The sequence below is a fragment of the Artibeus jamaicensis genome, unplaced genomic scaffold (assembly GCF_021234435.1).
Source record: "Artibeus jamaicensis isolate MK-2021 breed Jamaican fruit bat unplaced genomic scaffold, CSHL_Jam_final contig_733, whole genome shotgun sequence".
NCBI classification, from domain to species: Eukaryota; Metazoa; Chordata; class Mammalia; order Chiroptera; family Phyllostomidae; genus Artibeus; species Artibeus jamaicensis.
Window position 1 is genome coordinate 36,430 of NW_026521941.1, and position 131,827 is coordinate 168,256.

General features: G+C 39.3%; 1 pseudogene; it reads left to right on the plus strand.

The window, feature by feature from the left end:
* The first annotated feature begins 56,212 nt into the window (after positions 1-56,212).
* LOC119049893 (vacuolar protein sorting-associated protein 26C-like) lies at positions 56,213-119,718 on the plus strand (annotated as a pseudogene).
* Positions 119,719-131,827: the final 12,109 nt, after the last annotated feature.

Below are 131,827 nucleotides of genomic sequence, written 5' to 3' on the forward strand. Positions count from 1 at the left end.
GGAAAAGCCAGGGGTTATAAATTCTCAGGGGATTTTTGCTGGGTCTTTTTCCCTCCTGACATCATGCTGGGGATAAATGTGCTTCCTGGATGATTTCTTCATTTTAGGCAAGTGGATTTTTAGGCAAGTGGATTAATGCCAACTCTTTCACTAAAAATGTGGCCAGCTTTATAGAAGACTTCTAGTGAACCTCCAACCTTCCAGTCTGCCAGATCTCATCCTACACCTCCTGTATGACAAGCTATTAATATACAAAATTCTAGGTTATTAGGATCACCACTTGCCCTAGAATATTTGTTCATTCATGCATCCTTTTGTGAACATATATGTGCTCAGCACTTATTTTGTTCCAGGCTTTGTTCTTGGGCTTGTGTTCCATCAGGAATAAAACAATCACAAATTCTTGCCTAGTGGAACTTACATTGTACTTAGGGCAGCCTTCATTTCCACCCTTATTGACTATACTTGTTGCAATTCATTTGTGTTGGAGGAGGAGGGAATATAGCCTAGACTTACTTGCTTATGGTTTCAGCATTGTTATTTTAAAACATTTAAAAAATTATCCAGCTTCCTGATGTTTTTCATGGGGAGTTTCCCAACATACCTAGTCTGCAATGCTTCTGGAAGCAATCGCATATTTTATTTTTCAAACCCAGTAACTTCAGTTGGCTCTCATTATTCCATTATCATAGTTTGAGTGTTATTTCTTAGCTACTTGAAGATGGTGTATAGGCTTATTTAAATTTTTTGGCTTTGTTTGGTCTATTAATTATTATCTGGTATAATTTTTTCACTTATTATGTTCTTTTATGGCATTCACATTCTTTAAATATATTATTTTTCCTCTGAACTCATATTTCTTGGGTTCTATTAAAGCTAGTAATTGCTCTCCTACCATTAAAAATTTTAAATTAAAGATATTAAATAAGTATTTACAGATATTGGACAATAGGCAGCACAAGACCGTGACCCTAGAGAGAAGGGAAATAAAGTGAGCACCATAATTGTACCAGCTTATGGCCTGGAGGCAGTTTCTAGGCTAGAATGAAGGGAGCGGGAACCCAAGAAAGACCATCAGTTTCACTGAGTACAGATAAAGTTCTGAGTTTGGGAAGGCAAAGGCAGCTAGAATCGGCTGGATAGATGACTTTAGAGGAGGCAGCTACCTGGAGGAGGAGTTCTAGAGGGCAAAGGATTGCCCTAGAGCCTTTGATGAAAAAATGTGATCTGAGTGTGTATGGGAAGAAAGTCCATGACACCAGCAAGGAACCACTGAAAAGCAATAGGCTGAACAATTTCTGGAATTCTTACAGGGCTTAGAGGAGACCTCCTAATACAGAGGGCATTAGATTGAGTCCTTAGAAGCGTCACATCTCAGTAGTGAGGCTAAGTTAGGCCTAATGTAAAGGCTGCTCTGAATCGACCCCAGTAAACCTGAAGAGCAAGCCTCTGAAGTAGCAATCGGATCTGCAAGTAACTCAACTGTAAGTCAGAGCACAGGCCAATGAATAAAATAAAATTCACCAACCTAAAGTTTTGCTGTTCGACATTTAAATATGTTTATCATTTGTATCAATTAACCTTTCTTGAAATCATATAGTCTTGAGTTTAAGTGATTAAGACTAATTTCCTGTGCCAGAATCTGTTTAATACACAAGAAGTTTAGAGAGATTAGGAGCCAAAATATTCAGCACAGTACTTGTATGTTTTTAATATCGTATATCCCAGAAACTATGAACAACATTCTAAACCACTTACCAATTACTTTTTTCATCACTTTCCCCCTCAAGAAGCCCTTTTAAGACATTTTTCCATAACTGCTCCATCCCTGTGCAGAAATTTAGACATGTGAGTATAACAAACCACAGTTACAGTGATATTTTTTATATACTGGCATATGTATATGTATATCTATACTTAATTGTTTTATCCTCACCCAAGGATATTTTTTTTCATTGCCTCTAGAGAGAAAGGGAGAGAGAGCAACATCAATCCAAGAGAGAAGCATCCAATTGTTGCCTCCTATATGTGCCTAGATAAGGGATTGAACATGCTTAGACCAGGGATCAAACCCACAACCCAGGCACATGCCCAAGCCAGGAATTGAGCCTGCAATCCTTTGGCTATGGGATGATGCTCCAACCAACTGAGCCACATTGGCCAGGGCTATAGCTATGATTTAAACACTAAAAGTGTAAAAATTTTCCCCCTTTGGGACAACATCAGCATGGGAATGCATGCTTCAAGCCTTAGGTGTTTTTTTCCTTTAGTTACTTCAAACATTGCAAATAAAGCTTTGTGGTTATTTGCCTAAGTTTATATCTTTTAGCAACAATAAATTAGACATTGAGATTTTTAATCCTCATATGAGGACATGTTTGTTGATCTTAGAAAGAAAGGAAGGGAGAAAGATGTGAGAGAGAAATCAATTGGTTGCCTTCCATATGCACCTTATACTCCCATGTGCAACCTAGGTATGTGTCCTGACCAGGAATCAAACCTGCAACCTTTTATAGTATGGGATGATGCCCCAACCAACTGAGTCACCCAGCCAGGCTAGAAACTGAAGTTTTTAAAAAGTGTTTCTAGTAGCATCCACAAGCATGGAGTATTTAGGCATAATTCTGACAATGGATGTAAAAAACTTAAACACCAAAAACTATGAAACATTGTTGAAATATTTAAAATATAATTTAAATGGAGAGATACAACATGTTCACCCATAGAAGGACTTCAGTGTTGATATGATATCAGCTCTCCACAAGTCAACATATAGGTTCAATATAACTTCAATCAAAGGTCCAGCAAATTTTTTGGTAGAAATTAGCAATGTTTCTAAAATACATATGAAAAACTAAAAATCTAGGATAGACAAAATAATTTTGAAAAAAAAAGCAAAGTTAGGGAACTTACACTGCCTAGTTTTAAGAGTTACTACAAAGCTACAGTAATCAAGACTGTGTTGTAATTGTGTAAGAATAGACATATGGATCAGTGGAACAGTATAGAGTCCAAATATAGACCACCACATATAATCAAGTACTTTTTGGCAACACTGCCAAGGTGTTTAAATAAAAAGAGAATAGTTATTTCTACAAATTGTGCTGGAATAATTGGATATCCACATGGAAAAATATGAACCTTGACACCTTACACCATGTGAAAATTAACCCAAAATGGATTGTATAACTAAATGTAAAATCTAAAGCTAAAAAGGTTTGATATAAAGTCTTTGCAATGTTGAAGTAGGCAGAGAATTCATAGCTATTACCTAAAAAAGTACACCAAAGTAAAAAGAAAAAATAATAAATTAGACTTCATCAAAATAAAGAACACTAGGATCTTTGAATGACACTGTTAAATAAAAAGGCTAGGAGAACATATACAAAATAAAATACTAGAATTCAGAATATATAAAGAATTCTTGCAACTCAATAATAAGACAAACAGCACAATTTTAAAATAGGAAACATATTTGAAGAGTTGAGATTTCTGGCCAGGAGGAAGGCATAGGTAGATATACTTTGCCTCCTCACATAACCAAAAAAAGGACAACGACAAATTTAAAAACAAAAAAAATAATGAGAACTGCCAGAAAAACCAAACTCTATAGAAGTCCAACAACCAAGGAGTTAAGGAAGAAAAATTTATCCAGACTGGTAGGAGGGGCAGAGATGGGCAGTCAGGGCAGAGAGGACTAAGTGGTCCCACATTTGTATGCAGATCAACTGAGAGAAACAACAAAGGAATGAGACAGACTGAGAAACCCAGGGTTCCAATGCAGGGAAATAAAGCCCCAAAACCTCTGGCTATAAAAACCTGTGGGAGGTATGGCAGCGGGAGAAACTGCCAGCCTCAGAGGAGAGTTTGTTGCAGAGACCCACAGGGTCTTAGAACATACACAAACCCACTCACCCTGGAATCAGCACCAGAAGGGCCCCAGTTGCTTGTGGGTAGTGACTGAAGTGGGGCAAGAGCTGAGCAAGCAGCATTGCTCCCTCTCAGAGCCCTTCCCCACATATAGCACCACAACGTAGCCAATGGGTTGCCCTGCACTGGTAAATACCCAAGGATCCACCCCTTACAACATAAAAGGTATGCTGAGACAAAGAAATATGGCTGGATGAAAGAATAGATCAAAACTCCAGAAAAAGAACTAAATGATGAGGAAATAACCAACCTATCCGAAGCAGAGTTCAAACCACTGGTAACCAGGATGCTCACAGAAATGGTTGAGTATGGTTGCAAAGTAGAGGAAAAAGTGAAGGCTATGCAAAATGAAATAAAGGAAGATGTATAGGGAACTAACAGTGATGGGAAGGAACTAGGACTCAAATCAATGATTTGGAGCACAAGGAAAAAAGAAACATTCAACCAGAACAGAGTGAAGAGACAAGAATTCCAAAAAATGAGGAGAGGCTTAGGAACCACCAGGACAACTGTAAATGTTCCAATATCCAAATTATAGGGATGTCAGAAGGCAAATAGGAAGAGCAAAAAATCAAAAACTTATTTCAACAAATAATGATGAAGAACTTCCCCAATATGGCAAAGGAAATAGACTTCCAAGAAGTCCAGGAAGCTCACCTTCCCAAAGAAGCTGGACCCAAGGAAGCACACCAAGGCACATTACAATTACATTACCCAAGATTAAAAATAAATAGAGAGTTTTAAAAGCATCAAGATAAAAGTAGACAGTTATCTACAAAGGAGTTCCCATAGGACTGTCAGCTGATTTCTCAAAAGAAACCGTGCAGGCAAAAAGGGGCTGGAAAGAAGTATTCAAAGTCATAAAGAGCAAGGACCTACAACCAAGATTATTCTATCCAGCAAAGCTATTATTTAGAATGAAAGGGCAAATAAAGTGCTTCCCATATAAGGTCAAGTTAAAGGAGTTCATCACCACTAAGCCCTTATGACATGAAATATTCAAGGGACTTATCTAAGAAAAAGAAGAAAATAAAAAATATGAGCAATAAAATGACAACAAATTCACAACTATCAGCAACTGAACAAAAAAGAAAAAAGAAAGGAAAACAAAAATAAACTAAACAAACAACTAGAACAGGAACGGAATCACGGAAATGGAGATCACATGGAGGGTTTTCGGTGGGGAGGCAGAGAGGGTAGAATAGGGGAAAAGGCACAGGGAGTAAGAAGCATAAATAGTAGATACAAAATAGACAGGAGAGGTTAAGAATATTATGGCAAATGGAGAAGCCAAAGAACTTATATGTATGACCCATGGACATGAACTAAGGGGGGGCAATGCTTGTCAGATGGGGCGTGCAGGGTGGAGGGGAATAAAGAGGGGGAAAATGGGACAACTGTAATAGCATAATAAATAAAATATATTTAAAAATATTTGAAGAGTCACTTCACCAAACAAAATATATAACAAAAAGGTGAAAAGATGCTCAACATTAGATCATTAGTCATTAAAGAAATGCAAACTAAAACCACAAAAATACTAATATACACTATTTGAATGTCTAAAATTGAAATAAACAAACCTAACCATGCTGTGTTGACTAGGATATGGAGCAACTATAATTCTCAGACATTGCCCTGAAACATTGCTATTGAGTCTACATAATGGTATAGCCATTTTAGAAAGCAGTTTGGCAGGTTGTTTTTGTTTTGTTTTATAGAGCTAAACCTATATTTTCTGTATGACTCAGCACTTCAGCTCCTAGGTATTTACCCAAGGGAGAAAATATTATATGTAGTGCTTATAACAACTCTGTAATAGTCCAAACTTGTAAGCAATGCCAAGTCTGTCAGCTAGTAAATGGCAAAGCAAGTTTGGGTGTGTCCATGCAATGTATTGCCCTTTAGCAATAAAAAGGAACAAACTCCCTGATACACTCAAATGCATGAAGATATCTCAAAAGCATTTTTTTTTCAGTGAAAGAGGTCTGACCATAAAAACTACATACCATATGTTTCTATTTATATAAAGTTATAGGATTGTAGAAAGGCAAAACTAAAACAGTAGAGAGTAGATCTTTGCATTGAAAGTGGGCAAGAGTAGGGGACAAAGGGAGGGGAATTCTGTAAAGGGTCAGTAATGAACTTTTTCAGTTGATGGACTTATTCTATATCTTGATTGCGTTGGTGGTTACACAAACGTACACATTTGTCAAAACTTCAGTAAATTTAATTTATGTAAATTAGATGTCAATAATGCTGATTTAAAAAACAAACAAAAAACCTGCCAGGGCCCTAGCTTTTGAGCCTCTTCCTAAATTTAGGAATGAGGTGTAGGGATAGGAATTTAGAAGGATCTTCTGATTTTACAATATGATTTCAACAACCTTTCCCTCCTTATTGGCCACAGAAAAACCTGTTTCGATGGCACATCTGTCTTCCAGGGTCTGCTCCATGGAATGCAGTGACTAGGCCCTGTTGGCAGCCAGGAGGGGGAACAGAGGAATGCGGGGGCCTCCTGGTCTTTCCACCAGTTTTTACTCATTCACACTTTACTCCAGACAGGCCTTAAGACTTCCCCAAATCTATCCTCTCACCTTGGGTTCTAAGCTGCTATTATCTTTATTGTCTTCATCTCCCTAAAACAGTACGTTATGAGTGATATTGGAGAAAGAGGGGGGTTTAACTAGAAAGCTGTTTTCTAACCCATTCCCCAATAGCAAGTTCTTTCCCACTTTAGGGTTTCCACTACACCTGGGACTGCTCAATTTATTCCCAGAAGTTGCTCAAAATGTTTGCATTTGATTCCAGGAACCATCAAGCTATCTTCTGGCTTCTTGGACAGAGCTCTAGAGAGAGAGCCAGCAGCCAGTGCTCATTCATGATTATTGCAGTCAGTGAATTTCAGGACTAGTTCTGGGCCTTAAATATTTTTGTTTGAATAAAACCTGGATTTGGATTATAAATACATGAAATAGTGGAAGCTCTGCTGGAAATCAAGATGGGCTGGGTCTCTTAGTGCTGCCTTAAAGACAGGGGTAAGCAAAGTTGATAATGGAAAAAAAGTTTTCCCAGGCTTAGAGTAGTGGAATAACAGGTACAGGAACAGAGAGGTACCTAATGTGCTTGGGGCAACATGCACAGGCCAGTTTGGCAAGCAGGGAGTAAGTGGCAAAGTTGGAGAGCTAGTTGAAGTCAGTTCATGGGGACTTTAGATAATAATGTAGGAATGTTTGCAGCTCAGAGCAAGAGCAAATTTGCACTTTATCTTGTCCAGCCGCCTCATCTTACAGTTGAGGAAACAAAGCCAAAGACAGTGTTGTGGTGAGTTAGTGGCAGATCTGAGACTGGGATTCTATTTGTGACACTCAGAGCAGTATTCAGTGATGACAGCAAGTCCTTCTCACGGATGTGCAGACTAGAAGCAAATTTTTCTGAAAATTTCTACATATAGACGAAGTAATATGAAAAGATCAGATCATGGGAAAATGATGTCCCATTTGGGTGTTTGTGAGCCTCCTGGTTTTTCCACCAGTTGTTACTCATTTAGAGTTTACCCCAACCAGGCTCTGGGACTTCCCCAGTTTTAGAGAAGGGGAGACTTCTCGGATGCAGTCTGGTTCACCCATTGCCTTTCCAATAAGTTCTTACACAGGCTTCAAGAATGAACAATCAACTGCTCACTTCCCCAAACAGGCTGCTTCCTGCCTCAAAAGAAGGTGAACATCCAGCCAGGAAGGCACTTCAGCCCTGAAATATGCAGACACTGGCTCAGTCTCTGCTCTCTGTATCTCAGTGTCAGGTTCAGTTGGTTGTGCAAAGCACACACCTTCCACTATTTTGCCAATCATAAATCGCGCTGGTGGAAGACTTTTAAAGAGCCCTCTTGCTCTGTTTCACTCTTGGACCATTGAATTTTAAGGTCAAAAAGAGAGAAAGAGACAGAGAGACAGCTTAAGAAATTATTTTTTATTCTCAAATAGAGCTGATTAACTTATCTTATTAATTGTTCTGGATCCTTTTATTCTCCCCTTTCTCCTCCAACACAACAACCTCTTGTCACAATCATTCACTACAGCCTGCAGAAATTACACGCCCAGTTCCTAGTCTGGCCATTAATATCAAGTAATAGACCATTAATTTACTTCTATTAATTAAACATTTCTAGAATAGGCCAAGAATACCACTGAGTCTCTGCAGGTCTGCAGGAGATGGAACAGTCTTTCTGAGTCAGACATCTGATGAATGACTATAGTGGACAATCAACTTCTTATCTTCATTAGCAAATGCATCTCCATTATCTACTCATTGATTTGATATCAATGTTTAAAAAAAAGAAACAACTCTCCTAAACTTTAAATTTTAATGTTGACTTCTTCTAATTTTTGGACTAGTTGGAGAAATCAAAATAAAATTTATTTTGAAAGCAGCAAGTTTGAGTGTTGTGTGTATGCAATAGGTTTATTAGGTAAAACAAACAAAAAACAAACCCAAACACACTTTGTTAAAATATGCTAATGCATTCCCAAACCACCCGCAACACACTTTTTCCCCCCCAAACTGAAACACAAAAATATAGTGTAAATCACCCTGGAAATGTGTGGTGGAAAGAACATATACACTCTGGTGAGATAATCAGCACACCGATTACAATTTTTCTAAATGCTTGCAAGTTTTTTACATTTCTTCCACATAATTCAGTATCAGAGTTAATGACATATCTTAGTTCTTTCTGACACAGAAGCACCTCAATTCTTAAAAGTTTTTGCTCATTCAAGGCTGCTTATCTGCTGCAATAATTACCAATAAATCACTCAGCATGAGAAATAACAGGGCTGAATGATTCCGATAAATAAAGAGGGTAGTTGGCTCCTTTCCATTTATCTTGATAATCTTCATTGCTATGTAAACAGTAAGACACATTATCATGATTCATGTTCCCGTCAATTCCTATCTCAACACTGATTCCAGAGAAATGCTACCCAATAAACTGTTTTATTAGGTCTGAAAAGCAACAGCAGGAAAGTGGCAGAAGTCCATGGAAGTCTGAACTTGCTCAAGTCAATGTGTGTGTAAGTGAGGGAGAGCAATAGAGAAATGAGCAAAAAAAAAAAAATGTGCTCAGGCACATTTAGCAATGCCTAATAATCCAATATCTTTCTGAGAACAGTTAACAAACTCACTCTTAATTATTCTTATAAGCATCCATTAACCCAAGCGAAAAGACACAAAGCGTAAAAAGTAAGTTTCAGATCTGTGTTTCGAGTATTTCATATTTTAACATCCTAAAACTTACAAGTATTCCATCGACATGATCACTGTACGGCTACTGAAGGGTTGGGTTTAGGTAGATACCCTAAAAATATCTGAGAACTGATAGGATCATATTCCTATACCAGTCCAGACTTCTCTCATCTCTGCACAGTTGGGAAAAAAGCCTCAGTGTAAGAAAATAATTCTCAGGCAAACACCTGGAAGAACCTGTGAATGCCCAAATGTTTTTCCAGTAAACCACTTTCCCTCCTGGGATAGATGTAATGTTCTAATGTTAGAGAACCAACCAGAGCAGACAAAATCTGCCTGTCTGTTCCTAAGCCCAGAGGAAACCAGACACTCCCTAAGGGTTCCTTCCCCTTAGAATTGCATCAGTTCTCACTGTATGTGGTTATTTTTAAACCTTAGTTTAAAATTTCCTATAGCCCAGCTGTTAAACATCACAATGCAAACTCAATTTTATATAGTTGTTTTTCCTTGAAGAGCTAAAGTTGAGTGACCCAAAAGGCCAATTTTCCCCACTAATAAAAGTATTTGTTCTTGGAAATTTGCCATTTTGCTGAGAAACTTATGTTTCTTTGTTTTGCTCATGCAAACATTAAACTTCAGAAATATTAGTGGATTTAATTTTTGTAGTTTTGGGGCTTTTATTACAAAATATAGGCATTTCTCAATTATGTCCATTAACAATAAACTGAACCTTGGTAAGTCAAATCCATTGATAATTCCCAAATTACATAGAACCCAAATTTAGCCAACAAACTTATTTTAAATATGATTTGAAATCTTAGAAATTGGTGGAATTAATATCAGACCTGTGAAATACTTAAAAGAGGGGCCATTGCTAAATAGGATAATGAAGAAGGCCAGGACCCAGCATGGATCCAGGAGCCAAACTCCCCTGGGCTCAAATCCAAACTCTGCTACTTACTAGCTCAGCTGAGTGACTGTGCCTCAGCCTCCACTTTTTAATGGGGATGGAGCTTACTCTATAGGATTGTTGTAAGAATTAGGCGAGTACGCATATGTGAAGCTTAGGAGAGCACTACATGGTATTGGCCAGAACAAAATGACATAAGCTCTTGTCTGTTGTTCCTCACCAAATTCTTGTGAAGGAAGGCTCATTTTGTAGATGAGGAAACTCAGGCTTAGAAAGGTGAAACAACTTATTCAGGATATGATTAGAAAGAAAGAGTACTGGAATGTTTGCTTATTTCCTTTTCTGTGCAGGTGCTATCTATTGCACTTTGCTATTTTGCTTCTTTTTGAGTGGACCAAAAATTTTATTTTGAGTACTTTGAATTATCCCTTTTTCCTTTCTTTTCTCCCACAAGTATATTTTTAGCATCTCCCATGGGCAAAATGTCCTCTCAATCCTCATGAAAGAGTTACACACCATCAGAATGCAAAAGGAGACCCTGGGTGCCATATGTCCCAGATATGAAGGAGGCTCTTCTAGGTGTTCACACGCCCCGCCCCCCGCCTTGCTGCAGCCTTAATGCTGTCAACTTCTCCTTGGGGCTCCTTAGCAAGGTGACATCCCTGCATGGTCAGAAACACAGAATTCACCAGTTTGTTCACCCACCCACAAACAGCACTAAACTGAAGTCTTCCCTGAAGCCCTCATCTGTATAGAATTGAACCTCCTTGCTCCAGAAGACATCATCACCAAGTTTTGTCCACCCCTAACCAGTTTGTCACTCTGATGAGACAGAAAACCTTACAGTGTGGTCACTGGGCTCTACACCACTATATGTTCCAGACTTCCCCAGAGAGTAGAGTCTTTGTGTTATTTTATTCTTTTCAAGAAAAACAATTCATTAAGTGTAATAATCTCAAATGTAATTTTTAAGAATGTGTATAACTGCAGCCAAAAAATATGATCACTTCCTTGACCAACAAACATAGCATCTCTAGCATCCACGTTGGCCCAGAAATCTAGCCATTTTATTTATTATTTTTTCTTTTGAAATCTAATGATTTTATATTTGTAAGACTTTGACAGCAGTCTAGCCAAAGTGAATTAAGCTCACCTGGTTTTACTGTGTATGTGTGCACACATATATATGCATGCATCTGTGTGTACAAATATGAGATCATGTGAATTTTCTCCCAGACTGTTCTTATAATATTAAAAAACTAAGTTTTCATGGGCAGCAGGCCTTTCTGAATGTGTTGTGTTTACAGAAGTGACTTTGAACCCCAGATGATAGGTGTCCAAACTAATGTGATTAATATGCTTCTTATAGGTGATTTTCCTGCCAGTCCGTGTTCCCGAATGAGGGCAGATGCTGGCTGAATCAGAGGCCCATCACAGCCTGCCTTTCTGCTGCTTTGTAGATACACAGCTGGTCCTTCATAAAGAAATGCCACCTTTGGGGAATTTGGAGCTGCTGGTCATCCTCATTTTTTCATCATTCAGCCTCAGTCTGAGCCCCAACAGATGTCAGGCAGGAACTAGGGACCCTGGAGCAAGCAACCATGCCTAGAGATTAGCCAGATATAAGAGATCGGAGATGGCTCAGTGTTAGGAAAACTGGGAACTGGGTTTTAGAGGACTAGAGAGATGAAGGAACTTTGAAAATGAGCCATTCCAAACCTTCTGTTTTAATAAATAAGAACCCAGGCCTGGAAGCTACCTCTTTCTCCCTCATCCAGTTGACTAGGCATAGAGCAAGCTGAACTTGTTTCAGAATGTTCCATATAAGACTAGATTTTTATAAAAATGTAATGGGTGTCAAAGAGAAAATGGATGAAAGTGTATATGCTGAATGAGTAGAAAAAGGAAAGGATTTTAAATGCCCTGACCAGCATGGCTCAGTTGGTTGGTTGTTGTACTGCAATGCAGAAGGTTGCTGGTTCAATTCCCAATTCTGTCTCCAGTCAGGGTACAGATGAGAGGCAACTGATTGATTTTTCTCTCTCACATTGATGTTTCTTTCTTTCTCTTTCTCCCTCCATCCCCCTTTCTCTGAAAATAAATAAATAAAAATTTTTTAAAAAATCACCAAAAATTCAAGGACAAATGTGTGTGACCAGTGCTCTGCCAGTAGGGTAAAGGACTCAGTACCTTCAGACTGCACTCAGAAACTTTCCTGCAAACCCAAATCTGCTAAAACCCTGGCTCTCAAATCTGCTGTGTATTGCCATCACCTGGGGGTTAAAAAAGAATGGAGATGCCAGCTCTTCAGAGATTTTTATTTAAGAGGATTTGGTGCCATGGGGTTAGGAATTTCTCAAAGCTCCACAGGACATGCTGATGTGCCCTAAAGTTGGAGGACCATTGTTAAAACATGAGCTTCAGTCTACCCTTCTCTCATCATCTGCCAGACTTCCCAGAGCTTATCCTCTTCCAAACTCCAGTTATGCTCACCACCCGTGGGCTCCCAGGCACATTCACAGATGTGGCCACTTATCACTGTGGTTCACTTTCCTGGGCCCGAGCCCAGCTCTTGAGTGGATAGATAGATCTGTGGTAGAGAAAGTGATCCTTGGAGAGACACATAATGACTCCCTGAAAATAGTCTCTCTTTTTGAAACACAGCCTAAGCAACCTCTCATTGCTCTAGAGGGGGGAATAAAAAACATGCTCACTTATCAGTGTGTGAAATTGTACTCTTGCTCCCTGGCCCTCTCTTCCTGGCTGTGCTATTGCAGGTTGATAGGCCACCACCATATTCTCCCTAGACACAAAAAATAAAGAAAGGAACATTATAAAGAATAGGCTTTAAGTAAGAGGGGACATGATCAAGTTTGTTTTCAAGAAGATGACTTCAGTGTGTAATCATGAATGATGGGGGATGATAGGGAGGCCAGAGTCAGGGAGACCAGTTTAGAGGCTATTGGCAAAGCGAAGGTGCAAAATGATAATGCCCTAAGCTGTGATCAGGGTCTGGAGGAGGAGACCACTATGAAAGACTTGTCTGAGATGGAATCAATAGATTGGGTGACAGATTTGGTGATGGAAGAATTTAGGGAATTTTTAATGTAATAAGTGTGAAAGAAAAAAACAAATTAAAATGCTTTTGAAGAATGGGGAGAGGAACAATGAAAGGCTTTTAAGAATAATCACCAAAGCTCAAGGACAAATGTGTGTGGAAATTTGAATATCTGACTCAGATGACTAAGAATATTATGATCCAGGAAAGGTTCAGAACCACTGATCTAAGGAAATTGACAGGGAAAAGAGTCACTAACCAGGACAGAGAGAGTTGCCTTAGAAACTATGATGTTTTTGTATATGTGCTGCTGAAGCAAGCACTGTATGATATTTTGAAGCTCCTTTTTAAATGCCCCCACTGTTTACCTAAGAATTTTATGAATAACTGACAACTGTCAACAAACTAGCTCATGCAAGAAAATGATCCACAGTGGGGCTTATGCTTTTAGCTTAAATGAAGAGCTGCATGGTTGTGATGGGGACAAGATGAAATTATTGCTGCCCTCTACTTACAATTACTTAAGATCTTTACAGTAATAAAATAAGTATTAAATGGCTAGTATTAATATTATTAGATTAACTAAATAGTTATTAAATAGGTTTATAAAGGCTTTATAATTTTGGCTGTCACAATCATGAATATAATTAATTTACCACATGGCAAACACTACTGCAGTAGGCATGATTCCTCAAAGGCATAGGAGATTGGTAAGAATGCCAAAACCCTGTAATGGTTTTTACTACAACACAAGACAACAATGGGGATATTGTTGTCAGATATTTAAATGTAGCAAATAAAGTAGGTAAAAAATTTCTTTCTTTCAAAAAATAATCTTTTTTCTTATTGTAAAAAAAGGCCATCATTATAAAAATAAACTGTAATTAAAGAGTAAAAACATTTATTAAAAGCCAACCATTATCCCAAAAGTTATAGATAATTATTAGATATAATTTGATATATTTTTTAATCTTTTTCTATTAATAAATATACTTTTTTACATATGTGGGATCATATTGGATATAAAATTTTATTTTATAAACTGGTACTTGATGTAATTAAGGTCTCTTCATATCATTAAATATTCTATTTGTTTTGTTTTTTCTATAATGTTTATTTATTTTTTATTAAATACTTTTGAATTTTATTGTTGTTCAAGTACAGTTTTCTCCCTTCCTTGCCTGACCATCCCAACCCACCCTGCCTCCTTCCCCTGTTTCCACCCCACCTTGTTTTTGTCCATGTGTCCTTTATAGTTGTTCCTGTAGACCCTTCTCTCTTTCCCCCCATTATTTCCTCCTGTCTCCCCTCTGGTTACTGTCAGTTTGTTCTTAATTTTAATGTCTTTGGTTATATTTTGCTTGCTTGTTTGTTTTGTTGATTTGGTTCCAGTTAGAGGTGAGATAATATGGTATTTGTCTTTCACCACCTGGTTTATTTTACTTAGCATAATGCTCTCCAGTTCCATCCATGCTGTCCCAAAGGGTGAGAGCTCTTTTTTCTGCTGCATAGTATTCCATTGTGTAAATATATCATAGTTTCTTAATCCATTCATTTACTGATGGGCATTTAGGTTGCTTCCAACTCTTGGCTATTGTAAATTGTGCTGCTATGAACACTGGGGTGCATAGGTTCTTTTGGATTGGTGTTTCAGGGTTCTTAGGATATAATCCCAGCAGTGGAATTGCTGGGTCAAAAGGCAGGTCCATTTTTAGTTTTCAGAGGAAATTTCATACTGTTTTCCACAGTGGTTGTACCAGTCTGCAATCCCACCAATAGTGAATGAGGGTTCCCTTTTCTCCACCACCTCTCCAATACTCATTTGTTGGTTTGTTTATGATGGCCATTCTGACCAGTGTGAAGTGGTATTTCATTGTGGTTTTAATTTGCATCTCTCTGATGGCTAGCAATACTGAGCATCTTTTCATATGTCTCTGGATTCTCTGTATGTCTATCTTGGAGAAATGTCTGTTCAAGTCCTTTGCCCATTTTTTGATTGAGTTGCGTATCTTCTTAGAGTGGAGTCATGTAAGTTCTTTATATATTTTGGAGATCAAACCCTTGTCTGAGGTATCATTGGCAAATATATTTTCCCATATGGTTGGTTCTCTTTTCATTTTAATGCTGTTTTCTTTAGCCATGCAGAAGCTTTTAATTTTGATGAGATCTCATTTGTTTATTTTTTCATTTATGTCCCTTGCTCTAAGGGTCATATCAGTGAAAATATTGCTACTTGGAATATCTGAGATTTTCCTGCCAATGCTCTCCTCTAGGACTTGAATGGTATCAAGACATATTTAAATCTTTTATCCACCTTGAATTTATTTTTGTGTATGGTTTAAGTTGGTGGTCGAGTCTCATTTTTTTGCATGTAGCTGTCCAGTTCTTCCAACACCATTTGCTGAAGAGGCTATCTTTGCTCCACTTTATGTTGCAGTCCCCTTTGTCAAATATTAATTGACCATAGAGACTTGGGTTTATTTCTGGGCTTTCTATTCTGTTCCAATGGTCCATGTGTCTGCTCTTATACCAGTACCAGGCTGTTTTGATTACAGTGGCCTTGTAGTACATTTTGAGATCAGGTATTGTGATCCCTCCTAATTTGTTTTTCTTTCTCAAAATTCCAGAAGCTCTTCAGGATTATTTATGGCTCCATATAAATTTTGAAAGTGTTTGTTCTATATCTGTGAAATGTGCCATTGGTATTTTAATAGGGATTGCATTGAATCTGTAAATTGCTTTACGTAGTATGGACATTTTTTTGTTTGTTTGTTTTGCTTTCTATGATCTATTTTTTAAATTTTATTTAGTTATTTTTCAAGTACAGTTTTCTGCCTATTTCTCCTATCCCAGCCCACCTGACCCCGGGCTCCCTACCTCCCTCACATTTCCACCCCCCTTAGTTCTTGTCCCTGTGTCCTTCATACTTGTTCCTCCAAATCCCTCCCCTTTTTTCTCCTTAAATTTCTTTCCCTCTCCCCTCTGGTCACTGTCCCCTTGTTCTCTATTTTAGTGTCTTTGTTTTTTCTGCTTGCTTGTTTGTTTTGTTGTTTAGCTTCCTGTTAAAGGTGAGATCATATGATATTTGTCTTTCACCGCCTGGCTTATTTCACTCAGCATAATGCTTTCCAGTTCCATCCATGTTGTTGCAAAGGGTAGGAGCTCCTTCTTTCTTTTTCCTGCATAGAATTCCATTGTGTATATGTACCACAATTTTTGGATCCATTCATTTACTGATGGGCACCTAGGTTGCTTCCAACTCTTGGCTATTGTAAATTGTGCTGCTATGAACATTGTGGTGCATAGGTTCTTTGAAATTGATGTTTTAGGATTCTTAGGATATAATCCTAGCAGTGGAATTGCTGAGTCAAAAGGCAGGTCAATTTTTATTTTTCTGAGAAAATTCCATACTGTTTTCCATAATGGCTGTACCAGTCTGCAATCCCACCAACAGTGAACTAAGGTCCCCTTTTCCCCACAACCTCTTCAACATTTGTTGTTTGTTGCTTTGTTTATGATAGCCATCCTGACTGGTGTAAAGTGGTATCTCATTGTGGTTTTAATTTGCATCTCTCTGATAGCTAACAATATTGAGCATCTCGTCATGTGTCTCTGGATCCTCTGTATGTCCTCCTTGGAGAAGTGTCTGTTTAAGTCCTTTTCCAATTTTTTAATTGGGTTAGTTGTCTTCTTAGAATGGAGTCATGTAAGTTCTTTGTATATTTTGGAGATTAAACCTTTGTCTAAGGTATCATTGGCAAATGTTTTCCCATACAGTTGGTTGGCTTTTTAATTTAATACGGTTTTCTGAACATGTAGACCAGGTAGTTGAGGTCAATGAAAGGGTCATTGATGGTGACAATGTCCACTTTGCCAGAGTAAAAGACAGCCCTGGTGACCAGGCACCCAATACAGCCAAATTCGTTCACTCCAATCTTCACCATCGTGTCTCAGGGTTGAGGCTTCTGGCACTGCTCAGGAAGACGCGGCTGTCTGTTGAACAGAAGGAGCAGAGAGCCTAATATGGACATTTTGTTGATGTTAATTCTTCCAATCCATGAACATGTATATGTTTCCATTTGCTTGTGTCTTTCTTGATTTCTTTCTTCAGTGTTGTGTAGTTTCCTGCATACAGGTCTTTTACCTCCTTGGTTAGGTTTATTCCTAGGTATTTTATTTTTCTCATTGCTCTAGTAAATAAAATTTTTTCCCTGACTTCTGTTTTTGATATTTCAATGTTGGTATACAAAAATGCCTTTCATTTCTGAATATTGGCATTGTATTCTGCTGTTTTGCCAAATTGACTAAGGTTTTTTATGTACACTATCATGTCATGTGCAAACAATGACAGATTTGTTTCCTTTTTACCAATTTAGGTGCCTCATTTCTTTTTGTTGTCTGATTGCTGTGGCTAGGACTTCCAATACTATGTTGAATAGAAATGTTGGAAATGGACAATCTTGTTTTGTTCCAGATGTTAGCGGGAAAGTTTTTTTAAGTTTTTGCCTATTGAGTATGATGTTGCCTGTAGGTCTCTCATATAAGGCCTTTATTATGTTGAAGGATGCTCTCCCTCTGTTCCCACTTTGGTGAGCGTTTTTATGATAAATGCATTCTGTAACTTATCAAATGCTTTTTCTGCATCTAGTGATATGATCATGTGATTTTTTTCTTTTGTGTATTGCACAATAAATGTTGTGTATTACATTTATTGATTTGCAAATATTTTACCATCCTTGCATCCCTGAGGTGAATCCCACTTGGTCATGGTGTATGACCTTTTTAATGTATTGCTGGATCCAGTTTGCCAATATTTTGTTGCGGATTTTAGCCTCTATGTTCATCAACAATATTGGCCTGAAGTTTTCTTTCTTTGGTATGCCTTTATCTGGTTTTGGGATTAGGATGATGTCGGCTTCATAAAAACAGTTTGGGAGTCTTCTGGATTCTTGGATTTTTTTTAATAGTCTGTAAAGGATAGGGGTTGGCTCTTTTTTAAATGTTTGGTACAATTCGACCATGAAGCCATCTGGTCTAGGGCTTTTGTGTGTTGGGAGTTTTTTGATTACTGCTTCAATTTCATCTGCTGTTATTGGTCTGTTCAGGCTTTCTGCTTCTTCATCAGTTTTGGTATATTATATTTTTAATATAATATTATATTTCTTAGAAATTTGTCCATTTCACCTAGGTTTTAATATTTCTTGGTGTATAGTTCTTCATAGTAATATCTTAGAATCCTTTGCATTTCTGTGGTGTCAGTTGTAATCTTTTCTCTTTCATTTCTGATTGTGTTTATTTGGGTCCTCTCTCTTTTTTTCCTGATGAGTCTGCTTAAGGGCTTGTCAGTTTTGCTTATGTTTTTAAAGAACCAGCTCCTGGATTCATTGATCCTTAGAATTGTGCTTTTCATCTCTATGTCATTTAATCCTGCTCTGATATTGGTTATTTCCTTCTTTGTACTTGCTCTGGGCTATCTTTGTTGTTGTTCCTTCAGTTCTTGTAGATGTAGGGTTGGGTTGTTTATTTGAAGTTATTTCTATTTTGTTAGATGGGCCTGTATGACCTTTCCTCTTAGGACGGCCTTCACTGTGTTTCATAAATTTTGGGTTGTTGTGAGTTCATTTTTATTTGCTTCCAGAAACTTTTTAATTTTTTCCTTGATCTCATTCTTGAGCCATTTATTCTTTAATGGCATGCTATTCAATCTCCATGAGTTTGAGTGTTTTAGGGTTTTTTCCTTGAGGTTGGTTTCTAGTTTCATTCCCCTGTGGTCAGAAAAAAATGTATGATATGATTTCAATTTTCTTGAATTTGTTGAGGCTTGATTTGTGTCCTGTCATGTGGTCTATCTTTGAAATGTTTCATGTGCAATTGAAGAGAATGTGTATTTTGCTTCTTTGGGATGAAAGGTTGTATATACATTAGTTAAGTGCATTTCATCTAGGGCATTGCCCAATGCCACAATATCTTTCTTAACATTTTGGAAGATCTGTCTGTATTTGACAATGGGGTGTTAAAATTTCCTACTGTAATTGTGTTGCTGTCAATATCTTTCTTGAAATCCTCCAAGAATTTCTTTATGTATTTGGGTGCTTCTATGTTGGGTGCATGTATATTTACAATGTTTATGTGTTCTTTATGGACTCTTCTTTTAGTATTATGAAGTGACCTCTTATTATGGCCCTTTTTTTGAAGTCTATTTTTTTCTGATATGAGTATTGCTACCCCAGCTTTTTTCCTCTGTCCATTTGCTTGGAATATTTGTTTCCAGCCTTTCACTTTCAGTCTGTATAGGTCTTTTGTTCTGAGGTGGGTCTCTTCTAGGCAGCATATGTGTGGATCATGCTTTCTTCTCCATTCAGCTACTTTATGTCTTTTGATTAGAGCATTTAATCCATTTACGTTTAAGGTTATTTTTTTAAATATTTTATTTATTTATCTTTAGAGGGGAAGGGAAGGAGAGAGGGAGAGAAACATCAATGTATGGTTGCCTTTCATACGTCCCCTGCTGGGGACTGGCCTACAGGGAACTGGACTGCAACCCAGGCATGTGCCCTGACTGGGAATCGAACCGGAATCCTCTGGTTCGCAGGCCTGTGCTTAATCCACTGAGCTACACCAGCCAGGGCCTAAGGTTATTATTGATGGGTACTTATTCATTGCCATTTTTGTACTTGTATTCCTCTCCCTTTCACTCTTTTCCTTCCTTTTCTTAAAGCAGTCCCTTCAGCATTTCTTGCAGTGCTGGTTTGGTGGATATATATTCTTTCAGCTGTCTCTCTTCTGGAAAATTTCTTTTTTTTTTAAATTTATTTATTTAAATTGATTATGCTGTTACAGTTGTTCTATTCCCCCCTTCATTCCCCTCCACCCTGCCCCCCCATCCCCACCATTACCCCCCTTTAGTTTATGTCCATGTGTCTCAAGTCCTTTAGGTTCTATATTTCCCATGCTATTCTTGCCCCCCCATCTATTTTCTATCTACTGTCTATGCTACTTATTTTCTGTACCTTCTCCCCCCATCTCCTCCTCCCACTCCCCTGTTGCTAACCCTCCTTGAGATCTTCATTTCTATGTTTCCACTCCTGATCTAGCTGTTCTTTTAGTTTGCTTTCGTTTTAGGTGTGGTTGTTAATAACTGTGAGCTTGTTGTTCTTTCACTGTTCATGTTTCTTTAACTTCTTTTTCTTAGATAAGTCCCTTTAACATTTCATATAATAAGGGCTTGGTGATGATGAACTCCTTGAATTTGGTCTTATCTGAGAAGCACCTTATCTGTCCTTCCGTTCTAAATGAAAGTTTTGCTGGATAGAGCAATCTTGGTTGTAGGTCTTTAGATTTCATGACTTGGAATATTTCTTTCCAGCCCCTTCTTGCCTGTAAGGTCTCTTTTGAGAAATCTGCTGACAGTCTGATGGGGACTCCTTTGTAGGTGATTGTCCCCTTAGCTCTTGCTGCTTCTAGGATTCTCTCCTTCATTTTAATTTTGGCTAATGTAATTATGATATGCCTTGGTGTGTTTCTTCTTGAGTCCAACTTTTTTGGTACTCTCTGAGCTTCTTGGATTTCTTGGAAGTCTATTTCCTTTGCCAGATTGGGGAAATTTTCTTTTATTATTTGTTCAAATAATTTTTCCACTGGTGGTTGTGTCTTTCCCCCTTCTGGTACCCCTATAATTCGGATATTGGAGCCTTTAAAGATGTCCTGGAGGTTCCTAAGACTCTCCTCATTTCTTTGAATTCTTGCTCCTTGACTCTTTTCTGTTTGGCCATTATTTGCTTTCTTCTGGTCCACTCCATTGATTTGAGTCCCAGTTTCCTTTTCATCTCTATGGGTTTCCTGTGGAATGCCATTAATTTCTCTTAGTTTAGCCTTCATATGTTTCTCTAATTTGTGGCTATAATCAACCAGATCTGTTAGGATCCTGATGACCAGTGTTTTAAACTGTGCGTCTGAGAGTTTTGCTATTTCTTCGTCGCTTAGATTTATCTCTGGGGCTTTGAGGTCTTCCTGTGACATTTTTGGTCTGTTCTGGCCCTTTAAATGTGAGAAGCGGCGCCTTGGACTCCCAGGTCGCTGGGTTGTGACGCTGTATGTGGGAGTGTGGTCAGAGCGGGGATATGGCGGCGCCCTCTACTGCCGCAAGCCACGGGGACCGCCGGGCCCCAGTCCAACCGCTCACTCCCTCGCCTGTCCGCTTGCCCGCAGATAGGCAACCGCAGTCAACACGCAGCACCGCCTCCCCACTGTCTCCTCAGCAGTCGCTCACCCGGTGGGTTGCTCGGTCGCTCACTAGGTCCAATCCTGGGTTTGGAACCCGTGCATCTGGATTCGCGCATCTGGATTCCACGCCTGGGTCCGTCCGACCAGAGTCCTCCTGTGCAACCCCTCACGAGACGCCAGTTTCGCCCCTTACCGGTCGGGCTGCAGAATTTGTTGTTAACGGACTTCCGAAAAGTTCAATTTTCCGTGTTCTGGTTGTGTTTTCTGATGCTAATATTTAGTTGTCCCTAAACTTGGTTGTGTGAGAAGGCACGGCACATCCACCTATACCTCCATCTTGGCGGAAGTCTCTTCTGGAAAATTTCTTATTTTGCCTTCCATTTTCATTGAGAGCCTTGATGGATAGAGTAGTCTTGGTTGCAAGCCTTTGGTTTTCATTACTTGGAATATTCCTTGCCATTCTCCTCTGGCTTGGAGCATTTCCATTGAGAAGTCAGCTGCTAGTCTTATCAGGGCTCCTTCGTATGTTACTTCCTATTTCTCCCTTGCTGCTTTCAAGATTCTCTCTTTGTCATGAAATTTTGCCAATTTTATTACGATGTGTCTTAAAGCGGGCCTCTTTGGGTTCCTCTTGATCAGGACTTTGTGTTTCATTGATTTGTGTGACTTTTTCTCCCATCAGATTAGGGAAGTTTTCCATCATTACTTTTTCAAATAGGTTTTCTCTCCCTTGCTCTTCTTCTTCTCCTTCTGGTATCCCTATTATACAGATGTTATTATATTTCATGCCGTCCTACAGTTCCCTTAATACCTCTTCATTCTTTCTGAATCTCTTCTCCGTTTCTTGCTCTTTCTGGTTGTTTTTCTCTACCTTGTCCTCTAGCTCTCTGATTTGATCCTCTGCTTCATCTAGCCTGCTTGTAATTCCTTCTAGTGTGTTTTTTATTTCTGAGATTTTATTGTTCATTTCTTCCTGGTTTTTGCTTATAGTTTCTATTTCCTTTTTCATACTGTTGTAGTTCTCACTCAGTTCCTTGGAATTGTCTGTGAGTTCCTTGAGCATCTTTATAAGCACTATTTTGAATTCTATATCTGGAAGTTTCTTCACTTCCATTTTGTTTAGCTCTTTTAGTGGGGAGTCTTCCATTCCTTTTGATTACATGTTCTTCTTGTCTCCCCATCTTAGGTGACTCTTTCTGCTTATTTCTGAGCTTCCTGATATTTCACTTTGCTAGCTGTCTTTGTAGATTGAATTTCTATGGTAGGAATTCTATGGGGTTCAGTGGTGTGGTCTCTTTGATCTTCTTGTCTGGATGCTATAGGTTTGCCCTTTCTTCTGTTTGTGTGGGCTCTTTTGTTAATCTTGGGTTTTTCCTCCTGGCTGGTGTAGCTCAGTGGATTGAGCACGGGCCTGCAAACCAAAAGATCACAGTTCGATTCCCTGTCAGGGCAGATGCGTGGGTTGCAGGCCAGTTCCCAACAGGGGCCAGTTCCCAGCAGGGGATGCACCAGAAGCAACCATACATTGATATTTCTCTCCTTCTTCCCTTCCCTTCTAAAGATAAATAAATAAAATTTTTTTTGAAACTTGGGTTTTTCCTTTTGGTGGTGCCTTTGTTGGTGGTTTCTCTCCTCCCACAGGTATACTGATGTTCAAGCTCCCACCTATTCTTGTGTGTGATCCATGGCAGGTGGTAGACAAAATGGATTAAGATAGTGGGAGAGTATTTTATCAGATTTAAAGTACCAGGAAGTAGAGAAGAGATAGGAGGTTCTTTGGATAAGTATAGTGTTAACTGTGATATTTCACCTAACTAACCATTTTTTATAAAAGATGAAAGAGATAAGATTCTTGTTAGAGGGGAGGTGGATTGAGAGCTGAATCCAGAAAACAGAACGTTTATGCAAGGTTAGATGATGAGATACAGTAAGAGTAAAGGATAGTAAGTAGGTGTAGTATGAGAGAGAATAGAGTTAACTACCACAGTAATAATGCTCAGGAATAAAGTGAAGTGGGCTAAGATCAGGGAGGGTTGCTGTGTAGTATGTACAATTGCATGGAACAACATTTGCAATAGTACTGGAACAACAATAATATGACAAGAAATATATTATTTGGATAACCAGAATAGGAAGTCCCCAGTCACGAGTAATGTGTTATTGGTACATGGGTGAAGTGAAAGAAGAAAAATGAAAATATAAGAAAGAGAGAATAAGAAAAACCAGTGAAACAGTGCAATTAAACAAAGAAATAAAATGAGGAAAATGAAACATATGGAAGAAAAATAAAAGAAATCCTAATAAAATAAAAATGGCAAAAATAATGAAAAAATATGCATAAAAAATAAAATGTTAGCTCTATGGGATAGCAAAGTGATATTTGTCTCAGTTTCTCAATTTTTGGGGTTAGCCTTATGCTCCCCCTTCAGATCTGTCTCTGGACCCTTCACAATTCCACTTCTTATTGTCTCACTTGGGGCAAGAAAAAAAGAGAGAGGAACTGAAAAAAATAAAGCCTCCTGCTGACTTTAAACCTGTTTGGCAAGTTCTGCTGGTCTTCCTAGATGCCAGAGGAAGAAAGGGGTTGGTTTTCACTTTTCTCCCTTCCTATGTTTTCGAGAGGATGGGGACCAGGTATGGGTCACAATATTCACAGTTTCCCAGCCTCCAACCCAGGTCTTCTATGAGCTGCCAGGCTCAAATCAACCACTCAGTCTCTGGGCATGCAGAATGGATCAGGCCTTGGCACACAGTTTCACTTGGCCACCCAGCCTCTGGGTGTGCAGCTCAAATCATCCTCAGGTTGAGCCAGCCACTGCTCACAAGTTCCTTTCAAAGCAGCTGCCCGCTGTTCTTAATAAGTGAATGACTTTCACACAGCCCAACTTTCTAACCAGTCTGTAGAGTATCTGGGTCAGGGTCCAACAGGGCCCAATTCTCCACCCTCCTCTAGGTGTTACCTGGCACCCCAATTTCTGTGGTAATGACTTAGCTGGTGTCCACAGTCCCAAGGGTTATATAATGCCTCTGTGTGCCTCCCACTTTGTCTCTATTCCCCCCAGAGACTTCCATTATCCAGGTTCCTCCTGGTGCCAGATTGCCCTCCTTGCTCTGGTAGGAGAGGGAGCTGGGGATCTAACTCTCCTCCCAGCATCCTGTGGCAGGCACTGGGCCGGGGTCCACAGTGACCTAGGTCTCTATACAGATTGCAGGGACCTTACTGTCCCAGCGCAATCTTCTCAACATCTGTTTTTTGATGTCCTCTATACTTTTTGGCCTCCAAATTTCTGTAAGCTGGGATTCTGTTGGCTGTTCACTCTGTTCCTCAGAAGATTGGTTAGGCGCTCCAGCTGGGTACAGGGAGAACTGGGCTCTGCTCTCATCTACTTCACCACCATCTTCATCCTCATTAAATATTCTTCAAAAACATGATACTTATAGCTCTTTTCTCTTTTATTAAAATGCTCCTCCAATAGAAATATTGTGGTGAGTATACAATGTATGGCCATATTCTCAAGATATATCATTACCTATATATTTAAATGCAATCATGGAAACTTGGCCATCTTATTTCCTTCCTGTCTATTTTATGTAGATCTTTCAGTAGAAGCTCTCTCAACCTATCCTCACTTAATTAACTCTATGCATTAATTGATCTTCTATTTACTGTATTTATTTACAGACATGCTGAATCCTTGCAGCTAGCAACTGCTATAGTACATGGACACACTTTTGCCTTTACCAGTTGATGTGTATGCTTACCAAGAGCTGGCTCAGTGTGTTCCCAAACCTGTTTATCCCACTTGTGTGTTATTATAATAATTACACAATTTAATGATATACTACACACGCCAATAAAATATCAGTGTGAAAAGAGTTGTCATTTCCATGAATATAAAGTAGGATGCTTTGAAAATACTCCATAAAGGTGAGTCACTGAAAATATTTTTATTTAAAAGTAAATGTGGGCAAAAATCAATTATTTTTATATACTAACAATCTACAATTTGAGACCAAAATTTTTTAAAGGATTTTTATTTATTCATTCATTTTTTTAAATTTATTTATTTTAATTGTTATTTTCTGTCTTTTACTCCCATCCCAGCCCACCTCCCCAGTGCTCCCCACTTCTTTCCCCCAAATTTTTAAATAGCATTTATAATAGCTCAAGACAAATGAAATATTTAGGTATAAATCCATCAAAACATGTACACAATCTGTAAGCTGCAAACTACAAAACACCAAAGAAAGAAAAAAAGATATAAATAAAATAAAAAGACAGACATACTATGTTCGTAGATTGGAAGGCTCATCATACATAGTAAAGATGTCAATTTTTCCCCAATAGATTGATGGATTTAGTGCAATTCTAATAAAAATGCCAGCTGTGTTATACATTTATAAACTGATTCTAAACTTTAGATGGAAAAGTAAAGGAATTAAGATACTAAAACAATTTTGAAAAAAAATGTTGGATGAATTCTATTACTATAGTAATCAAACAATACTAATACCAGACAAAATAGATTCTAAAATAAAGACTGTAGCAAAAGACAGTGAAGGGCATTCTATTAATATAATGATAATGGGATCAATCCAACAAGAAGATATAACTCTTATAAACATACATGTACCCAACATAGGGATATCTAAATATATAAGGCAAATATTAACAGATATAACAAGAAAGATTAACAGTATATAATAATAGTAGAGGACTTTGACACCCACTTATATGAATGGATAAATAGGTTATCTAGACAGAAAATCAACAAGAAAACATTGGACTTAAGAAATATATACAAAACATCTCATCCAAAAGCAGCAAAACACACATTATTTTCCAGTGCACAGGGAACATTCTCCAGGAAATACTACATGTTAGGCACATAGAAGTCTCAGTAAATTTAAGGAAACTGAAGCCATATCAAACATTTTTTTGGACCACAACATTATGAAACTAGAAATCAATTGCAAGAAGAAAACTGGAAAATACACAAACATGTGGAGGCTATCCAATGGATCAATGAAAAAAGAATCAAAGAGGAAATCTGATTTAAAAACTGGCAGAGAATCTGAATAAATATTTCTCCAAAGAAGACATACAGATGGCCAACAGACACATGAAAAAAGCTCAACATCATTAATCATCAGGGAAATACAAATCAAAACCACAATGAGATATTACCTCACACCTGTCAGAATGGCTGTTATGAAATAGACAACCAAGAACAAATGTTAGGGAGGATGTGGAGAAAAGGTAACCCTCATACACTGTTGATAAGATTGCAAATTGGTGTAGCCACTGTGGAAAACAGTATGGAGATCCTTCAAAAAATTTAAAATAGAACTACCACGTGACTCAGTAATTCCACTTCTTTATATTTATCTGAAAAAATGAAAACACTAACTTGAAAAGATATCTGGGCCCCTATGTTCACAGCAGCATAACTATAGCCAAGGTATAATAGGCCATTAGTAGATAAATGGGTGAAGAAGAGGTGTGGTGAATGTATGTGTGTGTGTGTGTATATATGTATACATATATATACATATACATATATACATATTACCATTTTTTATGATTGCCTACAATTTTTATTAACCACCTGACTCAGGTCATGATCTTATTGAACAAAAATTTTATAAGACTTTTATTTGTTATTTATGTTTTAAAAAGTATCTAACTCAGTGTATTCATATGAAATACTTTATTTTGGAATAGATTTTCTTGGCAATATTTTCTTTACATCTCATCCTTCATCTTAAGACAAATAAATCTGGAATTTAGATGTACACCATACGCTTGCTGCAAATGGATTCTGTGGATAAGACATAATATTGTTTAACAATATATGGTCAAGGGATACAGGTGCGGGTGAAGACAACACAATGTTTGTTCCTAGTTCAGTGCTTCTGTTGCTATGCAACAAGGTTAAGACAATGGCAATAAGATTATTTATTGTTGTAAGTTCCCAGTGGTCAATCTTTGTTAGAATAGTTCTCTCCACCTTCTTCCAATTAAATTATAACCCAGTATTCAAGAATTTAAACTATTGACACAAATGTACCGTGCTTTTGATAGAATCACTAAGCCGAACTGAAAGAAAAGAACATCTTTAAACATGTCAAGATAGAGAAGTCATTTGAAGTCTGCTTTAATGTCTTGTCCACTCCACACAGCCATCCAAAGGTACTACATCATCTCTGTTGTTGCCATAACAATAGCAAAGCCCAGAGGATAAGGGTGATGTTTCCATGCAGAAATTGCTTCCCAGAAGTTTTAGGAAATTTATATATTTTAATGAATTTCAAAAAAAGTTAATCAAGAAATTGAGAAAAGTGGAAAAATTTTGTAATTCTGCAATGATTAAAGCTTAAGAATAATCCGTGTGGAGATATTGCTTATGCAAAGCAATACACTGATATCCAGCAAGAGTTGATGTAGGGAGCTGAAGGTTAAGGTTGACATTTCTGGGAACTGGGGCAGGAACAAAGAATTGTCATGATCTCATCAATCAGAGATGCTGTGGCTGTTTTCTGCTGTGTGCTCAGGGCTGCCTGCTGCAAGTGATGAGTCACTCTTGCATATGAAAATAAATATTGATAAGTTTGTGTGCATTATGTACTTCACAAACCATATGAGTGTTGTTCTAAGAAATAAGAAGCTTTGGAAGAAAAAGTAGTTATTTGGCAATATCATAAGCAATTTTGTGTAGTATTATTAATTGTGCTAGGAGATCCAAGTATCAGTATATAATTTAAATACTGTAGTTAGTATTTGCTGGCATTTTTCTGTGTCTGAATATTCCCTCTGGCTGTGCTGTCTAATACAGTAGCCGCTGGTGTCTACTACATGCTTGAACTGTGGCTTGTCCAAATTGAGAGGTACCATGAAAAGTATGAATAAGAAGAAGCAAAATATCTCATTAATAGGTTTTATGTTGATTATATATTGATACAATAATATTTTGAAAATATTGGCTTAAATAAAATATATCATTATAATTAATTTCACCTGTAACTTTTTATATTTAAAATGTGAGTACAAGAACACTTGAAACAATGTGTTTCATGCTATATTTGTATTAGACAGTGCTTATCTAGAGGTTACAGCTCTTTGTAGATACAACTAAACTTAATATTTTTATGTACAAAACAATTTTTATTTATAATAATGAATAAAGGCTATAAAGAATGTTGACATTATGTTAAGCATAACATGATTTCTAGAATTCCAAAACACAAAATTACTGTCAGGGACTTTGAAACACTAGCAAAGGGCAGCAGCTTTGAATCCCAGTGTTCAGTTCCTGCCCCACTGCCCCAACTCCTCTGTTGCAGAACTTCCTTGTATGTAATGTGGGGGTAATCATAAATGCCACACAGCACTATGACTATTTTAAATAATAATATAGGGCACCATCTCCCCCTGAGCTTGTTCAAGTTTCTTGGCAGCCCCACTGCCTCCTTGCCTCTGGGACTTGGCACTGTTGGCAATGTCCTGATATGTCCCTACCAGCCCACATGGGGCCTGCCCATTCTCACTGCACTCCTGTCAGATGAACAGTGAACAGCCACAGAGTGCCAACTTAGGCCAAGGCACTGTTCATGAGCTTTGTTTAGCCCATGAAGTAGGCACTTTTATTACTTACTCGACACACAGGTATATTGAAGCACAAAAAAGTTATTTAACTTACTCTAGATCATCCAGCTCATGAGTAGCAGGGCCTGAATTCAAACCAGGCAGCTGAGTTGTAGAGTCTGCAGACATTTTTTCTTCCCATCCTCCCTCCTTTGTTTCCTCCTTTCTACTCCCCTTCTGCCTTTCTTCCTTCTATCTTCTCCTCTTCCCTCTCAGCTTCCATTCCTCCACCCTCCCACCATCCCCGCCTCTCTTCCCCTCTTTCTGTTATGTTGGTATTCCTAGTTTAGGAATTCCTAGCTTAGGTAAGCTAAGTATTCCTAGTTTAAGGTCAATTGTCCTTTGTGGTTCATACCTAGGCCCTATCTCACTCATTCTCTGTCCTCTCCATCTCCATCCCCATCTCCATCCTATTTCTTTGTCACTCCATAAAGGCAACAACTTTAATGTTCTTAAAATGCTTCTTTTCATTTGGTTATGTTCTCGCAGAATGTATATGTGCTCCAATTTCCCTGTCTCTAAGACAGAGTAATAATAGTGCCCCTGCCACGGGTGGGTTTCAAGGAAGAAATGATTGCCTGTGTATGATACCCCTGCGCTGCCACAACACTGGGTGAGTGTTCATTGACCTCAAGTCTCCACCGTCTCATATGTACTTTTTTTTCAAATTTAATCTTATAAATTTACCTGTCATTGTAGAAGTATTTGCATTTTTCTAATTGGCAAAGGTCTTAAAAATGTTGCATACCTGCTAGCCTTGTGGGATTCCTCTTCTGTTGATTGCCTGTCTTACCTTTTGCCCATTTTTTACTCATTGCCATTGCTATACTTTACTTATTGACTGAAAGTCCCTAGCACCGTGCTAGATATAGATCCCTCACTTTAGATATTGCAAACATTTTCTCTCCTCCAGGATCTCTTTGATTGAGATGTCCTTCTTTTTTCAAATAAGATTTTATTTATTTATTTTAGATAGAGGGGAAGGGATGGAGAAAGAGGGAGAGAAACATCAATGTGTGGTTGCCTTTTGTGTGCCCCCTACTGGGGACCTGGCCCACAACCCAGGCCTGTGTCCTGACCGGGAATCTAACTAACGACCCTTTGGTTCACAAGCTGGCTCTCAGTCCACTGAGCCACACCAGCCAGGGCTTCCTTCTTTAAACAGAAGTCTTGCCTTCACATTTAGTCACTAATTGAAGTGGCCCCTTTAGGCCCCTCTGCCACAGAGACTGGAGAGGTTGTGTCCTGTGACCACAGAACATATTTCCTGTCAGTACTTTACAGTCACACCTAATTCTCATTCATATGATTATTTTTTCTTATGTTTTGAATCTTGTTCATCAATTTTTTATTCAATAAAATATTTATTTTGAGCACCCATTATGGGCTGTCAGTATTATAGTCACCGAGATAAAAGAGTGAACAAATAGGCAGGGTCACTGCCCTTACAATGCCTGAGGGATGGGGAAAGTCAGACAATAAAACTAAAGTAAATAAATTGCAAAATATATGTCCAAAACTTTGAGGCAACAAGAATGTCCTCCAGCAGGTGAATGGATAAATAAACTGTAACTTATTTAGGCAATGGAATATTATTAGTGCTAAAAAGAAGTGAACTATCAAGCCATGAAAAGACATGGAGAAAACCTAAATGCACACTATTAAGTGAAAGAAGCCAATCTGAAAAAAATACACATTGCATGATAATGAGTGTGTGTCATGGAAAAGGCAAAACTATGGAGGCAGTGAAAAAACAGTGGTTGCTGGGGATTAGGGGGGAGGAAGGGATGAATAGGTAGAACACAGAAGAGTTTTAAGGCAGTGAAACTATCCCATACAGTATTATAATGGATACATATTGTTATGCATTTGTCCAAACTCATAGAATGTTCAACACCCAGAATGCACCCTAATGTAAACTACGGACTTCAGATGATGCCGATGCGTCAACTTCAGCTCATTGATTCTCTCACATTGTACCACTCTCATGGGGAATGTTGATGGTGGGAGAAGCTCTGCACCTATGAAGGCAGGGTATATATGGAAAATTTCTGCACTTTCTACTCAATTTTCCTGTGAACCTCAAACCACTCTAAAAATAAAGTATATATACTGATGGCAATAATTTTGTAGATATCTTGGTCAGAGAAGGCCTCTTTAAGGAAGTGCATTTGAGCAGAGACCTAAAGGAAGTGACAGAGTGAGCCATAAGTATAACAGGAAGAAGAGAGAACAGCAAGCGCAAAGATCCTGAGGCAGGAATGAGCTTTGTGGGTGTTTCAGGAATGACAAGCAGGAAAGCACGCCAGGGCTGAGTGTATAAGAAAGAGTGACAGAAAAGTAAGTCTGAAGAAATGCACAGGAGCTAGATCATGCAGAAACCTGTGTGTAGGCACAGTATAGACTTTTCACGTCCTCTTTCTCCTGATTGACAGAAGACATTCTTTAATTAACACCTTAAGCTCAATATGTCCTTTCAAGGTGACTGGCCATTCAGTTCTAATCCATAATATACCTATATCATGATTTAAAATAAAGAGGCACTCTCATCATATCATTCTGAGAGGCCATCTCCCCTGTTCACTAGTTACAGGAAGCTGGGAAGTTTAAATATGATAGAAATCTGTGGAAATGTTATCAGCCCCATATATGTAGCGAGTATGATCATTGTTGGAATGACGCATGTCAACACAACCAGAAGGATTTTTATTTTTAATTAGCAGAGATAATTCATTTATAGCTGACTGAAAGTTAAATAACTCTTTTCAATAAGATTATTATAAGAGTTTAAAGAAATTAATCCTTTGAAGCTGGGATTAAAAAAAATTTCTTACTTCTAGCCCTGCCATTTCCTGAATAATTTAATGCAATATTTCAGTGGTTCAAAATGTTTTCAATTAAGAAAGACAAAATTTCCTATCCCAGATTAATCAAAATTCATTTTAAGTGACTTAAATTAGCAACAGGAAAGGAAGTTTCATCGACTTGAAAATTAAACTAAGCAACATTTGGTTTATTATTTAGAAATGCAAGTCACAAGAAAAGTTAATAAGAAAAAAACAGTATTTGCTTTAAATTTCCTATGGCAAAAACTGAATAACTGGTATAATATTAGGAGGCCAGTGCTTTATCCATTAGGCCACTGGGGCCTAACAGGTATCATATTAGATCGTGTATTAGGCAGCATGGTTCAGAAGACATCTCTGAGAACATATCTAGAACTGGAGGTCATAATTTTACCCTCTTCCTTTCACTAAAGGAAAAATAATTTGCTCTTTTATTTGAGCATGAAAGCTATTTTTCAGTAGCATGTACCCACCAGTTTCTTTCTACCATGGGGCTTTGTGAATGCTGTTCACACCACTTAGGAAACCTTTCCATCCTCTCTTCATTTAGTTCCCTCTTAGTGGTCTCACTCAGTTCACTGTTACCTCCTCAGGAAGGCCTCCGCTAACCTTCCAAACCAGAGTGCCTCTGTGTTGTGGACCGCTCTGCCTGGTTTCAGGAACTGTAACTACCTCTCATGGCTAAGGATGAGTGACCACAGGAGACAAAGCTTGTCTCTGGTAGCAAACGCTGCCTCAGTTTCCTCCCTGCCCCCAAAGCATGGTTGGAAGTCCATGACAGGTAAGTCTCACAGTGAGGAGCAACCTAAGCCAGACATGATCACTTGGGAAGCCATCATGGAAGGACTTGGGGGGCTGCAATAAAGAGCAAGCAATGGACCCATGCCTCCAGCTATGTGAGATAGCCTGAGACCCCATGTCCTCTGGGAGAAGTGCTTTCTGGCTCTAATCCACTTAAGCCTGAATACCTGATGGGAAGGGGTGCAGTTCCTTGTCTTGCTAGAGCAGATCCCCTCCCTGGGAAAAAAATCTGGCATCACAAAGAATTCCTAAAAAACCTGTGAAACCTGCTCTGTTAAGAGTGTTTTCATTCATTTGTTGAGGATCTGAGCAGGAAACCCTAAAGTTTCTGCAAAACTCCCTTCCTGACAGACTCTGACTCAGACTAAGCCCTCAGATTTCTTTGAAATGTTATCTATTCTTTGACGCTTGTTGCCATGTATTCCTGTGTATTACAACCCAATAAAAGCCTCTGAAGGAAGGGGCTCGAGGCCCTCCCCTTTTGAAGGATTGGCCCCCTCTCCTCCCCAAGCAGATCATGTCTTGGTAGTGTTTACTTTCATCCATGGCAGATGGGGGACTTGAGGGGAAAGTTGCCCCCCACACTTCTGTCTGTAGCACTTGTCAAAGTGGCATTTGTGGGGCAGGGTCAATGTCTTCACGCCACACTGTGCTCCTATGTTTGTTGAATGAATGACTAAGATGAACTTATACAATCACTACCAGGGCAATTACTGTTAAAGTACTTGAACTAGAAGATGCAAACATTCAAAAATGTCTTACATGGGAATTCTGGCTGTATTGTGGTTAAAGCTGGAGCCTCAAGTTTTTCCTCGTGACCAGATGATTTTGCTTTTCCCACATGTTTTGATTCAAGGTTTGATGTTGTCAGTGCAGAGTAAGAACTGCTGATGGCTCCTGTTCTGATAAAACCCCCAATAGGCCAAGAAGGGGGCTTTATCATGACATTGGATGTGTACCTCACCCAGGTCAAGTTTTGAGTTCAACTACTGGGAAGCCCTGAATCCATGGTTTCTATTGGCTTTCACATTTGGCAGCAGCTATTTCCTTATAGCTTTTACTTGGTGTGATCAAGAGAGCCTAAAATAAAGTATAAGATGGACTGAGGAAGACAAGAGAGGAGGGAACTAGAGAAGAAAGAAAATATGCAGATAGAAAAATTGTGACTCTATGTAGTTCTTCCATAGAACATTTTCTGTAGAATAACTGATACACAGTCCAGCCAACTCCTCACCTGTTTCCTTTGAGTACTTAGCCCTTTGCCCCCAAAAATTCAGTTTAGAACTATAACTCTCTTAAATGTTTCTAAATGTAATTGTGATAAATAGATAATAAATTCCCCAATAATTAAAAAATAGTTTGTGTATATTAAAATAAAGGGAAATCGAAATCAACCAGAGAGTAGCCAATGTACTATCACAGCTAGGCCCCAGTAGAGACTCAAGGATCCAGGAGGCTTCTGCGTGGTCCATTGACCATCAGCATCAATATCAGTGGGGAACTTTCAAAAGCTGCATTTCTAGGATTCGTCTTGGTGTCCTTGTTTTTAATATATTGCCTAAATGTTTCTTGTGAACTCTCTGGTGTGAGAACCTCTGACCTACTCTGGCCCTATTGTTTTACAGATGAGGAAGGTGAGACAGGTCCCTGGGACTCCCTGGCTGGAGAGCAGCAGGGAGGAGACTGACTGATCAGGGCCTTGCTCAGTGATCGCCACCACACCCAGAGCTCTCAGAGAGGCTGCTAGTTATAAGAATAGAACTACAGTTTCTGCAGACCTGCAGTGTCACTGCTTTCTGTTCACCATGTCATTCTGAAATCCCTGTGACTGTTCATGTTGTGACCACTGGAACCACCCACAACACCAAAGGCTACAATTGTAGTAGGTCTCCACCTGGATGTGACTGCAGGTTTTGAAAATGTGCTCCCACGTGTTCTGTCACAACCCAGGACATCCCGGCGGGGGCTGTGGGAAGAAGCAGTGGCAGAGAGGCCACTTACCTTGCAGAAGCTTAAATCAGGAGGACTGCACACAGGCCACGGGGAAAACCCTTTGGGTAGCAATTTGCCTATCCTCCTCATCATTTAGCTGAGAACTTTTTTCATAGTTACTGCAAAATTTCACAGCCTGCCTGGATTGTCACTATTGTTTTAAAAGTTCAGGCCCTGTCATGTTTTGGGGGTGTGCAATCCTCATAGAGGTCAACAAATACCACCCAGGACTGGAAGGTTGTGTGATCAATGTGGGCAGCATGAAACCCATTGCCCTTAAGAAAGCAATGCATTCCTCCCAGAACTGAGAGCTACATTTACTGAACATGAAGTCCTAAGCATCACTTTTTCATTGTGAGAGCTCAGGGAGAAAGAAATAGTTATTACAAAATAATTTTGCCACCTTGACCAAGAGTTCAACTGTAAAGGAAGAACTAGAGAAGTCTCCCCACTGGGCACTAAGCTATTTATAACTCTAAAGTACAGGGCACCCTTTAAAGATCACTGTTGTTCACCCTTCTGCCCTTCCTAACCAGTGCAGTTCGTACAGCTCACCAGTGCCTGAGTAGGGTGGAGGAATATAGCAAGGCAAGCCCATTTATTTCCATTGAGATGCTGTCACAAATGGTGGAAAGTCTTCCTGGAAACCACAGAGAGCATATGTGGAAATGTGAGCAGGGGCTATCTGTTAAAGGCAAAGTTTGAATAGCAGTGCAGTGCAATCTCCAAGCCAAACATTTCTCACTTTCTTTCTGAAATTCATGATCCCCAGTCTGGATAAGACAGCCAGTACTTGCTCTCATGTCTCCCAGCTGGGCCATTGGCCCTGGAAATCAATGTAGTGGGAGTGCTTGAGTCCAGGTTGTGGCATTGGTAGAAGGTATTCTCACCTGAGTCCATGCCCTCCTTTCCCTAGAACTCCATTTTTCTCCCCATTCCCACCCAGACAAAAACCTCAGGCACCCACACTTCTAGTTCTGGGACTTCAGTATTTTTAAATTTTACTTCAGATCCTGGAGCAACTTGAAAGAAGGCAAAGGTTGATGCTGTGTTGGTGAAAACTGCAACTGTGACACCTATGTGGGCAAAAGTGCCTTCCAGTTTGCTCCAAAGCATGCATTCCAAACGAGGCCTGCACAAGAAGAAACAAACTCTCCCACTTTGTAGTGCTTTTCAGTTTCACCCCTTCCCAACACGATAATGACCCATAGGACCCATGGATGGAGAAAGGGACTTATTATAAGGCGAGGCAGAAGAAGTCATTTGATTGATAAAACCTTTCCTCTGGCATTATTCTTGAGTCTTTCTTCTACCTTCTCCTAAAGAGTAGGAGCCACAAGCTCTGATGGAATCCAAATTTTCTCAGGCACTAGGTACCAGTGGTATCATGTGAGCCAAAAAAAAGTCACATTAAAAAGAAAGAGATAAGATAATTAACGTAGTTAAGGCAAAATATTCTAAGTCAAAGGGAAATGTGAAGAGTCAGCATGTAGCTCTATATAAGAAAATAAATGGGTTAAGAAAAGGAATGCAGGAAAAATATTCACATGAAGAGTTTCCCCATCACTGAAGCACAAAGTCCAGGAAACCCCTCACTTTCACTGCTCAGTGAAATCACTTAGCAAATGTCCTTCCTGGCATCTTGCTAGTGACAGTTATAACCCTCCCCTGAGGGACTTAAGAATGTTTTGACAGGGAACCAGAAAGGACCCCGAACAGCCACAGAAAACTTGAGAAAGAAGAACAAAATTGGAGGCATCATGCTACCAGATATCAAATTATACTACAAGGCTACAGTAGTAAAACAACATAGTACAGGCCTAAAAAAAACACACATAGATCAATGAAACAGAATAGAGAGTCTAGAAAAAAATCTATACTATGTGGTCAATTAATCTATGATAAAGGAGACAAGAATATATGATGGGGTAAAGACTGTCTGTTTAATAAATAGTATTGGGAACATTGGACAGATACATGCCAAAAAATCAAACTAGAGCACTTTTTTATAGCGTATACAAAAAACTCAAAATAGAATAAAGAATAAAATATAAGACCAAAACTATAAAACTAGAAAAAAAACATAAGCAGTAAACTCTGACATTGTTTTTAGAAAGATTTTTTGAACATGTCTTCCCAACCAAGGAACATAAAAGAAAAATTAAATAAATGGTACTACATCAAATTAAAAGTTTTTGCACAGCAAAAAAAAAAAGTAAACCCATAAAATGCAAAGATAATCCACTGACTAGGAGAAGATAGTCACAGTCACCTATGATACATCCAATCACAATCAGAGGTTATATCCAGAATATATGGAACTCATACAAAATTTAACACCAAACAAATTTAAAAATCTGCTTAAATATGGGCAGAGAACCTGAATAAACATTTCCCTAAAGAGGACATACGCATGGCCAATAGACATATGAAAATATGCTTAACATCATTGATCATCAGGGAAGTGCAAACTGAAATCAGAATGAGATATCATCTCATACCTGTCAGAATGGCTATCATCAATAAATCTACAAACAACAAGTGTTGAAGAGGATGTGGGAAAAAGAATCCTCATGCACAGTTGGTGGGATTGTAAACTGATACAGTCATTATGGAAAACAGTATAGAGATCCCTCAAAAAATTGAAAATAGAACTACTATATTAGCCATCAACTCCATTTCTGGATATTTATCCAAAAAAATCTGAAACACTAATTTGAAATCTGAAACACTAATTTGAAAAGAGTATGAACTCCTATGTTTATCACAGCCCCATTTACAACAGCCAAAATAAGGAAGCAACTTGTCTATCCATCAATAGACAAATGGATAAAGAAGAAGTGGTACAAATATACAGTGGAATATTACTCAGCCATAAAAAAGAATGAAATCTTGCTATTTGTAAAAACATTGATGGATCTAGAGGGCATTGTGCTAAGTAAAGTAAGTCAGACAAAGAAAGACAAATACTGTATGATTTTACAGTATTTGTGAAATCTAAAAAAGACAAAAATAAATGAACAAACAAAAGAAATAAACTTCTAGATATGGAGAACTAATTTATGGTTGCCACATTGGAGGGGCATTGGGAGGATGATTGAAAATGGTAAAAGGGATTAAGAAGTACAAATTACCTGCTTGAAAAATAGTCACAAGGATATAAAACACAGGAAATACAGTCAATAATATTGTAATAACTTTGTAGGGTGTCATATGGGTACTAGACTTACCAGGGTCATCACTTTGTAAAGTATATAATTGTCTAATCACTATGTTATACACCTAAAACTAATTTAATATTGTATATGAACTGTACTTGAAAAATAAATTTTTAAAAAAGGACTTAGTACAAAATGAACACAGTGACCACATCCTCAACAGCATATATAAAGCACAAGAAACTTAAAAAGGGTTTCTTAAGGAGAATTGTAACAGTAGAGGACACTTTTGTTTACCTGCTCCTGACCTTCCAATTGCATAATACCTTTGAGAAGGTTTGTTAGGGGTTCTCAAATACTTGGAAGTGTATGTAAACTTAGAAACATAGATATCCATGCCTACTTCTTATCTGCAGGAGAAGGAAGGCTAAAGCCAGTGAAGAAACTTGGACAGCCGGGAGGAGACAGAGAGTATTGATTTCAGAAGCTATACATCTGCTATTTGGTACCAAAGATACGTCAGACCCTCACACATCAATCAGATGTGTGGTAGTGTTGAGTCTGAATTGTGTCAAAGGGACCCTACTTAAGAAACTCTATGATGTATCTTCAGGAGGTACAAGCTGAAGAAAAGTAACAAGAGTTTAGCCTGTGAAGTTGCCAACAACAGGAAATTGAGAAAGTTCACGTAAGGCTGAATTAAACAGCACTGACCTTACCCACTTTCTTCCAATGCCTGCTCTGCTCCTGGCAATGCAAACAGCAGAGAGAGGAGAAAGAAAAGGAAAACAAAAAAATCAATTACTTGCTCACCAGAGCAAGTCTCAAGGGGAAAAAAATATGCCTAAGCAAAGGAAAAGATATGCCTAACTGCCTAAACTTGAGTAAGATGGATATTCAGATCTGATCAGACTTCTCAATTTTTAAGAATCATGTCTAAGTTGTGGCATCTTCCTGAGATGTCATTCGCAGGGAGAGTAGATCTGAAATGGTGCATTTTTACAAGAGAAAAAAAAGATACAAAACAATGGAAATGCTGGTATATAGGGAACTGATCCACTTGGTGTGGCAAATGCAGCCCAGCCCTACCAGAAAACCAACAAGCGTGTGTCAGCACACAGGAGCCAAACCTGCGGATCAGCTTTTCTGTGGGAAACCAGGCCTGCATTATACCTAGGCTGCTTTGAGGCTTGCTTTTGCTAAAACTCTCTCACCCCGAGTTGAAGCAGAAAATGTTTACTGCATATCTTTAAAGTAACTTCCTGAAGTCTGCTAATTCTCCCAAGGATGGAGTGTAACAAGACCAATCATTCTTATTGTTCCCTTGCATTTGCAACCTTTTTTTCCTTGTTAATCTGTAGGAAGTAATCAGTAACATCCTTTTCTTTGTTATCTGTATAAAGTAATCACCTAAAGCAAACCCGAGCATAATGAATGAGAACTTTCTTTTCTCATTTCTTTTAGTGACATTTCTTTGATGTATGCTGTTAGAAAGCAATAAAAGCCTATCCAGGCAAGGGATGAGGCACTGTCTCTCTCAGAGTGGCTGTGCCATCCCTTTTTCTCCATAGGACTTCTGTAGTCCATGTGAATTTGTTCATCGCATCCATAATACCACGGACACCTCTGGCCAGAGTCTGCATTAGTGGGTTGATAGGCAGGGGTGGGAGCATCTGCTCAGACCTGTAAATACCAGGTTGTCTAAAAAGTTCATTGTTGTTTTTTTTCTGTAAAATGGCTCTACTAGTGCTTAGCTGTCTTTAACTCCATTTAAAACATTTTTTTAGATTGCATTGTGATAGCTGTCATATCAGTGGGCATTAAAAAAACTTATCAAAATTGGTGAATTTTTGTGTAGCTATTTTAATATTGAACATGGAAACAGATATGCAACATTGTTGACATATTGTGCTTTATTATTTCAAGAAAAATAAAAATGCAACTGAAACAAAGAAAACATTTGTGCCGTGTGTGGAGAAGGTGCTGTGATTACTCAAATATGTCAAAAGAGGTTTGCAAAATTTCGTGCTGGAGATTTCTTGAATTGCTCCACAGTCAGGTAGACCAAGTAAAGTTGATAGTAATCAAATCAAGACATTAACTGAGAATAATCAAAGTTATACCATACAAGAAATAGCCAACATATTCAAAATATCCAAATCAATAAAGTTATTGATAAAAATTTAAAAATTGTCTTTTATTTTATGTAAAAGGACCATACAGACCTTTGGGCCAACCTGGTATGTTGCAGTGGCATCACTGAAGACCAGCAGAGCCAGGCTTGGCCTAGGCTTTTGTGGGTAATCCACCTGGAATCAGATATGACTTCTTTCCCTATGTCTTTCACTGACTAATTCAACAAATATTTACTAGGTCCTATTTAGTGAGGTCCTGTGTGATATACTGGGGAGGACTTTTCTTCTTCAGCTAGGTTTTCTCCATAATATCCTACATGACCTAGTTCTGGTATCTCTACAAACCTGGTGTTTGCCAAAATCCTAGGACATGAAAGTATAAATGTCCATCGCTCCAGTGCAGAATCCAACTAGATAAGTACAAACCCTGAAAGGATGTTGAATTGCTACAGTGAAGCCTGGGTCACTATTTTTGCAGTTCCCTCTCAATATAGATTATTCGAGAGTCTATCCTTGCCCCAGAGTCCAATCTATACTCTTCCAAAGGGGGTTAAGATAGATCTCACCAAGAAAACAGGCGTTGTCTGCTAGAGAAGTCAAGTGTAGCTTTCTGTAGACAGCCCCCAAGGAGCCTGCCCTGCCAAGACACTAGACTTCTGAGGAAAGTCTTCTCACACCCTTCAGACCAGCTGATTACCACAATATGACCTCAGCAGGCGCCAGCTAGACAATTTATCAGATATGAGTTTACATGTCCTTCACTCTTTCCCTTATAGCATAGTCAATCAGGCAACAGTCTATGAGTTTCATCACCTCATGAAAGCATATAGCTATACAGAAAGCAGAAAAATCATGTCTTCTTGGCTTTTGCTTTCAAAAGCATAAGCCCACAGAGAAGAAAATTTAGAGGAGAGAAGCTTGCCTCACACCGGTAAGACAGTCCCTGAGCCAAGAAGAAGAGGAGAACCAGGGCCTGCTCTATGCGTGTGTGCAGACTGCCCCAGCATGCAACTCACCCATGAGATTCATAGTGAATTCACAGGATGGTCAAACTCCAATATAGTTGAATCATAAAATGTATTTCATTAAATAAAGAGAGAAAGTAAGGGCTGCCTTTTGTGGGGTGCAAGATTCTGTGCACAACACTCAAGGACCCAATCTCCCTTGCCCTATCCCAACATTTTCACTCTTTTGAAATCAAGTTAATATGGACATCCAGAGTTTAGGAAGAAGCAGAAATTATTGCTTCTGTAATCTTTAATTGGTACTTGACTGCAAGCCTCAAATATAATGAGAAAATTTTTCTTTTTCTGTTACATGACATAATAGCATACATATAAAAGAGATTCATATTTTTATTTTAGTATCATTTAAATAATGTGATATAGCTTACAGTTACCTAGTAAGTGACAAAATCAGGACTCAAATCTGGATCTCCTCATTCCAAGCCTGTTGCTAATAGAAAGACTGAGTTCTTGAAATAAAATAGGTTTGAATATAAAAGCCAAATCTCCCACCTGGAAAAAGAGGACAACTACTTGTGGAGAGGAGCCGTGTGGGTGTCTGTGCTAGGAGAGTTTTCTCTTTGTGAATTCCTATTGTTGTTTTTTTTTTTAATCTCAAGGAACTAGAGATTTTTAGGACAATGCATTGTCAAATGCTGCGAAAAACTCCCTCATTCCTCAAGGGCTCAAATACATTCAAGACATCAGCAACAACTGCCAAACAATTGAGGGGTAGAAAACATCCCCGCAAAACAATTAGTTTATTTGACAAACCTCTATATTTTCCCACAAAAATTCAAAGTGGATTGACTATATCTGAAATAAACCTTATTTTGGGGAATCCTCTACCTATTGATAGTCCTAAAGCCAACAGAAATCTGCTTAAATGAACTATATTTACCCTGGGGCCACACTATGCAATTGTCTTTCAGAGCCAGCTTCAGTGACTGAGAGATGGCCCTTCAGTAATGCATTGTTTAAGTTAAATGGATTTTGAAGGCTCTATTAAACTCTTGACAATTTTTTAATTGAGGGTTGTGATGATTAAATGGGGATTTGAAGTGGTCTAGAAACTATGGTGCAGAGAAAATGTGATAGCACGTACTGAGGTGCCCTCTTGTTTCTGGACCTGTACACAGGACTATTAAGAAGAAACTAATTAGTTTTCCCTATGGAGAAAGAAATGACAGCTATAATCTAAATAGTGACATTGAATCAAGACATACAATTTTTTTGTTTAATTTTACCATCTCACAGTCAAATTCAAAAAAGCTATTATCTGAGAAAGATTAGAAGGCACAAAATGGGAATGGGGGAGTAAGTTCTCCAATACACTGCTTTCACCATTTTTCATGTAAATGTCTGTCTTATTTTTTGTTTTCCCATCTTGTTGATATAAGACCATGGGTATATTTTAACATTTTATTAATGGCTCGGAGTTCTTATTCAAGTAAATGTACTGAATTGTGATACAGCAATGACTTTGGCACAAATGGGAAGGCAATGGCCTTGTACTCCTACCCCAAATGTTTCCAGAGGGCTGTGCTCTGAGAGCTGTTTGTTCCTTACAGATAGATTTTTTTTCACATTTGTGCTAATCATCTGTCTGCATGTCACCCTTTCTTTTCACTCTCTGTGGTACATTTGCTTCGAAATGCAAATGATGCTTCTGTATCCTGATTTATCAGGTTGAACACATTATGTACACATGACCTATCATCAGTGTTCAATTAATATTTGTTGAATATATGAATGAATGAATGAATGAATGATCGGAGTCCCCACAGGGAGCTGTACTACCCAGGCCAGGATCTGGCCAGCCACTCTATTGCTCTCACCATCCAAATTCTACTTCCCAGCTCTCTTCCAGAAGCCACCACTGTTACAGTGTCTGGGCTCCTGAAGGATATATTCTTTTTTTTTATTTAATTAATTTTCAAGTACAGTTTTCTGTCTTTTACTCCCTTCTCAGCCCACCCCCCTGTGCTCCCCACCTCCCTCCCTTAGTTGTTGTCCATGTGTCCTCTATACTAGTTCCTGTAAATCCTCCCCCTTTTTCCCCTGAAATTCCCTCCCCTCTCTCCTCTGGTCACTGTCCCCCTGTTCTCTATTTCAGTGTCATCGTTTTTATTTTGCTTGCTTGTTTGTTTTGTTGTTTAGCTTCCTGTTAAAGGTGAGATCATATGTTATTTGTCTTTCACCACCTAGCTTAGGGCTTATTTCACTCAGCATAATGATTTCCAGTTCCATCCATGTTGTTGCAAAGGGTAGAAGCTCCTTCTTTCTTTCTGCTGCATAGAATTCCATTGTATCTATGTACCATAATTTTTTGATCCATTCATTTACTGATGGGCACCTAGGTTGCTTCCAGCTCTTAGCTATTGTAAATTGTGCTTCTATGAACATCGGGGTGCATAGGTTCTTTTGGAGTGGTGTCTCAGGGTTCTTAGGATATAATCCCAGCGGTGGAATTGCTGGGTCAGAAGGCAGGTCCATTTTTAGTTTTCCGAGAAAATTCCATACTGTTTTCCATAATGGTTGTACCAGTCTGCAATCCCACCAACAGTGAACTAGGGTCCCCTTTTCCCCACAACCTCTTCAACATTTGTTGTTTGTTGCTTTGTCTATGATAGCCATTCTGACTGATGTAAAGTGGTATCTCACTGTGGTTTTAATTTGTATCTCTCTGATAGCTAGCAATATTGAGCATCTTTTCATGTGTCACTGGATCTTCTGTATGTTCTCCTTGGAGAATCTGTTCAAGTCTTTTCCCCATTTTTTAATTGGGTTAGTTGTCTTCTTAGAGTGAAGTTGTGTAAGTTCTTTGTATATTTTGGAGATTAAACCTTTGTCTGAGGTATCATTGGCAAATATATTTTCCCATACGCTTGGTTGTCTTTTTATCTTAATGCTGTTTTCTTTAGCCATACAGAAGCTTTTTATTTTGATGAGATCCCATTTGTTTATTCTTTCCTTTATATTCCTTGCTCTAGGGGACATATCAGAAGGGTATATTCTTTCACTTTTATCATACTCTTTCCTACCCTGACTCACGTGCCTTCTAGAGAAAGCTGGTCGTTGTGAATTAAAAGCACAGCTCTCATTATCACACTACCCACACCCCCTGCTAAACCCCCACTGTGAACTCAGTTCAGATATTTATCTTGGGGGCTCCTGCCCCAGGCAAATCACAGGGTGTGCCTAGACCATCCCCCCAGGTATCTCTCATGCATAGCATCTTCTTAGACTCTGGCAGCATTCGACTCACCAAAGGCTCGTTAAAACACAAATTGCTTGGCCCCACCTCCAGAATTTTGGGGGGTGGTCTGGGGTGGTGGCTTTGAATTTACTTTCTAACAGGGTCCCAGGTGAGGCTGTGTGGATGCTGCTGGCCTGGGGGCCCATTGAGATCCTCTGCTTTACTTTGGCCCCTGGGGCCCAGGGTTGAAGTCTTAGCCTTCCCCACCAAGTTCTCTCCACTTCATTTATAAATCACTTTCCTACTTTAGATCATTTATATGCCTTAACCTGCAGCAAACCAGACTCCTCTGCTTTGTAAGGATTCCCTGGCTATCAGCTAAGCAGCGTTGGAAACTGAGGTGGCGTTTCAGGCTTTGCAAGACCTGATCCATCACCCTGAATACCCTAGTTATTTTGTACCTTTAAGAGTCTCAGGCTGGCCCCTACTCACACTAACTGTGTGGACACAGAGATTGGATGTGATTTCCTAAGAAGCCTGGCAGCCAGGGAGTCATCACTGGCAGCATTTGGCACCATGCCCAGGCAGTCGAGTTTCTGGAGAAATCCCTTGCACTCAGTTAACAAGCCTGTCACCCATGAAATGCAAACTTTGAGGGAGCATGGATGTTAGCTGGGACCTGGGCTCATACTGTGTTGAAAAGAGTTCAGAAGATGTAGCCAGAGCCTCTCAGGACTTCAGAGATGCTTTTTCTGAAAGAGAACACAGGTGACTCAGGAGGTGAGGCCATCACGATGTCTAAAGAAACATTTCTCTCTGTTTTGGCTAAGGCCTTCAAGACCATGTACATCCCCCACACCCTAAATGGAACAGGCTGCATAAGCACCCATTTGGGTCTCACTGGCACGAGCTGTCCCTCACATGAAAGGAACCAAAGAGAGAGTAGCCAGGAGCAGGCAGTTCCTCTGGGAGGAAAGGATGGAATGTTGCAAGTCCCCTCACCCATTATCCCTCACTGCTCACAGCAAAAGGGGCAGGCCAATCTCCCTCACCTTAAGCCAAGTGGCTCCCCTGGGTTAGAGTGCTCCTGAGCAGAGCACATGCTGCACCCCAACAGGGAATGGGCGCACTGGTATGGTTTCCTGGAGCTCAGATGTGAGCTGTCCGAGGCTGCCTATAGGATAGGGCAACACTACAGGGTAGAAATCCTGGCATTGAAGGAGTTTCTGAAGCAGCCAGCAGAGAGAAGGAGTGTCACCTGAGTCCTGAGATCTGCAGCAAGGGTTGGCTATGGGGGAGCCTCTGAGAAACTGACCAAATTGCCACCCTCCCAAAAAAAGACAGCTTTGATAACTGGCCCAGCCCACAGGACTTCAAATCGAAGTGTACAGTGCCAGCCATGGAAGTCTTTGTCTCTTCCTCTCATAGGCCAAACCCAGAGAGTCCCAGAAGCAGCCTCCTGAGGGACGAGGCGAGTGAGGAAGAAGTCCCCCAATTTCTCTCCCCCATGAGGACTTGGAAGTGGAGCAAACACCTTTACATTAAATTTGGAGTTTTATACAATTGACTAAATATTTAAGTGCATTTGTGCTCATGGGTAGAGGCACCAGAAAAGGCTTGGGACATGCTGGGACTTTATCCAGGTCCTAGGAAAGAACCAGCCCAGACAGGCTTCCAGGACTTCATGGAAGTGTCCAGTTCCTGTGGACAGTGGCGTGTGAGATCCAGCTCCTCCCTTATACTAAGCAGGTGCACTTATCTATTTATTATGTTTCTCCCATTGCTAGAGGTAGACCTTTTTCTTTTGATAATCAAAGTTCACATTTTTTGGTTTTTTTACTGTTACTCAAGACACCTGAGTTAGGAACCTTCTTCTCCTCAGTTCTTGCCTTGCTTGCAGGACAAGAAATCAGGCAAGAGACAACACAAATAGTGGAAATGAGATAGCAAGTATATTTATGAAAAATAGGTGAGTATGAAGATGCAAGCAGACACCCAGCTAGCCTAAATGCCCCATGCACAGAGGAAATAAAGTTGTTAGTAAGTTTGTTCTATACATTTGAGGTGAGGCTACAAGTGGGCACTCAGCTAATCAGAGTGCACGGACTATTGGGGTTTAGGTGTTATATGCTTTAGTCAGCTTCTGGTTCCACTTCTAACTCCTCCTTCCAGGCCTTGGGACAGTTATTAAGGCTTTCTCTTCCAGCTAGTAGAGATGATATATATAGAATTTCAAGGCCTCCCTTCCTCCTATGCTATCATAGTTTTGCCTGTGATGTTTGGAATACCTGGCAATCTTACCAGACTGGGCTCAGGGCTGATGAATCAACAGATGAGACATGTTTCCCTTTTGTTTCTAGTCTCCTGTTTTAAATTCTTTATTAGATTTCACTGGGCAGGGGACCTGCTTTATTTCCCCTTTGGCCTCTCATTCCTAGCTGCTACCTAACATTACTGTATTCCAAGAAATGTGCTAATCATTCAAATGTAGGTTTTTTAACTTAATTTCAAGCAACCATATGAGATACCATCATTTGTTTTACAGACAAGGAATCTGTGGCTTGCGTTCAGTTACTTGCACAGATTAGAAATGGTTCAGCTGGGATTAGAACACAGGCAATGGGATGCCAGAGCCTGAGCTTTGACTCCTCTACAGCAGTGGTTCTCAGCCCAGGGCAATTTTTCTCCCCTCACCCAGGGGTCAGTGGCAATGTCTGTATATGTTGTTGGTTCACATCTGGGGTGGGGAGTGTACGCCACTAGCATCTAGTGGGTTAAGGCCAGGAATGCTTTGGAACATCCCATAGCACACAGGACAGCAAGAAATTTCCAGCCCCAAAATATGTAGTGTTCAGAAACCTGCCTTCTTCTTTTATTTGTTGCCAAGTAAAATCAGTTTCATCTTTTTCTGATTAAAAAACATACATTATAATAAAAATTAGTTAATTCAGAAAATAGACATGAGATCATGAACATCACCTGTAATCTCATCACCGGAAACTACTATGTGTTTTTATATGTGTTCAGATCTTTTTCTTCTGTGGACATATATGGGCACATGGGCCCACACTTGCCTGCCACACAGTAAGTATTCATGCAATCATGTGGTAGATACTGATTCTTAAGGCAACATTTTTACTTAACCACACATTGTACTAAAAATACATATTGTAGACTTTTTTCCATGTCAACAAACACAGATTAGTAACTGGTTCTCAGCAAGGTCATTTTGCCCCATAACAAAAGTATGGAGGTTATATTATCTATAAATTTCATCCCAGAGTAGTAAAGGGACATTATAAACATTTATTATGAAAAGAAGGCACTGGATCTGACCAAGCTGAAAACCATTGATTTATATCATTATAGTCAATGCGGCCTCATTCCCAGCACGCTTGTATCATGGTTTAATTCTCAAGTCTACAACTGATAGGTATTGAGGTACTATGGTTTATATACCCAACACTCTGATAAACTAACATGTTTATAAATACATTTCTGGGCACTCATTGAATTATTTCCTTTAGGAAAAAATTTATAGGAGTGAAATCTCTAAGCGTATGCACATTTTTCCTTTTGAATTGCCCAAATTATCTCAGTGAAAGAGTATAAGGGTCTGCACGAGGGTCTGGACGAGAGGAAGAGGAAGGAAGGCAGCAGGTGCTGCATCATGCTGGTCCACTGCTCTGCTGGGGTCAGTGGCCTAGCAGCCAGCATCCCAGATCCTGCACACAGCCACAAGGATGTCCCGGGAGCTACATGCCTGTGCCCAACTGTGGCAACAGGGCCTCCACTACAGCAGGGCCACAGTGCTATGTGGGTATTCTTCTTGACCCAGTGGCCACTCTAGCGTGAGTCAGCATCCCTTAGTAAACTCCTCTCTAACATAAGCTGGCATGAGTGGATTCTGTTGTTTGCAACAAACAATGCAGAAACATAACTCAAGTTCAAGTGACTTTTGTTCCTTTGGGGTTTTTCAATTAGATATTATGTGTTGAATTGGGTCCTTCAAAAATTCATATGTTGAAGCCATCATCCCTAGCACCTCAGAAAGAATGTGACCTTATTTGGGAATAATGTCATTGCCGATGTAATTATTTAAGAAGTCATACTGGAGCAGAGTGAGTTCCTACTCCAATATGACTGGCACCTTCATGAAAGGCAGAAAATTGAACACAGACGCAACACACACATACAGACACCATGTGAAGATGGTGGCAGAGATTGAGGTGATGCTTCTCCAAGTCAAGGAATGCCAAATGTTGCCAGCAAACGACCAGAAGCTAGGGGAGGAGCCAGGAACAGACCCTCCCTCATGGCTCTCAGAAGGAAGTAACTCTGTCAACTGGCTGGTCTTGAACTTCCTTCCTCCAGAACTGTGAGACAGTAAATTTCTGTTATTGAAGCATTCCAGACTGTGGTGCTTTGTTACAGTAGCTCTAGAAAAATAATACAGATTTCTAAGCTTCAATTATTGAATTTGTCATATCCTAATAGCAGAAGTTCTGTCATTACTTCAGCAGAATCATTGAATGATAACGCCTGAGATAATCTCGGCAGTCATTCAGTCTACCTCCAACTCTGACATACGAAGAATTAAAACTCAGAGGCATGACATCCAAACTCAGATAGCTGGTTGGCAGCAAGGCCAGGTATAGAAGCCTCACCTTTTAGGTTCTGACTCACATCCTTTTAGTGAGACAGAAACTAAAAGGGCAGCAGAGCTCTGGAGGTGGTTTTGGGCAGAAACCACCCTGCAAGGTACATAGCTCCTATGTCATTGTTTCCCATCAGACTCACCCAGGAAGTCTCTAAAAGCACCGAATATTGGCCTCTCCCCTGCTGAATCACTTTTCTGGGACTGGGATCTGAGAATCTTTGTATTCTAAGAGGATAGCTAGGTTTGGAAATTCCTGCATACTACCATAGTGTAAGTGAGAGGGAGTGGGTCCTGGGCTGGCGGGCAGGCAGGCCTGGCTGGAGGGCTTCCATCTCTGTGGCCTCTGGCACATTACTGGAATTCTCCAGGTCTCAGCCTCCTTGTCTATAAAGGGAAAGTAATACTGTTTACTGCCTCATTAGGCTGTAGAGAGTTAAAAGAGAAAATTAGCAGGGTGCCCAGCACTATTAACACTCATTAGAATTTCCCCACTATATTGTTATTCATAGAGAAGTAAACATGACATTTACAATGCCTAATCTTAAGACCACACCACTCTTTGATATCAGAGGGCATGGTTTTTCCTGTTAATGTTTTTCTCTAATAAGGTCATACGGTCATACTGTTCTGTCTGCCTAGGTAGTTTTCTCTACCTTTCAAAATCTTATGCATTTTTTAAGGTCAAATGTCACCTCCTCTTGACATTAGATCCCCAGCCTTGTTGGAACCCGAACAGACCTCACAACAGGCTGGTGAGTGGTGGTGTTACTTGTTCCAGGTCTGTCCCCCTCACTAGTCCAGCTCAACAGTGAACACTGGGCCATGAATCAGATTTCTGGGTGGTAATTCATTTACAGCGCCATTTATAGGAGGACAAAGGATGACCAGAGGAAATGTTCTGGTCAAGAATGGCACTTGACCCGTAATATAATTACTAGGGAGTGGTGAAAGGAGTCAGTCGTGGGTTCCTGAAGGAGTCTCACAGAAGTGGCAGCAGACTGCACCTGGCATCTCATTGTGATCTCCCGGGAGCCTGCATGGCAGATCCTGACTCTAACAGAGGGGAGCACGCAGATTTCCCACAGCACGAGTGGTAATCAAGGGATAAAAGTGTCACTACGTTCATCACAGCGCTGCTCCATGAGAATGCCGCCTCACAGAATGCTGTCTGTGCCTGCTTTTCTCGTCATGGCTATTTCAGGGTAGTGGGTCAGGCAAGTTGAAGGAGGGAGGGAGACAAACTGATGAATGGCATACTACTGAGTTATTTTTTTCTCAAACACCTTCTCTTTCTTCTGTTATCACATCCTGACCTGATGGGAAATTTTTATCACTCTTTCCTCTTAATAAAACATGGCTGCACAGGTTGAGGGAAACGGTGTCACGCATGTGAATCACTATGAACAAAAATCGATGTAGCTCTTGGGGGGACACGGTGATGAATGACACTGATGATTAAAACACACTAAAAATTTCCAAGCTTGTATTTACCATAACTTTTTACTGTTCTCCCTGATGTTCCAAGTTTACCAGTGCTGCTGATGATTTTAGCAAATGCTCAGGCACTGAGAGACTTGACATTTTTCTGCCACTGTGTAGTAAACTAGTGATTGCTAGAGAGAAATAGTTTTCCTTTTTCCCCCCCTAGAGATCCTCTTCCTCCTGAAACCTGGTCTCTAAACTTTGCTTCCTGCTGCTCTTCTCTTCACTCTAGATTTCTATGACAAATAATTGCCCATTCCCCCTCTGTGGTGTCTTTTGAATTTATTCCTTTCTCTACCCCCACTTCTCACTTTAGCCTAGAATTGCACCACTTCATGCCTGGTTCACTGCAAACTCCTTCCTGCACCCAAACTTCCTGCATACAACTTCAGCTATGAATCTACACTCAGACACTATAAAACTATTTATGCTGACATTCAAAGCCCTCCTGTCCTGGACCTTCTGGGCATGTCTAATATTTTTCTGTCCCTCCATCATCTACCCATCCATCTACTCACCCAGGTATCATCTATCTACCTCCCTCTATTCTCATACATAAGCCTCTGCCCGATCAGGATCATGTTCCCTCTGCCCCTAGAACTCTACTGTTCCTGAACAGTAGAATTTAAGTAAACATGTGCCCATTTAGAAATGGGCATTCCTAAAGCTATGCGCATTTTTCTAAGCCCTACAGGGTGTTCACTCCTCTAATAAAGGAGAGCTCCATGTCAACAAGTTTGGTGAATGCTGCATACCTCAGCTCCTCTTGGGGTTCACAATGCACATTTATACTTTTAAAGCCTTTAGAAGTCCTGTAGTCAAAGATACACTGCTCTCTCTGCTGAGAATATTCCCTCTTAGTTCCTCCCCCACTAAGTAAAATCTTTACTTACCATATTTTTCGGACCATAAAACATCCTGAGGTTTTAGAGGAGGAAAATAGGAAAAAAATTTTTGAAGCATAAAACTTGGTAAAATATTTTATAACATAAATAACATAATATTCCATGAATGTAAATGTAAACAGAACTCAACTGTGGCATTAACAACCATTATTCCTCCCAAATATGAAAGGCGGAGAAGTGCATCTTACAGTCTGAAAAATATGGTATCTTTTAGGCCCTGTTTAATCACTTCACTTTCTCAGGGAAGACTACCTTCACGCCCTGCCCCCAACCTAGGTGAGGCCTTAGTTTCCAGCATCTCTTTCATTCCTCCTGTACTTCATCCATCCCACATTCCATCCATCCCATTTACAACCACTGTAAGTCTAGTTCCCACTAGAATCAAGTTCCACAAAGGTGGGGACCACACTCTCTTATTGTGTGTCCTATTGCCAACACACAGCACAGTGCCTGGCATACAGTGGGTTGGTATGTGTTTATTAACCAACTAAAAATAACTTTGGGAAATACACCGAACAAATATTTTTGACTTGGGAACTTCTCTCCCTTCTTACATAATAGGCTTTGCCCCACAGTGATACACACTTGGAAAACCTTTCCATTTGTCAGAAATCCTTCACTTTAACTCTTAATGAATGCTACCCACTGCTAACTGTTAGGAGTCTTTGTGTTGTAACCCATAGAAAATCCCATTAAAACTAGTTGGCCTAATAGAGGACATTGAAAAGGCTAGGGCTAGAACTAACTTTTAGCAAGGGTTTATATAGCAATCAAATGATGTCACTGATGACCTGGTTTCTCCCTGGCTCCCTCCTCTCTGATCTACATTCCGCCTTTGAAGCCTCAGTGAAGCTTCCACAGTGAAGCCTCATTGCCAGCTTCCACCCAGTGCCCACACCCTGCCTCTGGCTGTCCCAGGTTTCCCCTTTGAAATAGAAGGGTTGTCTCATAGCCTCATACCACACTGAGTGTCTTCAGGCAGCCTCCCAGCAAAAGACAGGAAACTTTTCTTTCCAGGAAGTCCGTCCTCTTTGGCTCTGAGCCAATCCTTAAGGTTTTATCCAATCACAGCTCATGCCAGGGCTGACAGAATGGCCAAGACGGGAGAAGAAAGGTTTGTCCAAATAAATGTAGGGTTCTATTTAGAAGAGGAAGTGACTGAGAGTAGTCAACAGTCTTTCAAGGCTGGGCTCCAGCCCAGACTCCTCCAAGAAGCCTTTCAAAACTCCAGATAACTAAAACAATCAAGTTACTATTGTTGCCATAAGTGTGTATCACCATGGGACAAAGCCTATTACGTAAGAAGAGAACAAGTCAAAAATGTTTGTTTGGTGTAATGTTTCCCAAATCTGTTGAGAATTTTTATGAGTATAATTATGGCAAACTGACAATTGCTGGGAAGCAAAATCTCAATGGATGGAGAAAATGCTCCAGAGAATGGCAGTTTTGCAGCTTATTTTATAATTAAAATCAAAAGATAAGAGGTAAGGAGGTTACATGAAATCTATTAATGGTAGATTGATGTGAGAGAAAGCAAAGCAAGGAAATCTCTGGGACTAGAAAAAGAGTAAAGCTGAGAGACACACACACTTCTTTTAATTGGCGGGTATAGGATAGTTAATAATTAACATTTATTGATGGTATTCGGGGTATAAGATAACAATGAGGGGTTTCAGGGTCTCCTGTTCGGGTGCAGCAGTTATGTCCTGAGATATCTGGAAAAGGTGATTAACATTTCAAAGGTATGTTATCATTGATATAAAAGGACAATAGACAGGTTCAGTTAAGGTAAAGATTAACCTTTGTCAAGGAAGCTCTAGGTCTCAGACATGGCTACCCACCAAGACCCATAGGAATTTTTATGTTCAGACTATCCTATGTGGTTGCTTTCAGTCAGGTCTCTTCTGAGCACATCAGGGTTAGTATGTGATACCATTTTTGTCCCATGCTTATGGATTCTGTGGGCCAAGAATTAAGAAGGGATAGTGTGGGAATGGCTTATCTCTGTTCCACGAGGTTGGGAACATCAGGTGCAAGGACTCAAAGGCTAAGGGGAACTCAGCAGCTGGGTCCAGAAGTCATCTGGAAGTGAATTCACTCCTGTCTGTAAGTTGCTAGCCACTAGCTGAAAACTCAACTGAGGCTATAGGCCAGAACTACAAAACATGACCTCTCCTTGTGACCTGGGCTTCCTCACAGCATGGTGGCCACAGACTTCTTACAAGGGAACTCAGGGCTCCAAAGGCAAGTTCCCTAAAAAAACAAAAGAGAGTCTTGCCTTTGATAATTTAGCCTCAAAATTCACATAGTATCAATACTACAGTTGTCACAAACCCATCCAAATTCAAGAGGAAAAAACATAGGGCTGACCTCTCATTGGGAGGAGTGTCAAATCCTATTATAAAGAGTGTGGGTTAACAGATATCATTGTAACTATCTTTGCAAAACACAACATATCCTGTTACATATTTTGAGAATCTTAAGTGCAGGGCTCTTTATAAATACTGCCTGAACCAGCCATTGAATCCAAGAACAGGAATAATTTACCAATTGTATGTTAATTTAATATGTAATAAAATCAAATAAATCTTTGCCAAATTTTCTATTTAAAATGTTTATGAGGTTATGTGTATGAGGAAAGGTTGCATGCAAGATTAAAAAAGACAAGAAGATGTTAGGGACAACCACTTAAGGACTTGAAATAATAATTAGAAGTAGATTTGGTCTCGAGAAGAAAATGTCTCTAGAAACTGTCCAAAGAGTTTTCCAAGTTCTCCATCATCTGGTTCCTCCTCCGCCATCTTCACGTTCAAGTCTATAATCCCAGCATACCAGATTTCTTGTAGTTTCCCAAAGCTAGCCATAAACTCACTCTCCTCAGGAACTTTGTGCATGCTGCTTCTCCCAGCTGGAAATATTTCTGGTTCTAGATTAGATGTCAGGGAAGGTGCCCTTCCCTAGGACACCTTCTTTGACACACTTCTGTTTTTACCATCACGAAATATCCCATCTTTTGGGCACTGTCTGGTTACTTATTTATCTCCTCCAGTAAGCTGTAAGTTCTGTGAAAACAGACAAAAATCCCCTCAGTAATCATTATATGACTGCCTTGCACACGGAAAGTCCTCAAAGACTATGTATCAGATGCTGTCATTGCCCCACCTCTTGTCCTTATCATTTTAGCCTGGACCGGACCTACTTCCAGCTGTGAACACCTGCATTCCCTTGGCTGAGCTCTTTCTCTGGCCACTTAAGCCTGTTTTGCATATTCCAGCAGCAGGGCAGATGTTCCAGGGAATTCATGCTCCCTGGAAGCAGTCCTCAACTGATAATTGATGGGAGTTGGTATACAAATAGCTCAGCTTTCTCACCCTTTGGGCATCTGTTCTACACTGGATCCCAAAGTTTCCCAGCATGATGAAGCCCCCACAGGGGCAGCCGACTCAACGATGGACCCTTTGTTGGGTGCCTTTCTTTCTCTGTCTTATTTGTTGACTTCACAACCAGTATTTCCTTCAGCTCCCTAATAAAGGACTTGCTCTCAAGCCCTTGACTCACGATCTGCCTCCCTGAGATCCCACAGTAGAAGAGAATGCTTGCTAAATAATGAGTGAGCCTCTGCCCACCCACTCACCACACTACAGCTGGGCATGAAAACTGATTGCCAACAGCCATGCATGTCAGAGCCAGGGAGAGCAAATACCTGGCAGGAAATCTCAACCTTGATTTCTATCTCTGCTGACATTTGTAACTGAGACACATGCAAGGGAACATTATTTCACTTAAAAGTGCATTGCTGAGAAGTGGCCCTAAAAGAGATGGTTAAATCAGTAAATGACATGGCACCTGTGAATGAAGTTAGCTCTAGCAGTAAAGGGAAAAGCTAGCTAAATTGCCAACAAACGATACTACTTAATGTTCACCTGTTTGGCACTTGATTGGCATTACATAATCTTCCTTCCATCCTGCTGCAGAAAGGGAGACAAAGAGCAACTCTAGGTGGGTCATCCAGCAGTGGTGGGGAACAGACGTTGGAGGTAAAAATGGAATTCAGGGTTTCTCTCTTTCTTTTCTTCATAAGCACTTACTATAATATGGAAAGAGATTTGCAGTAGTTTACGTCTGGCTCTGGGGTCAGTGACGGGACCTACTTTTTTTTATTCCCTCTACCACACATTCTCCTACCACTCTCTATTTTTTCTTCAACTTAATAGGTGTTTGTTGGACATAAAAAGAATATGGCACAGTTCTATAGGGGATGAACACAAAAGGCCCTCTAAGGTCAGAAAATCAAGGTCCGGGATTTGGTGTTCTTCTTAGGCTACAACCCAGCTCCACCTCTCAGAGAAAAGAGATGCCCTCTTCTCAAATCCAATCACCTGCCAGTTTTATCAATCCAAATTCTCTATCATTGGACACTCTCCTACCAAAAACCAGTGGCTCCCAGTCGCCTGCAGGGGGAGTGCTGAAATGCATCCAAAGACAAGAAAAGTTCCCAGGTGAAAGGGAATCCCCCATTGCCTGAGGCAAACCAAGCCCTTGCCTGGTTTAGAGGAGGTGGTTGTAACCCAGCGCCATCTCACTGCAGGATCATGAAACCAGTATATCAGATCTTCTGATTCTCCCAAGAGATGCTAGGAAGGTGCTGATTTTTAAAACTTTGTAAGGCTGAAACAAATCCCTAAGATTTGTGGGTATTTTTTTTAATCTCATGGCCACCAGCTTGCATGCTCCAGCCTACACGACAGAGACAACGTTTAAGGTTAAGCCTTTTAGCATGACATACGACACCGTTGATGATTTTACCCATTCACATCCTCACTATTATACGTGTCACAGTTGCTCCAGTCTGATTACCCCATGGACTGTGAACAATCAGAGTTGGGGGCCGTGTTTTGTGGTATTTGTGTCCTCAGGGACGGGTTCACACAGCCCTTCTTCTACTTCTGTATTCGGATCTCTAGAATTCATTTGTCGTGCTTCCGCGAACACACCAGATACTCAATAACTGCTCGCCGAAATGAAACCAAAACGAGAACTGAGAATTCACGTTGCCCGGCTGCGGACTCACAACTTCCTTATTCGACATAACCCAGTTTGGCATTTGAGTCCTCGCTCCACCGGGGAGGTTTCCCAGCGGGCCTCACCTGCTGCAGAGTCGGGCACTGCCGGGGAGGGTGCAGGTGGCCGGCAGAGCGCAATTAGGCAGAGCCGCGTCTGGCCGGATTGGAAAGGGGTCCGCTTTGCCAAAACGCCTGGGCGCAGCCCTGGCGCGGAAATGGAAGCTAAAGGAAAGCAGCGTGCACGGGCTCCCGGGTGCTTGCACTGGAGCTGCGCTGAAAAGTGGGAGAGGCTCGGTAACAGCCCTGGGGATTTCTGGCGGGGAGGAGTCGTGGGAAAGGCATTGCGCGGGGGTGGATGAAACAAGCTTCTATTTTTGATCCAAGCCAGGGGGAGTGCCTGTACTGAAATGCTCCAGCCTTGTGGGCAGAGGAAGGGTGGGCTGGGCCCCCCTCCCCCCTCTTGCTCTGGGCAGAAAGTAGGGAGGAGATGCTGTGCCCCTCTACGTTTAGAAGCTTGTTTCATCCACGTGACACAGTCCGCCAGCCTCAAAGTGCCCGTCAGGGGAGCAGAGGAGGAAGGAATTCTGACTGTGAGTCTGATCTGTGCCCTGTACTCAATAGAGCCATAAAAATCCGTAGGAATGGGCACAGGGAGGGGGTGGCCCGGAGAGGGGCGTGGCAGGGGGAGGGAACCCCAGGAGTCATTCCCGGAATCAAAGCCCGGACAAATGAGAAGTATTTGGAAAATGTACCTTCAACCAGAAAAGGGATCTTGTCAACGTCAAGATGACATTTTAAAACCCTGGGGTTTTTTCCCATTATTTTATTTTTATTTTGTGTTATTTAATGTATTTTTATTTGCATTACTTCAATTAATCCTCATAATGCCTCTTGGTGATAGGTACCATTTTCAGCCATTAGAAACTCACATATGCCCCTTGAGCAGGTGCTCAGCTGCTGTTAGTGAGATGACCCCTACTCCTCCTTTTCTTGCATTCATTCAAGCTTCTGTTTGGAGACCTGGGAGAGCAGGAGGTTGGTGTGAGGGAGACATCCTGAAAAGCAGAGGACAATGGTGTGGATGGGATGCTGTCTTTCCTTTCTCTAAGTGTTTGGAAAAAGTGTTCTCTAATCCATTTGGAGGAATAAAGGGACCTGAGACTTGCAGGAGTTTTCAAGAATGATGCAGAGAAACTCAGGGACTGGGTGGCTTGCTGTATTTGGAGTGGAGATCATTCTCTTTGTCTATGTTGAAACAGAATTACTGTGGTGCCCACAGGACAGGGGAGATTTAAATAAATCCTCAAACAGCACTCCTGCATGATTTTGGCAGTCCAATGACTGAGGTCTCCTGGTGGGGTTGCAGAAATGAGGTGAGGTGGGATGGGGATGGGGTACAGGTGTAGCAGGGACAGCTGGGGCAGATGTGATGGATTAGGTAACTGCAGCTGACAGACTGGCCCTGGACAAGTGAGGCACTGTCTGGGGACACACAGAAATAAGTGGGGGGCACTTTAAAGGGGGTTAGTTTCTGGCAACCAGACCAAGGGGAGGGGGCTCAGGCAACTGTAATTTCTCATTAAAACCAAGTGTGACTCATTTTACAGACACAGGCCCATGAGGTCACCAGGGCACCTGGATCACATCACTGTTATAAAAAAGAAAAGGTAAATTCAGGGAAATTACATATCGTTTTCAAAAATTGCACACAAAGAAAGGCAGAGGAATGGAGAGCAGTGGGGGTGGGAAATCAGCTCTTGCTAACACTCTGGGAGAGCCTAGTAGTGGGACAACCAAAACAAACCTCTCATTTTTTTCATAGAGCCATTCAGCTGTTCCTTGGTGGCAAGAGGGACAATAGTTTGTTTTTTGTCTTTTTTTCCCCATCTTTCTGGTAAATTTACATAGTATTTATCCCTAATAACTTTGCTAAAACAGAATCATTATAGTCTAATAAGGAAATATACATACTTGAGTTTGCGTGGTGAAAGAAGAGAAATCATTTACAAGGCAAAACATTTTATTTTAAAAACTAGTTAGAAGAAATAGTAGGAGCTATCCACATTGCAGGAAAACTTAATAATTGTTGGTTATGTGAATTGAGTAACTGTTGAGGTTTGTGGTTTGTTTTCTTTTTAAGAATAAAATTGTGGAAAACTAAGTAAGGTTAAGATGGCAATACTTCCCAAATTGGTCTACATATTCAACACAGTCCCTATCAAAATCCCAGCTTCCTTTTGTGCATAAATTGGCGAACAGTTCCTAAATTCATATAGAAATGCCAGGGACCCAAAATAACCAAATCAATCTTGAAAAAGACCAATGGTGGAAGACACAGCCTTTCCAATTTAAAAATATATAACAAATCTACACTAATTGACACAGTGTGATGGTACTGGCATAAGGCTAAAAATATATTGAGAGCCCAGAAATATGTTCATATTATTTATAGGTAATTGATTTTCAGCAAGGGGCCAAGACAACCCAATGAGAAAAGAATAGTGTTTTCAACAAATTGTGTTGGGATAACTGGATACTGGGTATGTACACATGAAAGGATGACTTGGGACCTGTACCTCATGCCATATACAAAATCAACTCAAAATGAATCAGAGATTTAACTGCAAGTGCTGAGACTATGAAACTCTTTGATGAAAACAAAAGTAAATCTTTATGATCTTGGATTAGATAGGACATCAAAAGCACAAACAAAAGAAAAAATGATAAGTCAAACGTCATCAAAATTTAATATACTTTTGTCTCAAGGGATGCCACCAAGGAAGTGATAAGACAGCCCACAGAATGGGAAAAATATTGGAAAATCTTACATATGATGAGAGTCTAGTATCTAGAATATCTAAAGAACTCTTATAATTCAACAATAAGAAGGCAGATAACCAAAAATTTAAATAGGCAAAGGATTTGAATATATATTTAAAAAGATAAATAAGTGTTGAAGATGTGGAGACATTGAAACCTTTATACATGCAGGTAATAATGGTCTTATCTCAGTTGTTACAAAGGAATGAAAAATATGTTTCCCTTTGGGAAACAGTTTGGCAATTCTTTACTAAATTAAGCATGGAGTTAAACAGCAATTCCAGAGAACTGAAAATATATATCTGCACAATAACTTGTATACAAATGTTCATAGCAGCATTATTCCCAGTAGCCAAAAAGTGAAACAGCTGAAACATGCATCAATGAAGAATGGATAAACAAGTGTGGCATAGCCATGCAATGAAATATTTAGCCATAAAAAATTAAGTACTGATACGTGCACTTAATTACATCTCTGCCACAGCAGAGATGAACCTTGAAAACAACATGCTAAGTGAAAGAAACCAGAAACAAAAGTCTACATGTTACAGAGTCCACTTATATGAAGTCTGGAATAAGCAAGTCCATAGAGAAGGAAAGTAAATTGCTAGGGCTTAGGAGGAGGGGATGATGGGAGAGTGACAGCTAAGGGGTGTGAGTTTCTTTTGGGGGTGATAAAAATGTTCTGGGATTAGATAGTAGTGATGGTTGCACAACTTTGTGATTATATTACAACCACTGAATTGAACACTTTAAAAGAATAAATTTTATGGTATGTTAATTACACTTCAATCTTTTGGAATGTTCAGGTGTGGGTAAACCCTGAATGAAAGAGACATTTAAAAAGTAACACTCAAGATGTGTGGCCTGACAGTGCAGCTGTCAGTTCATGAGACATGAGCCCAGACTCTCCCAAGGAAAAGGGTTGGCCTGGGTCTCAAAGACCTGGCAGTAGGACCCGCCACTGTCCCTCATTCTCAAGCAGCTGAGCACCCCTCCTTAGAGCTGGTTCAGAAGAGAATTTCCCTCCAATATCCTTTAGGGTTCTCAACTACCCTCCCTGGGGCCTCTTGTAACCCAGGTCCCACAGTTGATCTCCCCATACTCTTCCATTCCAGAAACCAAGTTGTGCATGTATAGCACATGGAATGGTTTTCCACATATTACCTGGGCTAAACCCTGAAAGAATTTAGACAGCAAAGGAAGCAATCCAAAGTCTACAGATATGGTTGTTATAGTACTTTTTGTAACACCAAAAAACTGGGAAAAAACTAACCATCCAACAAAAAGAAATTGGTTAGGAAAGTTATGGTACATCCTTACAATGGAATATTATGGAACTACTGAAGTAATATCTAATGAATAATTTTTAGTGACATGGAAAATGCTTATTTTTTGTTTTTGTTTTTTTAAAATATTTTATTGATTATGCCATTACGGTTGTTCTATTTCCCCCTTCATTCCCCTCCACCTTGCACACCCCTCCCCCACCATTCCCCCCCTTTAGTTTATAACCACGTGTCTCAAGTTCTTTATGTTCTATATTTCCCATACTATTCTTACCCTCCCCCTATCTATTTTCTACCTACCATCTATGCTACTTATTTTCTGTACCTTCTCCCCCCTTCTCCTTCTCCTACTCCCCTGTTGCTAACCCTCCATGTGATCTTCATTTCAATGGTTCTGCTCCTGATCTAGCTGTCCTCTTAGTTTGCTTTTGTTTTAGGTGTGGTTCTTAATAACTGTGAGTTTGCTGTCTTTTCACTGTTCATTTTTTATCTTCTTTTTCTTAGGTAAGTCCCTTTAACATTTCATATAATAAGGGCTTGGTGATGATGAACTCCTTGAATTTGATCTTATCTGAGGAGCACTTTATCTGTCCTTCCATTCTAAATGAAAGCTTTGTTGGATAGAGCAATCTTGGATGTAGGTCTTTGGATTTCATGACTTGGAATACTTCTTTCCAGCCCCTTCTTGCCTGGAAGGTCTCTTTTGAGAACTCCGCTGACAGTCTGATTGGAACTCCTTTGTAGGTAACTGTCCCCTTATCTCTTGCTGCTTCTAGAATTCTCTCCTTCATTTGAATCTTGGCTAATGTAATGCTGATGTGCCTTGGTGTGTTCCTTCTTGGGTTCAACTTCTTTGGTACTCTCTGAGCTTCCTGGATTTCCTGGAAGTCTATTTCCATTGTCAGATTGGGAAAGTTCTCCTTTATTATTTGTTCAAATAAGTTTTCCACTTGCTGCTCTTCCTCTTCCCCATCTGGTACTCCTAAAATTTGGATGTTGGAATGTTTAAAGATGTCCTGAAGATTCCTAAGCCTCTCCTCGTTTTTTTGAATTCTTGTTTCTTCATTCTTTTCTGTTGGTCATTTTTTTTCCTCTTTTTGGTCCACTCCTTTGATTTGAGTCCCAGTTCCCTTTCCATTACTATTGGTTTCCTGTGCATTTCCATTCATTTCAATTAATTTAGCCTTCATATGTTCCTCTAATTTGTGACTAAAATCAACCAGTTCTGTGAGCATCTTGATCACCAGTGTTTTGAACTGTGCATCTGAAAGTTTAGCTATTTCTTCATTGCTTAGAGTTATTGGCTCTGGGGCTTTGAGCTGTTCTTCTTGAGCCATAATGTTTTGCTCTGTTCATGCCTGTTATGTATGAGGAGTGGAGCCTTAGTTGTTCACCATGGCAGGGCCACCCAGGTCACTGGTTTGTGACGCTGTATGTGGGGGCAGGTCAGAGAGGGACAATGGCGGTTCCCGCCACTGGGGCCTGCACAGTCTGTCTCACAGCTCGCTCCTTCACCAGTTTATCTGCACTGGAATATGTGACTGTGGTCAGCCCTCAGTGAGTCTACCGCCTTGTGCCCTCAGTGGGTCCGCCTACTACTGCACACCTGGGATCCACCCACAGCTGCCAGCGCACCTGGCTCATGTGCCCGGGTCAGTCGGTGGATCTTTCCTGCCCGACCCTGCTCTGCTGCTGGCTCTGCCCCTCTTACCGGTTTGGCAGAAGGGTTCATTGTTGTCACACTTCTGTATAGTTCAATTTTTTGTGGTTTGGCTGCGTTTTTGTTGCTAAAACTTTGTTGTTTTTAAACTTGGTTGTGGAAGGAGGCCCAGTGCTTCCACCTACGCCTCCATCTTGGTGGAAGTCCGGAAAATGCTTATGATAATGACAAGCAAAACACACAATGCAAGATACAAAATCATGCATGTTTTATGTTCTCAACTACAGTTAAATGTACTTCCTTTAAGAAATATTCCATGCAGCCCTGGCTGGTGTAGCTCAGTGGATTGAGCACGGGCCTGCGGACCAGACAATCTCAGTTCGATTCCCGGTCAGGGCACATTCCTGGGTTGCAGGCCAGTTCCCTGCAGGCCAATTCCCAGCAGGGGACGCATGAAAGGCAACCATACATTGATGTTTCTCTCCCTCTCTCCTTCCCTTCCCCTCTAAAGATAAATAAATAAAATCTTTTAAAAAAGAAAGAAATATGCCATGATATTAATAATGATCATCTTTAGTGGGTGGATATTTTTATTCTAAATTTTCCACACTAAGTATGCAATTTTTTTGGAGGAGAGTGTGAAGGGTGGAATTCCAGGTAGCAAAATAGAATTTCAACATAGACTTGGAGGCACCACAGGGGATGAGTGGGAAGAGCTACTTTATCTCACGACCTGCTCACATCATCCACTAGGAAGAAGAAAAGAGTGTGGTACGATATCATCTTGGACATCAGCAGTGCCCATGACAGGGCTTGAGGTGGTGGCTTGTGGTTCAGGACTCCTTCTGTTAGGGAGAGCCTGGCCTAATATTGACCTGGGACAGGAAAACTATGGATCTGGTTGGGCATCATTAGTCTGTGAATAGACTTGTTGAGAGTGATCATGAGGGCTTTTAGAGTTTCTGCAGTGATCTCCTGTACAGCCATGAGCTGCATAATAACGTTGTGGTCAATGGCAGACCACATACACAATACAATGATGATCCCATAAGATTATGATGGAGCTGAAAAATTCCCATTGCTTAGTGACATTGTAGCTGGCATAAGGTCTGTATCACAAGGCATTACTTACTGTATTTTTTGTGTGTTATACATTTTTTTAACTTTATAAAGAAAAGCTACAGTTAGCTAAGCTTAATTTATTATTGAAGAAAAAATTGAAATAAATGTAGAGTAACCTAAGTGTACTGTGTTTATAAGATCTACATTAGTGTCCGGTAGTGTCCGAGGCCTTCACATTCACTCACCACTCACTCACTGACTCACCCAGAGCAGCTTCCTGTCCTGTAGTCTCCATTCGTGGTAAGTGCCCTATACAGATGTACCATTTTTATCTTTTATAGTGTACTTTTACTGTATCTTTTCTATATTTAGATATATAAATACTTACCATTGTGTTACAATTGCCTTCAGTATTTGGTACAGTAACATGCTATACAGGTTTGTTGCCTAGGAGTGATATGCTGTACCATAGAGCCTAGGTGTGTAGTAGGCTCTACCATCTACATTTGTGTAAGTGCACTCTATCATGTTAGCACAATGACAAAATTGCCTAATGATGCATTTCTGAGAAAGCAGTCACATTGTTAAGTTATGCATGACTATACATTATTTCTTTTGACAGCTGAGGTAAGACCATAATTACCCCCATGGTGACAACAAGGAAAATGAATCTGAATCAGTAAAGGTAACACTAGATGTGACAACAAATTTATCAGTGGCTCAACATAACACAAGTGGCTTACTTCCTCGTCACATCCATAGACCACTTCTTCTACTGTGGCCTCTCATGTAGCATTTTCAGACCCAGTTCCTTTCCATCTGTGGCTCTGACCTTTTCTAGGTGCTCAGAGCCTTCTCCTCTTCACCAGCAAGTAAGGAAAGAGAGAGAGTGTAGGAGTTCATGGAGGTTTTAATAGACCAGGTCTGGACATGCTTTCTGTGTCTTCCATGTTTGTCCCATTGGCCAGAATGCACCAAGGGGAAGGAAAATGACTTGAGGAAGAACTAGCAATCTCTGCCACAGAGTCACAAGAGTGTACAGGCTTTGGCTGAATGTCACACAGCCAACAAGAGGCAGAGCAAAGACTCAAAATCTGGGCTGAGTCTTGGTCTTGTCCATCTTGTGACTCTGCCTTCTTTCAGGTCCTCAAAGTCCTTCCCCTTCAGGGGACAAATGTCCTGCTACTAGCAGGTCAATGAAGCTAGAATGATCACTAGGAAAGGTAAGAAAGTCTAATAAAATCATGTGTTAAATACATTTTTGAGCCTTTTGAGACCTATCAATAATTCTTGTAAAGTATTTTTCTTTCCAGGTTTTGTTTCCCTCTGATTAACTTCTGTTATTCCCATCAAACCTTAAAATGAGCTAAAAGACTCTTCCCTGCTTCTAAGGGCCTTTCCAGCCAGTGGGATGTGCTGCCAGTTGGTGAAGGGCAGTGCTTGGCTCTGCCCTTCTAATGCTGAGCTTTCCCCAGCAACATCTTTACTTGAAAAAGCTGAGAATAATATCAGCTTTTTGATTGAGTAATCATCACCATTAAACAAAGGGTTTATAATTGAACTATGATTTAAAGAAATACAGATCTCACGGTAGTCTTATTTATTCATAAACATTTATTAAAAGAAATAAGAAGGAATCTAATTAATATCATCTTGACACTTCAAACACATATTCTTAACTGACCATTACATGAACCATGCTGGGATGTGTTTTCTATCTCATCTTATGTAGATGGAAACTGGTACACTGGATAATCAGTGAGTGCACTGGGGTATATCACCTAGACAACCTCTTGCTCCTGACTTTTAACCACTCTAAACCCATTCCCTTGTCTATAGAATAAGAAAGAAGTAAAAATTAGTAAAAACAAATAATATTTCTCAGAGTCTGGGGCAGAATTGATTGTGACAATAAATTCATAGCGTCTGAGACATGAGTGTGACAACTATTTCATTTATAGATAAGGAAATGTGGGCTCAGGCAGTAATTTTCTCAAAGCCAGGCATCCTGGAGTGATAAGCCGAGGTGGAGTTTGAGCCCAGGCCCCTCTAGGTCTAATGCTTGAACTCTTTCTCTTATGTCTTGCTGCCTTTCGTATTCTAGGAGACATGAGGGATCAGGCACACAGATGTCTAGGCTTGACCAGCTCATTGTTTACAGAAAAGAATCCTTTCCATTTAATTCATAAAATGTCTCAATCACTGTCTAATCAAGGGATGTCCAACATTTTGGTGTCTCTGGGCCACAGTGGAAGAAGAATTGTCTTGGGTCACACATTAAATACACTGCAACATGTAATCACAAAAAAATTTCATGTTTCAAGTAAATTTACGATTTTGTGTTGGGCGGCATTCACAGCCATCCTGGGCTGCATGTGGCCTGCAGGCTGCAGGTTGGATAACCCAGGTCTAATAGAACTCTACTGATTTTCAAATTGTTTCTTATCTCAACTTCTTGAATTGAAAACTTAGTTCATCTCTCTTCATACGTCCTCACCCAGGATAAATGTTCATTGGAAAGAATGGAGTTTCTGGGCCATCTCTTTAATATACAGTAAGACTTTATCACAGTCTCCACCCACCTCATGATGAGAGTGGAGGACAGCAGTGAAGAAAGAAGAGAACATGCATCTGCAATCACAAGACCCAAGTAGTAATCCTATCATATATTAGCTGTTTCTCCTCTCTGAGTCCCAGTTTCCTCAGCCACAAACTGGAGAGACACACCAACAAGCTCATGGGAGCAGATGAAGTAAAGTCTGTTGCAAATTATAAAGTTCTGTGTGATTGTTTTTACTCTCCAAACCACAATCCATCACCAAGCAAGTCTTCAAGCAGGAGACAAACTTCTTCCCCCCTGGCAAAAAATCGTAACTAATATATTCCAGGATGTTTTGCATTCTCCTGGCCTTAAAATAAAACTGAACCCAAACAATAACACACACAGTCCTTCATTCTATGACTCTCACTGAGCATCTCCTATGAGCAAGGCTTTGTGTTAAGTGCTTTATAGAAAACAAGGGTGAATAAGGTTTAGTCTACACTCAACTAGTTCATGGTCTAGTGGAGGAAGCCAGACATTTATATAGTGTTTCACACTTTAAGAAAGGAACAAATAAAGTTGTTAGAAAAGTTGAAAGAAGCAGGGATTACTTTCAGTTTAGTGGAATCAGGGAAAGCTCCTTGAAAGAGAGAATGTTAGAGATGAGTCTTAAAAGCTAGCTAATATTTGGTCAAGTCAAGACAATCACTTAAGCAGAGGCTTGGAGGTAGGAAACTGTAGGCTCTGTGCGGAAAGGGGAGGAGTACTTTGACTTGTCTGCTTCAAAGGGGAGTATAAAGAAGATGAGAACCAGGAACAGAGTTGAGGGAACTTGAAAGTCAGACTGATGGCTTGTTCTTTGAATAGAACATGGGAAAATGACCCAGCAGGGATCACAGAACAACCTGGAGTGGATGGAGACTGCACAGAACAACCTGGAGTGGATGGAGACTGGAGTGGTGGAAGGCAGGCAGCACATTTCAGAGGTTATCGTAATGGTCCAAATATGAGGAAAGTCTTAATTAGGATGGCAGCAGCAGAAACAGGGAGATATCTTATAGGTATAGAATCCAAAAGACTTGTCAGAACAAAGAATATAAAAGGCCTGGGGCTCCAAGAATTAACCAGTAAATCAGGGTCTGTTTAAATGTTTGAAAAGCTCCACAAATTTATCCGTTCAATAAATATTAATCAGTCATGTGCTTTGGGCTGGGAAATACAGCAGGGAGCAAGACAGACAGGATCCTTTGTGGGACGGAGGAAGGCCCTAATCAGGTAACTCAGTATGGAATTGAGAGAGGAAGTAACAGGGTAATATGGCAGAAATTCTGGAGACAGGGTTGGGGGCAGGGAAGCTACTCAGATAGGAAGGCGACATTTTGGCTGAACTTTAAATGATGAGGATAAGACAGCCCTAGTCAGGGAAAGAGCAACTTGCACAACTTTGACTCCAACTAACTTTTCAAGGAGTTACTTTTTGGTGTTAAGATGCCAAGGTCCCACTGCGTCCCCCTTTAGAGTAGATGACCTCACTTGTCTCTTATGTGTGGTAGGTCCTCAACCTCTAATAATGTCTTCTCTCTCCCAAAGTGACTATGGGCCAGTTTCACATCTCCTCTTCCAAAGAGCTGACCTTTGGATGTCCAAATGAGTTTTTATTAAGTTTCTCTAAAAGACCAGCTTTAGATAACATTTAGCACCAAACCAAAGTGTCCCAGAAGTTTATCCTCATTAGATAATCAAAAATCATCCATTGATATATAACAAATGTTCCTGCTCCATTTAATAGACCACTAGGCAGTTTCCACAAAAAGACAGGTGAGTTTTTCAGTCCAAAGGGTGAGTCATCCCATCTGGTATGACAAATTCTGTTTCTGGCTTGATTCCTTGTCTGAGACCATTTGCCAAAACCTTTTTCATGAGTCAGTAGTTAAGATAATCTATGTTATTCCCAATAGATGCACAAGTGTATTGGTTCCAAGCATAAGACATCAATTTGGTTTGGTTATAAATTTTAATATTCTGTAATTCATAGAGAATCTAATTTATCTAACATCTGGTTTGGGAAGAAAGACTTCTGGAAAAATTCAGGACTTTTAGGATTAACATTTCTTTTTTCCAATCTCATTCAAGACCTTTCCATTCACACTAAAGTTAATAATCTACCTGGAAGTACTACTACTTACTTCAAAAATACTAAGTTAATTCCCCTCGCTTTGACTTTTCTTATTCTCTTGCCCTTACTAATAGTTCCCTGCCACATTAAATTTTCCCTGCCCCATCATTGAGGGCTGTAATTGAATATAACCATCATGTTGTAACCTGGTTCATCTTTGTAATTCTCCATTTTATTATACATTATAACTTGAAAGGCTTACAAACACCCTCACAGATGCTATCTCACTTTGTTCTCATGCTGACTCTGAGAACACCCCCATTTTACAGATGAAGCCATGAGAGTCCAGAAAGATGACTTGTCCAAGGCCTGGGACTCCTGCCCCAAACAATTGACAGCCCTGTGCCCACAGAGACACAGTTGTGTTCCCTGAACCTTGCCATTCGAGCCTCACTACTTAGCATTCCAATCTCATTTTCTCTTCTTCTATCTTAATCATCAGCTCCAGTGGAGGTGGTGTTCCTAGTGTTCTCTGAGCCTGCCATGCTCCAGAGGACCTTAACTGACCTCTTTGGATCCATGCCTGGGAGACTGTGGGTGAGCTTCAAGGAGATCAAGTACCCTGCCAGGATGCATATGGAATTTTATGTTTGTGCTTATGTGAGTCTGTCTAGGGTTAAGACTCCAAAGTTCTCATCTAAAATTTAAAGAAGTCAATGGCATACCCCATAAAAGGGTTAAAATTAATTTTATACACTGTTTTCCTCCCTTGAAATGTCCTCTCCACTCCTCTTTCTTTATCTATTGGTGTGCTTCAATAACTTCTCTTCAAAACTTAAAACCAACTACTGACATTGGGGCTTTGCAGATTTCCCTTCCTAGAACAGTTGAATTATTCCCTTCTTTCCAGATATTAATTCAAAGAGGGAGAAGTCAGAGTATTCCTAGGGTGGCATTACATATGCAAATAATGTGTGATAACTCACAGATAATTGATAGCAAACCTTAATCATTCCCTTCAGGGTTGATTTAAATTCTTCTATTAGTACAATGCTTCCTATGAGATAAGAGCACAAAGAGCCGAGGAGATATATTTAATTACATTAATATAGATGTGGTATCTACAATGAAAAGAAATCCCTACTGTTACTTGTAAGGATTGCATAATGATATTCCAGATGAGAACAATAAAACCAGTAAAAGTTCAGCCACTTCCCAGACACCAAAACAAGCCAACTCTATACTGATGAGGACTTGAGGTCATACAAAGCTTCATAAGCTTGGTTTGGAGAGCTCAAAGTGAAAGACCAGGAGTGTTGAGGGAAGTGGAAAGTGGAAGGGGACCTTGGCAGAGGTTGGTGGGGGGTTCTGGCTATTAGTCCAAGACTTCAGCCTTCCAGCCTTGACACACATTCCCTGACTCTATTTGGTTGAAAGTGTTTCTGCTTCTCTATAGCCATCTTCTGAACATGGCATACTGTTCTCAGTCAACAATCTGATATGTTTTTAGTTGCTTTGGGCTGCTCTCCTGCATTTTCTAACCCTGCTGAAGCCTGACTTTCCCATGAGCAGTATCTCCCTTGTAACCCTCTGCTTCCAAGTGTAGATTTGTCTACACCCTGTGTGGCTGGGAGGTGAAGCCAGATTCTTCCACTGTTATTCATCAATCATTATGAAACTGTTACTGAACAGCAAGTGTGGTCTTGTTGTCCACTGTCCACAGGAAAATTCTGGAGGCAGAGGTTTGGTGAAAAAGGAAAGGAGTCTTTTATTTAAAAGCTACACAATTTTGGAAGAATTGGCAGGCTTCTCCTCAGAGCCCATTCTTCTTAAAACACCCAAAGAAAAATAACCCTGCCACCCTCCGTTAGGCCAGATCAATCTTAGGCTATGCCCAGAGTTGCTTCACCCATTTAAAAATACCACCCTTAGGGAAATGCAGGTGGGTGTAGAACAATCATCCAATCAGATCTCCAGGGAAGAGAAAAAAGGCAGAGTCTCTGTCCTTCCTCCAGTTAAATCTTCCAGCCCATAATACCATGTGCTTCAGAAGCATCCAGCTTCCCACATAATCCCATCCTTTTTCAGGCAAGATTGGCAGGTCTGAACCTCCCCCTGCCATGTCTCCACCCAGGGGTAGGGAGATCTGTCCTGTGCCACTAGCTTGTTTAACACTGCATCAGGCAACCTCATCCTGTGGCCCGTCTCTTATCCTCCTGGTACCATGTTGGTATCAAAACCTTCTTCTTACAGGCCCATGTAATCTGCCTCTGCCACCTCTGCCTTTCCTTGGTAATTGGTGCTTCTAACACATTTATTGTAGACTTGGGCACACCCATGGGCTGAATGGTGGCCCCCCAAAAGGTATGTTTATGTACTAAACCTTGGAATGTGACCTTACCTGAAAAAAGCATTTGTGCAGCTACAATTAAGTTAAGGAACTTGATATGAGGAGATCATCTTGGTGGGCCCCCAAATCCAACGACAAGTTTACTAATAAGAAACATCTGGCCCTGCCTGGATAGCTCAGTTGGTTAGAATGTTATACCAATATGCTAAGGTTGCAGGTTTGATCCCTAGTCAGGGCACATACAAGAATCAACCAATGAATGTATATGTAAGTGGAACAACAAATTGATGTTTCTCTCTCTCTCTCTAAAAATCAATTAAAAAAACTAAACATATGGGGCACAGACAGATAGAAAAGGAGGAGGCCATGTGACCATAGAGACAGAGATTGGAATGATGTGGCCATAATGCAAAGAATATTGGCAGCCTACCAGAAGGTGAAACAGACAGGGAATGGAATCTTCCTTAGAGCACCTGGAGGAAGGGCAGCCCTGCTGACTCCTTAATTTTGGACTTGCAGCCTCCAAAACTGTGAAAGAATAAGTGTTTGTTGTGTGAAATCACCTGGTTTGTGGTCATTTGTTTCAAAGGCCACAAGGTAACTAATACAGGTTCCTAACTGTCATCGTCTTGTATAATAATACATAGCTAATATTTATTGAGTGCTTTCTAAATGACAAGCTCTTTACTTTTTGTAGATTATCTGTGGAATTCTCAGAACAACACTAGGTGCTGTTACATCCCCAGTGTACGGATAAGGAAATGAAAGCTGGCAGAGAAGTCACATGCTTGCTGTCATGTGAGGGGCTGGGCAGGACGCCAATGCAGGCTGCTTACCTGACTACAGGCCCTTGTGCATCACTTCTATGTGACACTTCACCTCATGGATGACCTCAAGATTGCTTGGACACACAGTACCACTGGCTCAGCAATGCCCTCTCATCTTAACTCTCCAGTTCACACTGTCTACCTCTAATACAGCATCCCCAGACTTGCTCCACCAGTGACAGCACCAGCTCCAGGATCCCACTTGCTGGCCACAGCTCTCTCCCCTTTTAGTTGTTTCACACACTCCTTTCCACTCCATGTAACCTTTGACCTCTAGGCCAATAGACCTCAAACTGAGCTATGGGGTACACAGGGGTACACAGAGACCTTCCAAGGGGTAAATGGACTCAAGCAGTTTTAGGCCAACTTGATTTTAGATCTGGAACTTCCCATAAGAACATAACTTGTATCATTCAGTTAATACCATGATAAATAAACCACCCCAAAAGGTTGTGGCTTAAAATAAAAACTGCTTATTCTCACAGCCACCAGGGGTCAGGTAGAGTGTTCCTATTTAGATTGCAGGGCTACTGTTTGCTGGGCCAGAGCTGGCTTCATTTTGTATAATCAGTGGTGTCACAGAGCCTTACACTCAGTAGGACCCTGCACTTAGGCTTTAATGCTGTGAGATGACCCTGAAACATTTGTGTTTGGGGAGTGAAGCATGATAGTTCAATGGAGTACACACCAGGGGCTGAGAGCCTCTACTCACACATGGTGCTGCCTCCTGCCACCTCTCTGCACTCCAGGATAGTTACTCAGCCAGATGCTCCCTGCCTCTGCCCAGCATCCAGTACCGCCCTGTGCTTCCCAAGGGGGGGCTAGACATGGCACCCAGAGGGTCCAAGTAAGGCACATACCCTTCATTGTCTCTGGGTGGGGCAAGGTGGTAGCTATCCCTCCTGTAGACTGACAGTGTCATGGCATGTTGGGACAATGGGTTAGGACTTCTTGTTCACTTCCAATCCAGGTACTGAGTGTATCTTAGCATGGAGGTTGCTATTTGGGCAGAGGGTGGGGTTTGTCCAAACAGCATGTGTTGAAGTTATGAGCTGGGGGAAAGGGGGATATTGATTCCTGATGCCCACGTTATTGTGCGACAGGCCCTGGGTGAGCCATCTCAATTCCATGTCTTATTTGGGGCTTATTTGAAGGGTACCTGCTGTTCAGAACATGGTCTTCTCATGGCAAGGACAGAAGCACTAAAGGCCAAAACAAACCTCACAGGAACATTTCAAGCCTCTGCTCATATTATGTCCACTAGCAGAAGTCACTAGGCCAAGCCCAAGGCATGAGAGGGAAGTGCACTCCACCATAAGGCCACGGTAGGGGTGTGGATGCGTAGTTTTACTATGCAGCAGTAGAAAAAAAGGACTGATCATTTCATCTCCCCTAGTACTTGTTTCTGAAACTGGTTTCTTTCTGAAGGAATGAGCCTGTGGCTCACTAGCTCTTCTTTTCACCTCATCGTTCCCAATTGTCCTTCTCCCACTATAGCAGAGAAAGGCATGGGCATGTGTGTAGTTTAAACAATGGTGCATTAAGTGCAGTGGTAACTCAACCCAGGACAATAGGTTAATATTCTATGTTTAATGTTCATAAGAAATACTTTAAAATGTTATTGATTTAGATAAATATTTTTGTTATGAGGAAATAAAATGGGGTCAACAATAAAAGACTTTCAAGCACAAAAATCTAAAATGGGATAATATTCTTTAGGAAAATTGGGAAGAAAATGGAAAAAGAATGTTGAAAAAAATCCCTTTGTTAAAGAACAGCTGGTGGCTATCAAGACTGTGTGGCATTTAGATTGGACATGTTTAAATCAGAAATGTAACCATTTTATATGCCAATGTTTACAATATGCTGGAAATTACATTCTTTGGTAATATCTGAACTCAAGATGAAAATGTTTAGGTGTTAACTCAGAAATGTTAGAGCAAATGCCTGGTCTCTTAAAAACAACCATCTAGGGTGCTCTGGCCAGGTGTCTCAGTTGGTTGGAGCATCGTCCTACACACCAACTATTGCATGTTCGATCCCTGATCAGGGCACATACCTATGTTTTGAATTTGATTCCTGGCTGGGGCACATATGATCAATGTTTCTCTCTCCCCACCCCTCTCTTCTTGCTCTCTAAAATAAAAATATATATCCTCCAGTGAGGATTTTTTTTAAAGACTCTAGGATGTGAGCAACCCAAAAAGTTTGAAGTCCATTCCTCAAGGGCAGGGACTCTTACACATTACCTAACTTATCACTCTCTTGAGATTTTCTTTTCTTCCCCATCCCACCGAGCTCCATAATTAATCACTTAAATTACTTGCATAATCTCCCTTGACTCCTTTGTATCCCTATCTTGAATTAAATCGACAATTCTATATCTTGTTTTCACTAATACTTACACATCTGAATTCCCTTTTCAAGCAACCCATAATCTGACTGCCACCCATTATTCTTCAAGTATGTTGTTCTAGAGTAATCCTCCAACATAATTTTTCACCTTATCAAGACTGCCAGTCCATGAACCACACCTTTTTTTCCAATGTCCATCTTATAAACACCGACTTGTAAATACTTTCAGTTCCCTTGTTCTTTTGTCATACTCTTTAGGAAAAATCCAAGCCTGGTTGAATCTATTTTTGTGTGATTCCATCCAAGCAACCAAACATTCCTCAAGAAAAATCACAGAATTTGGCTGACTGTTTGCACAAGGTAAGGACCACCAATGGTAAAACATGCTCACATCCCCAGCATTCCAACTACCCAAGTAAGTTTGCTTTCACATTCTCCTCATATCTTCTCTCTCCTCAAATCTCCTCTATGTTTCTGTACTTTGAGCTGATGACCTCATGGGATCTTATGCTTTTTACAGGAAAAATAGACCTTATAAGACCTCAAGATCTTTATGGGGGAAAAATAAAAATAATTTATATGTTGACAATTTCATATTTAAATGCCCAACCTGACTGCTCCACTGAGCTCCAAACTTCTATATCCAACAGCAGACTTGACATCTCTATTTGGATGTCTAATAAACACTTCTAACTTAGCGCATCCAAACCACATTCCTCATGTCTCCCAAAGAAACTGTTTTTTCCCCTCAGTTCTCCCAATCTCAGTGGATGGCACTAATTTCTACTCAGTTGCTTATTGAAGTGTTCAGAATATTCCGCTAAGGCCCCAATGATATCCAACATTCATTCTTCTTTTCTTTCTGACTAACAGAACCCAAGTTTAAGGGTTGATGTGACCAACAAAAGTACATAACTCCCCACGCTTATTTACAGAGAATGGCTCATGTGACCCCAGTTCTGGCCAATAAGATGTACTTAAACTTGGTTTCCGAAGAAGCTTTATTATTATTATTATTTGTTTTGTTTTTGTTTTCTTTTTTTCTTCTTATTTTTTATTAGTCCTACTCCGAAGGCACACTTACTGATTTTAGAGAGAAGGGGAAGGGAAGAGAGAGAGAAACATGGATGCGAGAAAGAAACATTGATTGGCTGCCTCCTACATGTGCCCAGATGGAGGATCGTACCTACCTGCACCAGAGGTAGAATCCACAACCTAGGCATGTGTCCTGATGAGGAATCAAACCTGCGACATTTAGGTTTATGAACGACACTCCAACCAACTGACCCACACCAACCAGGGCCAAAGGAGCTTTTTAAAGGAGAAGACTCAGCGGGTGTTACTCTTCTGCCATTCCCCCTTTCTCTTTCTTCTCTGCTAAAATGCAAACAGTGATACATTTAGACCCAGCAACCATGTCATGAGCAGAACAGGAGAATCCCTGACAGTCGTGTGGAACAGCTGTGCTAACCTTGCACTGCCTGTCTCGGGACTTCTTGTTGTTTTGGAAAAAAACAAGTCCCTGTTTGGTTAAGTCACTACAATTAAGTTTTTATCATGTGCCGCTGATTGTAATTTTAAATGATACACCCATGACATTGATAAAAAAGCAAGGTAATCCTTACTTCAGAACCAACCCTTTCCTCATAAAAAAGATGGATGTTTTTATTGGGTTTTTATTTCAGTCAGCTTACCAAAGAAACAAAGATGTAGAGGCAAACAAGTGCTTAAATAAACATTTTCTTATAATTCTATACTTAGGATACTAAGTTTCCTTGCTTTGATTTTGTGTTTCAAAAATAAATCTGTTTATTTTTCCCACAACTTTTCTTCAAATACATTAAGAAACCAGAATTTGGGCATCTCACATATTTATGTGAGTATATTCCCCCTCATATAAACCCTGCCATATACATAGCAAATCAGAGCTTTCCTAAGATTTGCTAGTTTTTTTAAATGAACACATATAGTGCTTACTATGTGCTAGATAGTCTGTTCTAAGTGTTTTACAAGCATAACATAACCCACTTAACTTTCATAACAACCCTGTAGAGTAGGTATAATTTTATCCCCATTATCCAGATAAGGAAACTGAGGCACTGAGAGGCTAAATAGCTCATTCAAAGTCACACAGCTAGTAAATTGCAAAGCAACTGCTCAAACCCAGGTGACTGGGTCTCAGATGAGCCCATGGGGGAAGGTAAACCAACCCAATGCAACGGAAACAACAAATGTTCTTGAAGAATTTGAACATCAACTATATTTAAAGTACTATTTAAATCTAAGAAGCACAGGAATTAAATATTAAAAGTTCTCTGTTCTCAAAGAGCTCAAAATAGAGTGTATATAAATATTCAATAACTTAAATACAAAGCAGAATGACTTAGGGTAAAGTCGGTTACAGGGAACATGCTTAGAACACACTAGGAAAAGTACTACTAAAACGTTTTCCAGGAAGCATCCAGATGTCTCTGTCCAGGGTATGACGGGGGCCAAAAAAAAGGACTTTTTTCACAGCAGACTCAGACTGTCATCTGTATAATTGGTTGTGTGACCTTGGTCAAGTCACTTCCTCTCAGCATTTGCAGTGAGGAGCCTGAACTAGGAGACTTTACCAGATCACCTCGCGTGGCAGGGTGTTACTAAGCCTCATCTTGCTCATCTCGTAAGCTTAAAACTTGAGTTTCTGCCCTTCTAGTTGGTTCTACTGTATTTTTTTCCTAAACTGGAAACCTCATTCCATATCAATAAACATAACACTAACTTACAATTTTTAATGCCTATGGAGTAGTATATTGAGTATGTCCTCTAATTCATTTACCCATTTCTGTTTTATTCAGTTAGATTGCTTCTGAATTTGCTCCTATGAATACCTTTGAGCCCATATAATTATGCCTTGTTTAATTATTTCCTAAGAAAACATTACCAGAAATGAATTTTCTAGGTCAAATAAAAAATATAATTTTAAAGATTTTGCTGCTGATTGTGAGTTCCTTCTAGACAGTTTACTTTAAACTCTCACTAGAAGCATATGAGAAGCATATGGGTAAAAGCACCCCTTTTACCCATAACTTCATCAACCATGAGTATTATCTTTTAAAAAAGGGAAAAAATGACCATTTTACTGGCAAAATGATTTGATCACTTCATTTATATTTCCTGGATTATTATCTATTTTATCATAAGATCATAGTTCTTCATTACTGAATTGGTAGTTGTCACCTTTGCCTTTTTTTCTGTTGGTATCATTTATGTTTTTCACATTGATGGTTATTAATATATTTTTATATATTACATTTTATAGCTGTTATATTTTATAGCTATTTAAAGCTACTCACCCATTATTTATTGCAAATGTTGCAAATATTTTCTCTATTTCATATTTGCTTTTAATCTCTTTTATGGTTCTTTAATTGAACATAGTTGGTTACTTTTCACCTAGACCAGGATTAGACCAACTTTTTCTGTAAAGGGCCAAAAAGTAAATACTTTATGCTTTGTGGGCCATACAATCTCTGTCACAATTAGTCAGCGTTGCTGCTGTTACATGAAAGTAGCCATTGACAATACCTAAGTACATGGATGACATGTTCCAAAAAGACTTTACTTACAAAAAAAGAAGGCAGGCCAGATTTGGCCTTTGGACTGTGATTTGCTAACCCCTAATGTTAAGTAATTTATACATCTTTTTTAAAAAATTTTTCCAGCTGAGGTTCTGGTGTTCAGACCTTCTAACATCGGTCATAGCTCATCTTATTTCAGACCTGGTTTTTGAAGAGTGGGGCACACAAGCCTGCAGCCTTGAATTTTCCATCTTTCAGGATAATCCATTTTCTCTGTCATTCAGTCAGTGCTGCTTTATTTAGAGAACCTTACGCTGCCATGGTCCTAGGCATTCACTTCTATTATGTCACTTTATAAAATAAAAATGTAAAAGCATCCTTGGTTTTTGTATTTCTTTTGAGTTTTTCCAAAACATATTTTAGAAAAAGATTATTTCCTGCATTTGCAAAGAAAAATGATGGCTCTCCCTGAATTATCCGAGTTTCTATAAGTCCACTGTTTCCTTTAACTGCATGTGGCATTTGCCATTATTTGATAGGTAAGGTTTGTGAGATTGGTGCTTTAGAGATGTATATTTTCTTTTTGTTACTCTAAAAATTAGGAAAGCTGCCAACAAGCAAAATATGGGGCTTTGTTCATGGCTTCTGATTTGAATTATGGGGTTTCCTCTGAGTATATTTAAGTGAGAAAAAAAGAGAGTATCTTATTTTCTCTCAATTATATCTTTCATTTTTATGTTATAAAAACAATAATTTATTGAAACAAGTATAAGTATTCGAAAAGAACCAAAATTACTAAATTTAAATTAATAGTACAGCACTGAAAGTATTCTTTAAAGAAGGTAGAACAATAGTAATGATGACATAGTAATAATAGTAATAGTAATAGTAATAGTAATAGTAATAGTAATAGTAATAGTAAAGAGACACAGTTAATATTTTTGAGTGTTTGCTATATGCTGGGACTAGGCTAAGCATTTTTCAAACATTAACTTACTTAACTCTGACAACCCTACAGTGTGTTTACTAGTATCACTCCTGTTTTATAGACAAGAATCTGACACTTAAAGATATAAAATTTCTTGCTTAAGTTCACAAAGCTAGTGACAGAGACTGAATTTGAAACATGGTGTGTCTAAATTCAGGGTTCATGCTCTTTAAGTTGCTTTTATTAATAATTCTAAGTCATAATTCTTAGATATTGACCTTCTTCCCCACTTCCAATAATGAGTAATAATAGCAGCAGCAGTAGACATTTATACAGTGCTTGTCATGGTCAGGCCTTGTTCTAAGAGCTTTCCATGTATTAACTCTATCTACCCTCCTAAAGGCCTTTATTAGGTAGGTACTATAACCAACTGCAGTTTTTGTAGGTACTGAAACTATCTGCACTTAAACATGAAAAAGCAAAGCTGGAAAATGTTGGAGCCAGAATTAAAACCCAGACTATCTAGCAGGCTCTGGAATCCATGTTATTAATCATATCATTTCAATTACAGGATATTTGGAAATCACATGAGAACCATAAAAAATAATTATCAAAAAATTCTTATCAAAATTCCCATGATATTTTTCACAGAAATAGAAAAAACAAACCTAAAATTGTATGGAGTCATAAAAGACATCAAATAGCCAAAGAAATCTTGAGATAGAAGAGCAAAGCTGGAGGTACCACACTTCCTGACACCAAACTGCACCACAAGGTTATGGCATGGTCCTGGCATAAAAACAGACATGGAGCCAATGCAGTGAAACAGAGGAGAGAGCCCAGGAGTAAACCCACACCTATACAGTCAACTAACCTTTGACAACGGCATCAAAAATACACAATGGGAAAAGACGATCTCTTCCATACATGATGTTGGGAACACTAGATATCCATATGCAAAAGAACATAATTGAATTCTTCTGCCATACACTAAAAACAACTCAGACGAGATGAAAGCATTAAATGTAAAATCTAAAACCATAAAACTCCTGGAGGAAAACATAGGGGAAAAGCTCTTTACATTGGTGTTAGCAATGATATGACACCAAGTTTTTTGGGTATGACACCAAAACCACAGGCTACAAAGCAAAAATTGTTTTCATTTTATATGCAGATTTAAAATAAAAGGGAAACACAATCCCTCTACATTGGCGCTATTGGGAAATCCAGTGATTTCTAGGTTAACACTATTCTTCCTTTCAGAAAGGAATAATTTCCCTTTCTTTTAACCAGAGAGCAATTTGCCCTCTGAAGATGTCGCTTACATTGGTTCAAAAATTGGTCCCTTAGGAATAATCAATGATTTCCCTTTTTTATTGTTATTCAATTACAATTGTCTCCCTTTTTCCCTCATTACTCTCCTCTGCTGTACCCAACTTCCACGTTCAATTCCAAACTCCATCCCTCATTGTCCACGGGTCCTTTATAAATGTTCCCTGACCCTGCCCTTCTTTCCCCCATTCTATCCTCCTGCCCTTCTATCCTCCTCCCCTCTCACCTCTGGTTACTGTCAGTTTGTTCCTTTTTTCATGTCTCTGGTTCTATTTTGCTTTCTTGTTTGTTTATGCTGATTAGGTTCCACTTACAGGTGAGATCATATGGTATTTGTCTTTTACCACCTGGCTTATTTCACTCAGCATATTGCTCTCCAGTTCCATCCATGCTGTTGAGAAGGGTAGTAGCTCCTTCTTTCTTTTTGCTGCATAGTATTCATTCCATTGTGTAAATGTACCACAGTTTTTTGATCCACTCATTTACTGATGGGCATTTAGGCTGTTTTCAGCAGTTGACTATTATAAATAATCCTGATATGAATGATGGGGTGCGTATATTCTTTTGAATTGGTGTTTCGGGATTCTTAGGATATAATCCCATCAGTGGGACTGTCAGGTAAAAAAGAAGTTACATTTTTAGTTTTTTGAGGAAATTTCTCTCCACAGTGGCTGCACCAGTCTGCATTCCTACCAGCAGTGTACTAGGGTTTCCTTTTCTTCACAACCTCTCTAACATTTGTTGTTTGTTGATTTGTTTATGATGGCCATTCTCACTGATGTGAAGTGGTAGCATGGTGGCCTTAATCTGTATCTCTCTGATGGCTAGCGATGCCAAGCATCCTTTCATATGTCTATGAGCCCTCTATATGTCCTCCTTGGAGAAATGTCTGTTCAGGTCCTTTGCCCATTTTTTAATTGGATTGTTTGTCTTCCTGGTGTGGAGTCCTGTGAGTTTTTTATGTATTTTAGAGATAAAACCCTTGTTCAAGGTATCATTTGCAAACATATTTTCCCATAAGTTTGGTTCCCTTTTCATTTTGTTGATGTTTTCTTTAGTCATGCAGAAGCTTTTTAATTTGACAAAGTTCCTTTTGTTTATTCTTTCCTTAATGTCCCTTGCTCTAGGACACATATCGGTGAATATATAGCTGCATGGAATATCTGAGATTTTCCTCCCTATGATCTTCTCTGGGACTTTTACGGTGTCACAACTTATATTTAAGTCTTTTATCCATCTTGAGTTTATTTTTGTATATGGTGTAAGTTGGTGATCGAGTTTCATTTTTTTTTGCATGTAGCTGTCCAGTTCTCCCAACATGGAATTATTAGTAATTTCTGATCCAACCTGCTTTAGCAAGAAAGCTTTCAATAACAATGTGAGATTATCAGTCGGGAACTTTTTATAACACACTTGAAATGAATATAACAGTTTAAAAGAAGAAAGAGGTTAGCCCAGTTCAATTTCAAGCTTTCAATCTTAAGAGGAGGGACTGCCTTTTAAGACACTAACTGAACAGTCATTGCTGATCAGTAGCTAAGTGCAAGTTGTTACACTGATACTAGTTAAAGGAGTGTCCCCAAATCTCCATTACGGCCTCCTTGGTCTGCATCACCCTTGCCATCACTAAATGTGAACCTACTCTAGTCCCTGAAGGCTGGGGTTGTATAGGAAGGACCATGTCTCTAACTTGATCAAGTTGTTTAAAATGAGCCCTAATGAAATTAAACTGGGATTAGGGACTGTCACTGTGATAGACTAGGAAATGTTCAGATAGCTGGTAAAACATATTCTGGATGTGCCTCTAAGAATATTTCTAGAAGAGATTAGCATTTTAATCATGAGACTGGGTAAAGAGATCTGCTCTCACTAATGTGGGTGGGCCTCATCCAATTCACCAAGGGCCTGACTGGAACAGAAACTCAGAGGAAAGGAAAATTCAATCTCCTCTTGAGGTGGGATATCTAACTTCTCCTGCACTCAGACCTCAGAGCTCTGGTTCACAGGCCTTTGGACTCTAAGACTTATACCAGTTGTCCCCTTATCCTCAGGCCTTTAACATGGGACTAGGGGTTACACTGTCAGTTCACAGACTTTCAGGCTCTGACAATTAAACCAGGGGCTTTCCTGGTTCTACAGCTGGCAGACAGAAGACTGTGGGCCTTCTCAGCCTCCAAAATGGTGTGAGCCAATTCCTAAAATAAATCTCTCTCTCTCTGAAGATGATAGATGATAGATAGATAGATAGATAGATAGATAGATAGATAGATAGATAGATAGATAGATAGATAGATAGATAGATAGATAGATAGATAGATAGATAGAAGGAGGTTACTTACTATTCTAATTGTGGCCTATCCCCCCCCCCCATCCCTTCAGCCAAAGCCTTTGACAATGGCACAGGGACAAAGAAAGAGCTGCTTAGAGGTAATCTCTGCAACTTTGGGAGAATAAAGCTGTCATCCTTTTGGCTGACAAACTATAACCTACTAACTATTCCATCAAGTAGTTGTGCTTCTCAAAGGTGCTAACCATTCTATTATCTTTGTTTGCACCTTCTGAATTTAAAGGCCTCAGAAGCTAGTTTATAGTTTAAATTTTGATGAGATCTCAGATCAATTCTAACATGTCAGAAAATTCAATAAGCAAAACAGTGATATTTATGTGTTTATTTAAAGCTTGCTACTAAATAATTACATTCATTTTGCTTATAATCATCTACTACAGTTTATAAGTTACTAACCACTGTAGATTGTGAGGGTTTTGATATAAGACAATAAATTAAGTTTTCTGCACCTAGTAGTATGTCAACCTGACAGTTCAAGATGAGAAGCCCTGAAAACATCATAACCAGGGGATGCAGGACTTGCTGTTGTCACATATGAGTGTACTTTCTTTTCCACTTTAGGAAAAGGAGAGCATATCTATGGAAGAGGACACTGTAATCGGGTAGTATTTACTTGCCCAAGGCAATCTGCTAGATACCTAAGGGCTGCCCAGAAGCCCAACCTGAATGTTCATCTGGAAATAATAGTAATAACAATAATACCACAAAACAGAATTACTAATTTTCAAGGGAACATTAGACAGTAGGTGTTGTTGGAATTCAGAGAAGATGAGAAGATGTGTTCTACCAGGTGACCAGGGAAGGCATCCCAGAAAGGATGCATTTAATGACTCTCTATTAAGGGTAGCATTTTGGAGGCAGGGACAGGGAAAGAGAGGACATTTAGAAAGGGAGTCACCTGAGCCAAGGAACAGAGCTGGGAGGGCCCAAGATGTGTCAGGGAAGAGTGATGGCTCTTGCGGTGGGGAGAGGAAATGAGAAAATAAGGCCAGAGAGGAGGTAGAGGCCAGAATGTGAGGAATTAGAATGCCAAGTGAAAAGGAAGTTGGGAGTGAAGGAGAACCCTTGCCCTTCATTCATTCTTCACCCTCTATGTCCAAACCCTCCTTTAGTTATCTGGACAACTTTTCCCACAGTGACTGTGGATGCTATTTCCCTGAAGACTGAAACATTCTATTCAGATGAGGTGAGTGTGCAAATATTATTTTCTCCTCATAATACTTAGGTACCTTCTAGATTCCAAGGTGTGGCTCAATTGGCAGGTCTTGAGTATTTGCAGATGCTGCAAGGAGGCTTTTCATGTAGTTTGGTCTACAGTAACATTGGGAGAATATTAATTTAAAACCACCAGTGACCTCAGAGCCATCAAATAGTGTCTTTGTCCTCAGACCTTATCCTCTTCCACACTGTGAGTCACATCCTCTCTAATTGGTTTCCGTGACACTACATCACTCCTGTTCAAAATCTCTGACACTTCTTCCCTGCCTGCTCTTCCTGTGCTGTGTCATTTGGGATTATATTTGGCTGCAAGCACAGAGACCCACCATAACAGTGTCTTAAACAAGATGGAAGTTCATCTTTCCCTAATGTTAAATTCTAGGAATCAGCAACACTGGGCTGGTATAGTGGATCCTCAAAATCATCTAGAGCCCTGGCCTCATGCTAGCCTCTACTGCTCCATCCTTCCGGTATAGCATCCATCCTCATGGCCCAAGGACATTGCTAAAACTCTTGCTCTTCACATCACAATTCCAGAAATCAGGATGAAACATGGGACAAATGGCATGTGCCAAATGTCTATTAGGTTCATGAAAGCAATAACATGACACTGATTCTTAAATCTCTTGGCCAAAACTAGGTTCTGTGGCCATGCCTAGTGACAGTGGAAGCTGGATACGTAGTCTTTATTTGGACAAGTCTGTGCCCAATTAAAAATGTGGGTTATTATGGAAGAAAGTGAGAATGGATACTAATGGATAATTACTGGGCTCCACACACACCCATAGATGCGGGCACCATAAGAGGTTCTAACTGGCCCTTTTCCTTTCTAGCCCCAAATTCAGCAGTCTCCTCTGACTGTGATCTGTGTGCCAGTGATACCGATATTCCTCACTTTTTAAGTTTTCTCCTAAGCTTATCCACTGCATTTCCAACTGTCAGCTGTTTATCTCTACCTGGATACCTACAGACCTTAAACTCAGCACTTACAAACGTAAATCTTTTTTTCAATTAACAAAATATTTATTCAATCCTTATGTGCCAAGTATAATAGTACTTGACTGCATGAGACTAAAAGTTGAGTGAGACATAATTCAGACACCAAGGGATGACAGCACAGTGGGGCATTGCAGTGAGGAGTACCTGAGAGGCAGGGAGATAAAGAACATGGATCCTGATGCTAAGTCCAGGTTCTAATGTAGACATTGTGCAATTCACTTAGCCTTACTTTGCTTAGCTTTATTCTTCTGCATTATGGGAATTATTTAAAATATTTATTTCTGAGGCCAATTTTATATTAATATTATATTGTAGCAAACCACATATGTATGCTTTTAAAAGTTGTTTCTGGGATAGTCTCTATTTTCAACTTTATTGAGGTAAAATTGACAAATAAAGCTGCATATATTTAAAATGTACAATGTGATGATTTGATATACATATACATTTTGAAATGATTACTACAGACCACACATCCTGCTTTGGTTGTGTGTGTGTGTGTGTATATGTGTGGTAAGAACACTTAGCATCTATACTCTTAGCAATTTTGAGGTATATAGGTGTATGTACAGTGATATAACTATAGCCACCATGCTGTACATTAGATGCTCAGAACTTATGACTGGAAGTTTATACCCTTTGACCAACCTCTCCCCATTTCCTCTACTCTCTAAATCCTTGGCAACCACCATTCTACTCTCTGCTTCTATAAGCTCAACTTTTTTTGTTGTTGTAGATTCCACATATAAGTGATCCTATTCGGTATTTGTCTTTCTGTATCTGGCTTATTTTACTTAGCATAATATCCATGTTGTTGCAAATGGCAGGATTTTCTCCTTATTGTGGCTGAGTAATATTCTATTGTGTGTATATATACATATGCCACATTTATATATATACACATATATGTGTGTATGTATGTATGTGTGTGTGTATATATATGTATATATGTATACACACACACATACATACATATACCACATTTTCTTTATGCATTGATCTGACAATTAACAATTAGGGTGTTGTAATATCTTGGCTATTGGCTGTTATGAATAATGCTGCAGTAAACATGGATATGCAGAGAACTTTTTGAGATACTGATTCCATTCCCTTTTGATATATACCCAGATTGCTGGATCATATGCTAGTTCTACTTGAGGAACCTCCATACTGTTTTCCATGGTGACTGTAGCAATTTACATTTCCCCCAGCTGTGCACAAAGGTTGCCTGTTCTCCACACCCTTGCTAACACTTGTTATCTCTCTCTTTTTTATTGATGAGAGAGAGAGAGAGATCACTTTGTTGTTCCACTTATTTATGCATTCATTGGTTGTCTCTTGTGCCCCAACCAGGGATTAAACCACAAGCTTGGCACATTGCGATAACGCTCCAACCACTCAAGCTAGCCTGCCAGGGCTTGTCTCTTGTTTTTTGATAATGGCCATTCTAATATACATGAGGTGATGGTTCATTATGATTTTGATTTGCATTTCCCTGATGATTAGTTATGTTGTGCATCTCCTTATGTGTCTGTTGGTCATTTGTATATCTTCTTTGGAAAAAGATTTATTCAAGTCCTTTAAAATTGGGGTTTCGTTATTTTTGCTATTTAGTTGTATGGGTTCCTTATGTATTTTCAAATTAATCACATATCAGATATATAGTTTGCAAATATTATCTCCCATTTCCTAAGTTGCCTTTTCATTTTTTATTGTATCCTTTGCTGTGCAAATCATTTTGACATAGTCCAACTTGTTTAATTTTGCTTTTGTTGCCTATGGTTTTGATATCATATCCAAAAAATCATTGCAAAAACCAATGTAAAGAAATTTCCCCCTGTGTTTTCATCTAAGAGTTTTATGGTTTCAGGTCTTACATTTATGTGATTAATCTACTTCAAGTTAATTTTCGTGAATGGTGTAAGACTGTGGTCCAGTTTTACTCTTTTGTAGGTGAATATCCAGTTTTCCCAAACCATTAAATTAAGAGTCTATTCTTACTGCTTTGTGTGTTCTTGGTTCCCATTTCAAAGATTAGGTGACCATATATGCATGGGTTTATTTCTGGGATCTCTATTTTATTCCATTGGTCTATGCCAGTGCCATGCTATTTTGATTATTGTAACTTTGAAATATAGTTTGAAATTAGGAAGTTTGATGTCTCCAGTGTTGCTCTTCATTCTAAAGCTTGCTTTGGCTAATCAGTCTTTCATTGTCCCACAAGAATTTTAAGATTATTTTTTTCTATTTCTGTGAAAAGCGTTTGGAATTTTGATAGGGATTGCACTGAATCTTTAGATTGCTTTGAACAATATGGATATTTTAACCATGCTAATTTGTCCAAGAACCCAGAATATATTTTCATTCACTTGTGTTTTTTCTTTCAATTTTTTAAATATCTTACAGTTTTCAGTGTATAGGTCTCGCACCTTCTTGATTAAATTTATTCCTAATTATTTGATTGTCTTTGATACTATTGTAAATGGAATTGATTTCTTAATTTCTCTTTTAGATAGTTGTTTTGTATAGAAATGCAAATGATTTATATATGTTGATTTTGTATCCTGAAATTTTAGTGATGTGTGTGTGTGTGTGTGTGTGTTTACTTCTAACAGTTTTTTGGTAGCATCTTTAGGATTTTCTACATATAAAAGCATATCATCTGAAAACAGATAATTTAACTACTATCTTTCTTCTTTAAATAACTTTTATCTCTTTTCTTGCTCAATTGCTCTGTCTAGGCCTTCTAATACTGTACTGAATATAAGTGGTCTCAAAGAAAAAGCCTTTAGCTTTACGCTGTTGAGTAGGATGTTTGCTGTGGTCCTGTCATATATGACCTTTATCATGTATGTTTTTATAGCTGATTTGTTGAGAGCTTTTAATGATGAAAATGTGTTAAATTTCATCAAATTCTTTTACTGAATCTATTGAGATGACTATATGATTATATCCTTTATTCTAATTAATGTGGTATAATGTGTTAATTGGTTTGCATAAGTTGAACCATCTTGCATCCTTGACATAAATCCTAATTGATTGTGGTGTATGACATTTTTAGTGAGCTGTTGAATTTGACTTGCTAGAATTTTGGTGAAGATCTTTGCATCTCTTTTCATAAGGCATATTGGCCTGTAATTTTGTAGTGGCCCTGTCTGACTTTAGTAACAGGGTAATGCTGGCCTCAGAAAATGAGTTTGGAAGTGCTCTTTTGAATTTTTGGAAGAGTTCATAAGGATTGGTGTTAATTATTCTTTAAAGATAAAATGTAAATAATTAAATTATTTCCCACATTCCTTCTTTGTTTTCCTGGGTTCCTTACTTTTGTGCATCGCCATTCTTTTTTTAACCCACAGTCAAATCTTTGTTGTCACGTGCGACTTCTCCTCATTTCCCTCCTCATGCTATCTCTGGCTAAGCTCCTGTTATGTCTCTCCTGGACTCCTACAACAGCCTTTGGGCACATTTCTTACCTCAGAGGTCATCCTCTTCTCCAGTCTCCCTCACTTATGGCTATTTGATTAATACTCTTGGTATCTAGAATGAGTTGCTTTCATCTATTATTCCAAAACATTCAAATGTCTTCCTATTACTTACAATAAAACCTATAGTCCTCAACTCAGTGTTTAACTCTCTATGAAATGATCCTAGACTCTCTTCTAATTAACCAACACTCGAGTTATATGGCAGACTTTATTCCAGGTTCCTGGGGTCCATCATTGAACAAAATAGATATACACACCATTCTTTGGGGCTTATGTTGTAACTTTCCACTGTTTTGTACAAGAATCCTCTTCACATACCCTTAATTCCAGGCAAACTGAGTCACTTCCTGTACATGCAAGGCCTGTCCTTTGCTCATGCTTTTTACTCTTTCTGGAATACTATTTTGCCTATCCCTTTATAGTAGTGGTTTTCAACTGGGATGATCTTTCCTTTTAAGGCATATTCCACAATATTTAGATACATCTTTGGTTGTAACAACTGATGAGGTCCCACTGACATCTCGTGAATAGAAGCCTGGGATGCTGTTAAATATCCTACAATGCACAGAACAGCCCCCACAATGAAGAATTATCTGATTGATAGTGCCCAGGTTAAGAAACACTGCTCTAAAGGCAAGTTACATCCATCCTTCAATGCAAGCTCAAATTTCACTTTCATGAAATGTCCATGATCTTTTCTCTCATTCCTGAAAGCTCTTTATTCCCAGACTGAATTCCCCATGTGTAGCTCTTTAGTGGCATTCATCATTTTTCATAGGGTGCAAGGATTTACAGGGGTGGATTTACACCTGATTCATCTGAGTTCTCAATACTAGCCTGGAGCTTAGTCCACAGCAAAGGGGAACTCACATATCTGTTATATGCATGAGTGGGGAATACTCAACATCTGTCTCTTCTCCCAGACTTCAGTTCCTAGGAATTAAGCAGCCTGAAAGTTCTCACTTTAGAGGGGAATCTTCAGGCGCCTTCCAGACATACCTGGAAGTCACTCAAATGGCATCAAGCTGTAAGACTGCCTCTAACAGCCCAAAGGGAAGGACCTAAGTGGAAAAGAAACTAAATAAACACAGCTAGAAATATCACTGTGTGAAAACAGAGGTTCTCTGCAAAAATAACTGAAAGCAGGAAGGACCTTTGGTTAGACAGGAGCTTGACAAGTTTTATAAGTGGATCAGGGCAATTAGTAACTTCAGCTGTCCTCAAAGTCCTGGTCTTAACAGTAAAAAAACCAGAGTCACATGCAGCCACACCCAGAGGCTGGCTCCCAGCCAAGGGGCTCTGAGCTGCCCTGGGCTGTCTCCCAGTGAAGGCCGAAGCACAGACACTCTGCTGCTGCAGGGTCCAGGAGAGTGTGTCAACCATCACTCATCAACTCAACTTCTGTCCAAGTCCTTGAGTTGTCTAGGAGTCTGAACTGACCTGGAAGGCCTGGAAAACTGCTGAGTCTAAAGAAAACAGCCCAGTTATCTCAAGCTCCTCCTGAATCCAGATATGCCAGCTTTAGCCTTCTCCTCTCAAACTGCTCAGAGCAGGGAGCTCAGCTATGCACCAGTTTTTTGTTTTGTTTTTTTTTTTTGTCTGCCTAGTAGCTTAAATGGCAAGGTCTGTGGAGTCCCAGTTCTGAATCTCTGAAAGCAGGCACAAGGAAGCTTTGGGGCTTTTGCAAAAGGAGTGATTGAAGCCAGATTGGAGGAGAAGAAAATGGCTCAAACCTGCAATCAAAGCCACAGCCACAAAGCATATGGTGAGCACTTTACTGCTAGATCTATTCCACCTGGGAGTATCTGTCACTCATAAAACTTAATGCAGCCCTGGCTGGCATAGCTCAGTGGATTGAGCATGGGCCTGTGAACCAGAGTATCGCGGTTCGATTCCCAGTCAGGGCACATGCCTGGGTTGCAGGCCAATTCCCAGCAGGGGACTCATTAGAGGCAACCATACATTGGTATTTCTCTCCCACTCTTTCTCTGTCCCTTCCCCTCTCTCGAAAAATAAATAAATAAAATATTTTAAAAAAACTTAATGCAGAACAAACTATATAATTAATAAAATAGCATAACCAAACAACCAAATTATTTATCTCATCCATTACCTAATCCTCTCTTTTCACATGTTCTGTGATGGGGATATAGGATGTTGAAAGAGAATGGACAGGAAGAAACCTGCTGAGAGGTTGCTCCCCTTACCTAGGATTCTGGAGGCTTGAGCCAAGAGTAGGGGTGGGTGTACCTTCCAGAGAGGGGATGTTGATGTGGGGCCCCAGGTCCAACTCAAAGCTCTGAACTGGACTCTTAAACAAAAATACAATACAAGCCACAAATGCAAAGTCACATATGCAATTTTAAATGTTCTAGTAGCCACATTAAAAACATATAAAATACTAAATTAATTTAATAAAATACTTTATTTAATCCAGTATATCCAAAATATTATCATCCTAACATGTAATCTATATTATCAATAATTTATATTTTATTGTGCCAAGGCTGTGAAATATATTATGTATTTTAAATTTGTAAAATATCTCAACTTGAACTAGCCACGTGTCAGATGCTCATGTACAGGACAGATCTAGAATAATTCAGCACTTGTACAAGGCACCAATTTGTGTCTCATGCATTAATGTATCATGTACACAACAGGGAAATAGCACCTGAAATATGAGATTAAAAAAAATTTATTAGAACTCCCTCCAAGAGGATCACATACCACATGTGTCTGGGAGAAATTTTTTGAAAAGTTTGCTGTGGCAAGGATGAGTGTAGGAGTTGGAGGTGAGAAACCCCATGGAAAATGCTAGGGTAACAGTAGATTGATAGCTGAACTCTAGCCTCTGAGGGACTTCACTGACACTTGAAATTGAAAGCAACCTTTAATTATTTTTTGAGAACCAAGACAGAGGACACAGAGAAGTATAACAACAGCAATTCATGTTAGTACTGGAAAAATTGCAACAACTTCAATGTCTAAAGAGTGGACATTATGGAAATTGTGAACACCCACACTAAAAATATTGTGACATGATTAAGATGCTATTTAAAAACATAGGATATACTTAATATAGAATTATCAAGTGGGAGGGAAGAGCAGGATTGAGTTTAATTGCCTTATATAAACTGATCTATGTTTAATAAATGGGAAATAAAGAAATGCACCAAGATGTTACCATTGTTTTTACTAGGAAATAGCATTAAGCATGATTTTTCTCAACTTTCCAATGCTTTTCTAATGAATACAATTACTCAGAGAATAGGAAAAAGATATAAAATTAAAAAAAATAGCCAATGACTATAACCACTTAATTCATGTGTGTATGGAAGTGTATGTGAATGTGTGTACATGGGTGGGCATAAGTGTATCTCCTGATCCCAGACTAATCCTCCATAGATATGGGGAAAGGCAGCCCTCTTCCACTCTAACATAATTATTTCATTGGATTTTGTTAAATTGACTGAAATAACCTCTTTGTAGCCATTCTGGATGTATTTCTAATCCTTACACCTCCAACTGCTTTTTAAGAGATTATATCTCTCATAAATATTTTCAGCTAAGTGTAGAACTGTGTTCCCCTTTATGTGTAAATAAGACAATAACTCACCCTTGATCTCCAAGTTCTCAACCCAGAGGCAAAGAATTTGAGATGATTATGCAGCCAAAAAATTAAGCCACATCACTGTCATAACATCTAATCAAATCAGGCTGACTGCACAGCTTTTTAGAGGGTCATTTTTTTCAATGGCCTATTTTACATTATAGGGTTAAGAGAAAGAAAGCTGACAATAAATCAAAAGAAATTTTAAATTTTTAAATGTGTGGCGACACATTTTAGCCAAATGTGTTGCAAAAAAACACCCAACTAATGATGAAAAATGTTTAATCATTAAATATTTATGGCTGCAACACATTTGGCTAAAAGACATAAGCTAAGAAAATAAGAGTTTATAAGAGAAAACCATCTATTATGGGAAATTTCTTTTTCAAGCACTGTGGCAGATTGGATAACCTGAATAACCCACCAAAATAAAATAACTCAAATACTGGATGAGAAACCTTTAAAAATATTTTTGAACATTAAGCTTGTGTAAAAGTAAAATATATGCCAATCTTCAAAGTAGAGTGAAACGAGGAACTCTGAAAGTGCCAAAACCAGCATCCATCCTGGAAAATTTATGGCAAAACCTGGAGACCTTGACTTTGTATTATAATGACTTCACCAAGTACAGGGAGCAGAAGGGAAAGCCCAGAGCACACTAAAGGTGGAGAATGAAAATGAGATTCTCATAAAAAGCTGGGACTCCAAAGAACTTTCCCCAAGTGAACCCCCACCAAGGGGAACAGCAAGGAAACTATCTCAAACATTGGGTTAGAAAGAGTAAAATTAAATAAACCCCTGGGCATCATTAACCACAAGTTGAACTTCATGTGGATTTGGGCATGTCTTTGTTACCTATGTATTCTGAAAAACCTCAAAAGGAAAAATTTAACCTGAGGTGGTCACAAATTGGTAGTGCTTCAAAGTGAATGGCAGGGGTAAAACAGTCCTCAACTTCAACCCAGGTTTCAAAGAAGCAACAGGGGAGTGGGAGGAGAAGGAGGGAGAAGGTACAGAAAATAAGTAGCAGAGATGGTAGGTAGAAAATAGATAGGGGAGGGCAAGAATAGTATGGGAAATATAGAATCCAAAGAACTTGAGACACATGGTCATAAACTAAAGGGGGGGGGGGTAATGGTGGGGATGGGGGGGTAGGGTGGAGGGGAATGAAGGGGGGAATAGAACAACTGTAATGGCATAATCAATAAAATAAAAATAAAAAAAGAATCTCCACAGACACATTTCTAATAAAAATAAGCAGTTCACAATAAAAATAACCCAAGAAAATAGGGCACATTTAATGCCTGTAAATAATGAGTTATTTATCCAGACAAATCCTCACTCATTGTAAGGGAAGTCTGGCTTAACAAACACAGAAACTTAACAAACTCTTACCAACAACACTGAATTGATTAGAAAAAATAAATCCTTCCCACAAAAATATTTTTCCCAAGAAAAGAATAACAGATGTGAGAGTACAGGGGATGTGAAATAATAAAAATAAATGTTTAAGGTACTCATAGGCATCCAAGTGAAGATGCCCAGCGACATCAGAAAATAAGAGACTGAAGGTCAAGGAAGTGATCGGGACTGGAGATATGGTTCTAAGAGTGTAGAGCATAAGGAAAACATGGAAGGAGAAGGATTCAGTACAATATTTTTCAAGAGCTGAAAGGAAAAAAAAGCTGTCAACTCAAAATCCTATACTTAGTGAAAATGCCCTTCAGTAATAAAAGGAAAATCAAGAAGAAAAACAAAGAGAATTTGTCACCAGCATACTTATCTCAAAATAATGGATAAAAGAAGTTCTTAAAACAGAAAGGAAATGATTTTAAAAAGAGGAACCTTGGAATATTGGGATAAAAAAAAGACATAGTAAGCCAAAATATGGATAAATACCATAGGTCCTCCACCCTTTGAATTTTTGAAATTATGTTAGATAGTCAAAGCAAAAATTACAGCACAGTATAATATGGTTCTAAAAATATTTGTAAAGATATCACACATTTGATAAGAAACCAAGAGGGACTTCCAGCCAAGATGGAGGCATAGGTGGAAATACTGTACCTCCTCACACAACCAAATTTAAGAACAACAAAGATTTAGAAACAAAAACACAACCAAAACAGACAGAAGATTGAACTGTACCAAAGTCCAACAATAACAAACCATTCATCCAGACCTGTTAGAGGGGGCAAAGTCGGCAGTAGGTGGAGAGGGTTCCCTGGCAGGAAAAGGCAGCAAACCTGGGTGTGGGGAGGAAATGAGCAAACCCAGTAAAGTGCGCAAGGTGGTTGGCTGACCACAGACACACATTAGTGTGCAGATAAACCAGGCAAAAAAATGGGCAGTGAGACAGACCACGCAACCCAGGGCCCCAGCGATGGGAAATAAAGCCTAAGAACACCAATTGAAAAGGTGCCAAGAGAGGTTCCCAACCTCACAGAAGAGTTCGTTGGAGAGACTGACAGGGTCCTAGAATGTACACAAGCCCACCCACTCGGGAACCAGCACCAGAAGGGCCCAATTTGCTTTTGGGCAGCAGAGAAAACTGAAATCAAAGAGAGAGTGGAACAAGCACCATGGTTCCCTTATTGACCCTACCCTCACATATAGCATCACAACCCAACAACTGGGTTGACACACCCTGGTGAACACCTAAGACTCCACCCCTCATACGTAACAGGTGTGACCAGACCAAAACATTATGGCTCAAACAGAAGAATAGATCGAAGCCCCAGAGTCAATACATCTAAGCAACCAAGAGATAGCCAACCTATCAGATGCACAGTTCAAAACACTGGTGATCAGGATGCTCACAGAACTGGTTGATTTTAGTCACAAATTAAATTTAAAAAATGATGACTTCCGCCAAGATGGAGGTATAGGTGGATGTGCTGTGCCTTCTCACACAACCAAGTTTAGGGACAACTAAATATTAGCATCATAAAACACAACCAGAACACGGAAAATTGAACTTTTTGGAAGTCCGCTAACAACAAATTCTTCAGCCCAACCGGTAAGGGGCGAAACCGGCGTCTGGTGAGGGGTTGCACAGGAGGACTCGGTCGGACCCGGGCGCGGAATCCAGACGCACACACGGGTTCCAAACGCAGGATTGGACCTAGTGAGCGACTGCAGAGGAGACAGTGGGGAGGCGGTGCTGCGTGTTGACTGCAGTTGCCTATTTGCGCGAGCAGACAGGCGAGGGAGTGGGCGGTTGGACCGACCGCGGTGACAGAGGGCGCCACCAATTCCCCGCTCTGACCACGCCCCCACATACAGCGTCACAACCCAGCGACCTGGGAGTCCAAGGCACCGCTTCTCACATTTAAAGGGCCAGAACAGACCAAAAATGTCGCAGGAAGACCTCAAAGCCCCAGAGATAAATCTAAGCGACGAAGAAATAGCAAAACTCTCAGACGCACAGTTTAAAACACTGGTCATCAGGATCCTCACAGATCTGGTTGATTATAGCCACAAATTAGAGAAACATATGAAGGCTAAACTAATGGAAATGAATGGAATTCCACAGGAAACCCATAGCGATGAAAAGGAAACTGGGACTCAAATCAATGGAGTGGACCAGAAGAAAGCAAATAATGGCCAAACAGAAAAGAATCAAGGAGCAAGAATTCAAAGAAATGAGGAGAGTCTTAGGAACCTCCAGGACATCTTTAAAGGCTCCAATATCCGAATTATAGGGGTACCAGAAGGGGAAAAGACACAGCCACCAGTGGAAAACTTATTTGAACAAATAATAAAAGAAAATTTCCCCAATCTGGCAAAGGAAATAGACTTCCAAGAAATCCAGGAAGCTCAGAGAGTACCAAAGAAGTTGGACCCAAGAAGGAACACACCAAGGCACATCATCATTACATTAGCCAAAATTAAAATGAAGGAGAGAATCCTAGAAGCAGCAAGAGCTAAGGGGACAGTCACCTACAAAGGAGTTCCCATCAGAATGTCAGCAGATTTCTCAAAAGAGACCTTACAGGCAAGAAGGGGCTGGAAAGAAATATTCCAAGTCATGAAATCTAAAGACCTACAACCAAGACTGCTCTATCCAGCAAAACTTTCATTTAGAATGGAAGGACAGATTAGGTGCTTCTCAGATAAGATCAAATTCAAGGAGTTCATCATCACCAAGCCCTTATTATATGAGATGTTAAAGGGACTTATCTAAGAAAAAGAAGTTAAAGAAACATGAACAGTGAAAGAACAACAAGCTCACAGTTATTAACAACCACACCTAAAACAAAAGCAAACTAAAAGAACAGCTAGATCAGGAGTGGAAACATAGAAATGAAGATCTCAAGGAGGGTTAGCAACAGGGGAGTGGGAGGAGGAGATGGGGGGAGAAGGTACAGAAAATAAGTAGCATAGACAGTAGATAGAAAATAGATGGGGGGGGCAAGAATAGCATGGGAAATATAGAACCTAAAGGACTTGAGACACATGGACATAAACTAAAGGGGGGCAATGGTGGGGATGGGGGGGCAGGGTGGAGGGGAACGAAGGGGGGAATAGAACAACTGTAACAGCATAATCAATTTAAAAAAATAAATTAAAAAAAATAAATTTAAAAAATGAAGGCTGCACTAAGTGAAATGAAGGAAAATGCACAGGGAACCAATAGTGATGAAAAGAAAACTGAAACTCAAATCAATGGAGTGGACCAGAAAGAAGAAAGAAACAACCAAACAGAAAAGAATGAAGAAACAAGAATTCAAAAAAGTGAGGAGAGGCTTAGGAACCTCTGAGACATCTTTAAACATTCCAACATCTGAATTATGGGGGTACCAGAAGGGAAAGAGGAAAAGCAACAGTGGAAAACCTATTCGAACAAATAATAAAGGAGAACTTCCTCAATCTGGCAAAGGAAATAGACTTCCAGGAAATCCAGGAAGCTCAGAGAGTCCCAAAGAAGTTGGACCCAAGGAGGAACACACCAAGGCACATTATAATTACATTACCTAAGAATAAAATGAAGGAGAGAATTCTAGAAGCAGCAAGAGATAAGGGGACAGTCACCTACAAAGGAGTTCCCATCAGACTGTCAGCTGATTTCTCAAAAGAGACCTTCCAGGCAAAAGGGGGCTAGAAATAAGTATTCCAAGTCATGAAATCCAAAGACCTACATCCAAGATTGCTCTATCCAGCAAAGCTTTCATTTAGAATGGAAGGGCAGATAAAGTGCTTCTCAGATAAGGTCAAGTTCAAGGAGTTCATCATCACCAAGCCCTTATTATATGAAATGTTAAAGGCACTTATATAAGAAAAAGAAGATAAAAATATAAACAGTGAAAGGACAGCCAACTCACAGTTATTAACAACCACACCTAAAACAAAAGCAAACTAAGAGGACAGCTAGATCAGGAGCAAAGCCACAGAAATGGAGATCACATGGAGGGTTAGCAACAGGGGAGTGGGAGGAGGAGAGATGGGGAGAAGGTACAGAGAATAAGTAGCATAGATGGTGGGGAGAAAATAGACAGGGGGAGGGCAAGAGTAGTGTGGGAAATGTAGAAGCTAAAGAACTTATGACACATGGACATGAACTAAAGTGGGGAAATGTGGGTGGGAGGGGGTATGCAGGGTGAAGGGGGATGAAAGGGAGAAATGGGACAACTGTAATGGCATAATCAACAAGATATATTTTTAAAAGAAACTAAGAAATTATAAATATTTCTAAAATTCATGTCTTGAAACAGAGACCAATGGACATGAACTAATTATAGGTCCTCTCATCTGTCTACTCAAAACTCCAGAATAAAACAATAGGGCAATAGGAATGTTCTACAGATGATAGCTGACAATTTTTCAGAATTATTGTAACACAATGCTCATGCATTAAAAAGGCTAACAGATATAGCCCCAGATTTATAGTGTTATTATAGTGCTATTTAAGACCATTGCTAGAAAGAAATCTTAAATAGAGAGCCAAAAAATAATCAACAAGTAAACAGAAACACTGGCTGGTGTGGCTCAGTGGATTGAGAGTTAGCCTATGAACCAAAGGGTCACTGGTTCAATTCCCAGTCTGGGCACATGCCTAGGTTGCAGACCAGGTTCCCAGGAGAAGGTATATGAGGGTCAACTACACATTGATGTTTTTCTCCTTCTCTTTCTCCCTCCCTTCCCCTCTTTCTAGAAATAAAATAAATAAATCTTTTAAAAAACCAGCAATTAGACCGACTGCTAACCCCTCATAGCAATAGTGAAAGTCAGAAGATGATAGAATAAATATATTCAAGAAGTAGAAAAAAATAATTGTTAACCTAGAATTCTATAAGCAAAAACCCTTAACTTTCAGTGAACAAGGAAAGCAAACTATAGAGATAAAAATGAAATATTTGTCAAGACATTCTCACTAAATTAAATTCTAAAGGATGTACTTTCAGTAGAATAAAAGTGATCACAGATGAAAAGTCTGAGACAGAAGGATGAATAATCAGCAAAGATTCTGGTGAACATGTAAGCAAATTAAAACAAGCATTGATTCTATCAAACAATATGATGTAAGTGGGAAAAAATAAGCCAGAAGTAAAATACTGAAAAAGTATAGTATATGAGTTGGGATGGAGATAATAAGAGTTAATGAATTTCAAGTTCTCTATAATATTGAAAAAGAGTAAGTAATGTAAAAATATAAATATTTGAAAAACAAATATGAAAAACAATAAATTAGATACATACAAAAAGCTGGGGAGTTATATTAATATTACAAAATATTCACTTTAAGACAAAAGGTATTCCTAACAATAAAGAGTGTCATTTAAAAGTTATTAAAGGCACTCTAGCCAGGGTAGCTCAGTTGGTTGGAATGTTGTCCCATAGCTAAAAGTTCACAGGTTCAACTCCCAGTCAGGGCACATACCTAGGTTGTGGGTTTAATTCCCAGTCCAGCACATTCAGGAGGCAACCACCATAATCCCCAGTCTGGTATGTGCAGGAGGCAAATGATTAATGCTTCTCTCTGTCCCACTGATATTACTCTTTCCCTTTCTTTCTCCTTCCATCTCTCTCAAAAAAGCAGTGAAAAAAATGTTTTGGGGTGAGGATTAAAAAATTATTAAAAGACTCAATTAACCACAAGTACACAACTCTAAAGTTGTATGTAATGAATAACACAGCCTCAAGGTATATGAAGTAGAAATGGACAGACCTACAAACAAAAATTGACAAGTCCGTATTAATCTACTTTCATTACTTGGTAAATTAAGAAAACAAACAAAAAATGAGGAAGAATGTAGAATTTGGAATAGCACAATAAATAAGTTTGTTCAAATAGATAACACAGAAAATTCAAAATTATAAAGCAGTTATGAAAATTTATTGCATGCTAGACCTCAACATTTTCTAAAGAATAAGTGCCACACAGACCAAATTTAATTATCACAATGTACTTAATGAACAAATAACACAAACAAGCTGCAAAAGTACATGTTGTTTAGAAGTAAAATTACAAATTTAGAAGTAAAAAGGTAGAAAAATATAACATGGGAACACTAACCAAATGACAGATGGAACAGGCACATTAATATTGTACAAAGTAGTATTTAGGACAAGATGTATTACTAGGGATAAAGAGGGAAATTTCATAATGCTAAATATATAAATTCAGTTCAACAATACAGAAATTATAAATTGGTATACATCGAATACTTAGCTTCAGGATATAAAAAGAAAACAACAGAGCTAAAAGGAAAAAGGTATTCTCTTTCTCAGTCATAATTGGATTTATTTTTCATGAATGTACAGTTTAATGGACTTACAGAGTGTGAACATACCGTTCAAAAACAGAGCAATATCTGTACCACAGAAGCTTCCCTCAAACTCCTTCTCAGCCAACTCTCCCTCCTTTGACTTTTTAAATAGACTTTCTTTCTTAGAGAAGTTTTAGGTTCATAACAAAATTGGATGGAGGAAACAGAGATTTTCTATATACTTCCCTTTTGCCCTACACATTCATTGCCTCCCACATTATCAACTTCTCCCATCAGAGTGGAACATTTGTTACACTGGATGAACCTACACTGATTAATCATTACCACCCAAAGTTCATAGCTTACATTAGGGTTCATTCTTGGTTTTGTATAGTCTATGGTCTTGGACAAATGTATAATGGCATCACTACAGTATCACACAGAGTATTTTCATTGCCCTAAAAATCTTTTGTGCTCTGCCTATTCACCCCTTTCCTTCTTCTAACCTCTGGCAACTACTGATCTTTTTACAATCTCCACAATCTTGCCTTTTCCAGAATGTCCTACAGTTGGAATCATACAGTATGTAGCTTTTTCAGATTGACTACTTTCACTTAGTAATAGGCACATAAATTTTCTCCGTGTCTTTTTATATAACCTGAGAGCTTGTTTATTTTTAACAGTGAATAACATTCCATCGTTTCTATATACCACAGTTTATCTACTCACCTACTGAAGGACATCATTGTTGCTTCCAAGTTTTGGCAATTATGAATAAAACTGCTATTAACATGCATGTACAAGTATTTATATAGAATAATTAGGGATTTAAACACATCTTGCTCAGTACCTAATAGGCCAAGAAGGTACAAATATGAGTAAGACTCTAATAGATTTAAACAACATGATTAACCAGTATGATCTAATTGACAACACCCAACAATATAGACTATAGATTCTTTTCATGAATGCATGGAACATCAATCAATATGGACTATAGCTAGGCCACAAAGGGAGTTTCAACAAATTTCAAAGGACTAAAACCATACAAAGTATGAAATTAAACTAAAAATCAAGTGTTTTTTTTTAAGATCATTAGAAAATAACCAGAAACTGGGCAAAGTATCACAACTTTTTTGGAGGATGAACACCCTCAGCCTCCTTTTCTTCCATTATTGCTTTCTTTTGACTATATCTGTATATGTGTATACATGAACACATGAATATATATATATACACACACACACATGCACATTTGCAGACTGCCAACTATTTCATCCCTAGGAATGCTATGTTATTTATTTATTTATTTGTCCTTACCTGAGGACATTTTTTCATTTCTTTTTTTTTTAATATTAAATTTTATTTAGTTACTTTTCAAGTACACCGGACCCCGGCCCGGTCTCCCCCCTCCCTCATTTTTTCATTTCTTTTAGAGAGAAAGAAAGGGAAAGAGAGAGAGAAACATTGATATAAACAAGAAACATTGATTGATTGCCTCCCGTATATGCCCAGAAAAGGGATTGTGTGTGTCCAAATTGGAGATCAAACCAGCAACCTGGGTGTATGACCTGACTAGGAATCAAACCCATGAACTTTTGGTGTATAGAATGGCTCTTTGATCAACTGAGCCACCTGGTCAGAACAGGAATGCCATGTTTTCTTAACATTGCCATAACTTCCTACAGGTTAAGTTGTTCTATATAAAACCATAATGCTGATTTAATCCCAAATCCCTGTACCGCAAGAGGAGCCTTGAGCAAAGGTTGCTATGTAGAAGAGTCCTGTGTTAGGTGGAAATGGCTAGGCCTTTGTCCCTCCATGTGTTTCAGTCACTGGATGGGAGCTGTCCTGAGAAGAGAATGCAATCAGCTACCACTGCTTTGCTCAGACATTGCCCAGGAGGTTTCTCCAAGAGCAGCATCACTAGGTTTGAAATGAAAGTAGATATGGGGGAAATAACAGCTGGAGACTGTTAGATAATTATACTATAGCTGCTGGGCAGGTTCTTTCTTGAAAGATTATTTGAGTGGTATATCTTCATGTCAGCCACAGCCTGTACCAGAAAAGAAGAAAGATTGAAAAGCCAATAATCCATGTATCCAAATCAAGAAGCTAGAAAAAAAACTAAGTGTCCACCAATAGATGAATAAAGATGTGGTATATATGCACAATGGACTAATATTCAGCCATAAAAAAGAAAGAAATCTTGCCATTTCCAACAACATGAATGGACCATGGGGGCATTATGATAAGTTAAATAAGTCAGACAAAAACAACTTATATATGGGATCTAAAAAATACTGAGTTTGTAGATGCAGAGAACAGGTTGGTAGTTGCCAGAGGTAGGATCATGGACAATGGGCAAAATGAGTGAAAAGGGTTAAAACGTACAAACTTCCAGTTATAAAATAAACAAGTCATGGGGATGTAATGTACAACATAATGACTATAGAAATAATACCATGTTGTATACTTGAAAGTTGCTAAGAAAGTAAATCTTAAAAGTCACCATCATAAGCAAAATTATTTTAAACTGTGTGTGGTGATGAATGTTAACTAGACTTATTGTGGTGATCATTTAGCAATGCAAATAAATATCAAATTATTATGTTGTACACTTGAAAGTAACATAATGCTATATGTCAATTATATCTCAATTTTAAAAATTTTAAATAGCTAGAAAAAGAATAGAAAATTAAACACAGATAAAAAAGAAAGGAGGAAATTATAAATACAAGAGTAGAAAACAATAAAATAGAAAGCAGGTGAATGAGAGAGAAAATCCAGTCAAAATTTGGTTCTTTGGAAATACTAACAAAATTGATAACCCTCTAAGAAGACATCAAAAGAGACAGAATGGTAGAAAAAGAATACAAAATGCCAATATCATAATTCAATATATATTAAAAGATAATAAAAGGTTATTATGAGCAATTTTATGCCAATACATTTGACAACTTAGATGAAATAGACAAATTCCTGGAAAAGCACAACTTAAATAGTCACAGAAAATAGAAAATGTAAGTAGTCCTACATGTCAAAGTAATTGATCCATAATTAAAAACCTTTTCACAAAGAAAATTCCAGTCCTAGATGGCATCACTATTAAATTTTTCCAAACATGTATGGAGGAAACATACCTCTCTTACACAAGCTCTCTTAGAGAAGATAATGAAGGAACATTTTCCAATTTGTTTCATGATAGTATAATACACGGGTGTCAAATTCATTTTCACTGGGGGCCACATCAGCCTGTGGTTGCCTTTAAAGGGCTGAATGTAATTTCAACTCCTTAACAGTTAAGGAGTAGTTGCATTTATACAGTCCTAAAATTATTTTGGCCCTTTGAAGGCAACTGAATTTGCCTTCAAATATTGTTTTATGATAATATTTTATCTGATATAGCTCCCCAGGCAAGGGAAACAAAAGAAAAAAATAAGCAAATGAAACTACATCAAACTAAAAAGGTTTTGCATAGCAAAGGAAATCATCAACAAAATAAAAAGACAATGTATGGAATGGGGGAACATATTCACTGATACATCTGATAAGGGGTTACTATCCAAAATTTATAAAGAAGTTACAAAACTCAACACCAAAAAACCAAACATTCTAATTAAAAAATGGACAAAGGAGACACTGTCCAAAGAGGACATACACATGGACAGTAGGCATACGAAAAGATGTTCAATGTCACTAATCATCAGAGAAATGCACATTAAAACACAATGAGACGTCATCTCCTACCTATCAGAATGGCTATCATCAATAAATCAACAAACAATTGCTGGTGAGGATGTGGAGAAAGGGGTACCATTTTGTACTGTTGGTGGGAATGTAGAGTGATGCAACCACTGTGGAAAGCAGTATGGAAATACCTCAAAAAACTAAAAATGGATTGCTTTTTGACCCAGTGACATCACTTCTAGGAATATATCCAAAGAAATCCAAAACACCAATCTGAAAGGTGTAAGCACCCTGTGTTCATTGCAACATTATTTGTAATCACCAAGATATGTAAGCAGCCTAAGTGTCTATCAGTAGATGAATAGGTAAAACAACTATGGAATATTTACATAATGGAATACTACTTGGCCATAAAAAAGGAGAAAATTTTACCCTTTGCGACAGCATGGATGGACCTGGAGAACACTGTGTTAAGTGAAATAAGCCAGTCTGATTTAATGGACAAACTGAACTAACAAGGAAAATAGGGACAGATTCATAGAGAGCAGGATAACTACTATTATGGGGAGGTGGGTTGTTAAGGGATGGAAGGATGGAACCAAAAGGGAAAAGGACTCATGGACCTGGACAACAATGTGGTGATTGTAGAGGGCAGGGGGTAGAAGGGGGTTAAATGGCAATGGAAAAAATACAATAAAATATTTTTTAATTAAAAAAAAAACAAATCAAATCCAGCCAGTGCATTTTATCCCAGCAATACAAGATTCAGTCAACATTCAAAAATCATTCAGCACAATTCACCACATTAACAGAATAAAGTACAAATATATAGTTGACTCAATAGATTCAGGAAAGGTATTTGATAAAATTCTATAAAAAACTCAGCGAACTAGAACTAGAAGAAAACTCTCTTAACTTGATAAAGGGGATATCCAAAAACCTGCAGCCAACAAAATACATAAAGCTGAAATATTGGACACTCTTCCCTGACACTCAGACTGCGCTGGATAAGGATGTTCACAATTGTCATTTCTTTCAACGTGTGTCAGTAGTTTTTAGTCTCTATATGCTACCAGAGAAATGAATAAAAGACATAATGTTTCTATGGAAAAAGGGAAAAACTAATTTAAAAATGATTGTGTACATAAAATATTTAAACAAAATATAAACTATTAGAACTAATGGCTGAATTTAGCAAGGTTATTAGACACATGGTTAGTATACACATATCAAATTATTTAGGCAGTTAGCATCACATATTCTGAAAGTTCACTCAAAGTTTTCCCTTGGCAATGTATTTGGCTTCTCCATTCAGGTGGTCTTTTTAGGGTAGATAAGAGGGGAAAACATGGCTACAGCAACTTCTACATTCCTTGGAGGAGAGTGAGGAGGTGCTGCCAAAACAGGGAGTTGGTCTTTTATTTAAAAGAGTAAATGTTTAGAGGATTTCTGATTATAAAATGTAAGACCCAAAGTATTAGCTAGAATAGGGGAGGTCCAGTAAGAGGACTAAAATTCTCTTTATAATAATATCAATGACTGTTCTCTGTGAGGTGGAGTATGAGAAAATTTAAAATTATTTTCAGCTCCCTTTGGAAGAAGGGCAAAAATACAGAAGAAGGAACTCTAGAAATGTGGACTCCAGACATACGAGAGGCAGGGCCTGAGAAGAGGGTAGTTTAAGTTGTTTCCTATGTTGAGTGCAGTTTGCAGGTGATATATGCTCTCTTGGAATTCTCAGAAATATTTCAGAGGGGACTGAGTTTACTAAATAAAATCAAATGTGAGATGTAGACTCAGGGTATTTTATTTGGCTCTCAAAGAAATGATGATCCCCTCGGTGCTAACTGGGGACTTTAAGGTAGATCTAATTACTATATTGACAAGAAATAACATTTGTGTGAAAATATAACACTACAGAGCTAGAAAAACATTTTCATTTTTAATATACCATTTCATAAATGGTTTTACTTTCCAAACCTATTTCAATATTTGGTAGAGACAATATATTTTTCAATAAACACAATCTGACACTACTCTAGAACTGAGCTCCACAGTGATTTTTTAAAAATTTATTTTATGACCTGCCTTTTGACCCAGCAATTCCACTGCTAGGATTATGCCCTAAGAATCCTAAAACATCAATTTCAAAGAACATATGCACCACAATGTTCATAGCAGCACAATTTACAATAGCCAAGAGTTGGAAGCAACCTAAGTGCCCATCAGTAAATAAATGGATCAAAAAATTGTGGTACATATACACAATGGAATTCTATGCAGCAGAGAGAAAAAAGAAGCTACTACCCTTTGCAACAACATGGATGGAACTGGAAAGCATTATGCTGAGTGAAATAGGCCAGGAGTTGAAGGACAAATACCATATGATCTCACCTTTAACAGGAAGCTAAACAACAAAACAAGCAAGCAGAATAAAAACAAAGACACTGAAATAGAGAACAAGGGGACAGTGACCAGAGGGGAGAGGGGAGAGAATTTAAGGGGGAAAAGGGGGAGGGATTTGGAGGAACAAGTATGAAGGACACAGGGATGAGAACTAAGGGGGAGGAAATGGGAGGGAGGTGGGGAGAATGGCACGGGGTCGGGGCTGGGATGGGAGAAATAGACAAAAAACTGTACTTGAAAAATAACTAAATAAAATTTTTAAAAATTTTTATTTTATTATTGTTAAAGTACAGTTTTCTGTCTTTTACTCCCATCCCACTCCCCATTACTCTCCACCTCCCTTCCATTTCCACCCCCCTTAGTTTTTGTCCATGTGTCCTTTATACTTTTTCCTGTGAATTCTTTCACTTTTCCCCTGAAATTCCCTCCCCTCTCTCCTCTGGTCACTGTCAGCCTGTTTTCTATTTCAGTGTCTTTGGTTATATTTTGCTTGTTTGTTTGTTTTGTTGTTTAGGTTCCTGTTAAAGGTGAAATCATATGGTATTTGTCTTTCACTGACTGGTTTATTTCACTCAGCATGTTTTCCAGTTCCATCCATGCTGTTGCAAAAGATAGGAGTTCCTTATTTCTTTCTGCTGCATAGAATTTTATTGTGTAAATGTACCATAATTTTTTGATCCATTCATTTATTGCTGGGCACCTAGGTTGCTTCCAACTCTTTGTTATTGTAAATTGTGCTGCTATGATCATTAGGGTGGATTTTTTTTTTGGAGCGGTATTTCAGGGTCCTTAGGATATAATCCTAACAGTGGAATTGCTGGGTCAAAAGGCATATTCATTTTTAGTTTTCTGATAAAATTCCATACTGTTTTCCATAGTGGTTGTAACAGTCTGCGATCTCACCAAAGGTGAACTAGGGTCCCCTTTTCCCCACAACCTCTCCAACATTTGTTGTTTGTTGATTTGTTTATGATGGCCATTCTGACCAGTGTGAAGTGGTATCTCACTGTGGTTTTAATTTGCATCTCTCTGATGGATAGCAATACTGAGCATCTCTTCATGTGTCTCTGGATCCACTGTATGTCCTCCTTGAAGAAGGGTCTGTTCAAGTCCTTTGCCCACTTTTTAATTGGGTTGTTTGTCTCCTTAGAGTGGAGTTGGGTAAGTTCTTTGTATATTTTGGAGATTAAACCCTTCTCTGAGGTATCATTGGCAAATATGTTTTCCCATAGAGTTTCATCTCTTTTTATTTTAATACTGTTTTCTTTAGCCATGCAGAAGCTTTTAATTTTGATGAGATCCCATTTGTGTATTCTTTCTTTTATGTCCCTTGCTCTAGGGGACATATCAGTAAAAATGTTGCTGCATTAAATATCTGAGATTTTCTTGCCTATGTTCTCCTCTAGGACTTTAATGGTGTCACAGCTTATATTTAAGTCTTTTATCCACCTTGAATTTATTTTTGTGTATGGTGTAAGTTGATGCTCAAGTTTCATATTTTTGCACATAGCTGTCCAGTTCTCCCAACATCATTTGTTGAAGAGGCTATTATTACACTATTTTATGTTACTGCCCCCTTTGTTGAATATTAATTGCCCATAGAGACGTGGGTTTCTCTCTGGGCTCTCTGTTCTGTTCCATTGGTCTATGTGCCTGTTTTTATGCCAGTACCAGGGTGTTTTGGTTACAGTGGCCTTGTAATACAGTTTGGTATCAGGTATTGTCATCCCTTCGACTTCACACTTCTTTCTCAAGATTGCAGCAGCTATTTTTGGTCGTTTATGGTTCCATATAAAGTTTTGAAGCATTTTTTCTATGTTTGTGAAATATGCCATTGGTACTTCAATAGGTATTTCATTGAATCTGTGAATTGCTTTGGGAAGTATGGACATTTTGATGATGTTAATTCTTCCAATCCATGAACATGGTATGTTTTCATTTGTCTTTGTCTTCCTTGATGTCCTTCTTCAGTGTTGTGTACTTTTCTGTATACAGGTCTTTTACCTCCTTGGTTAGGTTTATTCCCAGATATTTAATTTTTGTTTTTGCTATATCAAATGAGTTTTTTTCTTGATTTCTGCTTCTGCTGTTTCATTGTTAGCATACAAAAATGCCTTTGATTTCTGAATATTGACTTTGTATCCTGCTCTTTTGCCAAATTTATTTGTTAGGTCAAACAGTTTTGGGGTACACTCTGTAGAATTTTCCATGTACAGTAACATGTCATCTGCAAACAATGACAATTTTGTTTCCTCCTTTCAGATTTGGATGCCTTTTATTTCCTTTTCTTGTCTGATTGCTGTCGCTAAAACTTCCAATACTATATTGAATAGAAGTGGTGAAAGTGGACAACGTTGTCTTGTTCCTGATGTTAGTGAAAAAGATCTTAGTTTTTGCCCATTGAGTATGGTGTTGGCTGTAGGTCTCTCATATATGGCCTTCATTATATTGAGGAATGCTCCCTGTATTCCCACTTTGCTGAGTGTTTTTATCATAAATGGGTGTTGTACCTTATCAAAAGCTTTTTCTACATTTATTGATATGATAGTGTGATTTTTGTCTTTGCTTTTTTTATGTGGTGTATTAAATTTACTGATTTGTGAATATTGAACCATTCTTGCATCCCTGGGATAAATCCCACTGATGATGGTGTATGATCTTTTTAATGTATTGTTAAATGCGATTTGCCAATATTTTGTTGAGGATTTTAGCGTCTATGTTTGTCAGTAATATTGGCCTGAAGTTTTCTTTCTTTGTTGTGTCTTTATCTGGTTTTGGGATTAGACTGATACTGGCTTCATACAAAGAGTTTGATACAAAATGATGGAGTCTTCCATCATTTTGGATTTTTTTTGAATAGTCCATGAAGAATAGGGGTTAGCTCTTCCTTAAATGATTTGTAGAATTTTCCTGTGAAAACATCTGGTCCAGGGCTTTTGTGTGATGGGAGTTTTTCAATTACTGCTCCAATTTCATTTGCTCTTATTGGTCTCTTCAGGCTTTCTGCTTCTTCATTCAGTTTGGTAGATTATATTTTTTTAGAAATTTGTCTATTTCACCTAAGTTTTCAAATGTCTTGGTATACAGTTCTTCATAGTAATTTCTTACAATCCTTTCTATTTCTGTGGTATCAGTTGTAATCTCTCCTGTTTCATTTCTGATTGTGTTTATTTGTGTCTGTTCCCTTCTTTTCTTGATGAGCCTGCTTAAAGGCTTGTCTATTTTGTTTATCTTTTCAAAGAACCAACTCCTGGATTCATTGATCCTTAGAATTGTACTTTTAGTCTCTATGTCATTTAGTTCTGCTCTGATCTTGGTTATTTCCTTCCTTCTACTTGCTCTGGGCTGTCTTTGTTATTGTTTCTTGAGTTCTTGTAGGTGTAGGGTAAGGTTGTATGTTTGAAATGTTTCTATCTTTTTTAGGTAGGCCTGTACTGTTATGAACTTCCCTCTCAGGACTGCCTTCACTGTGTCCCATAAGTTTTGGGTTGTTGTAAGTTCATTTTCATTTGTTTCCAGAAACTTTTGATTTCTTCCCTAATTTCATTTTTGGGCCATTCATTGTTTGATAGCATACTATTCAATCTACATGATTTTGAATGTTTTGGGTTTTTTTCCTTTGGGGTTGGCTTCCAGCTTCAGTCCCTTGTGGTCAGAGAAAATGCTTGGTATGGTTTCAATATTTTTGAATTTGTTGAGGCTTGTTTTGTGTCCTATCATGTGGTCTATCTTCAAAAGTGTTCCATGTGCATTTGAAAAGAATGTGTATTTAGTTTCTTTGATATGAAGGGCTCTATATATATCAGTTAAGTCCATTTTATCTAGGGCATTGTTCAATGCAACAATATGTTTGTTGATATTTTGTTTGGAAGATCTGTCCATTTTTGACAATGGGGTGTTAAAATCCCCTGCTATAATTGTGTTGCTATCAATATCTTCTATAAAGTCCTGTAAGATTTTATTTATATATTTGGGTGCTCCTATGTTGGGTGCATATATATTTACAATGTTAATGTCTTCTTGGCAGATTCTTCCCTTGAGTATTATGAAGTGACCTTGTGGTCTCTTTTTATGGCCCTTTTTTTGAAGTCTATTTTGTCTGATATGAGTATTGCTACCCCAGGTTTTTTCCCATATCTGTTTGCTTGGAAAATTTTTTTTAGCCCTTCACTTTTAGTCTGTGTAGACCTTCTGTCCTGAGGTGGGTCTCTTGTAGGCAGCATATGTGTGAATCATGCTTTATTCTCCACTCAGCTATTCTATGTCTTTTTGGTTGTTTTTTTTTTGTTTTTTTTTAATATTAAATTTTATTTAGTTACTTTTCAAGTACATTTTTTTTTATCTATTTCTCCCATCCCACCCCCCACCGCTTGGTCTCCCCCCTCCCTTCTATTCCCCCCCCAGTCCTCATCTCTGTGTCTTTCATACTTGTTCCTCAAAATCCCTCCCCCTTTTTCCCCTTAAGTTCCCTTCCCTCTCCCCTCTGGTCTTTTGATTAGAGCATTTAATCCATTTATGTTTAAGGTTATCATTGATAGGTACTTATTCATTGCCATTTTTGTACCTTTGTTCCTCTCTCTCTTTCTCTCTTTTCCTTCCTTCCCTTAAAGCAGTCCTTTTAGCATCATTTGCAGAGCTGGTTTGGTGGAGGTGTATTTTTTAGACTTCTTTTTTGTTTTGGAAGCTCTTTATTTGGCCTTCTATCATGATTGAGAGCCTTGCTGAGTAAAGTAGCCTTGATTGCAATCCTCCGGTTCTCATTACTTGGAATATTTCTTTCCATTCTCTTCTTGCTTGGAGTGTTTCCATTGAGAAGTCAGCAGCTAACCTTATTGGGGCTCCCTTGTATGTCACTTTCTGTTTCTCCCTTGCTGTCTTTAAGATTCTATTTTTATTTTGGAATTTTGCCATTTTAATGATGATGTGCCTTGAAGTGGGCCTCTTTGGGTTCTTCTTGATTGGGACTCTGTGATTCCTGGATTTGTGTGGCTTTTTCTCACATCAAATTAGGGAAGTTTTCCCTCATTACTTTTTCAAATAGGTTTTCTATCCCTTGCTCTTCTTTTTCTCCTTCTGGTATCCCCATTATTTAGATATTATTACATTTCTTATTATCTTGCATTTCTCTTAATCCCTCTTCATTGTTTCTGAGCCTCTTTCCCTTTTCTTGCTCTTTCTGGGTGTTTTTTTCTACTTTGTCTTCCAACTCACTGATCCAATCTTCTGCTGCATCAACCCTGCTTTTATTCCTTCTACTGAGTTCTTCAGTTCAGAAATTGTATTCTTTATTTCCTCTTATCCCTTGGTGATAGTTTCTATTTCCTTTTTCATATTGATATATTTTGCAGTGAGTTCATTGTAGCTCCCCTGTAGTTTGTGGTAGCTGATTGTGAGCTCTTTGAACTTCCTGATAACCAGTGCTTTGAATTCAATATCTGATAGTTGACTTGCCTTTATTTCATCTAACATTCTTTCTGAGGCTTCCTCCTTTTCTTTCATTTAAGGATTGTTTCTTTGTCTTCCCATTGTTTGTGAGACTCTTCTTGTTAGCTTCAGCTTCTTAAATTGATTTGTTCTGGCTTCTTGGGTTTATGGTGTGAACTTCTATGGTATAATACCTGTGAGCTTTGGTGGTGTAGTCTCCTTGATCTCCCAAGCTTACCTGTCTGGGGCTGACATTGAAGTTGGCTCTGTGTTTGTGTTTGTGTTTTGGTTGTTTTGGGGTCTTCCTTTTGTGGTTTCTTCCCACCAGCTGGTTAACTGATGGTCCCTCTGTCCACCACCTGTTTTAATTTGTTGTACTGGTGAGGGCAGGTTGTTTTGAAGCTAATTCTTTCATGTGTACAAGGTTTTGAGTGTTCTCTTTTGCTCTTGTTTAGTTGTTTGTGCTGGGTAGTTTCTCCAGTATTTAGTTGTAGTTCCAGATAGGTCTTGGATTTAGGTTTGTGTGCTTTCTACTTTCTCATTCACCTTCTTCTGTTGTTATCTGTTGGTGGTTCCTTTGCTGTTGGGTTCCCTCTTCCTTTGGGTATCCTGGTGTTCTGTGCTTCCATCTACTTCTGTGTGTGTGTGTGTGTGTGTGTGTGTGTGTGTGTGTGATCAGTTGGAGGGGAGAGACAAAATGGTTTATGACAGCAGGAGATTATTTTATGATATTTACAGTCACAGTTGGTAGAAAAGAGACAGGAGATCTTTAGCCTATGTATAGTGTTAACTGTAATCTTCAACCCAACTAGCTTCAACCCAACCCCACTTTTAAGAAAGGATGGACAAAAGATAAATCTCTTGTTGGGAAGGGAAGGCTTGTGAGTTGGATCTAGAAAGCTGTGAGGTTGTGAGAGGTCAGATTCTGAGGTAAGGTAAGAGTAAAGGATAGTAAATGGGTGTAGTGTGTGAGCAAATAGAGTTAACCACTACAGTAATAGAGTTCAGGAAACTGTGAAGTGGGCTAAGATCTGGGAGATGTGTTGTGAAGTATTTACAATTGTATAGAACGGCTATTATTTACAATAATATTAGAGCAACAATCATATGATAGACTGTATGAGATCTGGATAACATGAACAGGGGGTATAGAACTTTGGGTAGTGTGCTAAATGAAAACAAGTGGCGTGAAGTATGGAAAATTAGCAATACACTGTGGTGGAAAGAACAGGGGAAACCTGTCAAATGATACAAATTATACAAATAATATAATCAGCCAAGGCAAAGAAGCCTATACAGAAAGAGGAAGATTACAAAGATACTATTAAAATATTAAAAAGTGAGGATAATGAAAAATAATAATACAAGTATGTAGTAACTTAGGGCTTCTCTGCTATAGCAAAGTGAAATTTCTCTCTCTCTCAGCTGTTGGGATGCCCCCTCCTTGGGTCCAACTCTGGTCTTTCCACAGTTCCAAGTTGTTTGGGTCACTTGTGGGTAAAAGAAAAAAAAAGGCAGGAAAAGGGAGGAAAAAGCAATAAGTTTGGAAAGTAAGAAAGAAGGAATAAAACAGAAAAGAAGAAAAGAGAAGAGAATGTATTGAAAGATAAAACAATAAAATTTAAAAGATAAAATAGCACTTAAAAAACAAACAAACAAACAAAATCTCTTGTTGGTTTCAAACTGACCGAACTGGTTTTTTTTTTGCAGGTAGCTACAGCAGGCTGAGGAGCGATTTGTGTGGTCTTTTTGTGCAAGCTCTCCCAAGAGCTAACCTAGTGCCTCTCCCCAGCGCCTTGTGAAGGGGATCTAGGTCCTCTTCAGAGCACTTTCCCCAGGCATCATCACTGTGGGCTGGTGTGTGGGGGTGCATGTGCACCAGCCAGGCTGCCTGGGTCCCTAGGAATCAGGCACAGACCCTTCCCAGTTCTGTGGGGAAATGCAAGGCTTTCTGCCCAACTTCGGGATTGCTGCCAGGCTAGATGGGGAGCAGGCCAAGTGGCTGAAGAATCCTTCAGTTTACTTTCCAAAAAATGTCTCCTTAAGAAAGCCTGCCTCTCAGCACAGCCTAATTCCCCAGCCAGATCTGTGACTATTGGAGTCAGAGCCTGGCACTGTGCCCAAGGTGTGACCACAGACTCCCAAGCTGGCAACCACAGAGTCTGTGGTTGATCATGGCCCTTTTTCCTTATTACCCTCTCTGCAAACTTAAGCAAATAGGTCTCTCCCAGTGCCCAACCTTGCTTGGTGGGGAGGGAGGGAGCTGATGATCCAGCCCTCTCCCAAGGACCCTTCAGCAGGCCCGAGGCTCCCAAAGAGTTCATGGTAGACACACCGGGCGCCAGCCGAGGCCGCTGCTGCTCCTGTCTCTGTTCCAGTTCCTGAGACCCTACTGTCCTTCAGATGTCTCCTTACCGTCTGGTTTTTTAGTGTCCATTACAATTTCTGGTCTCTTATTTTCATATATGCTGGGAAACTGTTGGCTATTTGCACTATTCCTCCATAGATTAGCCAGAATTTTCTTCCATGTATAAGGGAAAATGGAATCCACTCTGTCCTACTCTGTTGCCATCTTCCCTCTGTCTGGAATTGGAGACTATTATGCAATCACTGGACGTGAAAGTGGGTGAAGAGAAGGCTGACCACAGAGTCCATACAAATGGGAAAGGATTAGAATTCTCTCTTCAAATGGGTAGAATACAAATCAGCCAGTTCCCTGTGTCTGAGGTACATTTGACACTGCGCTGGCTCGGGCACCTGTGTGCCAGAGCCACCCGGTGCCCCTACCAGGTGGCACCCCACCTTATCCACAGTGATTTCTTTGCACCAGGCATGTCACACCCATTTTCACTGGGGGCCATATCAGCCTCTCAGTTCCCTTCAAAGGGCTGAATGTAGTTTTAGGACTATGTAAATGTAACTACTCCTTAACACTTAAACAAGAACTCCGGCTCGGCTCTGCCGCTGGGCAGAAACAAGGTGCCAGATAAAACAAGGTAGAGAAATGGATTTGGCCCGGGGGCCTTGTGTTTGCTGCCTGTGCTTTACAACTATTAAATGGTCCATACTTTTTATAATAAAATAAATATTCCAGCTCATGTGAAATAATTTTTTACTTGCATTTATACCTAACATTTCAGGAAGATCTCTGTTAGAAAGCCTTATTGATACTTTATAGTGGCAAATGCCACATGGCCCTCTGAGCCTCCTCCCTCAGATCCTATGATGAGTGAAAATGGAATAGAGTAGATGAAGGGAACCTCAGAAAGACTCCTGAGTCAGAAGAGAAATGCAGCAAGTATTCCACATCCCCCAGAAAATGTGAACCTGTGATCACCATTGTAATTGACCAGTTCTCTTTCTCAACAAAGTGTCAATCTTGCACATTAGCTATGAAAGTACTTCTAATATTTTGCCTGTTGCAGCTGCAGAAACTGAGAGCCTCTGTATGTGAACTGGAGATTGGAGCTACCTAAAATCCTCTTTGGGGATAAGGTTAGTGTCAAAGGATAATTTTTAAAAGTTAAAAACATGACTTATAGAAATAAAGAATGAATATGCTTCAAAAATTTGCTTTACTCATTAACAAAGGAACTAGCAGAATTGTAAAGTGGGTTCAAAAAGAAGTGGAGAGATTGAGCATATCTAGACACTGTAAGAAATAATGCTGTAGTAGGATTGTTAGATTAGATAACAACTGGTTACTGACCTACAGTGCAATAAAGCCACAAGCTTTGTCACTATCTTTTCTAACAGAAAAAAAAAATCATGTGCTTCTTTACTGGACAAAAAATATTTCTACCTTATAAATCTGTAAGTCAACATCTAATTTAATAGAATCAGAGCTCTAACTAACAGTAAATAGTAAGTGCAACAAAGGTACAATCTCCCTAGACAATGCTTGAATGATATAATAAATGGATCCTGTCATCTCTTTATACATGCTTTGGGTATTTTTTAACACTTAGGATACATAAGAGAAAGAATACAACAAGCTTCAAGGACATTGCACTAAGAAGTTGGCCTTTTCAACCTATAAATGGAAGCAATTTTCTCTGGGAGTCATGTATTTTTTGGTGTGTTTGTTTGTTTAATTGCTTATTTATTTTTGCAACAAGCAAAGAGACTCCAAGATTGTCTTGTTCTTTGAAGAGGAAACACTTCATGAAAATATCTGATCATGTTTCCATTGCTTTGATTGATGTCTTTAGAGAGAACAGGCCCTAAGTAAAGTTCAGAACATTTAGACCTTTAACTAAACTGGTCAGCCATATTTAAAGAATTTGATTATTATGTCTTTAAAGAGAAAACACAGAAACAAGCCTTCGGGAAAATAAGCTAAGCCAATTCCAAGGAGAAATAAAAAGCTTATTCTTAAAGGGAATAGTTAGAAATTCATCTGACTTTTCCTAGGAATTTACCTATCACAGTTTACTAGGAAAGGTGATTAAGATAAAACAAAACAAGCTGAGGTATCCTGCATCATCTGAGCATGCTTCAGCTGTTACCTGGTGCCACAAGGGGGTGGTTACACAAGGAATTCCATGATGTGACGCCATGGGTCGATGATGCTGAGAAATCACAAGCAGGCAGAACCCAGCAGGGCAGAATGCAGCCCTTAACCAAAAGGGAGAGGTTAGGGGCTACAGCAGCCAGTGCAATTAACTAATGAAACAGGCAGTGGTAACATCCTGCAGGGATACTTGGGTGGAAGCAAAGGCTACCATAAAAATAAATAAATAAAAACACGGTGTTCAATGACTACTTAATGTCCAGGGTAGTTAATGTTTGAAATTTTACATTACTACTTAATGTTTGAAATTTTAAGTCAGAACCTATAAATTCCAACAGATACCAGTATTGGCAGTCACATTGCCTAAATAACTGTCAGGAGCCCTGGAGAGGCTATGAGGAACTGGAGACTCTTGTCTGTTGAAAGTAGATAGCCACTGCCCACGGCCACTTATTGTTGCCACATGAGATCAATGGTTTAATGTTGCCAAATCTTAAAATTTTTTAAAAAGCTGGAATTCAAATTGTATGTTCAATCTTCCAGTTTTAACTTTCACTGAATTTTTTTGGAATGTCAGTGAAAGGCAAACAAAACACATCTATGAGCCAACAGTTTGTGATCTCTGCATTAATGGCTCTCAAATCCAGTACTACCAATGATCTATAAAAATCCCTATCCCCAGATTATCTCTTTCTGTCTTGCTTTTCCAAGGTGGAAAACTTTCTGCCAAACTTTCGACCCAGCTCTCCTAATATTTGTCTTTCAAATCCTCTTTCTTGGCTTGATCCATTGCAGTCTTTGGATGAATGATGTTCCTTCCACTTTTGTGTTTGATTTTGGCACCTAGAGAATACACCCCATTTTGAGTCTGACATTTTTACTACTGCTTATATGAACAGAGATTATGAGCTAGTGCATGCAGCTGTGTGTGTGTGTGTGTGTGTGTGTGTGTGGCAGAGAGAGAGTGAGATTAGTAATAAGAATGCTGAATTGAGAGAAAGAAATCTGTTCCAACCCACAGGTTTGGATTTTAATAGCATGGAACATTGTGAACTAGAACTTAACAGATCAAGACTAATTCCTTAGCCACATTGGTAGTGGTTCTCAAGCCGGGCTGCATATTGCAACTACTTAGGAAGGCTTTACAACATACAAATAATTGGCCACCACCTCAGAGATTCTCATGCAATTTGTCTAGATTATATTATTTGGCATCAGCACTTTTTAAAAGTTTCCCAAGGCCCTTAATGTCCAGGCAGGGTTACCACTGAGTGAGGAAAAGCCCCAGAGCATAATTGTTAAGAAGGTGGGCATTAAAAACTTTAAAGTGAGCTTCAGTTCTGACTTTATCACCCAATAGCTATGTAAACCCGGCCAACCTGCCTAGGATGTCTAAGGCTCACTCATTTACGTAAACCATGGTACAAATGCCTTGTTCATAAGACTGTGTAAATGAGACAATTTTGTAAAGTGCTTGGCAAGTACAAAATAAGCAATGGCTATTATTCTTGTCAGCAGGTGTGAAGGAGAATTTTGTGACCACTCATTATTTAATAGTATTTTAAATCTTATTATTTAAAAACAACATATTAAGCACCCTTATTAAAATTGTACTGAAAATTATATATGACATGTACTCATTCAATATATTGTTTCCACAATCATTTTGATAATTACAGAGTGATTGCAGTTGAAGAAGTCCTTTAAGCATTGTGACATGCAGACACCTGGGCAGAACAGGTCCTTCTCCATGCAGTGATATGCAGGAAGATAGTACAAAAAATACAACTGGCTAGTATATATATGATAAGATATTGAAGTTTCTTAGCAATCTAGCAAATTCAAATTAAAATAGCAATGGAAAATTACGTTGTGGTCTATCAGAATGGCAAAGACTTTTTAAAAAAAACAACAGCATGAAGAAATCTGGAATTTTATGCACTAATGGTAAGATAGAAAATTGGTGTGCAATTCTTAGAAAAAATGGTAATGTGTACAAAAAGCCTTAAAAATATTGATATCCTTTGGTTCAACAATTTCACTTTTAGGAATTAATTCTAAAGGAAAATCATCAGAGACACATCAAGTATTACATACAATCATCTTTATTGCAATGTTATTTATAACAGCAAAACAGTTGAAAATAACTTGGCCAAGTACAATATAGATTATAAACTATAATATAAACTATAACACAGACATATATTGGAATGCTACACTACTGTTAAAAAATATGCTTTAAAAGATTACTAAATAACATAGGAAAATGCTCACCAAAAACTATAAAAGTAAGAAATACACATCACTTAGAGCACTTGCAGAGGAGTTTTTGAGATGAATACTTCTTTGGACATTAAGGTTAAAAGTGTGAACAAGACAACAACAAATTTAAAAACAAAAAACAACTACAACTGACAAAATCAAGCTATATAGAAATCTGACAACCTAGGAGTTAAAAAAAGAAACATTCGTCCAGACCAGTAGGAGGAACGGAGGTGGGTAGCTGGGTGGAGAGGACTTGGGGCAAGGTGGCAGCTGGCCTGCAAGACAGCAGCTGGCGGACCCAGTGAAGTGGCGATGGGTGGAGTAGGAGGGCCCACATTCCTGAGCAGATAAACTGGGAGAACCAACTGGGAGTGAGATAGACCACGCAACCCAGGGCTCCAGAGCAGGGAAATAAAGCTTCAAACTTCTGATTGAAAATACCTGTGGGGGTTGAGGCAGCAGCAGGCAAAACTCCCAGCCCCACCGGGTCCTAGAATGTACATGAGCCCATCCACCTGGGAATCAGCACCAGAAGGGCACAATTGGATTGTGGGTAGTGGAGGAAGTGACTGAAAACTGGCCGAGAGCAGAGCAAGTGCCATTGTTTCCTCTCAAACCCCTCCCCCACATACAACAACACAACACAGTGATGTGGGTTGCTCTGCCCCTTACTATGTAACAGGCACACAGAGACAAAAAAAATGGCCCAAATGAAAGAACAAATCAAAGCTCCAAAAAAATACAAATAAGTAATGAAGAGTTAGCCAACCTGTCAGATGCAGTTCAAACACTGGTAATCAGGATGCTCACAGAATTGGTTAATTTTGGTGACAAATTAGATCAAAAAATAAAGGCTGCACTAAGTGAAATGAAGGAAATATACAGGGAACCAATAGTGATGGGAAGGAAACTGGGACTTCAATCAATGGTGTGAACCAGAAGGAAGAAAGAGACATTTGACCAGAAAAGAATGAAGAAACAAGAATTCAAAAAAATGAGGAGAGGCTTAGGAACCTTCAGGACATCTTTAAATGTTCCAACATCCAAATCATAGAGGTACTAGAAGGGGTAGAGGAAGAGCAACAAGTGGAAAAGTTGTTTGAACAAATAATAAAGGAGAACTTCCACTATCTGGCAAAGGAAATAGACCTCCAGGAAATCCAGAAAGCTCAGAGAGTCCCAAAGAAGTTGGACACCAAGGCACATTATAATTACATTACCCAAGATTAAAGATAAGGAGAGAATCTTAAAAGCATGAAGAGAAAAGGAAGCAGTTACCTACAAAGGAGTGCCCATCAGACTGTCAGCTGATTTCTCAAAAGAAACCTTACAGACAAGAAGGGGCTAGAAAGAAGTATTCCAAGTCATGAAAGGCGAGAACCTACATCCAAGATTGCTCTATCCAGCAAAGCTTTCATTTAGAATGGAAGGACAGATAAAGTGCTTCCCAGATAAAGTCAAGTTCAAGGAGTTCATCATCACCAAGTGTTTATTACATGAAATGTTAAAGGGATTTATCTAAGAAAAAGAAGACTAAAAATATGAATAGTAAAATGGCAACAAACTCACAGTTATTAACAACCATACCTAAAAAAACAAAAACAAAAACAAACTAAGCAAACAACCAGAACAGGAACAGAATCACAGAAATGTAGATCGCATGGAGGGTTATCAGCAGGAGAGTGGAAAGGGGAGAGAGGGGAAAAAGGTACAGAGAATAAGTAGCATGGGTGGTAGGTAGAAAATAGACAGGGGGAGGGTAAGAATAGTACAGGAAATGTAGAAGCCAAAGAACTTATATGTATGACCCATGGGCATGAACTAAAGGAGGAGAATGTGGGTTGGAGGGGGAGTGCAGGGCAGAGGGGAATAAAGGAGGGAAAGTGGGACAACTGTAATAGCATAATCAATAAAATATATGTATATATATATTTTTATGTGAACAAGGTTATCATGCCAGAGAAATGTTCTTCGGTGTGCTGGTCATATCTGGGAAGGATTCTGTCCAGCAGCAGGCTCTCTTTGACAGCAGGAGGAACAGGGAACCTCTAGCTCAGTGCCAATTGTGTGGGTGTGTTTGAAGCTTTCCATAATTTGGTTAAACCTATCCAGATTATCAACAGCACCATCAAAATTGTGAAACCAAGGGTTTCCCAGTGGCAAATTGAAATTCCTTTTGAATATTCTCTGCACAGGAAGGGTGAGAAAGTTCTGTGTCAGATGTAGCATGTTTGTCAATATTCAGCATACTCTGTGCTGTTACTTGAAGCAGACTCTACTGGCAAAGGATTGACAAACACCTGTGAATTCATCCTTCAGTCTGCTCCTCAGAGCCATAACTGACACCAAGTCCCTGTACACTTTACTATCACATCTGAAACCTTAAAGAAAGTCAGTGACAGTGCCTTGCTCCCCAAATTTCTCATTAAAGACATATCAACAGAACTATGTTATCACACAGCCTCTATAGAAGAGCTGATGGTTGAGAGCTTGGAGGCCACCCTCCAAAGCAGAGAGCTGCAGCCAGCATGCATGGAGATCTGTGGGTGCACAGATGGATAAGCCCAGGATGCCACAATGATTCACACTATTCAGATCACCAGTGGGGATGTCTGTTGGAACATCTCACTCTGCATATACATAGTCTTCCTCACACTGTTCAACTGCCCTACACTGGAGACCACCAATTCAAATTGGAATTTGAGGTTAATATCTTATGCTTCTTCACGGCGATCATCTTATCCTGGAGAACTTCCTATTGAAGCTTAGCAGGACAAAGCCCAGGAGGAGGGAACCCAAACATGAGAGAGGCCAGGTGGAGATGCAGGTAGTACCCAATCTTCATGGGAGCCAAAGCCAGCACCACAGACTTGATTTCTTGGTTCTGTATCAGAAGTGGACCCAAACCCTCAGATCACAATCATTTCCTCCTCCCAGCCAGCACCTCTAGAGGCCCTGGGTGAAAAAGTGAAGGGATTAAGCAAAAAACAAAACAGAAAAAAACCTAAGAGACAACTGTTTGATGATTACCAGAGGGAAAGTGGGGTGGGGGGAAGTAGAAGAAGGTAAAGGAGAGATGAACAGTGATAGAAGGAGACTTTGGGTGGTGAGCACACAATACAATATACAGAGGATGCATTGTAGAAGTGTATGTCTGAAACCTACATAATTTTATTAGCCAGTGTCACCCCAATAAATTGAATAAAAATTTCATCAGGATTTCTCATTGTTATTGGCAAGATCATTTCTCAGAAAGCAAAATTCCCTGTGACTGCTGACTTACCTGCTCCTTTTTTTTTTTAGGGGCAGAGGACCGTTGTAAAAAATAGCACTTTGAGTTTTGCTAAAAGTGAGGTCCTGGGAACAAAAGGGGGTCCTCCGTGACTGGCTAACAGATGTGGCCAGGACTCACAACACCAGAGCAGCTGTAGGACTGTGACAAGCATGCTTGCTTATTCTTCCCAAGTGGGGAAAAAAATTTGAAGCATTTTTTCCATCCTGTTTGATAGGGTTTTTTACATTTTTCATTATGATTTTAAAATCTTTTAGAAAACTGGAAAAAAGTTCTTGCTCTTATAAAAGATAAGGAAAGAATATGAATTGTGAATCTAAAACAGTGTATTATTTTGGAAATGGCCATTTAGGCAGGCACACATTTTGACTATTGGAGCTCCTGTGGAAGTGGGGCCTGGCTCAAGTTCCCAGCTGTGTTGTGAATTCAGAGTAAAGGTGGAGAGGTAAATCATAAATAAATATTTTAAAAAGCCAAAATATCAGACACAAATTTGTCGAGTCCCTGTCCCAAGTCCATTTGTTCTGGTAACTGGTGGGGAATTGAAGCCCTGACATCATTTCTGACTTCTCCCTTGAAGTCTCATAAGTTCTGAATGTGAGTCTGAGTCTGACTCACCCTTTAAATACTTGGAGGCTAAGACTACCCCCACCTGCTAGCAGTGTTTAGGGGTGTAGCAGATAACCCGTGTTCACACACAATCTCTCTTATTCCTCTTTCTTGTTCAGAAATAGGGTCGTATTGACATGTACCCATGCCCACCTGGCTAGAGACTTATGTTTGATTCCTATGCAGGTAGGTGTAGTCATATGACAAAGAGGATGTGGGCCAGAGGATGCTGGCCCCTTCCCACAACTGGACCAGGAACAGCTCTGCATCCAAGCCCGATAGACCCAACAAATTAGTTGGGCAGAGCATCTTACCTCCCTTCCCTGTTTCACCATCACAGAAGAGAGAAAGAAATAGGCTCACCTTCAAGCCATAGGATTGCTGGGTGCGGCAGCCAAGGAAAATGGGCTGGTTTCACTGTCACTCGCTATCCAGGCTATCAGTTGACACAAAAGAAGCATCAACCTAATACCAAGAATAAATTCTGTGATGACAAAAAAGGTACACATACAAATTTTTTTTAATTAAAGCAAAAATTCAAAATATTAATAGTCATTATTTGGGGTAGTAGAATTGTGAGACTTCTATATTTTTTCAAATTTTCTATAATAAACCTGTATTGTTTTTATAATAAGAAATACATGTTATAGCCCTGGCTAGGTAGCGCAGCTGGTGGAGCATTGTCCCACACACCAAAAGACTGTGGGTTTAATTCCCAGTCAGGGCACGTACAGGAGGCAACCAATTGATGTTTTTCTCTCTCCCTTCTTCTCTCTCTAAAATCAATAAATATATACTCTGGCGAGAATTTGAAAAAAAAGAGAGAAAAATATGTGTTATAAAACTTTTAAATGTTATATGGCCAAAAGAAAGAAAAAGAGAATATGCAACTTTCTAAAAAGAATCTTGTTTTAATAAAGCTTATTTGTATCTGTAGACCAATATCACAAGTATATTCTATCCCTGGTATTTTGGGACAATAAGAGAATTTCTTGGCAACAAAACTGAATTGGTTAAAAATATTTTATAAATCTTCCCCACAAAAGTATTTTCCCAAGTAAAATATATGTGTGGTGTCAAATAGGTTTATCAGAATGGTCATTCACTAAGTTATATAATATTTAATCATTGAGGTGTACACTTGAAAGTGATATAATATTGTATGTCAACTGTAAATAAAAAATTTTAAATGATTTTAAAGAGAAACTATCAACATATTGTTAGGATACTTCACATGCCTGGAAAGACTGACTCATACTAATCAGTATCAAAATATAGTTCAGCCCTTGCCAGTGTGGCTCAGTTGGTTGGAGTGTCATCCCATAGCCAAAAATTCCAGGTCAGGGCACATGCCTAGGTTGTGGGTAATACCCCTGGTCTGGGTGAGAATGATCACCAGTCCAGGTGTATACCACAGGCAACCAATCAATGTTTCTCTCTCTCACTTTCTCTCTGCCTTCCTCTATCTCTAAAAAGCAATGTAAAAAATGTCCTTGGGTGAGGATTAAAAAAGAAAAATATAGTCTAGCAAAGTATTTAGACTTTAAAAAAAACTCTTTAGGTATCCAGGTTAAAATAACAAGTAACATAAAACAAAAAAGACAATGTGATAATCATCAGGCTTTTTGATGAAAATAATTTTTTCTAGAAGAAAAATGAGTAATGTATTTATGATGCCTAAAGGGAGAAAATGTAAGCCAAGGACTTCATATCTAGGCAAACTTACTTTCAAGTATAAATGCATCAAATTGTCAACAGCATGCAAGAACTAAGAGATTATTTTTCTCACGAGTCATTTAGAATCTACTAAAAGAGCTTTAATCAATTAAAATGCCTTGAAGAGACATCACTTTAAATACTGGCAGTAAGCCTTAAATATATATTTAAATGTACAGTGGGAACAAAATCATATATGTGAGAGAGACAGAAAGTATGAAATAGTTTTATGCTTTGACAGTGTAGATTGTAGTACAATTATAAAAATGGGGTGAATATTTACAAAAAAAATGAATTGTCTTCAATAACACAAATGGCAAAAGTGTTGGAATTGGCCATGTCCAGTGTGGTTCAGTTGGTTGGAATGTCAGCCTGTAACCAAAAGTTTGGGTTTGATTCCCAGTCCAGGTACATGCCTAGGTTGCCATTCCATCCCTGGTATGGGTGCGTGCAATACATAGTCTGAGTGAGTTATGAGAGATATCCAATCAATGCTTCTCTGGGTCTTAGATATTTCTCTCTCTCCCTTCCTCTCTAAAAGCAATGGGAAAACAAATGTTTCCTCTGGTGGGAATAAAAAATTTTTAATAAATAAATAAAAAGTGTTGGAATTGTTATTTTGAACATATTTTGGGAAAAGTAAATTAATAACTTCATGATATCTATTTGTATTATCTACATGCCCATGAGAACTAAGATTCTTGGTTTAGAAACAAATAGCTAAAAATATAAGATGAACAAGATTAATTATCCCACAGTCCTGAATTTGAGTTGGAAGGGTCAGTGTTAATGTATGAGGGTCCTTTTTTAAAGTCTTTAAATACGCTAGTTTTACCTATTGAAGAAGCCTAGAAATGATTACCTACTCAGCAGCAATGAGTGAGATTAGTTTCCAGATGTGATCTTGTAGAAACAGCTGGTTCCAGACATGGGGAAGGGCATGCATATGATAAGCCTAGAAAGCCATATTGTACAGTGAGAAAACTATGGAAACTGCTAGGGTTGTCAAAGGATGCAGGAACTAACAGACTAAAAGACTCCTACTAACCAAAGACAGACCAATTTAAGCATCAGTAAGAATAGCTGTAATGGGTTAAAACACTTCAAATATTATTTGATCTCTGAGTTTATAAATTGTAGCACCCCATCCTCCCCCCAAAAAATACCCTATCCCTAGTCAGTTACCTTTGGAGTATGAGAACTGACTCTGTTTTAAAAACTAGTAAATAAAGGGAACATTTACTATCTTGTCTTTCCTTTAAAAAATTCTACCATTGGGTATTCCAATAGTAGATGAGAGAACATTTCTACTTATAAAAGTATTCTAGCTCATAAGTAGAAATGATAAATCCAACTACACTATGTCATAATCTTTACTGAAGTAAAGGACCGTGTGCTGTTAACAGAAGAAAAAGAGAGACAACTAGACATTAAATGCTTTTCAGTGAAGAACAGAACACCATTTCTGATGAAGTTTCTAAAAATAAAAAAGCTAGGAGACACACAGGAATTAAAATAGACTTGAGAGACATATTTTGAAATAAAAGCAAACAGGCAAAACTAAATGTAGTATCGTGAGTGGTAGCCCTTGGGTGGCATTACTTGGGTGATTAAAATTATGAAGAAAAGTAAATAAGTGGTCATTATGGATATCATAGCATGGTTATTCATAGTGAGAGGGTTGGGATTATTGGGAAAATGTGGCTGTCATCTTCTATTTCTTGTCCTAAATTGTGGTTACAATGGTGTTTGCCTTATAGAGCAGGGTGGGAGAAAGAAATGGACTGGGGACAGAAACCTGCCAAGAATATCACAATTTAAGGGAAGAGTGGAAGAATAAAGAAAACAAGATCTAGAAGGAAACCAGAAAGAAAAAGTGGTCTAGAACCCAAAGAAAAAGAAGGAAGAAGTGAAAATGTAGAGACTAAGTAAAATAAGGGTAGTTCTCATGAAAGTCATTGACAACCTACATTTCACTTCTTGGTAGCATCTCACAGGACTGACCACCAACACTTGAGAGGCTCTCCTTCTGTGACTTATGTTCTTGTTCTCATTCTCACCTTCCACCTGGGTCTTGATTGGCACATTTTCTTTTCAAATACCATAAATATTGGAATTCTTCCAATGTTTTGGCAATTTTTTCTCTTTAGTTATTCGCCTGTGCCAATTTCTAATACTCCCACAATTCGACTATTCAAGGTAGTAAATCTGTGTCTCTAGTTCTGAACTTTCTCATCGGTTCCCAACAGTTTTCTGAACATTTCCACCTGGACTCCTGTTAGCAGTTTGTATATGAATGAAACCAAATGTGTCAGCTCCCAACCATCATTTTCTTCTCCCAACTGCCTTTATTCTGCACACACTGCAGCCATTTCTTCTTCCGCACAATCTTGAAATCCTGCGATCACCTGGGTCTTTCCCTCTCCTTCTTGCCTAGGAAGTGTCACATCCAATCAATCTACTCTCAGAACGTCTTGTGAACCAACGAACAACCTCTTTCTATTTTTCCTGCTTCTTTCCCATGTCAACTCTCCAATCACTGCCCCAGTCTTACTACAGTAACTCCCTGACTGCCAACTCCCTGGCCCGTTCCATCCTGCCTCCCAACTGGCTGATCTTCCTGAACAGGAACTTGGATTGTAACGGCAAATCAGGGTTTTCTTAATAGTATTCCTAAAATCACACCGAATGCATAATTCCTTACCAACTGCAACAAGTTATTACTCAAACAAAGGAGAAAAAGTAGTATGTTAAGTGCCATGACAAATATTTTATCTAGAAGTACTTGTGTTTTCTCACCAGAAAACACAAAATAAGCACAGTGGGCTCAAGTTCACTGTTGTCAGAAAACAGAGCAAGGTCTCCTTGTTCTGTTAAGCTCCTGGCTTTATACAAATTCAGAAGGGAAAGCATAAGTATAAACAGGATGTCCAGCAGAGACAGTCACAGAGACACTGATGCAGGGAAAGGGGACATACGGGACATGTGGTGTATTGTAGCTGACATGTTATATTTTCATGACCTTCTGCACAGAGGTATCACTTCACTAACATTGGCATGGAGTCAGAATCACAGCTTGGCTGGAGAAAAATATGTCAAGGGTCAAAGGCACATATCAGAGCAACCATTTATTCTTTAAGATTTTCCCATAATCCATTGCAGCAGCACACCTCCAGGCCACAACGCTCTCTTTATTAGCATATTAAACAGATAATTACATGTCTATTGAATTCAGATTTCCTGAAATCTGTCCCACTCCATTTAATATTAATTTTTTTGACAAAGCTGAAAATTACAATAGCAAGGGTGTGTGTGTTTGCTCATGTGCCTGTGTGGAAGAAAGTGCTAGGACTAGAATCTACAGTGGTTTTAAAACTTGGCTGCACACTAAAATTGTTCAGGGAAAATTTTTTAATTCCAGTGTGCAGGTTTCCTCAGCCCCAAGTTAATCAGAATCTCTAGGGTAAGGCAGACATTAATATTTTTTAAAACTTCCCAGGTGATGCAAATGTAATAGCCATTAGTAGTAGAAACATACAAACAGCCGTTAGGCATCTGCAGTTCCTGAGACTGGGTAATAAATAAACGTCAGGGAACGGCTGGGTTAAAAATTCCTAGCCAAATAAGGTAACTAACCAAGGCCCGCCAGAAGAGACCCCAGCAGCAACACCCACCAATAAGAGACCTTCGCTGTTTTCAACTTAGCAACCTAGCTAATAGCTAACTGCCACATCTGCTTCTGTAAGCCCGCATTTGCTTGCTCTGCCCTATAAAAACCCCGTAGTCTGTGAGCCACGCGCGACTTCCATCTGTAGCTTTGAGAAGCTACTATGACTCCAATCACATCTGGGAAGCTCGCCCCTGTGCAGGTAAAGCTTGGCCACCAAATTTATATTTGGACTATTATTTTGTGATCAATAAAACTAGAATTCTTTGAAACCTATTTTCGTCTCTGAGCGTGTATTCACTGACTCATCTGTTGCCTACAACAATGCAAATGTGTAGCCAATGTTATAAGCAATTGTCTTCTCTTTCCCAATTCATCTAACTCTGTCCTTCTCTTGGACCATCACAAATATTATTAAATCATGCTTTACTATCTGCCATATTTAAATAAAACCCCTCTCTTGACTAAGGTTGGAAACTGGGGCTATAGATTGATTTCCTTAAGTTCATTTTGGGTATGCCTTTGTTCTTCTCACTGCTTATTTTAATATAATAGATCAGAAAAAAATTTAGTTACACTCGCCTCCTCCTTCCCAGTGACGTTGGTCCCTCTCCTGAGGTATTTGAGGTACTGTTGTTTGCTTTGATGATCCATGGGCACCTCCCCTCCCCACAGAGGCTGCAACGCCCCTGAGGGTGGGGTCACATTGGACACCTGACCCTTCCAAGCACTTTGCACTATCGCCTTGCAGACGACAGGTACACTATATATGGCCTTCTGATTTTTCTAGGGACTTTCACTCCTATTAAGTAGAAACATTTAAAAACATTAAAAAATATAACATGCTTTTCTGATGCCTCTAACTACATTTTTGCTCACATTTCTAATATAATCCTGAGACAGATGCCTCTCCCCTCACCTCTTTTGTGGTTTTTGCCACACCCTGCTTGACAAACTGACTCTCCAGACTGTTCCCTCTCAGTTTGGTTTCCATGAAAATCTATCTCTGCAGGGGAAAAATGTGTATTTGCTAAGGAGAACCGTAAAGACCTGTTGCCTCCTGGTGTAAAGAAGTCACCAAGACAGGTCAAAAGGGTGGGTGGGGTTCCCATTAACTCCAATGGGAAGCTGATGAACTTTGTGCTGATCCAATCCTGTATCTACAGGGCAGAAATATCTTAAAAACCCAGATTAAGACAGAGGCAAATTAATAGGATTGCTTTGTCACATGGAATCAAATGTACCAGTTTCTTACACTCCTATTCCAGAACATTCACTCTTCAGAATGTGACTCAGGAGGCAGTGGAAGGGGAGAGGGTGAGGCTTTTCAGTGGAGAAGAGTGAGCAATTGTCTGCCCCAAGTAAGACCCCTCAGGCTATTATTTAGAATAATTGGAGGCTGGGATGAAATCCCTAGCCATGCCCACAAGGTGTCACAGTGATTCTATTTAAGGTTATTCCTCACTGTCTTCATGAGAAGAGAAAGTAACTAACTACCTTATAGCTAGTTAGTAGTCTTTAAAGGTGGGAGGAGACTAACAGAGAATCCAGGAATACTGGTACATTGAAAAGGAAGCTATGACAACAGTGACAGAGGCCATGTAGACTCCTCAGTCCACCTGGAATGCACTTGCCAAGCAATGGGACCCACTGTTTAAGATGCAGTGGCAAAGATGTGTTCCAAATGCAAAACTAATGGGAACAATGATTAGTCAAGATGTTATAATAACTGTCTCAATTTTTCAATTGCTTTCGTCTGTGTTTTGCAATATGCACACACCCTTAAACTTACTCTTGAACCTAATTACTAAATTATTTTTCAACCAAGAAGTCAGGAACATTTAGAAATAAACTGTGAGAGAAGGTGGGGGCAAGAGTATGTGCCCAGCCGAATTTCAGGATTCTCAGAAATCATCCTGGACCCCAGGTAGAAATGTCTACCTCTGAGCCCTCCCAATTGCTTTCAGTGAGAGGGGTATTCTCCCTGCCTCCTCTGATTAGTCATTACAAGCTTCCATCTACCTATACATAATGTAATGTGCAAGATGCTGGTGGATCCAAGATACATAATACTGACAACCTCCTTTCTAAGAACTCAAAATCTAGCTGTGTAGGCAGTTTTATAAGCAAAGATGGTGGTGGTTGTGGGACCACTCAGCCCAATAAATATACCACCTCAATAGGTGGTATGTTTATTCCCTGAGGGGAAAATAATGACAGGGACTTTAAGCCCTAGTTAGTAATACTCTCAAGTAAGGCACTATAAAAAATGCTTCTAATTTGGGGGCAGTATTCTAGGAGGAAAAAAACACTTGCCATTACATGATGTCATTTCACAGGCTCCATTCTGATGCAAGGGCTTGTGCTGCCCGACCCCCAAAGTTGTTTTTGTTTTCCCCACAGTATTCCAGTGGTCCCCCCAGCAAGCTGAGCCTTAGACCCACAGAAAGCGAATCAGTTCAGCCTCACTATTTAAAATTCATGTATCATTTGAGGCTCGAGCATTATAGCAAGACAGGAGGCCAAAGTTTAGAAATCAAAACTGTTAGGCATCATAGTAGCCACCTGGGAAAGGCCTCAAATAAGTTTTAAACCTGTAATGCTGAAATTCTAAGTCCTGATACTAGATTTTCATACAGATGACTTTGCCTCTAATTTGATCCCTCCTCTTGTTTCTTCCAACTGCCTTTTCTGCACTTCTATTCCAATGGTGACTCTGGCCGTTTGTTTTTATTTCATCCCATTTCTTTCATTACCATCTCATTATTTGACTGTTTAATAGATGTTTCCATGGTGATGCTAAAACACATCTGCATAGAGATTTGGCTACAATAAACTTTAGGTTCCTCGCATGCCACCTAGGGCAAGTTTATCCATCTCTGGGATCCAACAAGTCTGAGCAGTATTTGACTATTCCTCTTCTATCTCCTGCTTCTGTGGGTTTTCTGGGTAAAGGAATGTCAAATCTACTAGGTTTGAGCATTTAACAACCTGTGAGTCAGGGGGAGGACTCCTTGAAGATATTTCTTTCTTTGTCATGAATCTGTCTGCTTAACATATTCATGAAGGCTTCAAGTCTAGAACTTTGAGATTGGCCTGAAGGGACTTGATTCAGATATCCTTCAATCTTTGAGAAAACTCATCCTGAAGAATTCAGTACAGGGAAGGACTGCATAATTGAAATAGACTGCCTTATGGGAACTAACTTGAAAAAAGTTTTGACCACCTAAGATTTTTCTGGAAGAGTTGTTTTTAATAACTGAGGGTGGAAGTGTTGTGGACCACTCTGCCTGGTTTCAGGAATTGTAACTACCTCCCATGGCTAAGGATGAGTGAGTGACCTCCAGAATGCGAGCCACAGTAGACAAAGTTTGTCTCCAGTAGCAAACACCGCCTCAGTTTCCTCTCCCTACCCCCAAAGCTTGGTCGGAAGTCCATGACAGGTAAGTCTCTTCACAGCAAGGAGCAACCTAAGCCAGACTTGACCACTTGGGAGGCCATCATGGAAAGACTCGGGGAGGCTGCGACAAAGAGTGAGCAATAGACTCATGCCCCCTGGCTATACGACATAGCCGGAGTCCCCATGTCCTCTGGGAGAAGTGCTTCCTGGCTCCAATCCCCTTAAGCCCAAATACCAGATGGGGAAGGGTGCAGCTCGGGGGAGGGGGGAGAGAATCTGGCATCACAAAGAATTCCTGGAAAACCTGTGAAATCTGCTCTGCTAAGAGTGCTTTCATTCATATGTTAAGAGTTCGAGGAGGAAACCCTAAAGTTTCTGCAAAACTCACTTCCTGACTCAGACTAAGCCCTTAGATTTCTTTCAAATATTATCTACTGTTTGATCCTTGCCATCCTGTATTCCTGTGTATTACAACCCAATAAGAGTCCCTGGAGGAAGGGGCTCAAGGGCTTTTTCCCCTAAGAAACTGGTCACTGCTCATGGCCCTTCCCTCTTGAGGGATTGGCCACCTCTCCTCCCCAAGCAGATCACATCATGTTTTCTTTACTTTCATCCATGGCAGATGGGGGGACTTGCAGGAAAAGTTGCCCCTACATGGAAGCCTTCCCCTACCCAATTACCCAGTCGTGATAACTGAGACAAAAATGAGGTGGGGGGGAGGGGCAGAGATAATACCAAAACTTTCTCATTTAGCCAGTTATGTTCATTGGCGGCCTATTCTATGCCAGGCCCTGGATAGGTAGTCAGGGCAGAACTGCAACTTTGGGCTGGTGAGAGGGGAAGGAGAAAAAAGTCAATGGCCATACAGGAAAGACATTTTAAAGACTACAGAAGTGAAGCTTAATCAGGACCCAGAGTAAAAGGAAGGATAAGAAAGCATGTAGAGAAGCAGTAATTCCACTGAGAGTCGTGATGCTGTCAGACTTGAGGGTGCCCATGTGGCCTGGGGAAATGGGAGGCACTGAGGTAATTAAGACGGTCACATTATGGTGACTGCTATTAATAGAGGAAGGCACCCTCAGTGTGAAAACACAGAAAAGAGAAATTTCTTCCTCCTCCTGATGGAAGAGATAGCAAGAAAGGAGAAGCTCTGCATTAATAGCGACTGCTCCAGGTGGCCCAGCAGGGCCCTGAGGGGGCAGACGGCTTGTGCACTGTCAGAACAGGGACAGATGCTGCATTGCACCATTGCACCATAGGGTTGATCCTAACCGAGTGTTTCAAACACTTACGAAAATTGCTCTTGGCCATCAGAAAAAAAGTGCTCACAGGCAAGGAACATAGATTTAGAGGACAATATGCAGAAAAATGTGGTCTAAAAAGAAATCAACACTCGGATTTCTGCCACCACCTTTCAATCATGCAAAACAGGAATCTCTAGCTCCTTAATTAAAGTACTTTGGAGTCCATTGGGGCTGTCCGAAATAATCATATCACATGGTGAGACCCAGGGGCTCTTCCTCAGGATAAAAGTATCGCTTAAAGTACCATGAATAGGAATAGGCTCTCTGACAACTCCGTTCAGTCCTGCCTGGGCCTGCTGTGCTGCCAACCACAGAGATCTGGTAGGGAAGACACCAGCTCCACACAGAAGAAAACGGGGTTGGGGTGGGGAATCAGCCCAGAAGGAGAGCGCTCACCAGATTGCTCTTCTCTTGTAAATAACACATAAAACACTGTCCTAAGAGTCTCAGCGCAGAAGTAAATGAAAGTCATTTACCAGAAAATCTGAAACAATGGCAGGAAGACAAACTAAATGAATTGGTAACATCAATAAAATATGCCAAAAAAAAAAACAGAAAAAAGGAAAAAAATTACCTGAAGCTAACTTTGGAAACACATGTAAAATAAGTAAAACTCCCATGTCTGGATCATGAAAATAATGTTTTTAATCAGTAGATAACATAGTTGCCTGCAAAAAAAGAGAGAGAGAGAGAAACTTTAAAATATTTTTATTGGATTTACTACAAAATTTGGACTCAGCTTATATTTCTGGTACTTACTTAACTAAACTATACCCAGGGTCCATATGATCTCACCTTTAACTGGAACCTAATCAACAAAACAAACAAGCAAGCAAGCAAAATATAACCAGAAACATTGAAATTAAGAACAAACTGACAGTAAAACAGAGGGGAGGTAGGGGAGGATAATGGGGGGAAAGGAGAGAAGGGTTTTCAGGAACAACTATAAAGGACACTTGGAAAAAACCAAGAGGAATGGAAGCCCGGGAGGGAGGTGGGGATGGCTGGGGTGGGGGGGAGTGAAGGGAGTAAATGCAGACAACTGTAACTATACAACAATAAAATAACTTT